The following is a 144179-nucleotide window of genomic DNA, read 5'->3' as shown; positions in this document are numbered from 1 at the left end:
TCCTACACTTATTGTCAAAAAAATCCCTCCCCTAGAAGAAGTCCTCAGAATGGAATGATACTTTCAATGTGTGATTGTAACATTGATATAAGTAAGTGATTACAATATCAGAGCAAAAAGATAATTTATTAAAGAACACTAAACACTTAAAGAGAGGCTTTTTACCCTGTTGTACTGCCTCTAGCTTGGATACAAGATGTGATACGGTCGGGCATGGAGGCTCTAGTACCCTGTTGTACCACCTCTAGCTTGGATACAAGATGTGATATGGGCGGGCATGGAGGCTCTAGTACCCTGTTGTACCACCTCTAGCTTGGGTACAAGGTGTGATACAAGCGGGCATGGAGGCTCTAGTGCCCTGTTGTAATGCCTGTAGCTTTGATAGAAGATGTGATACGGGTGGGCAAGCAGGCTCTAGTACCCTATTGTACCGCCTCTAACTTGGATACAAGATGTGATATGGGTGGGCATGGAGGCTCTAGTACCCTGTTGTACCATCTCTAGCTTGGGTACAAGATGTGATACAAGCAGGCATGGAGGCTCTAGTGCCTGTGGTAATGCCTGTAGCTTTGATAGAAGATGTGATACGGGTGGGCAAGCAGGCTCTAGTACCCTATTGTACCGCCTCTAACTTGGATACAAGATGTGATATGGGCGGGCATGGAGGCTCTATTACCCTGTTGTACCGCCTCTAGCTTGGATACAAGATGTAATACGAATGGGCATGGCGGCTCTAGTACCCTGTTGTACTGCCTCTAGCTTGGATACAAGATGTGATACGGGTGGGCATGGAGGTTCTAGTACCGTATTGTACCAGCTGTAGCTTGGATACAAGATGTGATGCAAGTGGGCATGGAGGTTCTAGTACCCTGTTGTACTGCTTGTAGCTTGGATACAAGATGTGATACGGGTGGGCATGCAGGCTTTAGTATCCTGTTGTACCACCTCTAGCTTGGGTACAAGATGTGATACAAGTGAGCATGGAGGCTCTAGTACCTTGTTGTAATGTCTGGAGCTTGGATAGAAGATGTGATACGGGTGGGCATGGAGGCTCTAGTTCCCTATTGTACCGCCTCTAGCTTGGATAGAAGATGTGATATGGGTGGGCATGGAGGCTCTAGTACCCTGTTGTACCTCCTCTAGTTTGGATACAAGATGTGATACGGGTGGGCATGCAGGCTCTAGTACCCTATTGTATCGCCTCTAGCTTGGATACAAGATGTGATATGGGTGGGCATGGAGGCCTTAGTACCCTGTTGTACTGCCTCTAGCTTAGATACAAGATGTGATATGGGCGGGCATGGAGGCTCTGGTACCCTATTGTACCACCTCTAGCTTGGATACAAGATGTGATATGGGCGGGCATGGAGGCTCTAGTACCCTGTGGTACCTTCTCTAGCTTGGATACAAGATGTAATACGAATGGGCATGGAGGTTCTAGTACCCTGCTGTACTGCCTCTAGCTTGGATACAAGATGTGATATGGGCGGGAATGCAGGCTCTAGTACCCTGTGGTACCTTCTCTAGCTTGGATACAAGATATAATACGAATGGGCATGCAGGCACGAGTACCCTATTGTGCCGCCTCTAGCTTGGATACAAGATGTGATATGGGTGGGCATGGAGGCCCTAGTACCCTGTTGTACCTCTTCTAGCTTGGATACAAGATGTGATATGGGCAGGCATGGAGGCTCTAGTACCCTGTTGTACTGCCTGTAGCTTGGATACAAGATGTGATACGGGTGGGCATGGAGGCTCTAGTACCCTATTGTACCGCCTCTAGCTTGGATACAAGATGTGATATGGGCGGGAATGCAGGCTCTAGTACCCTGTGGTACCTTCTCTAGCTTGGATACAAGATGTAATACGAATGGGCATGCAGGCTCTAGTACCCTATTGTACCGCCTCTAGCTTGGATACAAGATGTGATATGGGCGGGCATGGAGGCCCTAGTACCCTGTTGTACCTCTTCTAGCTTGGATACAAGATGTGATATGGGCAGGCATGGAGGCTCTAGTACCCTGTTGTACTGCCTGTAGCTTGGATACTAGATGTGATACGGGTGGGCATGCAGGCTCTAATACCCTGTTGTACCACCTCTAGCTTGGGTACAAGATGTGATACAAGCGAGCATGGAGGCTTCAGTACCCTGTTGTACTGCCTCTAGCTTGGATACAAGATGTGATACGGTCGGGCATGGAGGCTCTAGTACCCTGTTGTACCACCTCTAGCTTGGATACAAGATGTGATATGGGCGGGCATGGAGGCTCTAGTACCCTGTTGTACCACCTCTAGCTTGGGTACAAGGTGTGATACAAGCGGGCATGGAGGCTCTAGTGCCCTGTTGTAATGCCTGTAGCTTTGATAGAAGATGTGATACGGGTGGGCAAGCAGGCTCTAGTATCCTATTGTACCGCCTCTAACTTGGATACAAGATGTGATATGGGTGGGCATGGAGGCTCTAGTACCCTGTTGTACCATCTCTAGCTTGGGTACAAGATGTGATACAAGCAGGCATGGAGGCTCTAGTGCCTGTGGTAATGCCTGTAGCTTTGATAGAAGATGTGATACGGGTGGGCAAGCAGGCTCTAGTACCCTATTGTACCGCCTCTAACTTGGATACAAGATGTGATATGGGCGGGCATGGAGGCTCTATTACCCTGTTGTACCGCCTCTAGCTTGGATACAAGATGTAATACGAATGGGCATGGCGGCTCTAGTACCCTGTTGTACTGCCTCTAGCTTGGATACAAGATGTGATACGGGTGGGCATGGAGGTTCTAGTACCGTATTGTACCAGCTGTAGCTTGGATACAAGATGTGATGCAAGTGGGCATGGAGGTTCTAGTACCCTGTTGTACTGCTTGTAGCTTGGATACAAGATGTGATACGGGTGGGCATGCAGGCTTTAGTATCCTGTTGTACCACCTCTAGCTTGGGTACAAGATGTGATACAAGTGAGCATGGAGGCTCTAGTACCTTGTTGTAATGTCTGGAGCTTGGATAGAAGATGTGATACGGGTGGGCATGGAGGCTCTAGTTCCCTATTGTACCACCTCTAGCTTGGATAGAAGATGTGATATGGGTGGGCATGGAGGCTCTAGTACCCTGTTGTACCTCCTCTAGTTTGGATACAAGATGTGATACGGGTGGGCATGCAGGCTCTAGTACCCTATTGTATCGCCTCTAGCTTGGATACAAGATGTGATATGGGTGGGCATGGAGGCCTTAGTACCCTGTTGTACTGCCTCTAGCTTAGATACAAGATGTGATATGGGCGGGCATGGAGGCTCTGGTACCCTATTGTACCACCTCTAGCTTGGATACAAGATGTGATATGGGCGGGCATGGAGGCTCTAGTACCCTGTGGTACCTTCTCTAGCTTGGATACAAGATGTAATACGAATGGGCATGGAGGTTCTAGTACCCTGCTGTACTGCCTCTAGCTTGGATACAAGATGTGATATGGGCGGGAATGCAGGCTCTAGTACCCTGTGGTACCTTCTCTAGCTTGGATACAAGATATAATACGAATGGGCATGCAGGCACGAGTACCCTATTGTGCCGCCTCTAGCTTGGATACAAGATGTGATATGGGTGGGCATGGAGGCCCTAGTACCCTGTTGTACCTCTTCTAGCTTGGATACAAGATGTGATATGGGCAGGCATGGAGGCTCTAGTACCCTGTTGTACTGCCTGTAGCTTGGATACAAGATGTGATACGGGTGGGCATGGAGGCTCTAGTACCCTATTGTACCGCCTCTAGCTTGGATACAAGATGTGATATGGGCGGGAATGCAGGCTCTAGTACCCTGTGGTACCTTCTCTAGCTTGGATACAAGATGTAATACGAATGGGCATGCAGGCTCTAGTACCCTATTGTACCGCCTCTAGCTTGGATACAAGATGTGATATGGGCGGGCATGGAGGCCCTAGTACCCTGTTGTACCTCTTCTAGCTTGGATACAAGATGTGATATGGGCAGGCATGGAGGCTCTAGTACCCTGTTGTACTGCCTGTAGCTTGGATACTAGATGTGATACGGGTGGGCATGCAGGCTCTAATACCCTGTTGTACCACCTCTAGCTTGGGTACAAGATGTGATACAAGCGAGCATGGAGGCTTCAGTACCCTGTTGTAATGCCTGTAGCTTGGATAGAAGATGTGATACAGGTGGGCATGGAGGTTCTAGTACCCTATTGTACCACCTCTAGCTTGGATACAAGATGTGATATGGGTGGGCATGGAGGCTCTAGTACCCTGTTGTACCTCCTCTAGTTTGGATACAAGATGTGATATGGGCAGGCATGGAGGCTCTAGTACCCTGTTGTACTGCCTCTAGCTTGGATACAAGATGTGATACAGGTGGGCATGCAGGTTCTAGTACCCTATTGTACCGCCTCTAGCTTGGGTACAAGATGTGATACAAGCGGGCATGCAGGCTCTAGTACTCTGCTGTACTGCCTCTAGCTTGGATACAAGCTGTGATACGGGTGGGGATGGAGGCTCTTAGTACCCTGTTGTACCTCCTCTAGCTTGGATACAAGATGTGATACAGGAGGGCATGCAGGCTCTAGTACTCTGTTGTACCTCCTCTAGCTTGGATACAAGATGTGATATGGGCCGGCATGGAGGCTCTAGTACCCTCTTGTACTGCCTCTAGATCCTCACTTGTTTGGTGCTCAGTTTTTTGTAATAAATTATCCTTTTTCTTCGATATTGTAATCACTTACTTATATCAACGTTACAATCACACACAGAAATTTTCTTTCAATTCTGTCATCTCCTTTTGGCTTCTTAATTTTTTCTCACAATAAGTGGGTACGTACGCTACAGCTCATTCATTTCAATACACCACCCAATTTTTTTTTCAGAAATGAACAAAACAAGCTGGTTTGTGATGAATATGATTTTTTTTTGGAGCCTAACAAATGAATACTGTGATCACTGCTAAGAGTGGATACTTTGATGAGAGGAGAATGTTAAGCATTAATCAATGCTCCATTCATTTGTAAACAAGGTGTACGAGTACACAGCCTTTATATCTGCCTAATCTGTGGTATATAAAAATAAATGAGCTGCAGCAGGAACGAAAAACAATCATCAATTAATAATTTTTAAAAACTAATCTACTCAACAATGTCCTGATGCATAAAATTATATATCCATTAAAGCAAGCGAGTAAATGAATAACTCCCAGATCGGTTGTTCTGCAACGTAAAGAAAAATTCCTGTTACTATTTACAATATGATTATTATTTGCATATCCCAATAAAAAGTAACATTCCTTAAGTAGGTATTGCTGCTAAGCTTTTCAGATGTCAAATCTATGAAACCATGAAATTGTCACCATGATGCAACCTTAGTGGTCCAACTTAATTTAGAGGAACTGAAATATAATCATTATTTACAAATATGGCTAAATCTCTAACCAGCACTATTGTCCCATGTAGATATGAGCTATATGATGCCCATGTGTGGAGAAAGAGCTGAGTGTGTGAGGAGTGGGGTATGAGTTGGGAATTAATGTCCGCGTTCCCTGTCAGGCGCCGCTGACTGTTGTAACATACTCCATGCTGACAAGGTTCATGTCAGACAGAGCCCCCTGTCACTTGCTCTATTCATTATTTGCTTTGCTCTGAGAGCTGTCACCACCCCCTGGTAGGAGCTCTTCAGTGCAGACAACGCTCATACCAGCCCTGGCAGCAGGGTGGAGACACATTAAGAATACTGGTAAATTTACAGTTCTTTTTCTTTCTAGGCTTCACATGAAGTAAATAGATGCATAGTTCAAACAGGTACTTGCTTTATTATACAGGGCATCTATAATAAGAAATGCAATGGTAAAAGCCATTTCAAAGAAATCATGATATTGATTTATTCCCTTCAGCAACAATGGCAACAGTTACTTCTCATGGGCACTTTGTAAAGTGGGTTATATAATTAGAGATTTTCAAGGTTTCAAAATTATTTTACTTGCAACAAAAGTTGACTACTATGTATAACTTGGTATAGAAAGATATGGATCTGTTTACCATAAAGTGAATGTGCTCTGCAGACGCAGCGTGAAAACCTCCTAACTTTGTGTTTTGTCGGTTTTTAATAAAGATCCGTTTTTGGTAAATTTTTTAACAACAAACAGGGAAACACACAAGAGCTATACAATTATATTCGCAATGTTTTGAAGAAAAAGGTGACATTGGAAGTCACCAATAGTATTTTATAGATAGTCAAACTGATTATAGCACCATCTGTATAAGGCCAGCTTCACACGAGAGTATGAGCATTTGCATGCGGATGAGCACCGTGTTTTTGCAGAATGAGCATTACTTTTTTGTGCATGCATCAGCGAATTTTAGTGTACTTTTTTGCAAGACATGTGCATTTGTGTGCGCCTAAAAAAAAGCAACGATGCTCCTAGCCATTGAAATGACTAATTAGTCTAATGAGTTTAAGATGTGTGCAATTACGTAATATCTCATGCATTACTTAGCATATTGTGTGCATTTACACATCCCCATTGACTTCTATGGGGACTTTTGGTGCACAAATGCGTAGGAAAATAGAGCATGCTGTGGGGGGGGGGGGCAACTGAAATTCAGGGAACCAACCCATTGTAATCAATGTGTTCTATTCACTCCGTATTGTGCAAATATGCCCGTGTAAAGCCAGCCTGGCAGGTTATACTTACCACACTTGGAGGCAATTAGAGATGAGCGAACCTACTCGGCCACGCCCCATTTTCACGTAAGCGCAGCGATTTTCGAGTACTTTCGTACTCGGGCGAAAAGATTCAGGGGGCGCCGTGGGTGAGTGGGGGGTTGCAGCGGGGAGTGGGGGGGAGAGGGAGAGAGAGAGGGCTCCCCCCTGTTCCCCGCTGCTACCCCCCGCTCTGCCACGCCTCCCCCCGAATCTTTTCACCCGAGTACGGAAATACTCGAAAATCGCCGTGCTCGATCGAGTAATTACTCGAAACGAGTATATTCGCTCATCTCTAGAGGCAATGCATTTTCCACAGTGTGGATGACTGACTCCTTGGGTGATGTCACAACAGGATGTTTTCTCAGCAGACTGTTTTTGTGGGGTGGTTTGCCATTGTTTGTCTTCCCCAGTCATGTTTACCCCCAAGCAAGCTGGGTACTCATTTTACTGATCTTGGAAGGAGGGAAGGCTGAGTCAACCCTGAACCATGCGGGACTGAACTCGCTACCTTCAGGTCAGAGCTTAGGGCTGCACTTCTGCTGTCTTAACACACTGCACCACACAAGGCTCTTACAATAAATCAAAAGATTATACTTTTTAAAGACTTGTATCAAGTAATACATAAGTAGTCTTTTAGAGGGCTTTGATTTTTCTTCTTCTGGATCATTAGAACACATTTAAAACAGGAACAAGTTAATGCTGAGGTTCATTGTTTTTTTTCAAGATTTTTTCCAGGACATCTCTCTGGGGAAATTAGAGGCCAAGTCCAGACCTTAAACAGTTTGTCATGTTCTTCAAACCATCTCTGAGCAGTTTTTTCAGTGTGGCAGGGAGCTTTAATGTGAAAAGGGAACACCCTGCTATGCAGGGTGTGCTTGGTTTGCAACAATATTTTGGATTTAGAAAACTATCATTTAAACTCCCGCAGAGCAGGTAAAACAAGAAACATAAGTCCAAAGTTTCCAGACAAGTCAATATATAATATATACTTCACCGCTCTATGTTAGAATTACGTTAACCTCTAGGGATGAGCGAGTATACTTGCTAAGGCACTACTCGCTCGAGTAATGTGCCTTAGCCGAGTATCTCCCCGCTCGTCCCGAAAGATTCGGGGCCGGCGCAGGGCGGGGAGCTGCGGGGGAGAGCAGGGAGGAACGGAGGGGAGATCTCTCTCTCCCTCTCTCCCGCCCGCTCTCCCCTGCTCCCCGCCGCAACTCACCTGTCAGCTGCGGCGGCCTCCGAATCTTTAGGGACGAGCAGGGAGATACTCGGCTTAGGCGCATTACTCGAGCGAGTAGTGCCTTAGCGAGTATACTCGCTCATTCCTATTCACCTCCTCCTGACCACTCTTAAACAATGCCTCAGAACAGCCGCGTACAAACCAGAATGGTGTGAACCCATGGAATTTCCTCCGTATTGAATCTGCTGGTCCTTTTATATACTACTGTAACACTGTTCAAATAAAGATCTCAATAGTGCAGTAGTTTTAAAACAAATGGACACATTTTTAATAACCATCATTGGTTTTAAAACTACTGCTGGTAGAGATCTTTACTAACCTCTCTTCAAAAAACGCTTTTAGCCTCTGCGATTTGGACTACATATCCAGTAGAAGTTACTCCCCCCTTCTTTTTTTCCCTCTTTTGAGATAAGCAATGCCATTCACCTATTAGTGGTTTTAATATTATAATGTATATACTCTCTCTGAATGGACACTTTATTAGAGACAAACATCTAGTGGCATGTTGGACCTACTTTGGCCATCAGAACCATAAACAATCCTCCATGGCATCCATCCACAGGTATCAGAGAACATTCCCTACACCATTACTCCACCAACCTAAACTATTGACCCCTTACAGGAACAGTTCAGAAATTCATGCTGTTTGCCCCGTATTCTAACCTTCCCATCACCATGGCGTACAGGATGTCCTTTCACTGGATGTTTTCCCTTCCTCACTCCATTCTCGGCATACAGTCAATACCATTTACACAGGCAAACCCCACAAGTTTGGCAGTATTTGAAATGCTGGACCCTCCTAGTCTAGCACCAATGGCCATGCCTTGTTCAGCTTGTTCTTAGTTTTCCCATTCTAATGTAGATTGCCGGTGAAGATGATCCACAGAAAACTTGTTCGCTTGATTTTAATGCTTCCCTCTAGGGCCACATGTCTAATTTCCATACAGGGAAGCTCCAATAAAGTAGACATTCGATGTATGTATTCATTCTGTGGTGGTTTAAGAGACAGTACAGTGTGGGTTCAAAATAAGATATTTGATTTTACACTGAAAATCATCTTATTTTTATGTTATCTCATTAGAGCATCATGCTAAGGCCAAGTTCACACACAGCGGAATGAATCAGCTTGAGCAGAAGTTTCAAAATACACACTAAAATCTGCTGCAAAATTTGCGTGTAGTTTTTGCAGCTGATTTGGCCGTTGATTTGAACAGGTGCTTTGCAATACATAAAATCCACAAGCACATCCATAGCAAAATTCTACAACAGATGAGGCAAGCAGCATTGTACTTAATTTTGTTGCAGAATTTTAATATGGATGCAGTACCTAAAATCAGCAATACATAATGTGTGAACACAGCCCAATGGTGATCCAGCTTGGACAAATAATTTGCAAACATCCACTTACTCGTAATTGTCTTCATAAACCCATTACCAAGGCTACAATTTTTGCTCATCAAGTGGTCTGTAAATACAATTAGGGTTAAAGTCCTTTTACACATGCAGATACAGTAAATTGCCCACATTGCATGTCAGTCGACAACATAACCATTCAATTGGTACTCATTTCATAGCTTATTGCTAAACTGTATGTTTATATGGTTAAAAGTACATGTTTATATGTGTATTTTTTTGATCATCATACCTCTTTTCGTTTTTATGATTGTTTGCTCCACCTTCATTTTCCATTATTTTTGGCTGCATATCCTTCATTTATATGAGGAGATGTACTGCTGACAAATGATTTTTGAGGTGAGCATAATATATTCTATCAACGATAAACCACGAATTATGGTTTGTGGTTTAATGTTTGATATACTTACATTGGACAATTATCAGAAATAAATGTTCTTACAACTGTTGGGTGAAAGTCGCCTCGTGTAAAAAGTCATTTGAAAATAAAGATATACAAAGGCCAATAGAGCAGTGGCATACATAGAGAAGAGGGGCCACTTAGCAAAAAGAAAACTGGACCCCTTATTAAGGTGGTGGAATTTTGCATCCAGGATAGAAGGTTCTGTTGCTTGTTTTCCACTGTACTCCATTTTCCATGACTCTTAAGACATTTTCCAACCCCCTTGTTTTCATGCAATTAAGTACTGTAGAGAGGGAAATTCTGCACTAGTTTTAGCCATCCAGTAGAAAAGAAGGTAAAATCAATCATAGCTACCGTAGGTCTCCTCTGGGCCCATAGCAGTCGTATGGTCTGCCTCTATGGTACAATACACCGTTGCACTGGTAGTATTTTGCATCAGTATCTGTAAGCCAAAACCAGGAGTGGTCCAAAATGCAGAATGGAGGCAAATCCTTCCATTATTCTTTTGTGTATCCATTTTTCACTTCTGGTTTGACTTACAAATACTGATTCAAAATACTTACTAAAATACTGCCATGTAAAGTGGCCTTAAGGCCTCATGCACAATGAGTTTTTTAATGTACATTCATAGCCGAAATCTGCTTCGGAATTCATGTCTTTTTTCTATACCATTGAGTTCAATGGGAATCCACATGGCAGTCACAGTCATGAAAAAATATTGACAAGTCAATTCTTCAAGCAGAATCCATTCGGTATCTGTGTCGGAAAATTCTGCTGTAGATCAACTGTATCTTTAAATGAAAATCCACAACTGGAATCTCTGATAACCATGCAGATTTCTGACACAGATTTCCATTGATAGCTGCATTGGAATTTTCCGATGTTGATTAATTGTCGTGTGAATGAGGCCTGGTTTCAGACATAGTTTTTAGAAAAAAAGAGCTAAAATTTTTGGGGCAGTTTTTGATGCAATTTGTGAGTTGAAGCTGGAAGATAGACCTTCCTTATTATCTATTACTCTTGGGCCATATGCAAGAGTTAGCAAACTTTGGAAATCCCTACTGAATAAGGCAGCATTGACAAAAATAATAATGGAAATTATAAAAGATAATGCTTTGGTTATATCTAATAGTACTGAAGATTCTAATTAATGAGAAGGAGGCATTTAGTTAATTTGATTCATGGATTTTATCCAACTGTATTTAAGAAGTCCGTTTTTTTTCTTTTCTGATGGAAAAATTGTCTCAGTTTTGTCTTCTTCTGGATGAAATAACTGGGTTTGAAGAAAGATGAGCATGATGGCTTGTGTCTTTTATAACCTATTCATAAAAGAGGTTATCCACTTTGGAAAAACCTTGTTAGAAGAATTCATTGACAATAAGCTAATCACAAAGATACCCCACGCTGGTACCCCTAACAATCAGCTGTATAGAAATCTGGCAGGCAAGGCCTCATGTTTATGGGTGGGTCGGATTCCGCATGCGGGAGCCTGCAGCATAATCCGACCCTGCCCGCGACCGAGTACCGTGTGTACTTGTCTGGGTCTTCACTGCGGATGTGTGCGGAAATGCCGGCCACTGCGCCACCACACATGCGCAGTAGAGTTTGGGGGTTTTTAAAACTCCTGCTTTCCCGCGGAATCCGCGGCTTGTCCGCAAAGTCAATTGCAGATGGGCCGCAGATCGGCTGTGACACAACCAAAACCAATGTGTAACACAGGAACATCACACTGCCATTGAATTCAATAAGTCACAGTGTGAATTACGGGCTGCTGCAGGCTTCTGTGACTGTGACATTACGGTCTCAGCAAGTTGCGGCTCACACAGTGACTTTATTGAGTTCAATGGCAGTGCGATGTCACACTGCTACATAGTGGTTTTGGTTGCCTGTCATGGCCAAAACCACTGATTAGCATGATGGTTAAAAAAAATCAATGGGTTCTACCTTAAATGCTAGATGGTTGGGTTCTCCACTGCAATAAGCATTCTTTGCAATCACTTTCCACTTGGGCCAAGAGATAAGGATTCTGAACAGAAGATCCCCTTCTATTAAGGGTGTTATCTGGCACTTAAAAATTCATTCCTATCCTTAGAACAGGGCATAAATATCAGATGGGTGGGGGTCTGACTCTTGGCAGATTGAAGGAGCCGCAGCACTTGCTGGCGTTCATTGTTTACCAGGCACAGATCAGTACTTTTAGTGGTGGATTTACATGCTTGGTATTACAGTTCAAAGCAGCTCAGCGTCTTTCCAGAAATATATTTTGTTCGTTATTCTGTATTGAATTATAATAAGGTGCATCCAAGGAAAACTATTTTAAAAATCTGCATTAAAAGCCTCAGAAGCAGCAACACATCTTTTTATGTATCATAGAGGTGATATTATTTATTTCGGATTTTGTGGTCTGGAAGTGTGGCAAAGCCTAGTGGTGATTGGCACAAGAGGTTCTTGCACCTTGAAGCCTTTTGGATTTTTCAATGATGAATACAGTTTATATGAGGTCTCAATCTCAAAACTGATCTGGTGTTAATTATTAGTGCTACTTATTGTCGTTCTTTATATTGATTCATTGTGAAGTTTACTTCATTTTTTGTTTTTGCTATTTTCCCTGTTTCTGGTAAAATAATTTTTTATTAAAGTATAAGAAATCATAGATTTTAGGCTTTGGAGGACCAGTGTGGAGTGATGTCTGCTGTTTTATTGACCTTTAAACCATATGATTTCCATTAAAGATTGTGCAGAAGTAAGAATCCTTAAGATGACTGGTACATCATGATAACTCAGGTTACAGCATTGCAGTCCATTATAAGCTTTCAACTGCATTGAAAAGCATTCAACTACATTTAACACAACTGACTGTGGAAATGTTTTAAGTAAATGGGCATCCCAGAGCATCTGGAAGAATTGATATGATCACTTTATGAGAATCAAGAAACCACAGTAGAGACAGCATTTGGTAACACTGACTGGTTCACGTCCGACAAGGCTGCATTCTATCATTGGCTCTGTTCTACGCTAAAACAATCATAAGATGATGCAACCTGGCGGATCAACAATTGGAGTGAAAATTGGTGGGAGAAGCATCAACAACCCTCGATATGTTGATGATACAACGTTACTCTCTGAAAGTGAACAGGGCCTAGAATATCTGATCTGAAGAGTTAAACAAGAAAGTGAGCACATTCGGATGTACCTCAACATAAAGAAAACAAAGGTAATGATGACAGCAAGTAATGGTATAGTCCATGTAAAAATCGGCAAGGAGAAAATTAAAGCAGTGAAACATTTCCTGCTCCTCGGATCCAAGACTGTTGGCATTGGAGAATCAAACAAAGAATTGGACTTGGCCACAGTACAATGCAAGAAATGGCAAGAATTTGAAAGAACAATGATATTAGCATTCGAACTATGATACTGGAGAAGAATGCTGCGTATACCAGGTTAGCAATGGTCATTAACAAGCAGAAGGCAAAATTGCCAAACCATGGCTCTCATACTTTGGACATATTAGGTGAGCCAATTCTCTGGAAAACACATTGATACCACAGTTAGTGGGTCGTGAAGAAGAGGACATCAAAGAACACACCGGCCTGATGCAGTCAAAGCAGATACAAATATGCACATGGAAGAACTGAAAGAAGCAGTCAAGGATAGGAAAGGATTGAGGATGATGATCTATAAAGTGACAGAAAGTCAGCCTTAGCTGAATGGATAATCATCATCAGTACATTGTAGTTAAATTATGAAATCCCAACCCAAGCACAAAGCAGCTTTCTTCAGCAGATGAGCAGAGTGCCATCCTCATCCAATATGGACGGGACCAACCTGTGCCTTTAATCACCAACAATGCAACTGTCTTTTTCATCGGCTTTCTAGATCATTGACATCAGAGCCCAAAATGAATTTAAACCCCAGATTTCAGAACCCCAAATGAATTAATATCTCAGACTACAGATTTTAAAATTAATGCAAATCCCATAAATAATTCAGATCCTAAACTCCAAGGTTATTTTTGTCCCTCAACTTCAAAATTAATTTAGACCCCAAACCTCATCTCAGTCCCCCTCAACTAATCAGCATCTCATGATGCCCATCATTGTCGCAGTATACCTCAGCAACCTGTCCTAGCAATCAGTAATTTACTCATGATACTTCTTCCTGTGGCGGAGTGATGTGGTGCTGTTTGTAGGCAGTGCTGTACTCAAAGCAAGAGTTGATTGCAGAAAGAGGGAGCAAGCATCAGATGAAAAGATACCTCTCCTTCTCCTTTCTTGAAGGTGAAGTAGCCAACATGGACACTGTGGCAAGCTCCACCAGGAGCAGACAGTTGGGAATACAGTGCTACTCAACATGACAAGCCCACACTGACAGCACAGTGATAGAGCTATCGGGGTGGGGGGATGGGTGGCAATAGCTCCTGGTCTCCACTGTAACTTTCAATTTTACCCGCACCCTGAGAATGCAGATAAGGTTGATAGTCGCGCTTGGCCTACAATTTACTTGGGACCTGTCAGTGATTGATCTTTTGATTTCTCTAATAAATTAACTGAATTTTACTAACTACTAACTGGAGGTTTTTGTTGCATTCCTTCATGTGTTTGAACATTTTCGCTACTGTGAGATACCTTTAAAAAAAAACAAATCATACCATTAAATAACATCTATTTTGAAGGCCATGGAATTTTTTTTAAGCCATTCAAATGAATTGACTAATCTGTAATACTCACCACAGGCACTATAAAAAAAATATACAGACATGTCTAATAAATTATGAAGTGGACATGATGTTTGCTGAAACACCAGGGGCCTTTCAATCAGCTGATCGGCAAGGGTGTTAAGAGTGGGACCCCACTAATTTGATATCTTATGGGGATCAGGCAAGAATTTTTTGGTCTCGGATAACTCTGTTAACATTGAATTTTATATTAAGATATAGAAAAAAATATTTTATAAGCCAAACAACTCCTTTCAGCTAGGTTTATAAATGTTAAACAGACCAATTTCAATATCTGGAAGACTGTTCTGAGTTAGCTTTTCTGAGCATAAACTTTCTGTTATGATAGAACCGATCCAACTTTTCATATCTCTCTTCAACTTTCTAAAATAAAACGTGACCAACATTGCTACAAAATAACACTTTCTTCCTATACACAGGTTGCAATATAATGGCAAATTGTAAAATCCAATACACTAGTTTAAGCAATTAGAGTTTTAAGTGCCTCAAGTCCAGTAAGTAAGTACACCGGGTAAGAACTCTATTCGAAAATGTATAAGCAAATAAAAATTCAATACCTCTGCACAGAGAAGAATTTCTAGACAGCCAACAAGGTAAAATAATATTGTTTAATTCTTACGGCCAAAAAAGATGTCAGTTGTTGTTTACATTTCACAGCCAGTAATTTTATTTTCTGCTTGCGGCCGAGAGATTTTCACAAACAGACAGAACACGTAATAAGAGCGTCTATGTAAGAGCAAAAACTAGCGGGTTTATAGGGATATAAGTGGAATAATAAATGTAAGAGATCTCACACAAGACCAATAATATAATAAATTAGGAGGATTAATGGAATTGCAAACTACAGTAACCTGCACGAGTAGACTGCATGTTTTATGGAGCTTGATAATACAGTTTATCAGTGGCTCCATGGGAATTCCCACAATATATTAACTGTGGTGCAACAATAAAGCACACACAGTAAGAGGCATGTCTCTTTTGACACACATTCTCTTCCCACACTGACTTTACCAAGGAAACTACTCTGCAGCAGTTTAATTAAAGTGCAGTGCAATGAATTAGTCCAGGCCCCTAACGGAGAGGAGCCTGGCAGTACCACGGGAGCTTGTTCCTCACTGACACCAATGACAACGGAAAACCTGGGAAAGAAAAAATTAGTAGCTATGAAAGTGATAGTGTTGCTGTATAAGTCTTCATTTGCCAATCAAATGTTACGCCAAGAGCTACGTGTATAATTCTATTAAGTTCTTTTTGAAAGTTGCTAATACAGTACACTTAGATATCCCCTATTGGTGATATCCAAAATCAACTAACCATCTCATCTACAGTTCTTCCTTCAAATTATAGGCATGTTTAGGAGAAGAAAGCATCAAAAAATTAGCCATGAAGCTTAACACCGGCAATACTTTATTTCCCCTGAGTCACAGTTAGGCCGTGATTTAATGGACAGTCAATGCAATACTGACTCCTCCATTTTTTATTGACATTTCATTTTAACTTGCTGTCTTTTATTGATTTTATAAATTGGTTTAACATTATGAAACCTAAAAAAAAAATTATAGTCTTTTATTGTTAACACTTTGCACAGAATTCTTTTAAATATTCCATTATATGATTAACATTGACTAAGACTACAGGGATAACTATCATGACCTGTCAACATTTCAATGATAAAGTTTTTATAAAAATGCCAGACATGATACCTTAGTGACTGGTGGGCAGTGTCGCCACACCAGCCATGGTAGCGACTGCTGATCTCTTCAGGTGTCATGTAATGCATGTGCCCTGCCCTATCATCACTTGATCTCTGCAATGCAAATGATCATTTGTCACTGTCTTACATAGACAAGTCTCAGGTGGCACAGAATGGTGAGTCACTGTCTCTAATAATGAACGGTGTAATTACTAAAATTCCAACTGCTCATCCCAGTTCCCAGGGAAACCATTTGGAAAATTGTAGTCAGACGACTGACAGGTGAAAAGTAAAAAAAAAATGCAGTGTTAAATATTACAGGATGAAGCAGCACAAATGAGTAGAACAAATAATTTTACACTGTTATTATGTACAATGGAGGTGAAATGATGTTGCATTTATCATGTGTACAATATCGGGGCCAGCTGAACTAAAAGTTATCTAATATTTCAGTAAACATGGAGAATAAGGACATTTTATAATGATCTGTAAAGAAATTTGCAATTAGAGAAAAAAAAGAAAAGGTAACATCAAATTATTATTTTCACATAAGAATTGATAAATTATAATATTTAAAGGGAACAAGGTTCATGCTGTCCGAACCACATAAGTGTAATCATGTAAATGTTATTCTATAACGGTGTGACGCTTCAAAATAAGCACACTTTAAAGTTTGACACAGAATGGAGATCACTAAGCTCTCCAGTCAAAGAGGTGGGCCAAACCAGCTTCTCCCCACCCATAGTATGAAGACTGACAGCTTTCTACCTACATACAAGTAGGGAGAGAGCTGTCAGTCAACATGATTGGAACGGGGAGAAGCTGGTGTGGCCTCCCTGTTTGACTAGAATGCTCAGAGAGCTCCTTTCTGAGTCAAACTTTAAGGTGAGCTTTTTCTGAAATGCCACAACACTTACATGGGGACACTCTACATACCTGTTCTGGGTTCATGCTGGTGACAGGTTCCCTTTAAGAGCAAGTGTAAAATGGTATTAGCAAATTCACCCTAATATCCTACCACCAATGCTATGGCTAAATATGTGCTTATAAAATCTATGTTTTTTTAATATTTTATATTCTAATAAATGTTGGATTACTAAAAGGACTGTATGAATTTAGAAAATGTGTGTTTTTCCTGTAGATTGTGCTTTGCTTGAAAATGTAGCTCAGTCCCATTCATTGAATAGCAGGCACAGCCCATGGAGAAGAGTGATATTGTCTCTTGGGAAAAAAATCTGATTACTTTATTTCTAATCTCAGATAATCTCTTTGATATTGTATACAAAGTGAATTACAACTATGCTATATGGCCAAAAGAAAGAGAATGTGGCAAAATAGTGCAAAAGAATCAAGCACACAACCATGCAATCTCTATGGACATTAGCAGTGGAATGGACTGAAGTATCAAGCCAAGACTGCTACTGTCATAAGATGCCATCTTGAGAAGTCAGTTTGCCAAATTTCTATACCTGCTCTGGTTGTATGTAGGAGATACAATGAAAACATTAAAGGGGTTGTCCCGCGAAACAAAGTTGGGGTATACACTTCTGTATGGCCATATTAATGCACTTTGTAATATACATCGTGCATTAAATATGAGCCATACAGAAGTTATTCACTTACCTGTTCCGTTGCTAGCGTCCCCGTCTCCATGGTGCCGTCTAATTTTCAGCGTCTAATCGCCCGATTAGACGCGCTTGCGCAGTCCGGTCTTCTCCGTGTTGAATGGGGCTGCTCGTGCTGGAGAGCGCTCCTCGTAGCTCCGCCCCGTCACGTGTGCCGATTCCAGCCAATCAGGAGGCTGGAATCGGCAATGGACCGCACAGAAGACCTGCGGTCCACCGAGGGTGAAGATCCCGGCGGCCATCTTCGCAAGGTAAGTAAGAAGTCACCGGAGCGTGGGGATTCGGGTAAGTACTATCCTTTTTTTTTCAACACATGCATCGGGTTTGTCTCGCGCCGAACGGGGGGGCTATTGAAAAAAAAACAAAAAACCGTTTCGGCGCGGGACAACCCCTTTAATATGCTAAAAAAGCTCAAGTACAAATAGATAGGCCACACAAGCTCAAAGGAAAAGGGAGTTGAATGCAGAAGTGTGCACAACACTTATTATCAAGTTTCAAACAGTCTGTAACAGAGATATCATGATATGGTTTGTGCTAGGACTACATCTGGTTTGTACTAGTCTGGGGAGGAGTTTTTCCCTCCCAAATTCCAGTTTTAGTATAAGTCTGATGAACAAAATGAGTTTCAAATATTTTTGCTGTGAAAGAATGTGATTGAATTGCCACTAGAACTGACTTTAATGCAACTAAGGACCTTTGGGTGCTTAGAAATACTGATAGAAGGTCCAGCCTTACCATCCAACATCAGAACCTAACCTCAAAAAAGTTTCCTCAGAATAATGGTGGCTGTGAGTATGTTTAATGTCCATAGGAATGAAAAGTACATATGGGTGTGATGTTTGGGTGTCCACAGCAGCAACAATGAAAGGCAATCCAAAAGTTCTGCACTTTCTAAGATCTGTGTGATCAGTAGTCGGTGCATTGACTTGTAGAAGAATACTTCAACGATGTTACATTTATTTCTAGCTTACAAATTCAGGATACATCTGATTTGTATTTGGCTGTCGGAAATCTATCTTACTTGTCTTTCTTATACTCAAAAGGTGATATCACTATTGATGTCATTCTCAAGACTTTCATTTGGAACGCAAACTGTCCCAATCAATTTTCCTTGTTCTATCATAGACACAGTAGGGTTTTTATATTTTTGTAATGCAGATTTGTTAAAATTCAGTACAAAACACCCATGACCTCAATTTGTTACATTGCTTAAAAGTGTATAACAGTAACTTACAGTATATAGACAAATAGTAATACTTAGGGTGCGTTCAGACGAGCGTGTTTTGTTGCGTACTTAGGTGCGTACATACGTCCGCACCTAGGTACGAGCAAAAGCACGCGTGAACACAGTTGCGTGCTTGTCAATGGAGCCGCGGCTGCTGCCGGCGGCTCCATTGAAAACAATGCTCTGCCGGTCCCTTGCATTCTTTTCCAGGGAAGGGCTTTACATATAAGCCCTTCCCTGAAAAAGAAACATTTTAGTGCAAAACAAAAAAAGAATTAAAAAAAACTTACCTCTCCGCCGCTGCTGTGACCCCCGCGGGCATGAAGAACACATCTGCCACATGCGGCAGATGTATCCTTCACCCCCGCTAGTTAAAAGAATTCCCTGCTGCTACATCTGCCACATCTGTGGCAGATGCAGCAAAAGGAATTCTTCAATTCTCAACCGCAGCTGTCACACATGACAGCTGCGGTAGAGAATCCTGCTGCCGGCATCCTGTCAATGGCTTTTCAGGGAAGGGCTTCATAAGCCCTTCCCTGAAAAGCCATTTAAAATAGTGCAAAAAATTTAAAAAAAACAATTCTCACCTCCCTTCAGCTGCCGGGGCTCAGCCGCAACTTCTAGCGCTGTCCCAGGCTCTGTAGTTCTGAGCTATCAGCAGCCGGGGATTTAAAATCCCCGCCTGCTGGTAGCTCTGATTGTGGTTGGCTGAATTGCTTCAGCCAATCACAATCAGAGCTACCAGCAGGAGGGGATCTTAAATCCACAGCTGCTGATAGCTCAGCAGCGCTACAGAGCCGGGGACAGTGGTAGAAGTCCCCGCTGAGCCCCGGCAGCTGTTAGTGGCTTTGCAGGGAAGGGCTTCATAAGCCCTTCCCTGAAAAGCCTTTTAAAATAGTAAAAAAAAAAAGGTACTCACCTCCCTTCAGCTGCCGTGGCACAGCCGCGTCTTCTCCTGCTGTCCCCTGCACTGTGTTGCTGAACTGCTGTTTTATCAGCAGCCGGGGATTTAAAATCGCCGCCTGCTGAAAGAGCTGAATGTATTTGGCTGAGGTGCTCAGCCAATCATAGGCAGCTCTCACCTGTCATTCATTCGGGGAGAGCTGCCTGTGATTGGCTGAGCACCTCAGCCAATCACATTCAGCTCTTTCAGCAGGCGGGGATTTTAAATCCCCGGCTGCTGATAGATCAGCATTTCAGCACCACAGTGCAGGGGACAGCAGGAGAAGACGCGGCTGTGCCCCGGCAGCTGAAGGGAGGTGAGTATCTATTTTTTTTTGTTTTTTAAATCACTTTTAATTGATTTCCAGGGAAGGGCTTATATGTAAAGCCCTTCCTTGAAAACAATTCAGGTGTGCCACAGACCATTGTCTTCAATGAAGCCGCCGCCAGCAGCAGTGGCTCCATTGAAGTGAATGGCTGCATTTTTTTTTTCCACCAAAATTTTTCCTTTTCAGTTAAGAGCCTATATGTTAAGCTCTTCCCTGAAAAAGAATTCAGGTGTGTCAGCAGACCATTGTCTTCAATGGAGCCGCCGCCAGCAGCAGCGGCTTGATTGAAGTGAATGGCTGCATTTTTTTTTCACCAAAATTTTTCCTTTTCAGTTAAGAGCCTATATGTAAAGCTCTTCCCTGAAAAACAATTTGGTGGTGCCAGCAGACCGTTGTCTTCAATGGAGCCGCCGGAAGCAGAAGCGGCTCGATTGAAGAGAATGCCTGCATTTTTATTTTTTTTTACACTAAAATCTTTCTTTTTCAGGGAAGGGCTTATATGTAAAGTCCTTCCCTGAAAAGGGATGCAGGGGGCCAGCAGGTCATTGTTTTCAATGGAGCTGCCGGCAGCAGCTGCGGCTCCATTGAAAACAATGCGTGCATTCCCTATGGTGCACGCATTTCCTATCTTTGCAGGCACGCACCTGCAAAGTATGGACATGTGCACACACCATAGGGAATGCAGTGTTGTAAATACAAGCGTGTCTTTGTGCGTGCGTATGCACGCACCAAAACACACTCGTCTGAATGCACCCTTACTGGTTGGGAAATGGAGCAAGCAGTTTATCACTAAAACTAAACACATGCAATTCACGTTCATGTATAAATATAGCAAAATATATCTATATACGGCTTTATTTTTCTGAAATAACCTACTTCAACGAAATGATGGATTAGTATCAACTGCTCTTGATATAGTTCTGTCCTTTAAAGCAAGTTTGACTAGTCCAATGAAATCCTTGATGCCACTGGTACACATTTGCAGAAGAGAAGACAAACGGTGCATGTTAGGTGTGCTCGGACACAATTAAGAGACTGGGAGAGGCAGCAGCGACGCGTTTCAGTTCCAGACCGGCGCCTTCATCTGGCCTTTGCCTTTGAAATCTTGGAGTACAGAATATTATCAGCTTCATATTCTTCTTATAAGACCCACCATATCACCTGTGGAGCACATAGAATTAGTGGAAAAGTGGAGCAAGAGGAGCCCAGTGGAGGAGAGAAGAAGGCATCACAGGCACTTAAAGTGGAGCAGAAGGGGAGCCTTTTGTAATAAGGGGGCGGCGCGTCTCGCAGGATGGTGAGAAAGTAGTAATATATTAGTAAGTGCACAGTGTATTGCTCCCCAGCAAGCCAGGAAAAAATATTTTAAAGAGGCCAACCCCTTTAAAGCTCTTTATTACTTCACTATTAATTCTTAAGGCCTTCAGATTATTTTAGTTAATCAACTCAGCATTTAATTATTTTTTAAGAGAACTGCATTTGCTCAATTATTTGTAAGTCTTGTATGTGGGACTCACAACCATTTGTGCTCAAGTAGAGGAGACCCCTTTTAATGACTTATTGTGACATCCCGTTTACATAATAATACAAAATCTGACTTTATCTTTAAATAATTAGCCAATAAAAGGCCATTTTATTTTGGCATCTGCTATTCATTTTCTCCTACCCCTAACTCTTGGCAATCTCTACCTTTTAAAACTCCCTTTGAGAATAATTCCCATCATAAATAATATATCATCCTTACAACAGTTATTAATTAGAGTGTAACTACTGGAGTCAAATCCTTTCTTCGTACCTGAGATTGTGAGTATTGGCTCCACTCCCACTGTCGAGGAACCCTGCTGAGGATCTTGACACCAGAGAGACAATATTTCTCATGATCACCATTTCTCCTACCCTCAGTAAATTGTGAACAATGCATTACGTTGACTAATTATAATGAGTCAGAACAGCAGACACCCTGCCTTGGGATTGTCCTGTCTTATTTTTTTAACCGATTCTTTTTTGGCAGAGCTTACAAAGAGATGATCCAACCTCTGCTGTGAGCTTTTGAGATATAAAGTGTAAAGATTATGACCTTTCAATATCGATGATTGAACACTTGTCTACAAATGAGCGACATTAATACTTTTCAAATCCATGAAAATGTAAACAAATGTTCTCACCTTGAACTGGGCTTCACAAGAACAGAAAGATTGGCCTGCTATGACACCTTTCTATTACACAGCATCAGTATGAACTATAACTAATGGTCCTCCACTAACATCCTTATCACAACAATAAAGAGCTAAGAAGAAAGACAGTGTACAACAAGACGAGAAAGCTTACAAACTGCAAATAGATAAATAACAAGACAATACATTTTTATAGAAAATTCATGGAAAATAGCAGGCAAAAAGGAATTTAAAAACATTTAAAAAGTGCTCATGTGGTAGACATGTAAAAGACAACCGGCCGTCCAAACTAAAGAATATAGGCTAGAACTGCCACATAGAGCCAATAGAGAATAGCATTCACAGATCACTATTTATTCATTCAAAAGAGATATAAGTTTGAGGATGTCCTGAATCAACTACCCAGCAGACATACGCAACTGTGACTAACACTGACCATAAAGAATGAAAGAGGGTACCTTGAGAACAAAAAAAATATTTTAGGTTGAAAAAGGAAGGAGAGGAATGGAAACTAAAGGGGAAATCTAAGATTCGAAAAACATGCCTGCTTTCTTTCTAAATCTGCAGCACACCTGTTGTTATGTTGTGCCTGGTATTGTGGCTCAGCTCCATTCAAATGAATGAAGCTCACCTGCATTACCACACATGACCTGCAGATAGGTGTAGTGCAGTTTTTGAAAGAAAGCAGACATGCTTTCCTGATTTAGGGCAAGCCCTTTAACTAGAGTTGAGTGAGCATACTCGCTAAGGACAATTACTCGATCAAGCATTGTCCTTAGCGAGTACCTGCCTGCTCAGAAGAAAAGATTCGGCTGCCGGCGCGGGTGAGCGGTGAGTTGTGGCAGTGAGCAGGTGGAAGCGGGGGGGAGAGAGGGAGAGAGAGATCTCCCCTCCGTTCCTCTCCGTTCTCCCCCGCTGCTCCCCACCAACTGCCGGCAGCCGAATCTTTTCTTCCGAGCGGGCAGGTACTCGCTAAGGACAATGCTCGATCGAGTAATTGTCCTTAGTGAGTATACTCGCTCATCTCTACCTTTAACCTCTTAAGGACGCTGCCCTTTTTTTATTGTTTCCTTCCTACGTTCAAAAAATCATAACCCTTTATGTTTCCGTCAACATAGCTGACTGAGGGCTTGTTTTTTACAAGGCGAGTTGTATTTTTCAATAGTGCTATTTAATATGCCATATACTATACTGAAAAACTATTAAAATTTTTTGTAAGTGTAGTAAGATGAAAAAACAAAAACAAAATTCTGCTATCTTGGGAGGTGGGGGGGAGGGGTCTTGTTTTTATGGCATACAAACTGCAGAAAAATTATATGATAACTTTATTCTATGGTTCAGTACGATTACAATTATATCAAATATACATAGTTTTTTTGCTGTACTACTTGCAAAAGACACTATTTCTTTGGAAAAGCAATAAATTATTTTCTACCGTCATCTTCTGACAGCCATAACTTTTTTATTTTTTCACCAACATAGTTGTGCAAGGGCTCTTTTTTTGCGGGACATCCTGTAATTTCTACTGGTACAATTTTGGAGTACACACAACTTTTTGATCACTTTTTATTTAGTCTCCTCTTGGAGAACGGGTGATCTTTTATTTTTTCTAATTTTAATTCTTCTTTTCCCTGTGGACATGAGGCCTTAACGCTAATCGCAGCTGTGGCCTGGATGGCCAGCTGTGGATCAGCTCCCGATGCTCTTCCATGCAAACTCTGAATGCACAGGACCCAGCTGTAAGTCCTGTATCGTTACGTGGTTAAGCAAGAATGAAGAATAAAGCCGTTTAAAACTTATTTTTACATTTTTTTAATTCCCTATAGGACTTGAACTTGCGATTGTTTGATCGTTCCTGCAGTACAATGTAATACCACAGTATTACATTGCACTGCAAACTGATGGCAGTCTATAAAGCAAGTCACGCCATAGGCATGGCTTGATAACCAATAAATCCTGGCAGTACTGGCCCCCAGCTACCATGGAAACCAAACAGCAACTTGCAATCTTATTGCGGGCAGCTGTTTGGAACCCCACAAAACCAATCGCAGCATTTACAAGGTTAACAGCCGCAATCAGCCTTAGGCCTCATGTCCACGGGGAAAATCAGGCCCGCTACGGATTCTCCATGGAGAATCCGTAGCGGGTCCCTCCTGTCCCACGGACATGAGCGCTGAAAATAAGAATAAACTTACCCGCAGGGGTCCGTGCAGATCTTCTCTTCTCCGCTGCCGGATCTTCTTTCTTCAACCGGCGGATGTGCTCAGCACGTCGGCGGCGTGCCGCGCGCATGCACCGGGCACATCCGCCGGGCCAAAGAAAGATCAGGCCGCGAAGAAGGGAAGATCTGCATGGTCCACTGCGGGTAAGTTTATTCTGATTTTAGGTCTCCCGCAGATCCAGACGGCTTCCATAGGCCTTAATAGAAGCCTGCAGGAGCCGTCCCCGCGGAAGACCCGCACGAAAATGGAGCATGTCTGGATTTTTTCACGCTCCATATTTTTTTAAATTCACTTTTATTGAACATCCGCGGGTATTTATCTACCCGCGGGAGGTCAATGCATCCCTATGGGGTGCGGATCCGCGTGCGGGTGAAGAGTTAGAATCCGCTGCGGATTTTAATTCTTCTTTTCCCCGTGGACACGAGGCCTTAACGCTAATCGCAGCTGTGGCCTGGATGGCCAGCTGTGGATCAGCTCCCGATGCTCTTCCATACAAACTTTGAATGCACAGGACCCAGCTGTAAGTCCTGTATCGTTACGTGGTTAAGCAAGAATGAAGAGAGAGTAAGTGTGGCCCTACATGGGCCGACTGTCAGGTGCACTGTGCCCGACAGTCATCCCAATGACATATCGTTCCTACGTTATCACACAGAAGCAATAGTCATTCAGTGAATGGAAGCAAAGTGGGACGAAGATCTCTTCTACCCTCCTGCCTTCATTCTTTGGGAACAGGCAGTGAATTAAAGCAACTTGATCACTCGTTGCTTCATTTCAGTGAATTCATGAATGCAGATTCTGCCACCATCTTTTTGCACTCCTATCTGAGAACAGTAAAATACCCCATTTAGACCAGATGAGCTGTCGGGCAAGTGATGCCCAGCAGTGCATCCCAGAGATGCTCACTCCTGTGCTGTTACACAGGAGGGAGTATTGCTGGCATCACTAACAGGGCTGCTTGAATGGAGGTGAAGTGGAAGAAGAGTGTCCCCCCTCCACCTCCATTCACTATAACCAGGCAGTTGTTCACCTTTGAGTGATGGATATTTACACTGAACGGAGCCACGTTCAGTTTTCTGCATGCATTTACATGAGATGATTATAGTTCAAATTCCTGTGGGAGCTCGGGAATTTTAACAATTATCAACGATAATTGTCCCATGTAGATGGGCCTTAAGCTAGTACCTGTCACACTGATTGCAGTGATATGTGGTTGTTGTGAGGACCTGTAAAGCAGTTTGGGAGAAAATTACATTTTATCAGTAGCAGCACATGCATAGAGGACCACAGGAAGTAGTCCTGGATATTCATGAGTTACAGCTAGTACTACCCACCCCACTCTCCAGCCACTGATTGGCGGCTGTCTGCTTATTACTGTGTATAGAGAGAGATTTGCCAATCAGTGGGATTGGGGTGGGGTGACTGGGCTGCTGCTAACAAAATGCAAATTTCTCTCGGTACTACTGGACAAATACATTGAGAAAACATATCACCGTAATCAGTGTGCCTGGCATTGCCTACCTCTAGGTGAGGACTGCAAAGATTCCATCTAAATGTTTTTGAGTTTCTTCACCACATATATGGCCAAACATTTCAGTTGACACAACGCCCTTCTTCAGGCTTAAACATAAATGTCCTTTTTCCGTATTAATATAGATAGAACTCTGAAACTGAATGTGTTTTTTTTCTCTAGATTTAGTGTTTCTTTAATCATTGCATAATTAAAAAAAATATACAATAATGTGTTCCTTGGTATTTTAAAATCTCTAAAGGCCTCCTGCACACGGGCGGGACGGACCCCGCATGCGGGATTCCCGCAGCTGAGTTTGTCCTGGTGCCCGGCCGGTACCCCATACTTACCTGCCCAGCAGCTTCTGCACACCCTGCGAATGCGCCGCCCGGCACTGAGTCACGCGTGCACAATAGCTGCACTTTAGCAGTGCTCACGGCGGAAGTGCTGCGGGCCGGCTGACTTCAATTGACTTCAACGGAAGCCAGCCGTGTGTGACCCACACAAAATTGCAGCATGCTGCAATCTATTCTCCGCGAGCGGAGAATCACAATCGATTTCCGTTGTGGAGATGAAGTGTTTTGCCATTGAATACTATGTGTTGTATTTGCGGCGGAGTACGGAGGCTGACGCCCGCCGCAGACTCCGCAATGCAAATATGCCTGTGTGCAGAAGGCCTAATGCTGGTGAATAAAAACATTATTGGTGACATCCAGAGGCTGAAAACTAATACAAAACTAAGATAGGTGTGAGCTAAACAGTTCAGACGCCATACAGTACTAGTCAAAAGTTTGGACACACCTTTTCATTTAATGATTTTTATTGTTTTTTATTTTCTACATTGAAGATTCATATTAAAAACATGAAAACTTTAAAGACACACATAAGGAATTAAGTAGTAAACAAAAAGGCACTATTAAACAAACGAGAATATGTTTCATATTTTAGATTTTTCATAGTAGCCTCATTTTGCTTTGATGACAGCTTCCACACTCTTGGCATTTTCTCAGTCAGCTTCACGATGTAGTCACCTGGAATGGTTTTAAATTAACAGGTAAGCCTTGTCAAGTATCAATTTGTTAAATGTCTTGCCTTTTAATGGCTCAGTCACACGAGCGGAGGCACGCACGTATCAGCGGCAATACGCGCATATTTCCACATGGAAAAACGTCCGCACCTGTCAAAAAAAAAAGAACATATGGGTGGCAATGGAGCTGGTCATGTGGATTTTCGTACATACGTGGTGCGAGCGTTTTTCCGCATGGAAATACACACGGATCACCACCCGTGTGACTGAGCCCTAATGTGTTTGAGAGCATCAGTTGTGTTGTGCAGAGGCAGGTTACGTGCTTAGTAATATACAGTGTTTAGCCTTATTCAACTGCTGTTTTAATCCACATTATAGGAAGAACCACTCTACTAAGTAGAGAGCTTACTTACCCCTTTAGTGGCACGCCTGGAAAATCTCCAGGGCTTGCTGCACTGAGCATGTAGTTAAACCCCAGAAGTTTTTCATGGACAGCTCTAGTGCTGAAATGTGCAGAGCACTGGGCTCTCTTCTGAAAGTTTCCAGAGTTTTTACTGCATACTCAGCGCAGCAAGCCTCAGAGATTTCCCTTCCATAATACCAATTGTCAAAGTAGTATAGTACTTTTAAATACTCTGTCGTCAGGCATGAGTTCAGGAGAAAAATTTTTTATTTGTCCCCAATGCATGGCATGGGTGATGATCGTTATCTGCTGCTACTGCTGTAACAGCAGTGGCAGAGGATTCCTTCACCCCTCCTGGGAGTCCCATTATTGCTGAACGCTGTGACAGTGCTGTTACAGTGTTCAGTGTTGAGGTGATTCCCCGCGGCGATGATTTTTGGAGTGGGGGACTTGAAATATAAGCCCTTCCCTGAAAAGCATCTCAAACGTATGTAAAAAATTAAATATATATATATATATATATATACTCACCTCTCCGCTGCTGTTGGGGTCCAGCGGGTCTTGCCGTTTGGCATCCCAGCTCTGTACTAAAGATCTTTCAGTCGGCTGGGATTTTAAATCCCCGCCTGCTGAAAGTGCTGTGTCTGATTGGCTGAGCGCTCAGCCAATCACAGGCAGCGCTCAGCCATTCATTGAGTGACAGCTAAGCGCTGCCTGTGATTGGCTGAGCGCTGCATTGCTGCATTGTGAGGCATGACATGGTAATAATAAATCTGCCACTGAAGGAACTGAGACATGAAGATGAGTCAAGCTGGAAAATTTCAAGAACTTCGAAGGTATCCTCAAGTGCAGTTGTGAAAACTATTAAATGCCATGATGAAATTGGCTTCCATAATGACCTCTCCAGGAAAGGAAGACCAAGGGTTTCCTCGGCTGTAAAGGATAAGTTCATTAGACTTAACAGCCTCAGAAACTGCAAATTAATAGCACCACAGATTAGAACCCATAGTAATGCTTCACAGAGATCAAGTACCAGACACATCTTCACATAAACTGTTCAGAGGAGACTACAAGAATCAGACCACTATGGTAAAATTGCTGCAAAGAAGCCACTACTGAGGAACCTCAACAAGAAGAAGAGAATTGCTTGGGACAAGAAACACACTGAATGGACATTAGACCAGTGAAAATCTGTATTTTGGTCTGATGAGTTAAAATTAGAAATTTTTGGTTCCAACTGCCATGTCTTTGTGAAACACAAAAAAGATGAGCAGATGTTTTCTACTGTGTTCCCACCATGAAGGATGGAGGAGAACATGTAATGGTATGGGGGTGTTTTGTTGGTGATTTATTCAAAATTCAAGGCACACTTAACCAATATGGCTACCAGAGCATTCTGCAATGACATGCCATCCCATTTGATTTGCGCTTAGTGGAACCATCATTTGTTTCTCTACATCTGTGGTTCCCAAACTTTTTTGCCCTGTTGACCACTTGCCAATTTTTTTGTTTTCCGTAGATCTCCTGCCTGCTTAAGGTTGGCTGCACATGACCGGGTCAGATTCCGCATGTGGGAGCCCTCAGCGGAATCTGACTCTGTGCCAAGCCAGCATCCGCGTGTACCTGTCATTTCTTCTACTTTTCTGTACTGTGTATGGTCTGCATGGCTCCCAATCGGACATGCGCAGTACAGATTTTTTTTCTTAGACTCCTGGTTTTCTCGCTTCATTGCTAGGCGATGATGCGGGATCTGCAATCTTTCCGCAATATCAATTACGGAAGGGCTGCGGGTCGGATGGCTTCCATTGGACATGCTGCGATTTTGCCTTAGCAAGCGGAAAATCGCAATTGATTTCAACTCATGTGCAGGAAAAAGCATTTTTTAAACTTGTATTAAATTGTATTTGCTCCGGATTACGCAATGCGAATTCAGTCGTGTGCAGCTGGCCTAATATTGAATTTTCCTTAACTTAATAAAGTCAAATAGGTTTTTCCCAGCTGACATAGAGCTGCTCACTTTGATAGGGTTTTTTGTAGAGTGGACAATTGTAAAAAAAGAAAAACATGTACAATTTTTATTCAGATCTTTATTGAAGAGACACAAAATGCAAGAAAATATTTGGATTTCGGACTAAACAAATCAGAACTCAGTAAAATTGTTACATAAAATGAATACACAAATAATGCTGTTAATGGAAGGGGAAGCGCCTGATGCTCTGATAGCAGTTGTTCAATATTTGGTTTCAAATTAGTGAGTTATAGTCTCATTAGTGGGGTATAGTCGCAAATCTCCACATCCAGTGATTTGCAATCAATTTCTTTTTTTCATAAGAAGATTGGTGCTAAAACCCCTTTTTACGAGGTATAAAGATGGAAAAGCTATCAAAAACTTTCTTGCGATTGTCAGCACAGGTACGTGAGCGATGTGTTGTGGCCAGTATGAAAACTTGTTAAACCTGCATATGAACATACACACCACAAAGCAGATAGGTATAGTTTGCACAAAACGTCTTGGGCTCTGGCGGATCACATGAAAACGATGCGCAGTAGAAACTGTACAGGTAAATTAGCTACTGCGCAGCTCTGTTTTGCCTATCGCCAGAGCCCAAGACGTTTTGCGCAAACTCTACATAAACAATTTTATGAAATATCAAAGAGGTACGTAATTTCTATACCTATTAAAAGTATTATGTACATAATCTGTGTACGGTGGATTATGTCATTTATAGAACGCCTAAATATTGATGATGACCTGCTTAAATGGAGTCTGCTCATGTTGACCCCCATTTACAACTTGTGCACCCCCGATTTTTTTTCATATATAAGGGCTATTTGACTAAGAAGGAGAGTGATGGAGTGCTGCATCAGATAGTATAACCTCCACAATCACCCAACCTAAATCCCGATTGGATAAATTGTGTGTATTTTAGTGGTAAGCTTTTTAGTGATTTGTATTTATATTTCTAAATCACTTATTAAGCATTATCAACATAATGATATATTGCAAAAATGACTCACATCAAGTAATATAATAAAATATTTTGATACATTCCCTACAGTCATCTATGAAAAAAACTTTGCATATAGAATAAAAGTAACTCACATCACATTAATGCAACAGGGCTGTTAAATGTTCAACATTAGCAGCAGGAAACATCATATAGATGTCATTTGCATATCATATTGTGCATTAAACACTGGCATAATAGCATCTACAACAATAGCCGGAGACTTCAAAAAGAAGAGGTCTGTACTGAAAATGAAACAGTGCACCTCAACTGACTTGCTTGAGTTATCTTTAACCTTCGAAGTTACAAGTTCAACAGTTCAGTACGTATGATGTAGTAGTCATTCCACAAGTTCTGGAGTAGTATGAAGCCAGCCATACACACTTGTGTAGATAAAGAAATCTTTTATAATGACCTGTCTTATGATATATACAATACTACATAGTTTTAATTATGAAAATGACATAAATATGTACTCGATAAATAAGTCCTTCTCCTACATTCCAATTAGATGAGATGTCTAAGAGTAGATGTTGAATGCACACGCAGTTTTTGAAGCAAGCTTGGATGCACTTTATTTACTGTATTAACAAAAGCCATCAAAAACAACTGTGAAGCTAAAGATCATGAACGGACTGTATAGCAGAGGATCCTCTAATGGGAACTTCTCTAGACTTAGAAGGGACTAGCTCATACTCCTCCTTTCTGAACAACCAAGTATCATTTATAGAAGGCCCTTTCATAGGCCTGTTCTGGCATTCTGCAGTGGGTTGGCACATACTATCGAACAGACCACATTGTCTCTTGCTTAGTCAATAACAGGTAACTTCCAGAGGAACAAACACCAGTAGTATGCTTCTTCACTTAAATAACCCGGTGCCGAGTTAGGGTGGCTTCACACAAGCATGTGCGTACATATGTGTGTACATAAGTGCGCACCCACGCACATGCACAAAACACATGTGAATGCAGGTTCGTGCATTGCCTTCAATGGAGCCGTGGCTGCTGCCAGCGGCTCCATTGAAGACAATGGTCTGCCGGCACCCCTGAATTGTTTTCCAGGGAAGGGCTTTACTTATAAGCCATTCCATAAAAAACAAGAATTTTAGTGCAAAAAATAAAACAAAACAAAACAAAACTTACCTGTCCACCGCTGCCATATCCAGGTGGGGATGAAAAACACATCTGCCGCATGCAGCAGATGTTTCCTTCATCTCGCAAGGAAAAAGAATTCCCTGCTGCACCTGCCACATCTGTGACAGATGCAGCAAAGAAATTCTCCCTCCCTGCGGGGAATAATGAATTCCCTACCACAGTTGTCACAGATGACAGCTGCGGTAGATGATCCAGCTGCAAGCATCCTGTAATTGTTTTTCAGGAAAGGGCTTTAAATATAAGCCCTTCCCTGAAAAACAAGGAAAAGTGGTGTTGAAAATAAAAAAAAAATCATACTCACGTTCCTTTAGCTCCGGGGCTCAGCCACGTCCTGTCTGCGCTGTCCCCAGCTCTTCAAAGCATATCTTTCAGCAAGAGGGGATTTAAAATCCCCAGCTGCTGAAAGAGCCGCTTCTGATTAGCTGAGGCGCTCAGCCAATCACAGGCAGCTCTCGTCTGTTAGCCATTCAGCGAGAGCTGCCTTTGATTGGCTGAGGTGTTCAGCGAATCAGAAGCAGCTGTCTGTGATTGGTTCCAGCACGTCTTCTCGCTGGCTCACTGGCACTCTTCTGAAGCTTCTTTTCCTGCCAGGGATTTAAAAATCCCCGCCTCCTGAAAGGGCTGTGTCTTATTGGATGAGCACTCAGCCAATCACAGGCAGTGCTAAGCCATTCATTGAATGACAGCTGATCACTGCCTGTGATTGGTCACAGCACTCAGCCATTCATTGAATGCCTCCGATTGGCTGGGCGATGTGACCAATCACAGGCAGCACTTAGCTGTCATTCAATGAATGGCTGAGCTCTGCCTGTGATTGGCTGAGCACTCAGCCAATCAGACACAGCACTTTCAGAAGGTGGCCAGCCGAAAGTGCTTCGGAGCAGTTCCGGCAGCCAGTGAGAAGATGCGCTGGCGCCCTGACAGCAGCGGAAAGGGGATGTATATATTTTTTTTATTTTCTTTATCCCCACAGTGAGTCCCCTTGTCACTGAACACTATGACAGTGCTGTCACAGTGTTCAGTAATGAGGGGACTCCCCGCGGGGAATCTTTACGCGCAGCACGGACCTTCCCGGCACACAAATGTCCTATCCTTTGCAGGTGTGAGTATTTTGTGCCTGTAAAAGACAGACGTGCGAACACACCATAGGAAACCAATGGTTCTATCAGACATGCTTCTTTTTGTGCACATATGCGCGCACAAAAAACTCTTATCTGACTTCGCTCTTACAATTGCTAAATTTTACCTTTGTCATTTTCTGCTGTACATGCATGATTCTGTACTGGATTTATCTTGAGTGTCCAATGCACATTGTAGCTTTCTTAAGGCTAAGGCTACATGGTGACTTTGGCCAACATAGAGGTCACTTGACCAAAGATAACTATGTAGCACAGTACCAGCTGCAGGTTACCGCAAGGTTTGACTTTTTGCAACCGCGATGTCACAGTTTTGTCAACCTGCAACTGTGTTGAGTTCATGGCACTGCGAGATCACGGTGTTACACAGGGATCTTTGGTTGTGCGACCCCTGTCACAGCCAAAGTCACTGTGTAGACCTAGCCTAATGTTTTATTCACATGTTGCAGTAATGGCACATTTTTTAACATGATTTCTCAAAAACTACAGCAAAATGTCTCAATTTTGCTACAATTTAGGAAACACTGACGCAAAAAAACATGACCCTTCATGTGAATAAATCAGGAGTTGGAGCCATATGGAAATTTTTTTAGTGTGACTTTTCAATTTTTACTCTGAAGCTACAGCTGCAGTCCAAGGGTATACCATAAGTTGCATACAACTGAGTGCTCTTTTGTGAACTGCAGCTGTCACTCAATAGCTAAAATTGAAATGTTGTGATGCAAAAAGTTTCCATGTAGTCCAATGTTTCCCAAACTCCTGTCATCATGACCCCCCCCCCTCCCTGCCAACAAGTTGGGTTTTCAGGATTGCCATAGTATTGCACACACAGAATAATTATTTTTAGCCCCTCAGACATCGCCACGGGTGTTCTCTCTGAAGGATATCCTCAAATCATAACCTGTTGCTGGATTGTGAGAAGTTCAGTTTGGGAAACACTGATGTAGCCCTATCCTAAGACCTCACTCAGATGAGCATGGTTTATATGCTGCTACAGCAATGTGTAACCTACGTCAGCCCTTGCTGTCCTATCTTTATTACCAGTGCAGATTCTGCGCTGCTAAAAGCTCAGTGTGAGCGCTTCCATAGCAACCTATTGGTTGCTATAGAAGCGTGGTTTACACGTTGCTGTAGCAGCGTGTAAACCAGGCTCGTCTGAACTAGGCCTTAAGGAGATCTCCAGCAGTTGCTACTTATTAACTCAAACCTTTTAGTAAAGTCTTTTTCCCTACTTGCCATTCATTTATTTAGATAATATGATTATATTGAGCTCTTGTTTATTTTCCTCACCTTAATTTAGACATGATCTTCCTTTCCATTATCTAAATTAGCTAACTTCAAAAATTAACCCTCATACTCAAGAGACAGCTTTGCAGAATAGACACAAACTTAGACAAAAAAGGCAATTTCTAATTGTGTTTATTCATTAAAGTGGTATTTCTAACTCTGCAGGTTACAATATTGCAGGGACACCCATTGATCCGGAGAAATCACCCCAGCATGTTTTGAAATTTTGCCATTGGTGATTACGTATGCGCACCCTACACTTCAATTGGATGATGAGAGATAGCTGAGATCAAGTTGTCAGCAATCTGTGTCGGTCCCTCTGAAGCGGATGGGACCATCAGAAATTGCTAAGTATTTGAACTTAAGTATTTGAACTATCTCTAGCAGTTCCCATTGAAGTGAATGGCACTGTGACTCATATGCGTGCTTATGGCTGTCAAACTTCAGGGACATGCTGAGGCATTTTCTTTGGTTTGACATGGGGGTCCCAGCATTTGGACCTGAGCTTTTTTGCTTCAAAAATTGCAATCGTTGCTGTTTACTCCAACAAATGAAATATAGTCACTCCCTGGTGATCCAGTGAACAAGCATTCATAGTAGGTCCGAAAACTCTTCAGACCCTTTTACTTTTTTACATTATTGTGGACTTGTGCAAATTAAAAAAAAAAGTCAAGTTTTCCCCATCATTCAGCACTCAATACCCCAAAAAGAGACAAAGTGAAAACAGAATCTTTGAGCTCTTTGGAGTTTATTTTTTTATAAAAAACTAACATCTTGCATTGACATGAGTTCCGGTCCTTTGGTATAAGAGCAAAAAACTAGATTTTTTTTTACATTTTCACAAGGCCACAATGTAACAAAATGTAAAAAAATAAATGAAAGGGTCTGAAGACTTTCTGGACCAACTGCAGTTTTATAAAAAAAAGATTATGGCTTGAGAGGTAGAAATCACCAAAAATCATTATGTCCTTAAGTCCCAAACTGCAAAAAGAAAAGAGGACCCCTAGAGATACAGGGCTCCAATAGGCTATGCCAAACTTGCCTACAAGACAACAAATGCCCAGAATTATGTCTACCCTAGCGATGCAACATCGCTACAAAACGCATGTATGTGAAGCTCATGGTTTCCAATGGGTTCTTTCACATGAGAAATGTTTTGTAGCCTGAAAGAATGCAATTGAAACCATGGGCTTCACATATATGCGTTTTGCAGTGATGCTCCATTGCTACAAAGTCATTTGATTTTATGGCTCGTGTGAAACAGGCCTAAGCCCTAAGAATGTGGCTCTAATCTGCAGCACAAGAAACGACCCAATAGTATGTACTACAACTCTCAGAAATCCCTGCAGTCAAAAAAATTAACATAGCCTCTCCGACATATTTCAACACAAAACACGGCATCCGCATTAGAAAAGGGCTACATGCTACGTCCTTAAGAGGTTAAAGCCTTCTATAGCCCAAACCCCAAGTATTTTGGTACTGCATTTCTGCACTGGATATATTTTGGCTTCCGATATAAATTTTATATCACCTTTAATTCTTTTAACACATTTCATATTCTATTTATTTCTAGACAAAGACAACCAGAGAAGAAAGCAAATTTAGTTGGAAATAGGCATTCAGAAAAAGCCATATATCCTGCCTTAAAACTATAATGATAAGTGTCATTCCAATCATGTATGTTTTCCCATTGCTTTTCTTAGTGTTGTAAACCTATGAATGGCATTGAGTGAATTTTTGAAAAGTCCATTTCACTAAACTTTGGCAAAAAGTTTACTTTGGTCCAAATAGTTTGAATTGAACCAAAAATCACCAATACCCCTAAAACTAGTCTATAGCACTGGTTTAAGATCTATAAAAGCTCTTCTAGTTCTGCTTCTTTTTCCTCCTTCTTCCCCATAAATGTAAAATAAAGGTGAATTATTATTATATGATGAAGAAACCCACACAACAACAGCGAGAACATACAAATTTCATATGGATCAAATTTCAACCTAGGACCACAGGGCTGCAAGGCAACAATGCTAACCACTGGGACAGAGGAGATGAGGAAGAGCAGTAGGAAGAAGAGCAAGTGGAAGAGAAGAAGGGTGGTTCCGTGGCTACAACTGTTGCCTTGCAGAACTGGGTTCCTAGGTTCAAATCTGACCAAAAACAACATCTTCATGGAGTTTGTAAGTTTGTGTGGGTTCCTTTTTCTCCATAATAATCACCTTCATTTATATAACGCATACATTTAAAAAGAAAGAGCTGGAAATGAAGAAGAAATTATTTTAGTGTGTTCAGCCGAGACAAACAGCCCAAGGTCCAGGTTCATGCCGAATTGAACTTTTATTAGTTCAACTCGAAACAATGTTTAACTGTTTGAGTTCACTCAACACTATGTATCAAAGGAGTTTTTTTATCAGAGCAAATACCCTCTTTAAGACAAGAATCAAGCGCCGTATTTAGGGACATCCACTGCTGGAGTCTATAGTAGTGTCCTGAAGCCTCTATAGTAAAATAAGGAAAAACATTAATAGCTGGAGGTGAATTAGTGAAACCTGTAGCATTACTAACACATCATACTTTGGCTCTGGTGATTTTATGTGTTTCATCATGTATGAGTAGCTCCTTTAAAATGCTCTCTTAAAGGCACTTGATCTATACATATGAAATTATATAAATAGCTTTTGGAGACATATGATTTCTACATGCCAAATGTTCAAATAGGTAAGGATGTTTCAACCATGTGATGATAAAGTTGGTGATGGAGCCCAAATAATAAAATACAGTAGGTGAGACTAAACACTCCAACCGTTAGCATATGGTACTGAAACACAAAATATCTATTCTCTATCCAAACCCACTGACCCCCTTCTACACTACAGTAAAAGCAAGTTTTTTGGATCTGTGCTGAGATTTTCATTCTTTCAAGGGCGCCGTCACATGGGCGTATTTGTATGCTTTTTTCTGTGCATATATTGTTTCATGCGAGAGAAATGCTTGTGCAAAAAAAATGGAGTGTGAATGAACTCAGTAAAATCAATGGATTTTATCCTCTGTGTTTTGCACAAAAAAATTACAGTAAAATGTGCAAATGTGCTGCGTTCAGAGTTCAAATATGTTGCGCTAAAGCACGTGCAATTGTACATTTATTGGACATACAAATAAATATCTGGATGAAGAAGTTCTATCACTAGCCTAATTTACGTCTGGCTGACCAGGATTTTGAGGGGGAGTTGGAAGCTGTCCAACCCAACCCCCCCTTCCCTCCCCCCCTTCCCGCCAGTGAAGTAAATTAGTTTATTCTACTCTTCCTCTGAGATTTTAAAGTAGCGCAAGGTACATTTTGCTTGGAGGTCCTATACTAGTGACTACTATCCTTCCATTATGGGACAGGTGAAGATTGGCGTGCTTGGCATTTTCGTTTTGTCCCACAGAAGTGAATGAAGTGAGGGTCAAGCATGTGTATTCATAGGGGGCATTCGAATGCACAAGTTGCGTGATTGCCGAGGGTTCCAGAGGTTGGACCCGTGGGGTCAGATATTTATCCCCTTATCCTGTGTTCAATGTATTGCATTTTGCATTAATAGAAAGGGATAAATGTCTTTAATAGGCAAACCCCTTTAATGGAGTAATTATTATTTTTGCCTAAACCAGAAGTGGATCGTGAATAACGAAAGAATGAAGGGAAATCAGTAGAACATTTCAGCTGTGGAGCAGGCCAAAAAAATCACATCAAAATTCTTGCTTGTAGAATTCTTGCTGTTGACTTGTAGCATTGTGGTCCTGGCTTCAATTCTGACAAAGGACACCACATGCATGGAGTTTGCTTCCACAAAAACATACTAATAGGTTAATTGGTTTCCTATTAAATTGGCTTTAGTGTGTTTGTGTCTGAAATAAATTAAATTGTGAGTCGCACTGGGGTCAGACTCAGGAACAAACTCTGGACAGTGCTGTGGAAAACATTAATGCGCAATATCAAGGGTAAAATCTGGAAAAAATCAGTTGAATAGAACAGAAAATGGATTTAAAAAATTTGCATCACGCCCTTAAATCGAAGTGTGTTTTCCACATTTGAATGAGGTTTTTCTGCAAAGCCTCCTTCATTTCATAGTATTGCACTTTGCTGCAGATGCTCTTGCTGGCTTCTTCTCATCACTACTTAAGACGACAGAAGACTATAATACAAGCTTATGGGCCATGTTAATCTCCGCCCAGTACAAGTGAAAGCTGATCCACTACTGCTGAAAACTTTGAATATGACTCTCCAAAATAACTTTTATGTAAATGGAAGCACTCTAGGGTCAATTTTTGTTGCAATATTCCCACAATTGTGGCAAAATGCATTGGTTTGGCATCAATTTCCGAAAGGTTGCAGCAAAATAGCAACATAACTGTGACATGTGAATTTACCGTGACTGAATTCTGGCTACAGCTTTATCTTCTGATATACAAATGTACTGCAGTTAGGCCGGTTTTACACCGCCAAGAAAATGGCACAAGATTTGTGCATTGCGAGAAGCACAAATCTTGCACAAATATGAACCCCATTCACTTGAATGGGGTCATGCACATGAGCAATGTTTTCCCGCTTGGCTCCACGATGCTAAGCAGGAAACACATCGCAGCATGTCCTATCTTCCTGCAATATCGCCCAGCCCTATTGAAAATAATGAGAGATCTCCACGATCCTCTGCTGCAGCTGTGACAGCTGCGGCAGGGGGAATCCCTTTTATGCCCAGCGGGGGAATCCCTTCCGCTGTTGCAGGGAAAATCCCTTCCTGCCTGATGGGGGAATCCTTTCATCCCCGTGGGGAATCCCTTAATCCCGCCGGGATGAAGAGATTTCCCATAGTGATGTGAGGCTGTTTTCACATGAAAACACCTCGCATCCATGGGGCTTTAATTTGGTGGAAAGTGCGATATCGGGCTGTGATTCTCTGCCTGATATCGCTCTCGCCCATGTGAAACTAGACTCACACTGCTTTCACACCTATGTTAGGGCTCAGATCAGGGTTTCCAATTCTTCTGCTACATTTTTGGTGAAAAACAAATAAAACTGAAAAAAACATACAGAAAAATAATGCTGAAGACTGCACTATTTTCCCATCCTAAAATGGAAACCTGACGAAATGGAAGCAAGCTAGAGCCTTTCCATCTGCTTTCTGTTTTTTTTTTAAATCAATGGGGAAGAAACTGATCTGTTTTATTTCAGTTTCTGTCTTCTAAACACGGAGCAGAGGGACGATAATCCTGAACTGAGTCCTAACGCAGGCGTGAAAGCAGCCTTAGGCCTCATGTCCACGGGGAAAATCAGGCCCGCTACGGATTCTCCATGTAGAATCCGTGGCGGGTCCCTCCTGCCCCGCGGACATGAGGCATAAAAATAAGAATAAACTTACCTCTCGCCCGCTCCGGATCTTCCCTTCGCCACGGCGTCATCTTCTCTGCGTCGCGGCCGGATCTCCTTTCTTCGGCCCGGCGGATGCGCAGGGCACGTCGGTGACGTGCCCCGCGCAAGCGCCGGCCCAAAGAAAAAAGATCCGGCCACGACGGAGAGAAGATGGAGCCGCGGCGAAGGGAAGAACCGGAGCGGGTGAGTAAATTCCGAATTTTGTCTCCCGCGGATCTGGACGGCTTCCATAAGCTTCAATAGAAGCCTGCGGGAGCCGTCCCCACGGGAGACCCGCACGAAAATGGAGCATGGTCCAGATTTTTTCATGCTCCATTTTTTTTAAAATCCCTTTTATTGACCATCCGTGGGTATTTATCTACCCGCGGGTGGTCAATGCATCCCTATGGGATGCGGATCCGCGTGCAGGAGAAGAGTTAAAATCCGCTGCGGATTTTAATTCTTCTTTTGCCCGTGGACATGAGGCCTTAGTCAGTTTTGCATAGAATACCTCTTCAAATGAAAAGTTAATTCAAATTTTAATGCTGAAATGAACAAATTACCATAAAGTCAGAAAAAGAAAATAAGGAGGTGTTTTCTGTGGAAACTAACATAATCACTTTAATTTTACAACTTGGTTTCTAAAATTAAAGGAGTTATCCAGTCTTCAAAAACTGATGGCCTATCCTCTGAAAAGGGCATCAATATCTGATTGTGAGGCCCGTCGAATGGGACCCCCACCGATCACTTGATTGAAGGGGCCGTGACACTCTTGCGAGCGCTACAGCCTCTTCGAAGTTTACATCTGAGCACACTCCTGCATTTTTTATAACAGCCTTTCTGAGTACTACAGTACTACCATTTACTTCAATGGACAAGCCTGTAGTACTTGTAACACTCAGATCAGAGTAATATGGTACAGCTGTAATCTCATCGGCCACTATATTTTATTTACATCACTTTTAACATACCTGTTGTATTTATATATATATATATATTTTTATTTTATTTTTTTTTTATTTTAAATCAAATTTGGTATGGACTAGACAAAGCAGTTTTATGTTTCTCTGTATACATTTCTAAGGTCATTAGCACAAGTTCACGATTAATATTGGATGATGCTACAGTACATACACAATTTGAACTTGAACATAAAGTCTAAGGCTGGGATCACTGCTTCAGACCACGCAAATAAAACACATAGCAGCTATCATTTTTATGAATTTTTTTATTTTATCAGATTGTGTTTATAGGCAGTGTGAACTGTCAAATTAGGTTTTATTCTTCAAGACTATATTGCATCAGTCTGCATCCTGTGGGATATTTCCTTTAAATTTTCTTCTTACAATGTATGTGTTGAACAATGGTAGACCCAAACGCCAGTGTAGAGCACGGATGATGCAAGGCCGTCCCGAGACAGAGAAGTTTATAGTCAGTCTTCATCACTGCGGGGCTTTCCAAGTGAAAGAAACTCTTTGCAAAGAAAGCCTGGCATCTAGTGGTCACTTGGCTTATGTCAGCTACGTGCATCACATTAACATGAATTCACTTTTCTAAGGACGTATTTGCCCAGGCTAGTAGCATGCCGAGTAATAAAAAAATACTGTATTGGATCCGGTTTTTGGTTACACAGTTTTTACATCTCAACGGTAAAATATATGTAGCCAAAAGCCGCATCGCAAAATAGTAACAATTTGCCATTAAATGCGCGTGGCTTTGGCGCACAGACACTACCGGTCATGTTAATGCATAGTTTTTCATGTTATAGACTAAAGATTTAGTGACTTCAAGTTTATTCTTCTGCACTTTAACCTATTGCACTAACACATTTAGGCTAGGTTCACACAGGGCGGATTTACCCCGTATTTGCTGCGGTCTGCCGTTGCATATCCGCATTGCGGCCAAACCGTTGCGATTGCAGTGTAATGCAGCACAAATGAGTTTGGCCAAAATGCTGTTCTCACAGGGCTTTTTTTTTCCCGCTGAGCCGCAATGCGGATAAGCAACGGTGGCGCGGTTTCTAAAGACGCAGCATGTCCATTCTTTCAGCGTATCCGCCGCGTTCTTTCCTCCATAGGACCCCATGATAGCAGCATAAACCGCAATAAAATCCGCAATAGCTTATTGTATTGCGGTTTTTGGCGCGGTTCCGCTGCTTAAATTTCGCAGGAAGTGCTACAGCGGCCATTTTATCACACTGGCGCCATTTCTGGCGGGACCTCGTGGAAAGCACCACAGGCACAGAGCCGCAGCGGCAGCATCACCACTTGGTGCACCAGCACCACAACCGGCAACGTAAGGTACCAGGGGGGGCAGCACCACAACCGGCGGCCCCGCTGCCACCACCGCTACTGGCGGGCCCCCTACCACCACCGCTACTGGCGGGCCTCCTACCACCACTGCTACTGGCGGGCCCCCTACCACCACCGCTACTGGCGGGCCCCCTACCACCACCGCTACTGGCGGGCCCCCTACCACCACCGCTACTGGCGGGCCCCGCTGCTACCACCGCTACTGGTGTGCCCCGCTGCCACCACCGCTACTGGCGGGCCCCCTACCACCACCGCTTCTGGCGGGCCCCCTACCACCACCGCTTCTGGCGGGCCCCGCTCCCACCACCGCTACAGGCGGCACCCCTGCCACCACCGCTACTGGCGTGCCCCGCTGCCACCACCGCTTCTGGCAGGCCCCCTACCACCACCGCTTCTGGCGGGCCCCCTACCACCACCGCTTCTGGCGGGCCCCGCTCCCACCACCGCTACAGGCGGCACCCCTGCCACCCCTGCCACCACCGCTACTGGCGGGCCACATGCCACCGCCGCTACTGGCGGGCCCCTGCAACCGCTGCTGCAGTCGGCGCCGCTGCAGTCGGCACCCCTCCACCCACCGCTATAGGCGGCACCCCTGCCACAACCTCCCGCTACAGGCGGCACCCCTGCCACCACCTAACGCTCCAGGCGGCCCCCCTGGCACCACCGCTCCAGGCGGCCCCCCTGACACCACCGCTCCAGGCGGCCCCCCTGACACCACCGCTCCAGGCGGCCCCCCTGGCACCACCGCTACAGGCGGCACCCCTGGCACAACCTACCGTTGCAGGCGGCACCCCTGCCACCGCCGCTACAAGCGGCACCCCAGCCACCACTGCTTCTGGCGGCACCCCTGCCATCAGCGCCACAGACGGGCCCCCTACACACACCGTTGCAGGCGGCCCCCCTGCCACCACCTACCGCTACAGGTGTCCCACCAGCAACCACCGCTACAGGCGGCACTCATGCAACCACCGATGCCGGCACCACTACCAACAGCAACGGAGCCCCAACACTATGATGATGCCAACGGCCGAAGGTAAACTTATGCGTGTCGTACACTCATTCCCAGATTCATCACACAGCATTAATATGGACATACAGAAGTGTATAACCCCTCTTGCTTTTACGGGACAACCGCTGTAATATTGTTGTCCTCCTCTACATAATTGTTGTTTTATGTTTCACAGAACCAGCGGTAACGTGCAGCCATCGCAACCCACGATGCAAGAAACATCCGAAGAAACGGGCCAGCCGGACACAGAATTGTCTGCAGATATTGAAATAAATGCAGGTACCCCAACCTTGGACGACAGCCGACTAAGTGCACCTGATTCAGACACAAATTGCGTCAGCATTGAAGCGTCGGGCCAATCAGCGGCGGCTAGCAGGCCAGGGACACACAGGGAGCCCAGTTGTGAGCCGGCCGTACGTAACGTTGCTACCCGGGGACGTAAAAAAAAAAAAGAGCTTGATGCAGCCGAAGAAGCAATGGCACTGTTGCGCCGTGCTGACACGGAAGACCAATGGGATACGATGGGTGCGGCAGTGGCGGCACGCATCCGTGAGTTGTCGGCTGAGCGTCAATGGGCTATATCGCCAATTATTTATGCTGCTCTCGAGATCTTTGCGTCACCACGCCCTCTCGCTGACTCTTGCGATATTATAAAGGCAATGAAAAATGCCGCATTTGCTGCCAACCCCCCGTCCTCACGAACCTTGTTTCCTTCACAATCCTGCCCTGAACAATCAGACAGGGTTGCAAGGACACCAGGCTATCCGATACAGTATGTTTCACATGATAGTGGTTTCACGGAGAACATGACGAGCGGTTCACCATCACAACAGTCGTTCATGTCACTCATGAACAGCCCTTTGCCACAAACATCACAAAACGCTACCTCAGTATTCAATTCACCAACGGCCAGTGCGCAAAGAAGTGAAGTAACATACAGGACTTATACGGCACTTCAGTGACCCCTCAGTCATTGTCGGATCACTGCAATGTCGTGTAATTGATAGGTGCCGTTTGCACGTTCTCAAGAGCCGTTATCGTGTGTTACACTGCATGGGATTGCCTGGTGTCCCCGTAATTACTGGAATGTTGAGGGGGAAGATTGTTAAAAAACAGCGTCCTCTAACCGTAGCTCCCTGGCCGGCTGCAACGCGCCAAAATGTAACACATTCCTTTTTTTTCTTTCTTGCGTTACTGACTGCATTATTGTGGGAAAGAAAAAAAAGGAATGTATCGTGTATCTACATTCTGCCGACTGTGTGCCTTACTTATCACATATTGACTGGCTGCTAGCTGGTTGGCTGTCCTCCAAGGTTGGGGTAATGCTAAAAGTCTCTGTCATTCGTTAATTATTTTTTAATTTGTTCTTAAAAAATGTAAATGTTGGGATTTCAGCCCGCAGATACCCAAAACAGGAGATGTGAGTCGTGCGTCTGGTTGAATTTAGTTTATATTTGTTCCCTTACTTCAGACTCTCTTGCTCACTTCTCATTGTGGTGGCCCAACTCAGCCAAAATAAACACACAAAAAATGACGAAACTGTTCTGCCAAATAACTGTTTTTTTATTTTGTAATAACTTGAAAATGCAGTGCATTAGCACTAGAAACACGTTTTTTGTGTTGTCAAAGTTTGGCATGTCATGCCGCAAATAAACATTTTGCTTCAACTTGGTCTTCATCGTTCTTCTGGAGCTGGTTGCCGGGGGATCAAACTGCGATTAGGGCTGCACACCACCCACACAAGAGTACTGCCATGGCACGGCGCCTTCGGGACTATGGAAGTAGTCAGTGAAGTGTTCTCGTACCTGCACAGCGGTTGCAGCAGGACGTCCAGCACCCCAGTTGATGACAGTGTCAAAGGCAGGGTGCAGTTCTTCCACATCTACCTCGGGACGATATTCCCGGAGGTAGTTGTGAAGCACACCACATGCCTTGACAAGGTCATCAACTGTGGTAGGGTCTACCATTAGGGTAGTCCCTAGAACCCTCCACTGACTAACCATAATCCCGAAGGCACATTCAACCACTCGACGTGCCCGGCTCAGCCTATAATTAAAAATCCTTTTCCGGGCATTCAGTCCTCTTCGCGGGTATGGGCGCAACAGGTTCGGCATCAACGGGAACGCCTCATCCGATACCATCACGAAGGGGACTGGATGTGTGGTTCCCGGCAAAGGTTGTGGGGCTGGGAGCGTCACGCCATCTCGGAGAATTTGCATCCCAATCTGTGATGTTCGCAGCACCCGAGAATCCCCAGTACTACCATAGGCGCCGACATCGATGCAAACAAATTTAGAATGTGCATCAGCCACCGCCATCAGGACTACAGAGAAAAATTTCTTGTAGTTATAAAACTTAGAGCCGGAGTGCGGTGGCTGAAGCACACGGACATGTTTGCCATCAACCGCGCCTATGCAGTTAGGAAATTTGGCAACAGTTTGAAAGCCTGCTGCAACACGTTGCCAAGTCTCCTCGGATGGTGAAGGCATCACGATGGGCTGCAACTTCTGCCAGATGACGCTGCATGTGCACCTCACAATTTCAGTGATGGTCGATTTACCAACACGAAATTGGAGATGCAGGGATGCATAGCTCTCTCCTGTGGCCAAGAAGCTGAAAAGGAAGCAGAGAAAAAGGGGAAAAGGATTAGTGAAATCAAAAGAACTAAAGTAGCATGTCACATACAGATCAACAGATTACATTTTCAGCATTTTCATAATGGAAATATTTGGCCAAAGTGCCTGGAACTTCCTTGCTATCTGCATTCCATTACAACAATGTTGAATGAAACATAGAGTATTTGTCCCTTTTTTCTTCATTTATCTGCATCGTACCGTTGCACTACATGGGCCCAGTAAAATTGATGAAAATTAATATTTCGTCGCCATACAAATACTCAATGTTGCTTAGTGGGACAGATGCAAAGCGGCGTTTTTTTTTGGGGGGGGGGGGGTTGTCACCTACGGTAACTCGGCTCAGAGATCGTGTTGCCACAGGGGTTTGTACTTGTGTTGTCAGATTATTGGGTACAGGTGCACTAGCTACCAAGCAAGGTATTTATATGAAATATTACAGTTTGCTATGACAACCACCAACTCCATAAGCTGACTGATGCACCGGTAAAGTACGCCGAGGACTCACACATACGCACATCAACAAGACATGGCAATGAGTTATGGAGGACTGTGCAAGGGATCTAAGTTTCAACACGCTCACAGACGGATACGTGCGTGCCAATACTATGTCAGCGTACAATGCCATTTTAACCGGTCTCCAGTCAGACTCTATCAGTAAGTAATTCTTACAAAAGACATATTTTGGTTACTTACCGAAGGGTGATGAGCAGCCTTTCCTCTGCAGTGATCGCCTTTCGCATTTGGGTGTTCTGAAATGTCAGATCCCGGCGCACCAGCTCCAGAAGACGCTCGAAAGCCTCCTGCGGCAGGCGGCAGAACATGACAAACTTCTCCGGATGGCTACAGAGAGACATACATAAGAGACAGTGTGAGACTGTGTGTGCGGTGGGCGCAGAAAGAGAGAGTGAGAGAGAGAAACACACAGAGAGGGAAACATAGGGAGAGAGAGATATACAGAAAGGTGTAGAGAGGGAAAGAGAGAAAAAGAAGGGAGAGAAATATACAAAACAGTGAGAAAGAGGGAGAGAAAGAGGGACACACCAAGGGAAAGAGAGAGAGAGGAGAGAGGTAGAGGGAGGGAAAGAGAGAGAGAGAGTGGGAAAAAGAAGGGAGAGAGAGATACAGAGACACAAAGAGAGGTAGAGAGAGAGAGAGAGAGCGAAACAGTGATGAAATAACATTACTGCTTCAGTAGCGGCGAAGCAAATTTCGGGCAATAATATACGTACTTTTTCAGATCTTGGTACAGGCTTACAAAGTGCCCCTTCGTCCCCCGCTCCAGCAACAGGGGATGAACCCAATACCGCCTGGATCCCCATCCGGTCTGCAACATATTTTCAGCAATACATTAGCCCACTATTCGCAAGTTTAGCAAGTAAAACACACATTTTCATTTCACGTATATAGCTGACCTTGTTGGTTTTTGCGGCGTGCATCAGCAGGACACATATCAGATACTTTCGCCTGTAATATTTTCGCAGACGCATTCTCTGTCCACTTTCCATCTTTCCTAGCTGTGCTTTCCCTGAACAAGGGGTGAGTGAACAGGGTGTTCCCACTTCCTTCCCAGTTGTGGGGAGGGATCATGACATCACAGGAAGCAGTCGAAATCTGCAGCAAAATCTGCAAGAAAATACGCGACTACATAGCAAATACCGCAGCGGTATTTTCCGCAGCTTCTTCGAGGCAGATTTTGAGGCAGTTAAACCGCAATGAAATACGCGTATAAAACCGCAACAAATTTAAGTCAGTATATGCGGTTTTGCCGCTGATGCGTCTGGGTTGCAGCAAATACGCAACGGAAAATACGCAGGACTTACGCAGCTAATCCGCCGTGTGTGAACCTAGGCTTAGGCTCCATTCACACAGGGCAGTTCGGTTACAATAAAAACCGCACCAAAAAGTGCATTGGTGAAACCATATGTGTTTTTGCTATGCTTGTAGTAAAATGTGGCAAAAAACACATGCAGTTTTACAAATGCACTTGTGTTGCCAGTACTTTTGGGATCAATATTCCTTCAGTCCTAAGAGTGATGTACTACCCAGCTTCACAGATGAAGGGGTTAACTCTGAAACACGTATCTTATGCTGTTTTTTAATCTATTAAATAAAAAGAGAAGTTGGCTATTACGTCCTACCATCCCACTACCTTTTTTTGGAGAGTCACCAGTTTTTTTCCTTTTAATTCTCACATACCTGGTGTGCTCATCTTTGGTGGTTTCCTCTTGTTGGTAGCGCCTCCAAAATTCATCCAATTTTCGCAACCCTCTCTAAGGCCTCCCTCACACAGGGCGTTTTATACAGCATTTAGCGCTGCCTTTTCAGCCCAGCGCTAAACGCTGTACAACACTCCCATTCATTTCAATGGGGCTGCTCACACAGGGCTGAAAACGCAGCGCCTTGCAACGCTGCGCTTTGACAGCGATGCATGTTCTATTTTTGGCCGTTTTCAGCCCTGCGTCGCCCATTGAAATGAATGGGCAGCGGTTTTAGCACTGCTGAAAACGCGGCAACACTTGGTGCCGCGTTTTTGGCAGCGTTAACCGCTTGCCGATTTTCGGGGTGAGGGCTTGCAATAGAAGCCCTACCCCGAAAATCAGTCCCAGCTAGGTAGAGAAAGAAAAGAAAGTAATACTCAACTAGCCGCTGTGGTCCGGGTCGCGGCCGCTGCTCTCTGCCGCTGATCCGAGCTTCCTCGGCACTCCCAAGTCTATTGCTGGAGGCCAGGTTTGAGAACCCCAGCTCCGGCAATAGAGTGCTGTGATTGGGTATCGAGCAAGCGCCGACAACCAATCACATTCCTTCATTGACTGTCTCAGCCAATCAGAGCTTGCCGGCGCTGATTGGCTGAGACAGTCAATGAAGGGCTGTGATTGGGCATTGAGCAAGCGCTGACAACCAATCACAGCACTCTATTGCCGGAGCCGGGGTTCTCAAACCTGGCCTCCAGCAATAGACTTGGGAGTGCCGAGGAAACCCGGATCAGCTGCAGAGACCAGCGGCCGCGACCCGGACTGCAGCGGCTAGGTGAGTATTGCTTTTTTTTCCCTTTCCAGCATTCTTGGCTGCGTTTTCAGCCGAGCTGAAAACGCAGCCAAAACGCTGGCATAAAGTATGCCAGCGCTGCTGAAACGGGGCGGAATCTGCAGCAAACGCAGCGTTGCAAAATGCTACGTTTCTGCAAACGCCCTGTGTGAGGGAGGCCTAAGGCTTTTGGTTTCTAGATATTCATCCGTGACCCAAGCCTCAAATACCATTGGGTTTGCTCCACCTTTTAAAGAAGGTGAGGGTTTCCTAGACAGAGTAGAAGAAAGTCTTCAGAATGTTGAAGGAAAAGAAATGTCCAGTGTACCTGCAGAAGCGGAGGAATGGAAGTCAGGAGGACCAAAGAAGCAGGAGGATTAGAAGTCAGCCAGCACCCATACTGCTCGGGAATCGGTATGAGGTTCTCATGCAGGGGACACCTGGTTCTAGTTCCTGAGCAGAAGGAAAGAGAAGTACAGCAACAAATGACTCTACCCACAAAGAACAGAGCAGAGGAGAAAGAGGTACAGCAAGAAATGACTCTACCCACAAAGAACAGAGTAGAGAATAAAGAGGTACAGCAAGAAATGACTCTACCCAAAAAGAACAGAGCAGAGGAGAAAGAGGTACAGCAAAAAATAACTCTACCCACAAAGAACAGAGCAGAAGAGAGAGAGGTCTGGAAAAGAAATGACTCTACCCACAAAGAACTGTGTAGTAAGCACACAGAGTCATCTTGAATAGAGAAAAAGAAATGCTGTTGTGAATAAAAAAAAGAGAGTGTTGGTTGTGGGGGAATCCCTATTAAAAGGAACAGAGGCCGCTGTCTGTAGACCTGACACCTCACAAGCGCTGTGCCGTCTTCCAGGTGCACAAATCAAAGATGTGTCTGACAGGCTGTCAAGACTTTTCAGTCCTACAGAACACCACCCATTCCTACTAATACATGTAGGAACAAATGGCACTGCAAAAATGGACCTTGCAACTATCTGCTTCACTGATTAGGAGAACTTTAAACTAGAATAATATGGAATGGGGAGTGTAATGCCAAGTAAAAATATACAGCTAATTAATACATTTGAGAACCTTGCTATTAGAAGTGGAAAGAAAGAACAAAGAAAAAAAATTCAGAAGGAAAGTAGAGGAGCAAGAGACACCGATCACAAACTAAAATGTTTTTACACAAATGCACAGAGCATGGGAAACAAGGAGAATTGGAGCTCCTAACAGAGAAAGAGACATATGAGGTCATAGGCATCACGGAAACTTGGTGGAATTATACACGTTTGGAATTCAAGGCTTGAAGGATACAACTTATTTATAAGAAACAGACCTAAAAAAGGGTGAGAAAGTATGGTGTTTTATGTTAGGAAAACATTCATCTCCATGGAGATTCATGCTTCAGAGCATGGTAGTTCTGTAGAACCTGTGTGGGTAAGAATACAAGGAGAGAACAACATAAAGGACACCATTGTAGGCATTTACTACAGGCCGCCTGGACAAGCAGAAGATATTGATGAACTCTTTCTACATCAGATTGCCAAGCTCTCAAACAAGCATGACATAGTGATCATGGGACATTTTACCTATCCAGACATTTGTTGGGAATCTCTCTCAGGTAAAAGTAATGGGTCCAACAAATTCTTATCGCTCTTGTTGACAATTTTATATTCCCAAAGGTAGAAGAGAAAAGAAGAAAAATATAATGTGGTCTGCAGAAACTGTAGGGCAAGTGTCAGAAAAGCTAAAGCTAATAATAAATTAAGGCTTGCAACAGAGGCCAAAAGCAATAAAAAAGATTTTGGGGGTATGTCAAAAGCAAAAGAAAAGTCAAAGATGCTACTGGATGCTCACAAGATGAAAATGGTGAATTGGTTAAGAATGATGTTGAGAAGGCTGAACTTTTAAATTCCTATATCGTATCTGTTTTCTCTCAGAAAGTAGATGGAACATCAACTGATCTTCCCTGTACTATTGAGAGAATAAAAGAATCCAGGCTATCTATAAGCCGATAGATGGTGTACAGATAGATGAATTCAAGTCTCAAGGTCCAGATGAATTACATCCTAGGCTACTAAAGGAAGCAGTGGAGGTAATTGCTAAACCACTTGCCATAATCTTTGAAAATTCCTTGAGAACAGGAGAACTCCTAGAAGATTGGAAAAGGGCAAATGTTGTCCTTATCTTCAAAAAGGGGAAGAAGGTGGATCCAGGAAACTTCAGGCCTGTGAGCCTGACTTCTATACTGGGAAAGATCTTTAAACAAATTATTAAACAGCGTATATGCAAGCACTTGGATAAAAATGGAGTAATTAACCAGAGCCAGCATTGGTTTATAACAAACAAGTCATGCCAGACAAATCTAATTACCTTCTATGACAGAATCACCTACTCGGTTAATCAGGAAAATGCGGTTGATATTGTATATCTTGACTTTAGTAAAGGATTTGACAAAGTATCTCATACTATACTTATTGAAAAATGACCAAATATGGGATTGACAAGGCAACTGTTAGGTGGATTCAGAACTGGCTGAGTGATTGTACTCAAAGAGTGGTCATAAATGGCTGCACATCCAAGTGGAAGAATATATCAAGTGGGATACCAAAAGGCTTAGGTCCAGTGTTGTTCAACATTTTTATAAATGATCTGGAGGAAGGAAAAGATGGGACACTGATTAAATTTGCCAACGACACAAAGCTAGGAGGGATAGCTAACACTAAGGAAAAGAGAGAGTATTCAAAAAGATCTAGAAAAGCTTGAACAGTGGGTGGCGACTATTGGAATGGTATTTAACAAGGAGAAATGCAAAGTCCTACATCTGGGCAAGAAAAATGGAAAAAAGCACATATAGAATGGGAGGAATTGGGCTAAGCAGCAGCACATGTGAAAAAGACTTGGGTATACTAATAGATCATATACTGAACATGAGTCAACAATGTGATAAAGAAGCCAAAAAGGCAAACTATTCTGGTGTGCATTAAGGAAAGCATAGAGTCTAGATCATGTGAGGTAATTATCTCCCTCTACTCTCCTTTAGTCAGACCTTATCTGGAATAGTGTCCAGGTCTGGGCACCCTACTTTAAAAAAGACATAGATAAACTGGAGCAAGTTCAGAGAAGAGTTACCAAGCTGGTGAGTGGTCTGCAAATCATGTCCTATGAAGAACAGTTAAAGGCTTTGGGAATGTTTAGGTTGCAAAAAAGAATGCTGAGAGGAGACTTGATAGCTGTCTAAAAATATCTGAAGGGTTATCACACTGCAGAGGGATCAGCCCTATTCTCATTTGCACAAGAAAAGACTAGAAGCAATGGGATGAAACTGAAAGGGAGGAGACACAAATTAGATATTAGAAAAATCTTTCTGACAGTGAGGGTGATCAATGAGTGGAACAGGTTACCACGGGAGTTGGTGAGTTCTCCTTCAGTGGAAGTGTTTAAACAAAAGGCTGGAAAAATATCTGTCTGGGATGATTTAGTGATTCCTGCACTGAGCAGGGGGTTGGACCCGATGACCCTGGAGGTCCTTTCCAACTCTACAATTCTATGAAAGAGGGGTTTGGTTTAGGAGATATGGTATGCCTCTCTGAAGAGGTGCATTTTTAGAGCAAGCCTGAAGTTTTGTGTGTCAGGGATTGCCCGGATAGTTTGAGGTAGTGTGTTCCAGAGAACTGTTACTGATCTGGAGAAGTGTTGGAGGTGAGAATGAGAGGTTCGAGTTAAAGGGACACTTAATCTGATTTGGTTAGTGGGGCACGCGGGTGGTGGATTGAGATGAGGGATGCAATGTAGTGTGGCATTGTGCTATGGAGAGCTTTATGGATGAGGGTGGTGAGTTTAAATTGAATTCTGTATTTGACGTGCAGCCAGTGCAGTGACTGGCAAAGGACAGAGGTGTCCGTGTGGCGGCTGGACAGGAAGATGATCCTGCCTGCAGCATTCAGGATGAATTGGAGGGTGGAGAGTCTGGCGCAGGGGGGGCTGATCAGCAGCAAGTTGCAATAATCGAGCTGAGAGTGGATGAGGGCAACAGTGAGCGTTTTTAACATGTCCACGGTGGAACAGAGCGGATTCTTGAAATGTTCTTGAGGTGCAGGTGACATGTTTGACCAAGAGATTGAATGTAGGGGGTAAGGAAAAATCAGACTCGAATATAACCCACAAACAGCGGGCGTACTGTCTGGGAGTTATGGTTGTGCCACAAACTGAGATGGAGATGTCAGGATGAGGTCAGTTAGCAGAGGGCGGAAACACGAGTAGGTTAGTTTTTGAGAGGTTCAGTTTTAGGTAGAGAGAGGACATAGTATTAGAGACAGTGGACAGACAGTCGGTGGCATTCTGACGAATGGTGCTGTGATATCACAGGAAGAAGTGTTTAACTGTGTGTCATCAATATAAAGATGGCACTGATCGCCAAATCTCTTGATGGTTTGTCCAATAGGGGCTGTGTAGATAGAGAAGAGCAGGGAGTAGTCTCCTCTCGACTTGCCTATCAGGAGGTCATTTGAAACTTTTGTAAGGCGGTTTCTGTCGAGTGTAGAAGGTGGAAAATGGACTGTAGTGGGTCAAGAAGAGTTTTCTGAAAGATAGCTTATGAGGCGGGAGTAGATCAGGCATTCTAATAGTTTGGAGATGAAAGAAAGGTTTGAGATAGGTCAGTAATTAGCAGCATAGGTCGATTCAAAAGTCGGTTTCTTTAGCAGTGGGGATAAGATATCATGTTTGAATGAAGAGAGGAAGATGCCAAAGGTCAGAGAGAGGTTGAATGAGGTGGTAAGGTGGGAGATGACAACAGGGAAGAGTAGGTGTGAGGGAAGAGGGTTGATAGCCCATATGGTTGGGTAACCTGAGGAGAGCAATCTGGAGACTTCTTCCTCTGTTGTTGGTGTGAGTACAGAGAATAAGCAAAAGCCTTAAGTATTGAAGATTTTAGGGTCAGAGCTAGTCCGGGATTTGGAGGTTATATCTTGCCAGATGTTGTCAATTTTTCTTTTTGAAGTAAGCAGCCAGCTCTTCAGCACTGAGACCCATCAGTGGTGTGGGGTGTGTGCTGTAATTTAGGGCTGAGGAGGGAGTGAATAGTGTCAGAGTCATTTAGGGTTGTGAGATAGTGTGGAGAGGAGAGAGGTGAAATAGACTTGTTTGGCGTGGGGGAGGGCGAGGTTGTAGTTTCTGAGCATGAATGTGAAGTGGAGAAAGTCTGTAGACTTTTGTGACTTTCTCCACAGCCATTCTGCACACCTAGAGCACCGCCTGATGAAGCGCGTTTAAGACGTGAGCCAGGATTGCCGCGGTCTGAATTGGATTGCTGAGTTACGGAAGTGCTGCTTCATACAGCATACTGGGTTGTAATGTGCTGCAACCTGGTTGGGGCAAGAGAGGACAGAGGTAGGGGAAAGAGAAGACTGTCGGGACTCAGCAAAATTTGGGATGTGAACAACCTAAAGGTTCCTGTACATACGATAGGTAGGAGGGTCTGGGGAGATGTAAGGGAGCTTGACAGAGAAAGAGAGTAGATTATGGTCCGAGAGCGGGAGAGCGGAATTAGTGGAGTGAGAAGAAGAGCAGAGACCAGATCCAGAGCATTACCATCTCTGTAGGTGGGAGAGGCTGTGAGTTGTGAGTGACCAAGGGAGGAGGTAAGCGATAGAAGCTGAGAGGTAGAAGGGGAGACAGGGTCATTAGTGGGGATGTTAAAGACACCTAAGATGAGGATTGGGGGAGGACCAGGGGGGGGCGGTAGATAACTGCTACTCACATGCACAATGTACGGAAAAGCTGTGGGGTATGCACCTCAAATGATGGGAAAGTGAGTGACGGTACCGGGGGGATGACGTGGTAGGTGCATTGTAAAGAGAGAAGAGCACCTACTCCTCCACCACGCCTGTTTTCCAGTCTTGGGGTATGGGAGAAATGCAGGCCATTGTAAGACAAATCAGCAGGGGAGGCAGTGTCAAACTCCTGTATCGTTTCTGTGAGAGCTAGCAGGTTTAGAGATTTAGCAGTGAAAAGGGTGTGGATGGTGCGGAGGGTATGCATGGACTAGTATGCGTGCTGAGACAGGGGAGGGTATGCATGGACTCGTGGTTGGGCTTGAAGTGTGTCTCAGTGAGGCAGGCGCGCGCGGGGGGGGGGTAACAGGAACACTAAAGGGTGGACTAGGATTAAGAGAAATATCCCCCGCTGCTAGTAGCAGCAGGATAGAGAGGGTGAGCAGGTGGTTAACAGATTTGTGAGGGCGGCTGTTATGTTTCTCAGTGGCTGCAGGGGGAATGAGGTGCATTAAGAAAGTGAAGCGTGCATGTGAACTGTGCATGGGCGAAAAAAGGAGAGAGGGGCTTATATGAATAAATGCACCAGAGGTGGAAGTTGGAAGTAGGTTTAAAGTTAACAGTAAAGATGAGGATAGAGGCTACAGCAGTAGTGATACTCAATGAAGTGCAAGGTGTTTAGGCAATTTATGTAGCCACCTGTCTCCTGCCATGTCGAACTGCCATATTTAAATGCATAAATGACTTGATCCAAGTCATTTCATACAGGATACACATGCGTGCCCCGTCACTAGCGTGCCAGTAAAGATAATACTACTAGTTTATGACCCAAACTGTCACCATCACAGGGATGCACAAACCTGCGGATGTAATAAGCCCGTATGGAAATGCCTAAGACCTCATGTCCACTGGACAATTAGAATTGCAAAATCTGCGCGGGTGTCCCACACACGTGATCGGCGCCCACAGGGATGCATTGCACACCCGCAGGTAAGTAAATACCTGCGGATGTCATTTTTCCCTGCCGCGCAGATCGCACATGTGGGCAATCACCCGCAGCATGCTCCATTTTCTGCGAGGCTCCCGCAGGCTTCCATAGAAGCCTATAGAAGCTATCCGGATCCGCAGTACACCTGCAGCTAAATTTCTGCTCTGCCGCAGGAGAGCGGGAAAGCAGGGGTTCAAGAAAAAAAAAAGGGTGCATGGCGCATGTGCGTGGCATGCTGCCGGCGTACCGAGCACATCCGCCGGGCGAAAGGAAAGAAGATCCGGACGGGAACCCGCAGGTAAGTAAAATCAATTTTTAGGCCTCATGTCCGCAGGAAAGGAGGGACCCACTGCGGGATTCTGCATGGAGAATCTGCGCGGGCCCGAATTTCCTAGTGGACATGAGGCCTAAGGGTATGATTACACGCAGCAGAGATACTGCAGCGAAAAATACCTCTGCGAATTCAGCAGCATTTCCGCATCCAAAGGACTTCCAAATTCCCCCACTTTCGCATCACCTGACCAGCAACGCTCACTAGAGGGTGTCCAGTGAAGGAAGTGACAAAAGTGCAAAAGACTTCGGAGGTGGTGGTGGTGGGGGGGGGGGGGGGGGGCAGTATCTATTCTGCATATTGCACGCGCAAATACGCTTAAGTAAAATGTGATGCTGCGGATTTCAGTGACCACTCTGTGGTACAGCAAAGACGGCCTCACACAGCTGTATTTGCATAGTGACCAGAACCCACTGATTTAAATGGGTTCATCCTCATGGTTCTCTTTTGCGTGGAAAAAAACGCAATATTCTCTATTTTTATGCGCATTTGCGCGCCAACGGTCCCATAGGAGCCTATGTGTGTGGGGGGAATGCACACATATGAATGCGCAAAACACTACGCATTCCTGTGAGCACCGATGCCTCGTTATACTAATTAGCCTTTTATATCAGGGCAGAGGTGCTCACTCAGTATTTGCGCAGGCATAGTGCGCAAAAAACACTCCTTCACTGCGCAATGGCCTCAAGCCGGATTCACACAGGTGTATTTGCGTGCGTATTAACACATATGTCAGCGCGCAATACGCAGTGAATAGAACCCATCGATTTCAATTAGCTCTTTCACAAGCATGTATTTTGCATGCGCAATTCCGTTGTGCAAAAAAATACGCAGCATGTTCTATTTTCCCGTTCTTTGTAGCGCTCAGCTGACTTTCGCTGGACTACATACCGGGCGGCACAACCGCTCAGCTGTTTCCGTGTAATGGGGGGGGGCGCCGAAGACAGATAAGGATTGTTATTTTTTTACTAGCCTTTTTTTTTCTTTTAGAGTGGAAAAACCCTTTAAACTGTCATACAATGAAAATTCTGCGTCGGTTCTGCGGTAAAAGGCTTCTTCTTATGTCTGGGCCTCCCAGCAGCTTCCTGCAGTCACTTCTTCTCTCCATCATTATCTTCTCCCCTGCGATAAGAAGCTCTGCTGTTGCTATAGTAACCAGGGAGCTGGGCGTACGGGGCAGTGACGTCACCGACAAACCCCGCATTCGGCCGACACACAGCGAGAGCGCCTCTAGCGTCAGCGGCGCGCCAAGATCCCCGGCTTGACTGCTGTCGTCATCAAGCTGCGTCGTGCAGGAGCCCCGAGAAGCCGCGGGAAGCGGAGGAGGTAAGCAGTGTGCCGCCCGCGGCGAGGCCCGTATGTGCTGAGGCAGGAGCAGCGCCCCGGGGGGGTGATGGGGGACCGCTAGTCTCGGTCGTAAACCGCGGCCTTTGTGTCGCACAGGAAGTGTCTGAGGAGAAGCCGGCCGGTGTCTTTGTGTGGCGGGGAGTCCCCTGTCTCCTCGGCGCGGGAATAGTGGCTGACAGAGGAGGCCATTGTCTGCAGGAACACCCCAGCACGATGAGGCTGGCTGCCATCATGGCTTCTCCTGCCCCCGCACACTCAGTGCTCCTGCCTGCTCCGTGCTATTAATTACTGCTTCCTCAATCTATTGTTTGCTGCCAGCAGCCATGACTGACGCTCCTGTTAGAGCAGTCCATTCTAGTTTGCCCGTGACATCCCCGCCAACCCATTCACCATCGCGCCGCCTGTTAAAGGCATCGCTGGCTGGCTCAGACGGGAATCGGTCAGTCTCCGTATAAGGCGGGTCTACCACCAACTGGTGTTAATTGCGGAGTCCGCGGTAAACGGCAGCCATTGTGAGGCGCGTGCTCTTGATTTTTCCTTCATACTCGTGGATACGGATTGCCTATCCTGCGAGCGGAAGAAAAATCACTGCGCGCTCTATTATGCCACGGACGGCCTCCATTGAAGTCAATGAGCATCACAGCCGCAGCCCATACACCACTAACATAGTATATGGGCTGCGGGCAGCAGTGTCATCGCTAAGGGACGGCGCCGGGAATACAAATAATAACCTGTACCACGCATGGCGCCTTCGAGCCTAGGGGGCCATACACAATGTAGGTTAGTGCCGTACCAGAGGTCACCGGCCGGCTCACAGCCGACAAACGCTGCAGGCCACCCGCATGTGGAGTCCGATCCGGTCATGTGAGCCTGACCGCAGTCAATAAGAAAGGCCTAACGATAAGTGCACTGCGTAGCCATGTCCGTGCCCCCATATATTAGGACAAGTACTAAGGGTGCCTGTGTAGCTATGTCTGTGCCCCTGTATATAATAACACGTACTAAGGGTGCAGCCATGTCTGCGCCCCTGTATATAAGGACAAGTACTAAAGCTGCACCCTGCAGCCATGTCTGTGCCCCCATATATTAGGACAAGTACTAAGGGTGCACTGTGTAGCCATGTCTGTGCCCCTATATATAAGGACAAGTACTAAGGGTGCACTGTGTAGCCATGTCTGGGTCCCCTATATATTAGGACATGTACTAAGGGTGCACTGTGTAGCCATGTCTGTGCCTCTATATATAAGGACAAGTACTAAGGGTGCACTGCGTAGCCATGTCTGTGCCCCTATATATTAGGACAAGTACTAAGGGTGCAGCCATGTCTTGTCCCTTATATATTAGGACAAGTACTAAGGGTGCACTGTGCAGCCATGTCTGGGTCCCCTATATATTAGGACATGTACTAAGGGTGCGCTGTGTAGCCATGTCTGTGCCTCTATATATAAGGACAAGTACTAAGGGTGCACTGCGTAGCCATGTCTGGGTCCCTATATATTAGGACAAGTACTAAGGGTGCAGCCATGGCTGTGCCCTTATATATAAGGACAAGTACTAAGGGTGCACTGTGTAGTCATGTCTGTGCCACTATATATAAGGACAAGTACTAAGGGTGCCCTGTGTAGACATTTCTGGTCCCCTATATATAAGGACAAGTACTAAGGGTGCACTGTGTAGACATTTCTGGTCCCCTATATATAAGGACAAGTACTAAGGGTGCACTGTGTAGGCATTTCTGGTCCCCTATATATAAGGACAAGTACTAAGGGTGCACTGTGTAGCCATGTCTGTGCCCCTATATATAAGGACAAGTACTAAGGGTGCACTGCGTAGCCATGTCTGTGCCCCTATATATTAGGACAAGTACTAAGGGTGCCCTGTGTAGCCATGTCTGTGCCTCTATATATAAGGACAAGTACTAAGGGTGCACTGCGTAGCCATGTCTGTGCCTCTATATATAAGGACAAGTACTAAGGGTGCACTGTGTAGCCATATATGGGCCCCCTAGATATTAGGACAAGTACTAAGGGTGCACCGTGCAGCCATGTCTGGTCCTTTTATATATTAGGACAAGTACTAAGGGTGCGCTGTGTAGCCATGTCTGTGCCCTTATATTAGGACAAGTACTAAGGGTGCCCTGTGTAGTCATGTCTGTGCCCCTGTATATAAGGACAAGTACTAAGGGTGCACTGTGTAGCCATGTCTGTGCCCCTGTATATAAGGACAAGTACTAAGGGTACACTGTGTAGCCATGTCTGTGCCCCTGTATATAAGGACAAGTACTAAGGGTACACTGTGTAGCCATGTCTGTGCCCCTGTATATAAGGACAAGTACTAAGGGTGCACTGTGCAGCCATGTCTGTGCCCCTATATATAAGGACAAGTACTAAGGGTGCAGCCATGGCTGTGCCCTTATATATTAGGACAAATACTAAGGGTGCCCTGTGTAGTCATGTCTGTGCCACTATATATAAGGACAAGTACTAAGGGTGCACTGTGTAGTCATGTCTGTGCCACTATATATAAGGACAAGTACTAAGGGTGCCCTGTGTAGACATTTCTGGTCCCCTATATATAAGGACAAGTACTAAGGGTGCACTGTGTAGACATTTCTGGTCCCCTATATATTAGGGCAAGTACTAAGGGTGCCCTGTGTAGTCATGTCTGTGCCACTATATATAAGGACAAGTACTAAGGGTGCCCTGTGTAGCCATGTCTGTGCCCCTATATATAAGGACAAGTACTAAGGGTGCCCTGTGTAGACATTTCTGGTCCCCTATATATTAGGACAAGTACTAAGGGTGCCCTGTGTAGTCATGTCTGTGCCCCTATATATAAGGACAAGTACTAAGGGTGCACTGTGTAGCCATGTCTGTGCCCCTATATATAAGGACAAGTACTAAGGGTGCACTGCGTAGCCATGTCTGTGCCCCTATATATTAGGACAAGTACTAAGGGTGCACTGTGTAGCCATGTCTGAGCCCCTATATATTAGGACAAGTACTAAGGGTGCACTGTGTAGCCATGTCTGTGCCTCTATATATAAGGACAAGTACTAAGGGTGCACTGTGTAGCCATATATGGGCCCCCTAGATATTAGGACAAGTACTAAGGGTGCACCGTGCAGCCATGTCTGGTCCCTTTATATATTAGGACAAGTACTAAGGGTGCGCTGTGTAGCCATGTCTGTGCCCTTATATTAGGACAAGTACTAAGGGTGCACTGTGCAGCCATGTCTGTGCCCCTATATATAAGGACAAGTACTAAGGGTGCAGCCATGTCTGTGCCCCTATATATAAGGACAAGTACTAAGGGTGCAGCCATGTCTGTGCCCCTGTATATAAGGACAAGTACTAAGGGTGCAGCCATGTCTGTGCCCCTGTATATAAGGACAAGTACTAAGGGTGCAGCCATGTCTGTGCCCCTGTATATAAGGACAAGTACTAAGGGTGCAGCCATGTCTGTGCCCCTATATATAAGGACAAGTACTAAGGGTGCAGCCATGTCTGTGCCCCTATATATAAGGACAAGTACTAAGGGTGCAGCCATGTCTGTGCCCCTATATATAAGGACAAGTACTAAGGGTGCAGCCATGTCTGTGCCCCTATATATAAGGACAAGTACTAAGGGTGCAGCCATGTCTGTGCCCCTATATATAAGGACAAGTACTAAGGGTGCAGCCATGTCTGTGCCCCTATATATAAGGACAAGTACTAAGGGTGCAGCCATGTCTGTGCCCCTATATATAAGGACAAGTACTAAGGGTGCAGCCATGTCTGTGCCCCTATATATAAGGACAAGTACTAAGGGTGCAGCCATGTCTGTGCCCCTATATATAAGGACAAGTACTAAGGGTGCAGCCATGTCTGTGCCCCTATATATAAGGACAAGTACTAAGGGTGCAGCCATGTCTGTGCCCCTATATATAAGGACAAGTACTAAGGGTGCAGCCATGTCTGTGCCCCTATATATAAGGACAAGTACTAAGGGTGCAGCCATGTCTGTGCCCCTATATATAAGGACAAGTACTAAGGGTGCAGCCATGTCTGTGCCCCTATATATAAGGACAAGTACTAAGGGTGCAGCCATGTCTGTGCCCCTATATATAAGGACAAGTACTAAGGGTGCAGCCATGTCTGTGCCCCTATATATAAGGACAAGTACTAAGGGTGCAGCCATGTCTGTGCCCCTATATATAAGGACAAGTACTAAGGGTGCAGCCATGTCTGTGCCCCTATATATAAGGACAAGTACTAAGGGTGCAGGCATGTCTGTGCCCCTATATATAAGGACAAGTACTAAGGGTGCAGGCATGTCTGTGCCCCTATATATAAGGACAAGTACTAAGGGTGCACCGTGCAGCCATGTCTGTGCCCCTATATATAAGGGCAAGTACTAAGGGTGAACCGTGCAGCCATGGCTGTGCCCTTATATATTAGGACAAGTACTAAGGGTGCCCTGTGTAGCCGTGTCTGGGTACCCTAGATATTAGGACATGTACTAAGGGTGCCCTGTGTAGCCGTGTCTGGGTACCCTAGATATTAGGACATGTACTAAGGGTGCCCTGTGTAGCCGTGTCTGGGTACCCTAGATATTAGGACATGTACTAAGGGTGCCCTGTGTAGCCGTGTCTGGGTACCCTAGATATTAGGACATGTACTAAGGGTGCACCGTGTAGCCGTGTCTGGGTACCCTAGATATTAGGACAAGTATTAAGGGTGCACCGTGCAGCCGTGTCTGGGTACCCTAGATATTAGGACAAGTATTAAGGGTGCACCGTGCAGCCGTGTCTGGGTACCCTAGATATTAGGACAAGTATTAAGGGTGCACCGTGCAGCCGTGTCTGGGTACCCTAGATATTAGGACAAGTATTAAGGGTGCACCGTGCAGCCGTGTCTGGGTACCCTAGATATTAGGACAAGTATTAAGGGTGCACCGTGCAGCCGTGTCTGGGTACCCTAGATATTAGGACAAGTATTAAGGGTGCACCGTGCAGCCATGTCTGTGCCCTTATATATTAGGACAAGTACTAAGGGTGCGCTGCGTAGCCATGTCTGGGTCCCCTATATACTAGGACAAGTACTACAGTGGCACTGTGTAGTCATGTCTGGGTCTCTTATATATATATATTAGGACAAGCACTAAGGGTGCACTGTGCAGCCATGTCTGTGCCGCTATATATAAGGGCAAGTACTAAGGGTGCAGCCATGTCTGTGCCCCTATATATAAGGACAAGTACTAAGGGTGCAGCCATGTCTGTGCCCCTATATATAAGGGCAAGTACTAAGGGTGAACCGTGCAGCCATGGCTGTGCCCTTATATATTAGGACAAGTACTAAGGGTGCCCTGTGTAGCCGTGTCTGGGTACCCTAGATATTAGGACATGTACTAAGGGTGCACTGTGTAGCCGTGTCTGGGTACCCTAGATATTAGGACAAGTACTAAGGGTGCACCGTGCAGCCGTGTCTGGGTACCCTAGATATTAGGACAAGTATTAAGGGTGCACCGTGCAGCCATGTCTGTGCCCTTATATATTATGACAAGTACTAAGGGTGCGCTGCGTAGCCATGTCTGAGTCCCCTATATACTAGGACAAGTACTACAGTGGCACTGTGTAGTCATGTCTGGGTCTCTTATATATATATTAGGTCTGTGCCGCTATATATAAGGGCAAGTACTAAGGGTGCACCATGCAGCCATTTCTGTGCCCCTAGATATTAGGACAGGTATTAATGGTGCACTGTGTGGCCATGTCTGTGCCCCTAGATATTAGGACAAGTATTAATGGTGCACTGTGTGGCCATGTCTGTGCCCCTAGATATTAGGACGTATTAATGGTGCACTGTGTGGCCATGTCTGTGCCCCTAGATATTAGGACAAGTATTAATGGTGCACTGTGTGGCCATGTCTGTGCCCCTAGATATTAGGAGAATAAAGTTTCTTGACCTTTTTAACGCTCCAGAAATGAGTATATGAGTTTGAGGCATCGTGTATACATGCTGCTCTCTCCTGTGTAGTTTCTAGGTCTTATCAAATGCTGGGGCACTACATCTACAATGACCCCCATTCTCCCTATAGGTGGGAGTTCTGGAAGTGGAATTTATTATGGCACATACGTAGGTCATACCATAAATGTCTCAGATGAGAATGCCCTTGGAAGTGGTTCAGTATGACAATGTGGCCCTCAGGCCAGAAAAAGTTGTCTGCCTTTTCTCTGTAGGATTGTATGTTGGGGTCCAGACTCTACTTCCCATCAGGATGTGTACACACCAGGCCTTGATTATGATGATAAAGATGTGGCCTCGTCCAATTGTAGCTGTAACGATGGCTACGTGAATGTCATGTTTTGTTCCATTGCTTTGGTGAGTCACTTGACATGCCCACTATGAACTTCTTGTCATTGAGAGTTAAGCCCGATTTACACGCAAAGACGATCGCTCAAAATTCATCAGAAACTGATAGTTTTGAGCGATCATTTTTGCATAGGTACTAATGGGCTAATCAGCCGATTAGTAGCTAACTAGCTTCATTTGCATGTATTTAGAGAACAGTGAATGGTCTTTTTCTCTAAATACATCGCTATTCTCCAGCAGGACAGCAGCTGAAAGAATGTTATCAGCGCTGCTCATGGAGAACACAGCATGCGGTCCATCTTAACTTCAGTGTCAGAAAAGGGAAAATGTTGTATATAAATAAGCTTTGGGACCTGCTTGTAGTGTATATTCCCTGTATATATGCTGGGCAAATCCACTGGAGCTTTTCTATAGCAGATATCAAAGGATTAAATCTGCCGTATACCCGGAGCCAGTTTAAGGAGCCACGATGTGTTCTTTTCTCTGCGGAACTGCTCAGTGTATTGCATGCACAATAGCCAAAGAGAGGTGTGATTCTGCCGTGGATTTACGCCATGGGAAAAAAATCGGAGGAGGTCTCCATTAATATGTTATTAATGGAGACCGCGGTAAAAGGCGTGTTTTTCTGCAATCTTCAGGGGGGATTTTTTTTGTTTATTCCCATGGGATTCCCACGGCGTAAAAACTCTGGGGGCGTATCCCACTCCGTCTGTAGTCATGAGCCCTAAAAGAGTCTATCAATTGCTTAAGTAGCAACATGAATGACATCGTGGCCCCCATGAGCCACAGCAAGACACCTTATATCTTGTCATGGCGGTTCTCTTGCGTTCTTCATTATATATAGGATTAAGAGAGTCAGGAGACCTCATCAGGGCAGCGATGTAAAATGCTATCTCCTTAATCCACAGGCTTTCTGGATTTTTCATTTAAATAGAGGGTCCCAGACAGGAATGAATTTGAAGCATGAAATCATTTACCACTTTCTTTCGGTAAAATGGCGGGCAGCCGAGTGGAAACCGAACAGACCTCGCTATAGTCAATGGGGTCCATTCGGCGCTGTTTGGTTCTATCACGAGCCGGACACGTTCGGCCGGCGGATTCCCCTTTACTGATCCCCAAACGGAACCCCAAGCACGGATGTGAAAGCCGCCTAATTCAGTATATTGTCTACTTAAAGACGCTTTTTATATGGCGGTAAAATTATGCGATGCGAGAGTGCGTAAGAACGCAGAATTATGAAACCCATGCTCTTCAATGGCTTCCTTCACATTTGTAATGTTTTCACTCATGCAATGTTGTGTGGAAAAATAATCACGGTGTGTCCTATCTTTCTGCGTTCTGCTCTTTTTCTTTATCGCCAATGTTTCCCGATGGCGCCTTCGTTTTATCGCATCACAGCCCACGAACTAGCGATTTTAATGCAATGCTGTTTTAACATTAGAAAGTCCTATTGTCTCTCACGCAAGAAAATTGCAAGATGCAGCGATGTTTTTGCGAGAAAAAGCGCTGCCGCTCAGATATCTCATGAAGTAAAATTGTGATATTGGCTGTGTGAAGCTAGCCTAAGGGCGCCCACCCACTGGCGTTTTTTTACCTGCGTTTTTCCTGCACAGGCATAGAGATAACATGTGTTCCTGTCCACTGGCGTTTTTTTTGCGTTGCGTTTGCGTTTTTAACATAGGAACTGTCAGTTGCATATGTGTCCTTATTTTTTTCCTAATGCACCCATGAAAGTCAATGGAAATTAATGGAAAAGCCGCGGAAAAATCGCGGTAAACGCGGTGAAAACGCTGCGTTTTTTTCCCGCGGAAAACGCAAACGCCAGTGGGTGGGCGCCCTTATGGTGGATGTGATGGATCTCTCCATCTGATTGGGATATAATCATGCTGGCTGTTTGTGGGTTTTATATTTATCATTTTTCCTATCCATCCATTATCTGTGTGTTGCTCATTGTGTTTATGCATATCCACGCCTGTTAGTTTATGTGCTCTGAACCTGTTATCATCATTACTTGGGAGTATCCACCTGGGAATGACGGTTTGTACTGGACATATATCCATCCGTAGTCGTGAATATGTCTGAAGCGGGGTATGGCTCTTAATTTTATATTTAGGTTGGAGTATTATATATAGAAATGTTGTTTGTTCGCAGTGACGGCTTTAGGGGGACGCGAACTGGGTAATTGCCCAGGGCCACCATCTCCAAGGGGCCCGAGGCATTGGACTTGCATCATGTGCAAATACAGAGATAGGTTGCTGCAAACCTCCCAGCTCCTTTGTAGACCCCTGCAATGCAAGTTGTAGAACTGTGCTGACTCCACCTGGACAAGTGAGGTGTGTGTGTGTGTGTGTGTGTGTGTGTGTGTGTGTGTGTGTGTGTGTACTGTATACTGTGCCTTTCTGAATGTATATGGCCTGTATGTATGCATGTATGTGCCTGCATGTTTGCATATAAGTACTTGTATGTATATGCATACTATGTATTAAATAGCACTGCAACCTAGAAGTTGTAGTACATACTGGTAAATGTAATAGCCAAAAGAAATTGCTGAAAACGTGTAATTGTAACAAAAAAAACTAGTTTTCTTGTTTTTCTTTGTGTAGACACTTAGAGCCCATTTATACTTGTGTTAGGGCTTTCCGTCTCTCTATTTCAGTTTTAATTCAATTTCTCTGCTCCAAAACTGTGACAAATGTTTTTTTTCTCCTTTTTTCGCCAATGTTTTTTTTTTTAATAAATGGAAAGGTTTCCTTTTTTTAATCGTGTTTTGGCACCATGAGAAGCCAATATGAGAATTCCCATCTAAGGAGACCCCATCACCTCATCTTATATAGAGCCTATCAGACCTTGGTGTGAGGTAATGGGGTTCATCAGTATCTTGGTACAGTTATAAGCATATGCCATGACACTGGTGTTGGAAGAATTATTCTCTGATCATGTCCTCACAGTGCATTAAAACTTCTAGCCCTACTCGTGTAGATAAGGATCCATACGGACAGGACAGGTAGGTGAGTAGCACCTGTGTTTTACACCAAGTGTGGGTGCTTAATCATGGCATTGGTGATTAAAAAGAAGTCATTGGAACTATACAGGACTGTGGAGTTGGAGCCAAAGTCCCATTTTGGTACAGGAGGAGTCTAATTAATTCAATGCAATATTTGTTGCATATTTCCTTTCATAGGAATTTAGGAAAGCTTTGAAATGTCTTATAAATATATGTTCTCTTCATCTAAGCCCCTATTTATCAAAAACATGGATAGCTAGGATGTGGAAATAGCAGCAGAAATCAGTTATTGCCTTTCCGCTCCTCATCCTTATCCTACTTCTTCAAGACTGAGCTACATCTGCACATACTCATTAGTGAAGCCCCTCCGTTACAGACCAGAGGAAGAAGGTAGCGAGTAGTGGGCATGCCTGGACCCATCTCAGAACTGCTAACGAGAGCAGGAAGACAGTATTACAGGGAACCTGTCACCTGCCTAAAGCACCACTAACTTGCGGTGGCTTTGTACTTGCCCAGTGTCCTCGTTACTGTGGGGCACACCGCAGAAGTCCGCGCATCGGGTGACAATCCCAAAGTATGAGCATAGGACTCTAGAAAGAGTCAGATTTTCGGGGGCCGTGGACTTTAGCGGAGGGAACCAGGAAGTGGCCGAGCATTAGAAATACATTACCCCGCTCCCTGTCACCTCACCTAACGGCACCATATGTTACTTTATGGTGCTTTATGACGGGTTCACTTTAAGGCAAGTAAAAGCATACCTTTCACTAAAGTTTGCATAAATCAATAGTCCAATGTATGTTTTCTTTGTATTCTTTATGTTTAGTTTGCTTTTCTCTTCGCACTCATGATTGAGAGGTTAGCTGATGGCTATTGCACTATGCAAAGAAAACAAGAGGAAACTCTTGGATACAGGAAAACTCAGCAGAACGATGGAGGACATGTAATATATGTTAAAAAGTAGTATAGGTACAGATGAACCTTGACACTGGCCAGCTGCTTCGGGGTATGACTCGGCACTCTGCTCTCTCCTCCCCATTTGAATCACTTAAAAAACATGCGTCATATATAAGTTGGAGTCTTGGAAAATTGAGCAGACTGAGTGGTAGGATTGGGTAACCACCCTCCCCGCCCGGCAGCTTAGTCAGCCGTTTACAAGCTCGGATGCGGTTTTTGTAGTTCTGAATACATTTCGCAGAGAGAGTGTTTGTTTGTTTGTTTTTAAAGGGGTTGTCCTGCGAAAGCAAGTGCGGTTAAGCACTTCTGTATGGCCATATTAATGCACTTTGTAATATACATCGTGCATTAAATATTGGCCATACAGAAGTTATACACTTACCCCCTCCGGTGCTGGCGTCCCCGTCTCCATGACGCTGACCGAAGCCTTCTTCTGCCTGGATTAGACGCGCTTGCGCAGTCTGCCCTCTTCTGTCCAGCTCCGGCGTGCTCACGCCGCAGAGGACTTCTGCGCATGCACAGAAGACCTGTGCGGCGCAGGCACGCCGGAACGGCCCCCTCAGCGGGACAGAAGAAGCAGACTGCGCAAGCGCGTCTAATCCAGGCAGAAGAAGGCTTCGGTCAGCGTCATGGAGACGGGGACGCCAACACCGGAGGGGGTAAGTGTATAACTTCTGTATGGCCAATATTTAACCCTTTCCAATCCACTGTCTGACATCTAAAGACATTCTGATTTAAGGCTCTACAGCTCCAAAATCGGAAGACGTCCAGCAGGGTATTCTTACTGTATATTACTGGCTGCTCTGTTGTCGGGGGGCCTCTCCAGCATGTCCCATACCGCAGTACTTGCTCTAGCCAGCAGGTGGCACCATTGTATAATGGCAGAAAGAGAAAGACCCCCTAGGAAACCCTGAATCCAAAATTGGTTTGCAAAGGGTTAATGCACGATGTATATTACAAAGTGCATTTATATGGCCATACAGAAGTGCTTAACCCCACTTGCTATCATGGGACAACCGCTTTAATCCTAAAACAGAGGCTAATATATCAATAATAAAACCACCTCCCCAAAGTTACTCATGACCTTCTGGAGGGTCGCAAAAAAAATTAAATGCCACAGTGATGGCCATTCCCCTAATCGCCTAAAGCTACACAACACTGTGAAAGGATAACCCATATTAAAAAACTTCTTTTGAGCAACTGTTGCTATTGACAAGGCTTCCGTTAGCAACCAGAATGTTGGCCCATGCGACAACGATTTTGCAAATGTCAACCAGATTTTTCCATCTTGCTCAGTATGAGCGGTAGCCTCTTTTATGATTACTTGGGCGGGTCTAAAGTGTGAACAGAGTGGGTTCGACCCCAAAACTGTCTTCACTACAGGCAGGTGGGCACCTGGTTTCGGTGAATGGGGGAGAGGCTGTTCAAATGACTATACTGGAGGGGGAGAACGGAGCCTATGCTAATGATTATACTCGGGAGGGGGAGAACAGAGCCTGTGCTAATGGTTATAATCTGGAGGGGGAGAACAGAGCCTGTGCTAATGGTTATAATCTGGAGGGGGAGAACGGAGCCTGTTGATGTGATTCTGCAGGGGCGATCAGTATGATTAATAGTATTATAGTGTAGACCCGTGATGGCGAACCTATGACACGCGTGTCAGCACTGACACGCGTAGCCATAGTCGCTGACATGCGGCCGGTCACCCTGTTAATGAATACCGGCAGGGGCCATGACTCCCCTGCCGGTATTCATTAACCAGCACTAATAATCAGCGCTGATCCCGGCGCACACTGTGATGTCAATGTGCACCAGGATCCTCCTCCCCCCGTCCCCCGACGTCTCCTACCTGTTGGTTCCGCAGGAGCGTCCGGGGGAGAAGGCGTCCTGCAACACACTGACGTCACAGTGTGCGCGGGAGATCATCGCTGCTGGAGGGCGCCGGGCACAGGAGGAGCGGAGCATCCAAGCATCCACAAGGTAAGTACATGGGTCGGGGGGGGTCCGCCGTGAGGGGGCAGTCACCGCTGGGGGTCCGCCATGAGGGGGCAGTCACCGCTGGGGGTCCGCCGTGAGGGGGCAGTCACCGCTGGGGGTCCGCCGTGGGGGGGGGGCAGTCACCGCTGGGGGTCCGCCGTGGGGGGGGGGGCAGTCACCGCTGGGGGTCCGCCGTGGGGGGGGGGGGGGCAGTCACCGCTGGGGGTCCGCCGTGGGGGGGGGGGCAGTCACCGCTGGGGGGTCCGCCGTGGGGGGGGGGGCAGTCACCGCTGGGGGTCCGCCGTGGGGGGGGGGGCAGTCACCGCTGGGGGTCCGCCGTGGAGGGGGCAGTCACCGCTGGGGGTCCGCCGTGGGGGGGGGGGGGTCACCGCTGGGGGTCCGCCGTGGGAGGGGGGGGTCACCGCTGGGGGTCCGCCGTGGGGGGGCGGGGAGTCGCCGCTGGGGGTCCGCCGTGGGGGGGCGCTGTCGCCGCTGGGGGCTCGTCATTACTCAGAAGTGAGGGGGAGGCTGGGAGAGGCGAGGGCCTGTGCTACGGGTGTTTTTGGGTTTATTAAATACAGTTATATATTACAATTATACATATTTGTTATTTAAACTATAATCATCGCGAATTTATGGATTTTTTCTCAAAGTGACACACCACCCGAATTATGCTCGGTTTTTTGGCGGATTTTGACACACCGAGCTCAAAAGGTTGCCCATCACTGGTGTAGACTTACCTGCTATTACAACTAATATTAGCTCTAATATGCAGAAAAGAAGGAATCTGAAGGAGAGATGTGGGCACTGCACACAGCAGCTCTTATTTATAACTACGTTTATTATACTAGATTAACCCGATGTTCGCTATGTAAACATTAAGGCCCAATGTCCACGGGCAGATTCTAATTATAAAATCCACGCGTGGCCCCCGCACGGGAGATCCGCAGCTCTAGCTGCCCATAGGGATGGATTAGCATTAGAGATGAGCGAGCATACTCGTTAAGGCGATTTACTCGAGAGAGAGCATCGCCTTTTTCGAGTACCTGCTGGCTCGTCCCTGAAGATTCAGGGGGGGGGGGGGGGGTTGCGGAGGGGATCGAGAGAGAGAGAGAGAGCGAGCTCATCTCTAATTAGCATCCGTAGGGCAACTTAATGCATGTGGATGTGATTTTTTATTTTTTTAATTTTTTTCCCCCCGGCGTGCGGGTCCCACGCACGGGAAGAAATTGCAGCGTGCTTCATTTTCCTGTGGATCCCGCTCGGACTGCTTCGTGCATGAGTCATTCCTCGCTCAATTATAGAAGACCCTTTATCAGCAGTGCAGGCTGTGATCACAGTCAGCAGGGCTGATAAGATTTTTACAGCTTGTGTCCTGCTGTTAGTTCACAGTGGGACTCGGCTGTAAGCGTGGAGAACAGCTTATGCAGAACAGCTGTATTATTCACTAATGGCTGCGGTGTTCCGCTTCGCCTGCATAGCTCTTAAGTAGCTACTTAGCTACTATAGACTATGCAAAGATGATCGCTCAAAACTGTCACTCAAACTGTCCTTTGAGCGATCATCTGTCATTGTGAATGGGGTCCTATTGTCGTGTGAGCCCGGCCTTATAAGAATGCTTACTCTCAACATGGGCTCTTGATCATGGCTGCAAAGCTACTTATTCCAGTAAGATAGTTGAGCAAAGACCCCCCCAGACGTCCTGTTGAGAAGAACTGTCCAGCTGAGAATCAGAATTGCATTACAAGTTCAGCAGAGTAGAGCCGCCGGGCCTCCAGCGTATCGTAAGATTCTCCTTAAGCACCACTGCTATATTTCCAGTTTGTGTGGCATACCTGACAAAACCTTGCATTAACTGCGACATAAGATAACCTAATGGTTTCTAAAGACACCCCCTCTTTAGCTCTTGGCTTTGGACTGCTATGGACATTTAGAGGCACTTCCCTTTGTCTCACTTATTTATTGAAGATTCCTGTATACTCGGTGAACCCTGTTTGTTTTGGTCATTTATGTTCCATCCTTACCTTTTTATGTTCCACCAAGGTGGTTAGTTAAACTTTGTAATTTTTGCTTTTCTTCAGCTCCAACTGTTTGGGGCTTATTTGTTGGAGACTGCATAACTGAATGCTCTCTGTATGAAAAGTTCCAGTGAAGAGTCCGATATTCTAGTGCTCTCTAGTCCTCAGAGGGCGACAGCACTCTATTGTGGTAGAAAAAAAAATACAGCACACTACTCCCTGTCACGACCCCTAACAGCACTAGAACGAAAGGCTCATTTACACGCCAAGACAATATATTCAAACGATTGAAAGAGTGACAGTTCTAGCGATCATTTTGCATAAAGTACTTATGGACACTAATGCCCATTAGTACTTTATTTGCAGGTAAATGAGCCTCCAGCAGCTGCTTGCAAACCCCAGCATATGGTCTGGACTCAGTTGCGTTGTCTTCGAAGCAGGCTGTCAGCTGAGTACAATGTAATCAGCTGCTCCCGTGGAAAACACTGCATACTTCCCTGCTAACACTCTCCAGCTGAGCGATTTGGATTTTATGCTCACCTAAAAATCATCGTTCAACTGAAGAGTGAAAGATGGAAGCATTTACAAACAAAAATTATCGCTCAAAAGCCATAGTTTGAGTGATGATCGTTGTGTATTAATGGGGCTTTAATTTATGGTGCTGTGTGGCTGTGACCAATTTCCTCTAGTGCAGGCTCACACGTGCGTAATTTCATTGCATATTATGCACGAGTAATACGCGGTGAATGGAGTCAGTGAAAGGACATTGATTTTCATTGATCCGTTCACACTTGCGTATATTTATTGCGTGTAATACGTAAAAAAAAAAAAAAACAACAGTATGTTCTATTTTACCGCGTATTACGCACAATGGAGCCCTATTCTCTATGGGTGCATAACTAATGCTCTACATACGCAATTACATTCCAAATGTGTAGTGTTTATATGGGGCGGGAAATATAACAAAAATCACTGACATACAGGGTGATACGCCGCCTCACACAGCGGTAAAATGTTGTGTTATACACATAGCATTTTACTGCGCGCTCGTGTGAGCCCCGGCCTTAGCTGTCTGTGCACACGGTGGGATCCAATGTGGACTTTGCCTCTAAAACCATGGCTACATGCTTGTCTCCAATGTCATTAAACCTCTGAGTTTTTCTTTTGCATACTTTTTTTGCTAATATGGATGGAAATCCAGGAGATAAAAGTATACCTGATTTATCATGTGCATTACGTAAGATTGCGGACTGTACTGCTCGGTTTATAATGTGCATTACGTAAGATTGCGGACTGGACTGCTCGTATGAAGCAATTAATGAATGAATATTAATGAGACTTGTGCAAACTTGTAATTTTAATGTGTATATGTAAGAACCTAAAGCATGGTGGGAGCTTACTACATTAGATACCTATGTAGAGAGATGATGCCTCCACTGTAGGGCTGGAGATTATCACGCACACAAATATGCACAATGGATTCACACACAGATTTAGTCCTGCAAAATCCCAGTGTGGAGTCTTTGACACGGATTTTAGAGGTGGAATCCTTGTGGAAAAATCTGGGACCGCACAGGACTCTGAAGAGAGACAGATTTTCACCCGGCGTGTGGACTTTACAGGCAGGAAGCGGGTGAGTATGAAGAATACAGCGCCCGACTCAGTCTACTCTCAACAGCACCATAACTTAGCTTATGATGCTTTAGGCCAAGTGACAGGTTCCCTTTAAATCTGTTCAGAAATAAATTCATATAAACCTACGTAACCCTTTTTAAATGATTTTGGGAGAAAAAGTGCTTTTCATGTTGATGAAACTCAAATTCTTTCTACTTCAGTTTCTTCTAGATCGCCTAGTCGTGTATGTCTGCTTTGAAGTTATGAGCACTTTTAACCTTGACCGCTTCCGCTTTGATAAGAATACAAAACGGGACCAAGACTCCAATGAAGATGACAGATCAAGCCGACCTAGCACGCCAAAATCAGACTTGGATGACAAAACAGGTTAGATGTTGATGACTGACTGCTTTTTTAGTTTAACAAGCTTTTCATGTTGAGAGACGTTCGCCACACATATTAGGCTGCTGTCACATCTGCATTGGAACTTCTGTTCGAGGTTCCGTCACAGAAATGGCAAAAAGTACCGGAAGAAAAGTCCTGCATGCAGCACTTTATCATCCGGTAAAATGCCAGACAGCTGAGCGGAAACCGAACGGACCGCATTCTGGTCATTGGGGTCCGTTCAGTGCTGTTTGGTTCCATCATTTGACAGATCTGTTCGGCCAGGAGATTCCGCTTTCCTGCTGCTATAATAGAGCAGGAAAACAGAACTCCCTCAATAGATGTGATTGCAGCCTAAGCTATTCCATAACTTGCTGATGAGTGAAGGTAGAACTGCAGGAGCGATCACCCATCTCAAAAGGGCTACGACCCCTTTGTTTGTTTTTTTGTACAGTGTGTCTAGTAGGAAAGTTTGGTTACATGAAAACCTTTTGTATCTAGGCATTTCTTATGGAACCAGTGCCAATAACGTATATATGTCTTCTGCAGTTACCTGCATCCCAGAGACTCCGGAGTATAAAAGGCTAAACGACGTGTCCTTGTTTGAGAAGAATAAAGGTGTCAGTTTCCTGGATTCAGATTCTGAGAATGAGAATAAGCCCAGTTTGAGCTCCACACACAGGAAAGTCCACCCACGGCAAGAGTAAGTTTTTATTCAATGATTTCTATGTTTTACAGACGTTCCGTCTTTGCTCATATTGTCTTAGTGGAGCAAACATGGCAAACATTTCTCCTATTAACGCCTTATTAAACCCCCTTTTCTTCCACGCCTTACAGTGCTGTGAAAAAATATATGCCCCTTTTTGGTTTATTCCGTTCTTGTATATTTCTCGCACTTGAATGCTTCAGATCCATCAAACTCCTTTCAGTATCCAACAAAGATAACACAAGTGAACGCACAATGCTGTTTTTTCATTTATTTCATTTATTGAAGCAAAAATGCTGTTCAGCTTTACCTGGCCCTATGTGAAATAAATAATTGCCTCCTAAGCTACTGAACTTCCACTTCCAGGGGTGCAGACACAATCAGTCAATGGTTTTTAAAGCATGGAGAATGGCAGAACAGCGGTTGAGTCTTTGATTGGACGAGAGATAGATTTTGGTTGATTTAAAACATAGTAAAGTTTCCCCATAGAGTTCTTCATAATGTTGGCAGTGGCACACAATACACCTAATACATGAAGAGGCAAAGGTTTATGACACTTTCTGGCCTAAATTATGCATAAATCTGTTGTTCTGGGACAGCCAAGTAACAAGGCCAGTGCAAAACTAGAACAGATGCCAATTTTGTCACAAGTGACCTTGTGTCAAAAATTACTACTTTTTAACACCAGAATTCTGACGTAAAAAGTGTGATAAATTCCCTCCCATCTTTTTCCTGGCAAAAACGCTGCAGCCAGATAAAGTCCACAATGAAATATAAAATGTGCAATATACAAACCATTTTAACTTGTGGTTTCAGCATCCAACTGGATTTTTATACAAAATGGCACAAAAAAAAATGTTGCACACTGGCGATCGCAATATCGCCGCAACAAAATTGTGACACTTTTTTTTTCCCCACAATTTTTGAGCGTCAGCGCTGCTTTTTCTCGCAAAAACATAGCTGCCACTTGCGATTTTTTTCTTTTCTTTTTTTTTTGCGAGAAAGTCGATAGGATTTTCTAATATTAAAAATGCATCACACGAAAATTGCAAGTTTGTGCTTTGCGATGCGATAAAAAGGAGGCTCCATAGGGGAGCATGGGAGATTTAAAAGAAAACGCAGAAAGATAGGACATGCTGTGATTTTTTTTTTTTATTTTTTTATTTTTTTTCTTCCCATGAGTGAAAACATCGCATATGTGAAAGAAACCATTGGTTTCATATTTCTGCATTTTCACTTTCGTATCACACGAAAATCGCACAGCCTAAGGGCGCTTTCACACTGGGGAGAAAATCAGGCGATTTTTCTCATGCAGCGAGAGTGAGGGAAAACGCATGATTATGAAACCAATGAATTTCAATGGTTTCATTCTCATTTGCGATGTTTTCACTCCAGCGATGCTGCGTGTAAAAAAAAAAGCAAAAAAAAAACGGAGCATGCCCATTTTTTTTATGATATCGCCTATTGTTTCCAATGGGGCCAGCGATGTGCATGAAGAATCGTTCTTCCTTGGCATGCTATGGAGGGTTATTGCTGCGGACACCCACTCCGGATTCCGCAGCAAAAATCCGCCCGTCGACAAGAGGCCTTAGGCTGCCTGTCCACGGGCGATGATCCGTTGGCGTCCACGAGCGGAGTATCATAGTGATTCTCCGCTCGCTGGATTTAAATCGCGGCATACCGCGATTTTCCATGACTTACCGTGATTCTCCACGGTGAGCCTATCTGTCAGGCTCACCTCGGAAACCTGACAGCGCCCCCCTCCTCCCCGCGGCAGAATATCACTTGGCCGTGGACAGGGGGCCTTAAACTCCTACAGTAAATATCCTGTGTTATTGTGTTATAATGCAATAGTACACTGAAAAATACACAACATCCTATTGATACATCATATGTGTCTGAACTTTATTGCATCGCTTGATATATCTTAATATGGTCTCATATGTTCAAGTGTATCACTGTTCACTGGGGAGCATTTTTCTTTCACTTGTTCGGTATGGCTGTTCTCACACTTCTGTTGGAACCTCCGTTCAGATCTGACACAAAATACCGGAAGAAATAGCAATGCATGCCGCACTCTTTCTTTCAGTAAAATGCTGGGCAATCGAGTGTAAACCACACATACCCGATTATAGTCAATGGGGTCTGTTCAGTCCTGCCATAAGACAGACCCATTAGGTCAGGGCATTCCCCTTTCCTGATCCCTGAACTGAGCAGGAAAACAGAATTCGTTCAGTGTCCTGCCAGTTTAGATATGCGCACCCGCTGATATTTGACGGTTTTATCTTGTTTTGGGAGAGTTTGGCAGCTCCTGTAATAGGAGATGTATAGCACATATCCGGTTATAGAGACCCCCACATGAAGAATACAAATAAAATGCGCATTGAGAGCGTGGAATATAGGGCGGTTTGTATAATTGTTTCTATATGTGCTTTGTATAGTGTTCCAATCTGCATTTGTTCCTGTGTGACTGTAACACCAAGATGGTTTGATATATTTGCTATGCCTACGTAATGCTAAATTCTAAACGTTACTATCCCTGTTTTTAAATATTTTTTAATTATTAACCCATTAGTGACAGCCAATATGCCTTTTTACTGATCTCACTAATGGGCTCTGAACATGCACATCTTTTTTTAAGGCAGTGGCTTGGCCAACTGCTGATAGCCAGGCTCCTGCTCTAACAGCCAGAAAAAGAGAAAACTCAAAAAATGTAATAAGTCATGCAACATATTATATGTACTCTGGTGTGGTGCCATTTAAAAAGTACAACTTGTCGTCGTCCCCCCCCCCCCCCCCCCCCCCCCCCCCCCCCCCAAAAAAAAAAAGGCTGTCAGCGAGTTATGGCTCTTGTAATGCGACAATGAAAAACGCTTGGTCCTTAAAGGGGTTCTGTTAGCAAAACCCCTTTTTTTAAACTCTGCCCTGCATCTCTGTGCGTTCCAACTTGTTGAAAGAAAACCATTAAAAAAACAAAGCAAACTTGCCTAATCCCATTGTATTTGTTCCCTCCCTTGTTTACCTGGCGTGTGAGAGGTCATCTCCCATCGGCTCCTGCGTGCTGACGCTGACCTGGCCACGTCTAACCTCTGATGTCCTCGGAGAGGCAACGGCGAGTGCGCACGCGCGCCGGGAAGGGGGACGCATGCGCACTCCCTGCTCACTCTCCAAAGACGTCCGAGGTTAGACATGGCCAGGCCAATTAGTGGGGAGAGCGTCACTTGTGACGCGTCGCCAATGACCCAGGTGGCAGTACTTGCTGTCAGGCAGTGGTGGAAGCTGGAACTTTGCTAGCTTCTACCCTGCGATAGAAAGCCTGCTGGAGAGGCATCAGGAGAGCAGCAGGTTCTTGGTGAATGGCCTGGTAAGGCACAGGTGAGTATAGTTTAGTTTTTTTTTTTTTTTTTTTTTGGGTTTTTTTGTATTTTGCTGACAGAACCCCTTTAAGGCAAAAGATAGATTCAAAGGCCTCATGCACACTGGCGTGCATGGATTCCGCAGCGGAATCCGTATTTGCCCACAGACATGGGCATTAAAAGACAGGTTCTTACCTCCCTGGTTCCAGCGCAGGTCTCCTCCGTCACGGCTGAATCTTCCTTCTTCTGCACGGTGGATGCGTCCGGGCATGCTAGCCAATGCGCAGCGCCTTTCTTTTAACTCTCCTGCTTTCCTGCAGATCCGCGGCGTGTCCGCAGTGACATTGACTTCAAGGGAAGCCGTTCCTGCGGGATCCGCAGGAAAATAGAGCGTGCTGCGATTTTATTTTGGCACGTAGCAGCTGCAAAAAAAATCCGCTGGTGTGCGTGGAAAGGGGAATCTCCACACGCATCAATGGCCACATTGAGCAGCGGATTGCCCACGCCTGGTGACAAGCGTGGAATCCGCTGCTCAATTTGCCCCGTGTGTATGAGGTCTTAACTTGGTATCTCCAGAATTGTGCTTACCCAGAGAATAATGTTGTTGCATGATGTATTTTGCACACTGAACACCATAAAAATGAAAAAATGACCAATGTCCAAAAAACAAATCGCTTTTTTTTCCCACCCAATTTCTGAAAAAAATGAATTAAAAAAAAAGTAAGTTATAAAGAACATTTTACATACCCAAAATTATGCCATTAAAAATTACAGCTTGTCCTGTAAAAAACAAGCCCTCATATGGCTATGTTGATGGAAAAATGTAAAGGTTATGGCTCCTAAAATGCAAAAATGAAAAAAAAACTGATTAATTGGTCATTAGGGGCAAATGGGCTTGGTCACTAAAAGGTTAAGCTGTAAAATCGAACAAATAATCGGGCAGAGTGTAATATCTGCCCAGCAGCCAACACTGAGCAAGATAGCAGATGAATAAAAACCATTTGTTGGCTACACCAATACACACTTTAGGAGCAGAGCTTTCACTGCACATGTTGGAAAGCCCCAAGACTCCGTCTCTTGCTATCTTCTTGTATCGTCTACTTTCAGTACATTCACTACAATTCTGATATAGCTCCATCTTGATACATGCTAAGATATGGTGTATTTGTTGCTTTCTCTTCCAGGAATGGTGTTTCTGAATCTCCGTCTGATGATTCAGGAGATGAATACCTTCCCTCAAAAAAGACTACAGCAAGAAATGTAACTCTGAAGAAGAATGAAACCAAAGATGAAGGAATGCCGAAGCTTAAAGAAATCTTACCTCAAGTAACTTGTATTCAAAATGTGTCTTAATTACCAAGTGGCCATTTTCATTCCGAAACAGTGCTATACTTCTCCACATATGTGCTATTGCCACTTGGCTACACGCACTTGGAGATTAGGTGCAAATCCAGGCACAACACATGAAGAAAACATGAGTCTTCTAATTCTGGATAGAGCAGGCCCAACTCCAAGGCCCATTTCACAGGAACCCAAACCTTCGCGAGACTCACAAAACTCACATGAATATGAACGTCATTCTTTTGAATGAAGTCATACGCATGAGACAGGTTTTCCCACAAAAAAATCGTGGCATGTCCTATTTTTTCACATTCCTTGAACGCATTGCCATTTTATTTCAATGGGACCTTAAACACATTGCATAGCTCTTGCATGCTGTGCGAGCGCAATCACTGCGAGGCTTCACATTGAAATCAATAAGAAACCCTTCCGATCCTCTAACGCACGTGCAACTCGCACAAGAAGATTGGAATTTTACAGAAACTATGCAAGGCGGTTTTGCCTGAAGATCGCCTCATATTTGTGTGTAAGACGCACATTAACCAGCGCAATATTGGTCCAACTTTCTCGGCCCGATATCGAGCTCGTCTGTGTGCAGTTAGCCTAAACTAAACTTATTGGGGTATATTTTAGAGCAGTATCTAAAATGCTGCTCTACGTGCTGCCATAAAGTGTGTCAAATGTAATTAGGGGCACAAGCCTCTGAATACACCTGGCATATCTTTCGGTTCGCTGTGCGCCAAAGCTGAAATCTATGCCAGATATGAGCTGGTTAAGGTTTCACCCATAATTAACTCCAGTTACGGATATAATTATTCTAAACAAGTAAAACCTGGAAAAGAAGAAAATGCCCATCTTACTCAAGTGGTCCTCCCCATACTGCATGTCTTGTATCAAAGAGTTGAGCTCCCCATGGACCTTAAGGCACAGTGGCATGTGGTAATCCCTGGAAAGTTAACAAATGATGCTGCTCCAGAAGCACAAGAGCGAGGAGCTCACTTAGGGGCCAATAAGACATTTCAGTGGCTGCAATGGTTTGTGTATTGCCTGCAAATAGATAAGACTGCTGAGGAAGTTTGTCAGACTTGTCAGAAAAGGGAAGTAACCAAAAGTCTGGAACAGATGGCCCCTGTACAAACCATCCAGATGAAAGAGCCTCTTAAAGTCATGATTACTGGCATAACTATAAGGGATGCAGGGGATGCGGTTGCACCCGGGCTCAGAAGCCTTAAGGGGCCATAATGCCTCTCTTCTCCATAAAGGGAACCCAGTACTATGAATAAAGCATTATAGTTGGGGGCCCTGTTACAGGTTTTGCATTGGGGCCCAGAAGCTTCAAGTTACGCCTCTGGTCATGATGATCGACTGACTAATCATCTTACAGTCAGTGAGCGGACATCAGTACTAATCGGTCATGGCAGACCACTTCTCAAAGTTTGCAGTGGTGAATCCCACCCATGACCAGACCACTGAATCTGCTGACTGTGCGATCTGTCAAGACTTCATCTGAGTGTACGGGTGCCCAAAATGCATCCAATCAGACAAAGCAGCCTGTTTTCAAGAGAAGGTCATGTAAGAATTGCATAAGCTGTATGACATCAGGAAATCTTGGACTACCCTGTACCATTCCATAGAAGGATGGAGCATGTGAATGCTTTAACAGGACTTTGCTACAAATGCTTCACACCTTGGAAGATGATAAGATGAGATGGTAAATGATCTGAATTTGAATGGCTTTACACAGAACAACTATCATCTGAGTAATCACTCAAGTCAAGTGAATGTACAGTACTTTGCAGGAATTTTTCACACATGCCTAAAATTTAGCAGAGTAAAGGCTCATTTACATGGAGCGATGATCGCTCAAAAATCGCTAAAAAGCAATGGTTTGAGCGATAATCGTTGCATCTGAATGCGCACCCATCATGCACTGCTAGCTGATCATTAAATTCAGTCCAACCTAAAAATCCTCATTCAGCCTTATCAGCAGTTCTCCGTGGGTAGTGCTAATAGCATTGTTTACCCCTAGAGAACAAAAGAACTGAAAGCAGATAAGAGCCCTCGGGCTATTAACTGCTTTCAGCTAAGGCTTCATTTGCACACTTAATTGCCCCTAAGAAACTGAGTAGCTACTTAAAAGTTTATGCAAAATGATCGCTCAAAGCTGTCACTCAAACTGTCGTTCCGTATAAGTGGGCCTTAAGACATTTTTCAAAAACAGAGACATCTGATTGGCTCCAAAGTTATTGTGCAGCAGGACAACAACCCCAAACATCCAGCCAATGTCATTAAGAATTTTTTCAGTGCAAAGAAGAACCAGGAGTCCTGGAAGTGATGAAATGGCCCCCATAAAGGCCGGAGCTCAACAACATTGAGTCTTCTGGGAATTGCATAAAGAAATAGAAGGATTTGAGCAAGCTGACATCCACAGAAGATCTGTGGTTAGTTCTCCAGGATGTTTGAAATAAAACCTCCCTGAAGAGTTCCTTCAAAAACAATTTGCAAATGTGCCTGGAAGAACTGATGCTGTTTTGAAGGCAAATAGCTGTCACACCAAATATTGATTTGATTTAGATTTCTCTTTTGTTCATTCGCTTTGCTTTTTTTTCCCTTTCTCTCTCCATTATATATAATTTACTAGCTGATATACCCGGCTTCGCCCGAGTTAATTTGGTACTGGTGTTTATCTGGTGTTCACACGGAAAATCTTATGAAGTCATGGTTACTTTAGAGATACTGAGGAAAAACATATGTTCCGCATTTTGCATAGTTCTCTGCGTTACCCAGGAAACCCCACGTGGAGGTAACCATGCGACGTTTCCTTTATAAAATGACATCAGGAAGTGAGAGAATTAGATTACGTACATAAAATTTGGCCACTAATTCTTTTGCGCTTAGAATTGAATAATCGATTTGGGACCCATTAACTTTTCATACTTAGGACACATTCAATGCTTGTGCCAAATTTCATGTTTCTATGACATTGGGAAGTGAGACATTTAGATTATGTACGTAAAATTTGGATGCTAAATTTTTGCGCATAGAACTGAATAATGGAGTTGGGACCCATTAGCTTTTCCTATTTATGACATAATCAATGCTCATGCCAAATTTCCTGTTTCTATGACACCGGAAAGTGAGAAAATTACATTCCGCATGTAAAATTTGGACGCTAATTCTTTTGCGCATAGAATTGAATAATGGAGCTGGGACCCATTAGCTTTTCCTATTTATGATATAATCAATGCTTGTGCCAAATTTCCTGTTTCTATGACACCGGAAAGTGAGAAAAATACATTCCGTACGTAAAATTTCGATGCCAATTCTTTTGCGCTAGAATTGAATAATCGAGTTGGGACCCATTAACTTTTAAAATTTTTGACACAATTAATGCGCGCGCCAAATTTCATGTTTCTATCACATTGGGAAGTGAGAGAATTAGCGTCCAAATTTTACGTACATAATCTAATTCTCTCACTTCCCAATGTGATAGAAACATGAAATTTGGCACGCGCATTAATTGTGTCAAAAATTTGAAAAGTTAATGGGCCCCAACTCGATTATTCAATTCTAGCGCAAAAGAATTGGCATCGAAATTTTACGTACGGAATGTATTTTTCTCACTTTCCGGTGTCATAGAAACAGGAAATTTGGCACAAGCATTGATTATATCATAAATAGGAAAAGCTAATGGGTCCCAGCTCCATTATTCACTTCTATGCGCAAAAGAATTAGCGTCCAAATTTTACATGCGGAATGTAATTTCTTCACTTTCCGGTGTCATAGAAACAGGAAATTTAGCCCGAGCATTGATTAGGTCAAATAGGCAAACCTAATGGGTCCCAACTCCATTATTCAATTCTATGCGCAAAAGAATTAGCGTCCAAATTTTACGTACATAATCTAATTCTTTTGCGCATAGAATTGAATAATGGAGTTGGGACCCATTAGGTTTGCCTATTTGACCTAATCAATGCTCGGGCTAAATTTCCTGTTTCTATGACACCGGAAAGTGAAGAAATTACATTCTGCACGTAAAATTTGGACGCTAATTCTTTTGCGCATAGAATTGAATATTCGAGTTAGGACCCATTAGCTTTTCCTATTTATGACATAATCAATGCTCGTGCCAAATTTCCCGTTTCTATGACACCGGAAAGTGAAAAAATTACATTCCGCACGTAAAATTTTGACGCCAATTCTTTTGCGCTAGAATTGAATAATCGAGTTGGGACCCATTAGCTTTTCCTATTTTTGACATAATCAATGCTCGTGCCAAATTTCACGTTTCTATGACACCGGAAAGTGAGAAAATTAGATTCCGTACCTAAAATTTGGACGCTAATTCTTTTGCGCATAGAATTGAATAATGGAGTTGGGACCTATTAGCTTTTCCTATTTATGACATAATCAATGCTTGTGCCAAGTTTCCCATTTCTATGACACCGGAAAGTGAAAAAATAACATTCCGCACGTAAAATTTTGACGCCAATTGTTTTGCGCTAGAATTAAATAATCGAGTTGGGACCCATTAGCTTTTCCTATGTATGACATAATCAATGCTCGTGCCAAATTTCACTTTTCTATGACACCGGAAAGAGAAAATTAGATTCCGTACGTAAAATTTGGACGCTAATTCTTTTGCGCATAGAATTGAATAATCGAGTTGGGACCCATTAGCTTTTCCTATTTCTGACATAATTAATGCTCGTGCCAAATTTCGAATTTCTATGACACCGGGAAGTGAGAGAATTAGATTCCGTACGTAAAATTTGCACGCTAATTCTTTTGCGCATATTATTGAATAATCGAGTTCGGACCCATTAACTTTTCCTATTTATGACATAATCAATGCTCGTGCCAAGTTTTAAGTTTCTATGACATTGGGAAGTGACAGATTTAGATTATGTACGTAAAATTTGGACGCCAATTCTTTTGCGCTAGAATTGAATAATCGAGTTGGGACCCAATTACTTTTCCTATTTTGGAGATAATCTATGCTTGCGCCAAATTTCATGTTTCTACGACATCGGGAAGTTGGAGAACTTTTGGCGAGTCAGTGAGGGCTTTCAGCTTTATATATATAGATCTGACAGACCGTATGCGGCCACTCAACTTAATGCTAGGTCCCACCCCCTTTATGTTTTTAAAGGGCTAAGGGCATGCCTGCTGTACGTCCCAGGAGCCCAGGTGCAAAAGTTTATCTTGGGGTCCCCCAACTTCTCTTAAATTCAGCTACACTAAACTCTACACACATTAGATTTTCTGGGAGTTACTTCTGCAAGATAAATCTGTATAGGATCGTTTGGCTTTGCCTCTGTGAATTTTCCTTCAGAAGTTGAAAAAATAAAAACAAAACTGCTGGTTGTAAAATCCTCAATTTAAAGATTTTAATCCGTGGGTAATCTGCTGTAAATTCGGCGACACTACATTGGTAGTTTTTCTCCCCGATGAAATCAATGGGGAAATAATTATGCAAAAGAATTAATATCTTGCAGTTTTGTAAATCCGCACTACAAGTCAATTTTCACCTGGAAAATTCCACAGAATGTGCATAAGATATGACAAATCAGTTGTTGGCTGCTGTGGATTTAACTGTGCAAGTACGCAGGTAAAATCAGTAACTTTTTTGTCATATCTATCACCTGGACCTCACAGTAGTAGACTTTGGGATGTGTTTTTTTTTTTTTTTTATCCTCTCCTTGCCAGGTTTTATGGAGGTTTTACACCTCTGGGAGGACAATTTTCACACTTCTTTACATGTACAAGTAAAAACTGAGCAATAAGATAGAAAAATATTAAACTCCCATACACCCATGTTTTCTGAACGTAGACAGCCGACACATTGTCAGAATGTCATTCAGTGCTTTATACATAGACATCCTTCATGCTGCATGAACATTTCCTCCCTCCCCCCCCCCCCCCCAAACCAAGATGTGCCGTGTTCATACAGTACGTAATGCCAAGGCTACATGTAAATATCGTTACACAATTAGAGTTGGTGATATGCTGAAAATTTCAACCACTTGTGAAGAAACGGAGATTTCACACATTGAAAAGCTAGAGTACCCAGACACTCAGAAGTGGATTCAAAGGGGATAAGGAAATATAGGAAAAAAAGTTTTACTTCTGGCTTTGGCTAAAAAAAAAAGAAACTAAGCTAAAACTGATCCAAAAACTGCAGTTAGGTTTTTTTCAAAGACAAAAAAAAGCTGCATGTGAAACCTTCCCAAAGTCGATATCACTGTAAACCTCAGATGACAAGATATTCGCCCAATAACACAGTATGAGTTTTCCCCTTTCTGATAACAGCTGATGAGTGTACAAATAGTTTGGTAGAAGTTGCCCACAGCCACTAACACAAGTTATTATTTTTACCGTGTAGTTTCACTTTGCGGTCGAATTGTAGTTCTTGCAGCGATATCTGTAAAAATCTGGATTTGGAATATAAATTGTAATTGCGCAGGAAATACTTGTGTTACTGGTGGTCAGCAAAGTTTAGGTAAGATACATACAATACAATAATTAAGCTATAGACTAAGCTGTGTTTCCATCCTTTTAGCTTATTGAATCCGCTGACACACTGGAGGATGCAGCGGCTGCTGGTGGAGCCCAGTTTGATGAGAAAGGTAAGCTTAGTACATCAGACAAAACTTATATTATTTAAGTAAGCCTGTCGCCTCCCAACAACGCCCTAAACTAAGTTCTGGTGCTGTCAGGGGAGCAGGTGATGTATCGCTTACACTCGCCTGTTCTCCCGATCATGTGCTGCCTGCCAGTGATTTCTGTGACTGAACATCAGTTGGATTTATCTGAATGGGGCAGTGCTGGTGGCAAGCATGCGGGTGACTGCAAGACCCCCTCACATGAATTGGAACAGATGCGGAAGTTTCTGCAACCAATCTGCCACCTGTGAAATTGCATTAAGGCCTCAGTTAGACGAGCGGATATATGCGCGGAAAAAAACGCACCGCATGTGCAGACGAAGATCTGCATAACCACGTCCATTGCCACCCATATGTTCTTTCTTTGACAGGTGCGGACGGTTTTCCGCACGGAAAAACGCGCAAATCTCTGCTCGTCTGACTGAGGCCTAAAAGGGAACCGGTAACCTGTCTAACGCACCATAAACTAAATAATGGTGCTCTTAGGGCAGGTAAGAGGGAATTGGGTGCTGTACTTTTCACACTCACCCACTTCCTGGTTCCTGTGGTGCCTACCTGTACATAGATATAGCAGATTGGCCTATTTTTGGTTTAACTCTTTCCCTCTCTGTGACATACATGTCACAGCAGGGCTTTGTTAGACCTCCTTTTTCAGGAGCAATACCACACATGCCTCCTTACATTGTATAGATAACTACCTGGGGGGCTAGAGCCAGGACTCTTGCTGTTCCGTTGGTGTTATCCCCCTTCCTCCCCACACACACCAAATCAAAGTACTAACGACTATTTGTCCGTGAGTGACTAAGTTACATGCTCTGCCCCAGATCACATGACGTCCTCACGGGTTCTTCAATATGTTGATGAAATCCAACAGTCATCGCAGGTCTTTTAGTGAGTTACATGTGATGTCATTCACTATATTATATTATAAGTGACGTGTTGCCAGAAACACTGGTACTATAAATAATACTAATAACTAGCTGAATATATATTGGCTATCTTTCTAATGGTTTATCCCTTTGCTAAGCTTTCCATGCTGACCACCATTTCTCCTATTCTTTTTTAATTTGTACTTGGATGTTATACCACTTGTGTGCTATGGATGAGGCAGCTCTCCTTAACCCTTTCCAATCCAGTGTCGGACATCGTCCGACTTTGAGATTTCCCGACATGGACCTCGCTCAACATGGGAGCTGATGCATGTTTCTAACACTATGCAGAAGAGAGGTTCGTCATCGAGTTCTCTTCTGCATATGTATATTACAGAATGCAGGAGGGAGGTCTGATGTTGGGCTTTCGGACCTTTCTCCTGCATAGTCTAAGGTGTGTGTGTGTGTGTGTGTGTGTGTGTGTGTGTGTGTGTGTGTGTGTGTGTGTGTGTGTGTGTGTTAAATATATAAATGTATTTAATATATATTTATATATACTATATTTTCTTTTTGTGTGCATCTGAAAGGGTTAAGGGTGACATGTAGAGCTATCCGTCGTGTTCCTTGGCTTGCTGATGCTTGTAGTGATTTAAAGGCTCTTCTCAGTTACTAGTGTGACACCATCTGGTGGTTATATTTGTGAGGCTTGTATTCTGCTTACCCGAGTGGGCACCATGGAGTGTCATTGTGATATATATTTTCTAATTTACCTACATGGAAGAAACCACAATTGCAGCAAAGGCAAAGATCTGTAGTTGCGTGTGGTTTTGCATTGTGCTAGTGTTGTGGCTCCGCTGTTGTACATTTAATCCTTTAACTTCCAGGTAACACCACTGTACCAAATATTGACTCCAGATATTTGATCTCTTGTACCTGATCTATACAAATGTTCTTCCCAGCGCTTGATGCCAGCGAGCGAGTCTCCACACACAAAGCTGTGGGGCTCTCTGCCATGTCATCTTGCAGCTGTTGCCCCACGTTTTAAAAGGCTTTAAACAGGAGGAGGCATGTTTATGTTTAATAGCGAGTGCTTTAACTTCAGGCACTTTTCTGTGAGGCGCGGAGACCTTGTTTAACATCTGCCTCCAGATAATTTGCATCATAAACGCTACACTGTATCACGGGGCTGTCAATGAGACATAAACATGGGAAATTATCACTAATGTACTAAAACTGCCCAAATGGTGTTCAGGTTGGAACATTCCAACATTTACTGGTTTTTATGATTGTGTATATATATTTTTTTATAGGTTGTAGGTGAAAATGACCGCTATTTATCGCTGCCTGCTAGTCTGTGATTAATTCCTCACCAAATTAATCTGCAAAACTAGGTTTACTAGCTGTTGCAAAATTCTGCCCCAGGTATGTCCTAAAGTTCATGATCAAAGCAATGGAAGAATTTACCCGCTCATCTTAATATATAGCTCATAACTTTCTTCCATCTGCATCATTATCTTGTCACATGAAATATCCCCTGTTGGACAAGAGCTGATCTGACATGTCTTCGTGTTATGATTGATTTTAGTCTAATCCCTATAATTCCTGTTGATGTGAAAACCTAATCAAGTTGGCCATACACACAACATAATGATCGGCCTCCGTTGTCTGTGTTTTTACAGCTGTGGAGCCGGCCGTGACCCTATGTACTGCCACATATGTTGGCGAAATTGTACTTCGCGGGACCGCATGCTCACACAGGGGTTCATACGCAATGCACCTGTTGTTTTTTTTTTTTTGTATTTCATGCGCTGTCACTTTGCAATGACGCATATACATGCCACCAATACGCAGGTTCTGTCTCGCATATATATGCGTCAAAATACAACATGTGTTCTTTTTTGCGTTTGTATATTATGCAATTCTGACACACTAACGTAAGCGGAACTGCGTAAGCCAATGTAATTGATTGCCTGCGAGTTGCCGCTTATCACTTGGGCTACAGAACCTGCATAATACATGGTTAACACACGCCCGTGTGAGCCACACCTGAGGCTGTGTTCGCACGTTGTGGAAACTCCTTAGCGGGAAATGTTTACTAGCAAAGTAAATGGGATACAAGCAAATCCTGGGGGCATGTAGAGAGGGTGGCTGGGGACCGCTGCAGGTTTTCTACTCTAAGACCTCATGTCCACGGGCAAAAGAAGAATTAAAATCCGCAGCGGATTTTAACTCTTCTCTGCGCGAGGATCCGCACCCCATAGGGATGCATTGACCACCTGCGGGTAGATAAATACCCGCGGATGGTCAATAAAAGGGATTTTTTTTTAAAATGGAGCATGAAAAAATCTGGACCATGCTCCATTTTCGTGCTTGTCTCCCTCGGGCTTCTATTGAAGCCTATGGAAGCCGTCCGGATCCACGGGAGACCTAAAATAGGAATTTAAAAGAACTAACTCACTCGCAGCGGGCCGGGAAGGTCTTCTCTTCCTCACGGCCGGATCTTTCTTGCTTCGGCTCGGCGGATGTGCCCGGCGCATGCGCGCGGTGCCGCCGCCGTGACGAGTTCATCCGCCGGCCGAAAAAGAAGATCTGGCCGTGAGGAAGAGAAGACGTTCCCGGTCCGCTGCGGGTGAGTAAGTTCTTTTAAATTCCTATTTTAAGCGCTCATGTCCGCGGGGCAGGAGGGACCCGCTGCAGATTCTCCATGGAGAATCCGTAGCGGGCCTGATTTTCCCCGTGGACTTGAGGCCTAAGGCTTGTGTTACTGGAATCTATTTGCGCAGCATTTTGCACGATACGTAGTGAATAGCATCCATTGATTTCAATGGATTTGTTCACATAAGCGTATTCTGCGCGCACATTTCAAGTCATGCAAAAAAATAAAATAAAATATGCATCATGCTCTATTGTCTTGCACGTATTGAACTAATTAACTTAATTGACCATTTCAATGAATGGGAGCATGGTTGAGTGTGTTTTTTTTTTTTTTTGGCACACAGAGGACAGTAAAACATGCATTTATGCACATTAATGTGCTCACACCCATGTGACACCAGCCTGACTGTACTGTAACTCTAACCTGTCAACTTGCTGCGGAAAATGCGCAATATGTGAACGCACCCTTCCAGGACTTTACTATTAAAGATCTATCCTCCGGGTAGGATAGTTGTTCAGTGGGGTCAGCTGCTTGGGATCCCTGATGACCATCTGTTCACCCAGCCACTGTGGACAGCTGTGTCCACATAGCAGCCCAGGTTGGCATTGCACCCACAGCTCCCATTGAGTTCAATGGGAACTGCACTTGCAATACCAACCTGGCTGCTACACTAAAGACAGCAGCTAAGCTGTATTAAAAAAAAAAAAAAAAATTAAATATCTACTATTAAAAAATCCCCCCCCCCCTTTCCTCTTTTTGCTTAAATAAGCCTGTTTTTAGTCCTCCATTTACTAGATTCCTTTAATCACAATTACACCCCTGAGAAATGCCAGCTGGGGGGGAGAGCTGCTGGTTTAACGTACGCCTGCCCAGCAGCTATCGAAAGTGATTATGGGCACGGTCGCTGGTGGTACAATACCCTTCAGGAACACTAAGGGAGTATTCACATGATGGTTGTGTTGCAGGAATTCTGCGACTGAAAATCCATTCCGTTCATCTGGCCGCGGTGTTTCTGCAGCATGTGCCTGCGGTTCTGCAAGCCCCATTGATAAATGGGAATATCTGCATTGAATCTGTTGTGTGAATATACCCCGATTTGTCTTATTTTTAACCTTTCTTGCGTTGCTTCATTTATTTTCTATGACGTGATTTCTTGAATAGGATAAAACTGTCCGGACTTATGCCGTAGCTTTATCCCACAAAGCCGTTGTGTAGTAAGAAATAAATACAGGAAATTAGTAATTACAATTATTTTTAAACTCCGACTCTGAAGAGCTCTCACAAGAAAATTATATGTTAGGGGACATTAAAAAATCTGATGCATATGCCTTTGTATTAGTCATTTTCTGTCTGGTTCTTATGACTGCTACTAATAGATGGTCATTTTGAATTTGTCAAAGGCTAATGCTGCAGTTCAGAGCCGGTCAGGTCATGAACTGCTAATACGCTTCATTATTGCAAACCAGGCAGTAAGATGTGGGTGGTTTTTGGCATTATCAGTGAATCCGTTTTGCAGTCTCTGTAATGTATAGTTGCATCATAATATCATAATTTTACTGGACATAAGGTATTAATAATAATAATAATAATAATGTTGTTTAAGCTTCATCTCGGAAAAGGAAGCTGGAAGACAATTCGAAAGGAAAGACTAAAGAGCAAGTTGCAAAGAAAAAAAAGGCTGATTCTTCAGTAAGTAGTGCTCAATTACATGTAAAAGGGATTTGGGGAATGCATTTAAAGACGTGAAGGACGTAGGTCTTGTGATAGAGCTATCTAGCCCAATTTTAAAGGACCCAAGAAACCAATTCAAAGGATAAAGCCAACAGTAGTCATGGTGTCACCTATAACATTGCTTACTTTCCAGTTGTACCCAAAACAAAAATAAGTTGGTCTCTTGTACGGAGTCCACACATAGTGAAGGAAATTCACTACAGATTTCACTGCAAGTCCATGGTGATTCCAAACCAAAATCCACTTGTGTTAAATTGCTGCAGCAGGTACTGTGAATTTATCATAGATTTCACCCCTCTACTTTTGATGGAGTGAAGTCTGCAAGAAAATCCTTGACATAATTGACATTCTGTGGATGTGATGGTCTGCAGCATGCTCATTTTTCACAACATCTGAAGGGGGTTTTCAAACTCCATCCGCGCCCATGGTGCTGTAGGTGATTGCGGATTTGAAGAGCAAAAGTCATCGAGGTCCTCAGTGTGTGAATTCAACCTAACAAGAAGCTAACTAATTGGGGTCACTCACATTCTTTTTCTTTGCCAGTCATAATCTTTCCAGACCTCTTGCAGGTACAAGGTTGCCTGCCCATTTGGAACTGGCTGAGGTGCTGTTACAGGATTGGAACGTAGTATGTAAGGCTGCAAAAACAGACATATGTCCATCTAATTCAGCCTGTTATCTCCCCAATGTGGATCCAGAGGAAGACAAAAAAAACCAATGAGGTGGAAGCCAATTTTCCCCATTTAAAGGCCCATTTAGACACAACGATTATCTCTCAAAATTCGCTCAAAAGCCATCTTTTGAGCGATAATCGATGTTTGTAACTGTGTTTTCCTTAAGCCGTCGCTCATCGTCCTCTTTCAGCATGCTGAAAGACGACAATGAGCCTTATCAGGGATTCACAGCAGGATACAGCTGATACTATTGTTTCAGCTGTATCCTCCTCCCTGATAACAGGCTGGGTATGAAGCAGTCCAGCTCTGTTCTCCATACCCGGCACAGAGCGCTCGGCTGTATTAACAGCCGGGTACTCCGTGCAGAAGACAAGCGGGGACACCCCGCTTGTCTTCTGCATCCTCCGCTCCGAGAGCTTGGCTGTATGACAGCCAGGCACTTGGAGCGTCGGGAATAGCTTGTCTTCTGCATCCTCCGCTGGCAGTGCAAGATGATCGCTCATCTTGAGTAATCATCTTGCACTGTAAATGACACAACGATGATCGCTCAAAAGTGGCTTGAGCGACATCTTTTGAGTGATTATCGTTGTGTCTAAATGAGCCTTAAGGGGAAAAAAATTCCTTCCCGACTCCAAATTTCTCCTGTTCTGCTAGTTTATTATCATGGTACTGTACATAGCCCAGTCGCTATAAATTTCGATGGATATGAGACAGACACACACCCCCCAACCAGCAAACAACCAAATGGCAGTTTTACTTTAGACTACAAACCTTCCTGTATTGGGTATTTGTTACATAGCGTACTAAGATTATAGTGATACAATATGTGGATGATGCTAAAGCAAGTAATATCATGTATGTTCTAGAACTGCTTTATTTTTATAATGACACATTGCTTCTCATCTACTTCTGAACATGTCATGATCTGGGACAGGGAATTTGTAGTTTCTTTAATCCTTGTCATCCACCCTGACATGACTCAGTGGAATTCGGAAGTCTGTTTGGGGTGTATAAATTACTTGCGTTCCTTTTATATTCGCAGTTTGCTTCAGACGACACTTCTTCTAGTTCTGAAGATGAATATGAAAAACAAGAAACCAGCTTGAGAAAGCTGTTGAAACATTTCCCCGATTTGGATAAGGAGGTGAGATGAGCTGCGCGGGTCTATTTTTCCACTCCGTCATCCTAGTTTTAAATGGTCACTGTTGATTCAACAAACGTAATGTAAATCAATAGTGCAGGCGATTAGAAGACCCTCTGTAATAAATCTTTTAAGAAATAAATGCTTTCTCCGCTTATCAGGCTCCTTTTCTTCTCTCCATCCCTTCTGTTCACGGACTCGGAAACCGGCCTTAGTAGACGAGATGAGCTAAGGGCCCTTTATCATGGAATGATTTAGAGTTCAAAAAATTTAGAGTTATGTGAATTTGAATGATAATCATTCATTCGTTGTCCGTGTTTACCCTGAATGACGAACGATAATTCTTCCACTTTTCAATCGGCCATTTAATGCAGAAACAAAAATCATTATCAGTCATTTCCAAGTCATTGCATGTAAAATGCGATCATTCAGTCGTTCCCATTCACTGGTACAGTCTCCTGAAAGACCAACAATCAAGTAAACAAGTAAATCGCAAAAAATGTAAACTATTGTCTGTATGTGTGAACTGACTGCATTTTAAAGCAAGCAACTTTTATCATGCGCTCATTTGAACAGTTTCTTCTTAATGTAAAAGAACCCTAACAGCTCACTGAGGTGTCAGATTACATGCTGTCCACAAAAGCCTGTGGAGGAGGAACAGAGTGAGAGTGAACTAGAGAGACAAGACCACTGAGGATGCTGCTGTGGCTAGTAGTGTATTAGTATTTCATTTACTGTAATTGCATCTCCATTGCTTTGTAATGTCTTCCATGTTGCTGCTTCTCTGTATATTAGAGATACAGGTAGGGGAGCATAAATTCCTCTTATCTGTATGTAGTGTATGGGACACATCACAGCAGCTTGTCTCCACCTAGGAAAAACTTGGAATTGGAGATAATGTACAGGGAGCTAAATGGATGATAAATGCAAGGTGTAGAATAGCAAGAAATAGTGCTATTTCTCATATATAAACACCGTTGCTAATTCAGGAAAGGCATCTGTAATGACAGATAAGATTAAGAATCATGAAAATACAGCCTTTTGTGATATTCTAAATAGCATTTAATTTTTTTTTTAGCATTTGTTTCAGTTCTATGTCTACTCTGGCTAACCGCTGTGTAAGAAACTGCAGTACATCCCCATTCACTTGAATGGAGACAAGCTGCCCAGGATATATTTTATGTTTGATAGGTACAGGTTCCACCTCTGGGACTCTCCACAAGTCCCCCAATGACCATTTTGGAAGTAGAGGAAAGATATATGAGCAATTATTTTATATATACAGATAGTCCCCAACTTGCGAACGTTCAAGTTACGAAGTTCGCAAGATGTGTACAATCTGTCCTGCACAGTATGATATAATGCTATGGCGTTACATCATACTGTGCAGGGACCAGACAGCCTTCTATCAAGCCTGTCCAGTCAGATTGCGGGACACGGTGCAGTTGCTAGGCAGCCAGGAGCCTTCTGAATGGCCCCAGGGCTGCCTATGCAGAGTGCCTATGAAGCGCACTTCTTGATAGGCACGCTGCATTGGCAGCTCTGGGGCCTTTCAGAAGCCCCCCGGCTGCCTAGCAACCGCACAGCGTCCCGCGATCTTATCGCAGGACACTGTACGGCCCCCCTTACAGCCGGCACCCGGTGGCAGCAGTTCCGACGAGCCGCGCCGCTCGACAGAATTCTAACACTTTAAATACCGCTCTGACAGCGGTATTTAAAGTGTTAACAGTTCCAACGAAGAACAGCCTGAACCCGACGTTGTATGGAGCGGGATCCACCCGCGATCCTGCTCCATACAAACATTTGTTCGGACATACGAACAAATGTACTTGTGAACAGGCTCCTGGAACGGAACCTGTTCACAAGTGGGGACCATCTGTATTGCATTGCATATTGCATTCAGTGTGCAAAAGGGCCACATAAGCTTTAGATGAAAACTTAATATCCCTTTCCCATTTCTGTACAGAAAAGCTGCTTCTTTTGGCAACACAGTTTGAAATCTTGCTACAGTCACAAACTGGCTTGCAACGTATTTCTCTGAGGAGTAACTAAAGTCACGTTCCAGAATTGATTCTTGTGTAATACTTAGCTGTCTTGTAGCCGCCGCTTTAAAATGGCAGTCAATTATGGGAGCGTGGAAATGTCCTGTGCGAATGTCGCCTAAGGCTGGATTCAGACATGGCAGAATTCTTGTAGTACAGATATTGTTGCCAATCTGGACTGAATTTGCTGCAAAATTTGCACGTTACAGGTGGCCTTTGCTGTGAAAAAAAGGTGACATTCGCAATGAAAATCTGCTGCAATTCCTCAACGTAATGTTCATGTTGCTGATTTGACAATCCACAGCGTGCCCTGAAATTCCCACAGCTTTCTTTCATACTGTAAATTGTCATGGATTTTTAATGCGCAGCACCCCAGCCACCTGTCGTGTACCTGGCCTAATGGTTACAAAAGTTGTAAGCGCCAAACATTTGTATCCTTAATATTCACTAAGCAAACAGTTGTTATACTTGTCTGTTAATGATAAAAGTGGTGTCCGATGTCTTTTTACTGAGACTTGCTTTATTCCCAGTTGTGGAACTAATTGGATAAGTGCTTTCTATGATGATGCCATATTTCTTGTTTGTTTTTTCTTGACAGGAGCTTCGAGAGGTACTTCAAGAGCATGACTGGTCTTTTCATGAAGCACTTGAGGCACTGAAGTTGTTTGCAGAGGATGAGCAAGGTAACAAGAATCATATAAAGCTATAAAAGTAAAGTATTCGTGTTCACGCTCGGCTACTTGGCTTTGGTCTGACTAGGAGAGTCGGTAAACAAGGACTGGCAAGTAGAGAGAAATTGTGCTACCTGGGAGTTCCGTTTGCTCACATCTATAATAGTAATATGCAAAAGAATGGTTAAGTCTAACAATGAGGATGACACAATATTGCATCTCATATTCTGCTGCGATGCAATAACCACGCTATTCTTTGCTGTCACTTAATAGTATAAATGTGATGCGTTGTATACTGGACTTCACCCAGTTCATTTTCAGAATCCTTTCAGGTATAATGGGGGAAGAACAGGTGGTAAGGGAACTTTAGGCGCTAACACACTTAGACCATTGTTAAAAGGTATATCTAGCTAATGTGTTTTTCTTTAAAGAGTTTATTCACTTTGAAGGACCTTCTTCCAAATGCCTTGTTAGGTAATATAGGTGGGACCCTCCAATACCAGTAATACCAGAGATCCACTGAATGGTGCTGTATCTATGCATTGTATGGACACGCTTTGATGGAAGTAAATACCTATGTAATGCTTCCCACTTCCTGGGCAACTTCCTTGTACCCTAGAAATGGACTTTCCAGCAATCTAGTCTTGAGGCAGTTCTCTAGTTTGGGCAGATAATCCCTTAAACAGTCCAGGAGCCTAGTAATGGATTTATCTGGTTTATAAAATAACACAACTTATTTATGGCTGTTCAGAGGCAAACAATATTCTTTTCAAAAGCTATTTTAATACATTAACCCTTTTCAATCCAGTGTATGACATGCAGGTTTTTCTGCATAGCTTTGATGTCTGGCAAGGTCTGACATGTGTCTCTAACAGTATGTCAGAGGCAGTTCTGCATATGGATGTTAGAGTATGCAGGACAGCGCTCCATACATACATAGGCAGAACAGCCCATCGGCAAAATGTAAAATCTCCTAGCTCCCGGTTGCTAAAGGTAGCCAAGAGCCTAGAGCATTGGCCAGAGGCTCCGTTGTGTGGTCCCCGGTAACGTGATCACCATTATCCAAGGTTATAAAACGGTAGCGTTCTACTTAGGCTGGTCTCGCATGACCGGATAGGAATTGCGGATTGCACAAGCGTTTGTTCCGTGATAATACGCGGATCAATAAAATGCATTGGGTTACACAATTCTCACATTAGCGTGTCGGAATTGCGTAATCCACCCACAGAAAATAGACTGAAAAAGACTTAGATTAAGTCGAAACGTCGCCATTTTATGGAGCAATAAAACCTTTTTTTACCATTTCTACACCGTTTACGCTGCCGCCTCCTTGTATACTATTGCATTTACTTGGGTTCATGACCCCACAGGTGGCTTGGCATACAGATTGGAATCTCTGCACTTAAGTGCATGTGTTAGGTGTGCTGCGGGACTTTCCTACTATTTCTACCCACAGAAAATAGAACGCAGCATGTTCTATTTCACTGCGGATATCTGCGACAGAAGAGTCCATTGTGCTCTATAGTCGCGGAAATACTCGCCACATCACTAAACGACGGCGGGAGAAATATACACAAGCAAAAAAAAGTGTCCTGCACATGACCGTCTGCGTGAGTACATACATAGCCCTACCCAGGATCATGGGCAGGCTCACAGCTGAAATTTTTTTGGCCTCACATGTCCATCCAGTTAAAGGGGTTGTCCCGCGCCGAAACAGGTTTTTTTTTTTTTCAATAGCCCCCCCGTTCGGCGCGAGACAAACCCGATGCAGGGGTTAAAAAAGAAAACGGGATAGTGCTTACCTGAATCCCCGCGCTCCGGTGACTTCTTACTTACCTGGTGAAGATGGCCGCCGGGATCTTCTCCCTCGGTGGACCGCAGGTCTTCTGTGCGGTCCATTGCCGATTCCAGCCTCCTGATTGGCTGGAATCAGCACGTGACGGGGCGGAGCTACAAGGAGCCGCTCTCCGGCACGAGCGGCCCCATTCAGAAAAGAAGAAGACAGGACTGCGCAAGCGCGTCTAATCCGGCGATTAGACGCTGAAAATTAGACGGCACCATGGAGACGAGGACGCTAGCAACGGAGCAGGTAAGTGAATAACTTCTGTATGGCTCATAATTAATGCACAATCTACATTACAAAGTGCATTAATATGGCCATACAGAAGTGTATAACCCCACTTGCTTTCGCGGGACAACCCCTTTAAGCCTATTACCCCACCCCTCAATCTTGATCCAGAGGAACGCCAGGTCTCAGGATGCTTTAGGCCTCATGTCCACGGGGAAAATCAGGCCCGCTGCGGATTTTCCATGCAGAATCCTGCAGCGGGTCCCTCCTTTCCCGGGGACATGAGACTGAAAATAAGAATAAACTCGCCTGTCCTGGACGCTGCGGGTCTCCCCTCCGTCGCGGCCGGATCTTCTTTCTTCGGCCCGGCGGGTGTGCCGCGCGCATCTGCCGGGCCAAAGAAAGAAGATCCGGCCGCGACGGAGGGAAGATCTGCAGTGTCCGGACAGGTGAGTTTTAATTCAGGTACAGGTGTTCCGCGGATCCGGACGGCTTCAATAGAAGCCTGCGGGAGACCCGTACGGAAAAGGAGCATGTCGTGATTTTTTACCCGCACGTGGATCCGCGCCTGAAGAGAAAAATGACATCCGCAGGTATTTAACTACCTGCGGGTGTCCAGTGCATCCCTATGGGGCACGGATCCGCATGGGGAAAAACGCTGCAGATTTTAAATGTTAATTATCCTGTGAACATGAGGCCTTACTGTTTGCATGACACAAAACTCATGTCATCGTTTTCTTCTCAATCATTTATCCAGATGTCCCAAACAGTCTGAAGGGGGCTTCTTCAGAGAAAATACTGTACAGGCAGAGGACTGGGGTAAAGTTATTTCTCTGATGAAGCCCATTGCTGAAGTGTTGGAGGGGAAAAAAGGGGTCAACACTAGAAATATTGAGTCTTTGCCTAAAACGTTTTATATATTTGTCAAAAGTTTTAAAAACCTATGCTTATAATTGAATCGAAGCAGCAAACTTTGTGAAAACCAAAATTTGTGTCCATCTCAAAACTGGGCCATGACTGTACACACATACATACTGCTTTGTCCGTGTGTGCGCTTTCATCCCTATCTGAACTCTAACGCTGCTTAGCTTGTGTGAACTGCCTTCCCTTATAACTTGGATGGCTTCCCTCCACACCATACTCTGATCTGCAGTGTACATCCTCTTCCTCCTCCCTGCTGCTAGCTGTAAAGGCCTGGTTTACATTGCTCAAGTAGGCAGGCACGTTAGTAAAAGCATGACCAGTGTAAATAGGCGAGCACTTGGGAGAGTCGAGTGGTCGAGCAGACATAGTGCAGTCGTCTTGCAATCTTCCTGTATAAACAGACAGGAAAGTCCACAGAACACTGCATGGGTGAGTAAGATAACAATAGGAGGAGGTATTGGGGCCTGAAAATGCATGAAAATGTGAGGGCAAGTCAAGTACTGACCCCATTAACTGGGCCTAGTGAACTGGGTCCAAGTCCTTGACCAGCCAGGCCTGACCCTGAGAGTAGGAAGTGGTAGAGAGGGCCAACAGCAGGTAGGAATATTGCTGACAAATCTTTGTCCTGTATTCGCATGGGTGAATGGGATTATGGTCTGTGAAAAACTGATAGTTTTGGGGGTTTTTTATACAATTTTTTTAATGCAATTTTAATTTTCTTTCTTTTCATGCATGTTTGCTAATGATTTCCACGTGCGATTTGTATTTGTTTCAAATCTGTTCATATGCATTTTTCATCGCCCTGCATTTCTTGTTTGTTTTTTCTTTTATGTGCTCCCCATAGTAACATGCATTAAAATACATCACACTGCAATCATGTCATGCAGTTTGCATGCATATCTGTTTTTTGTTTTGTTTTTTTTTAAAGCTCCCATAGAAAATATTGACCCATTCAAATGATACTTTTCCTGTACGATCTCAGAATGGGACAGAACTGGAATGGGAGAGTCGCCCATGTCAATACAGCCTCAGCTGTGTGAAGTAGATTCTCAGCAGCAAAATAGTGGGACGTTTTTATCGAAAAGTACTTAAATTTGGGCTTAAAGGGGTTTTCTAGTGAAATACTATTGATGACCTATCCTCAGGGTAGGCCATCAATAGTTGATCGGCCAGGGTCCATGGCTCTGGACCCTGCCCGATCAGCTGAGTGGGCGTATGCTGTCAGCACCGCAAATACACAGAAGTCGGAGCAGAAGCCTCAGCACCGACCTCAGTGTAGTGGCCGGTAACTGCAGGCATGACTCCCATTCATTTCAGTGAGAGCCGTGCCTGCAACTACAAGCACCAGCCATTACATTCAAGGTCAACGCAGAGACTTCTGCTCAGACCTCTGTGTATTTGCGGCACTGACAGCATGCGCCCGCTCAGCTGAACGACAGCCCCTGGACGATCAACTATTGATGATCTATCCTGATGATGGGTTATCAATAGTATTTCACTGGGAAACTCATTTAATTTTTCATTCAGGAAACAAATGAAAAATTGTGGCAAAGCCTTTAAAGATGGCAAAAGGATTTAAGTGGGTTCTGCGATTTTAAGAAACTTTGTAATATATTGTTACAAATTTGCTTCCTTGGCAAGTCTTAGGGTGGTTTCACACTTGCGCTGGGGGTTCGGCTTTCCTGCTCCGTTCAGAGTGCAAATAAGGGGAATCCTCGGGGCTGGACAGTTCCATCTCTGAGCAGAAACGAATAGTGCCGGGCGGACCCCATTGACTATAATGGATTCCGCCCAGCCACCCGGTTTTAGGACGGAATGCAGCACTTTTTCTTCCGGTATTTGCAGCCGGATCTGCGATGGTTTCCAATCTGCATCGGAACCTACCTTTTAAATGAACTCTCCCACAAACCGCTTCTGTCAGTTGATGCTGATCACTGTTTCCATGTGAAATCCGTTTACTGCTTTGTAGCTACTGGTGTGGCAGCCTCTGTCTTAGGCCTCATGCCCACGGCCCTGACTAACTCTGCCAGCGTAGTCCGCCACGATGTCCCCCAAAACCCCGATACTTACCACTCCAGATCTGCCGTACACGTTCTGCATGGAGGGCTGGCGTGCATACGCGGTGCATCGCATGATGCGCTGGCAGTGTAAGATGACGCGGCCGGTGGTGCGCGGGGACGCGTATTCACGCGATAGTTCCGCTACGGTGGAATTCCGCAGCGTGAACATTGAGCTTTTATGTTCAATAGAACCTAATAACTGCCGGTCAGCGCCACGGATTTCCGCCTCGTAAAACGCAGCAGAAATCACTCAGTGGGCATTAGCCCTTAATTAGATTATAACATTTCTGAATATCACATAATCCATTCCAATAAACCCACACCCCCCAAAAAAATGTAGGTACACTTTAAAATGGTTTTATAAAATGGCTGTCACTGTGCCTATAGCAACCAATGTCTGACGCATTTAAATGTAATCTGGAATCTACCCAACGCTGACGGTACTGAATGGGCCAATTGTAAAGCCATATCTCTCATTTTGACCTGCACTTAGCCTAAGGATGTAGGCGCAGAAAACCTCCTTTATCAGCTATCCACAGAGTAGGTGATACCTAATTGTTGAGAGTCTCAGTGCTGGGACCCCCACTGATGTCCTGATCCCTCGTGATTCCCAGACCCCCCAGTGATCCTGTGGGCAGAAAAATGATTTGGAAAATACCCAGTAAATGCAGTTTGGGCTTGGAACCTTAGTAGTCTGAGACAGACTGTTTGCTATGACAGCACTACGTATGAGGCCGTGACTTCATCCAAAGCTGTTTGTGTGAATGCTCCCTTAGCAACGTTTTACTAATGTTCTTTACCACTCTGTTGGATTACGTCAGGGTGAGCAACATTGTGTCAGAACCCCCAAACGGAACTATATGAAACAGACCTCTTATGTCCTCTTTACAAGGATTTCACTAGATAACGTAATTCACTAAACTATACTGCAAAAACTACGGGAAGGAAAGGGAACCCTTGTAAAAGTGGGATCCATTTAACGAATGCAAGTGACTGGTTCCATTCAGGGGTTTTCACCCGGCCTATAAGAACCCCTCGACGTAATCACACAGCATAGTAAAAAACGTTGTGCGAATGCTCCTTAACAGCAGAGATGAGGAAACTACAGCTTGCTGAGCGTACACTGGCTGCTGCCTGGCCAACCTGTACACACCGGTATGTGTGCGTGTGTTTATTTTTATATATATATATATATATATATATATATATATATATATATATATATATATATATATATATATATATATATATATATATATATATATATAAATTATCCCTTCAAATCCAGTCATGGGTAACCATAAAAAGCCGCATGTACAGGAACTCACTATGTGAGTACTGCACAGGCTGAGCATTGTGCCTGACTTCTGTAAAAAGGTAGCCCCATCTATGGCATATCCACAGGATATGTCAGAAAGCTCCGCTAGAGGTAAGACCCACCTTCGAAGAGGGAAGCTGCAGACTCGTCCTGCCTGATAAGGTGGCAATCACATCCAAGCGGAGTATGAATGAGAGGCGTCCGCGGATGTGCTCTTCTCTCTACTCCCTTCTGGGCAGCAGGCTTGCTTGGCCAGCTTTCATAGAAGCAATTTGGAAGAGCTGCCTCAGTACTCGATGCGCCGCCAACTCTACTTTCACTCTGCACGTAAATTCGGTGGCCAGCAGCCTCACTAGGCAGGATGCGACTTGGGGTATCCCCATTCTGGATATGGATGGGTATAACCCCATGAGGCTGCTTTACCACACTGGACAAAGTTTGTATATATTAACACCAACATTTATATGCAGATTGTATGGCAAGTTTTCAAAACAAAGGTAAATTTACTGCACACAGAGAATTATACGGTATACGTTCAAATACACTTGCCAAAGTGTCTGTCTAAGAATTAAACAAGATGCAGCGTGGTTTTAGTATAGGCAATATAGATGCGGATGCAATGAATCGATGTATAATCAGTTACTATGATCAGAACTTTGCTAATTTCCATTGTTTCAATTATCCCCCATCTTCTAGATCAGTGAATGGGATCCTACATGTTCACACAAACTTCTCCTGATGGTTTGCCACAGTGGATCAGCCCAGGGGTCCGCTCTTGAGCTCACAGAGGATTGCCTAGACTGGACACTATTGTAGCAAACACTCAGCTGCAGAAAGTATTATGTATGTGTTTCAGTTTTTAGATTAAGGCCTCCTGACCACGGGCAATATTTCACTGCGTTACCCGCGACGATAATCCACATTTGTGTAACACAGTAAACACTTTCCATAGGATAACAATGGAAAGCGCAGCCCGATGTACACGAGCAAAATATCGCTGTGATCTTCCACTTGCGTATAAAAATCGCGTCATGCCACGACTTGCTGCGATGAACCTATCATTACTGACAGGTTCATCGCGGAAAATCGCAGTGACTTAGCGTTCTCCCGCTGCGAAAAAATGCTACACCCGTGGACAGCCGGCCTAAATGAAAATACTTTCATTTGCTTACAGCAAACAGAAATCTTTTCATGATAGTGATGTGATGATAAACGGGTATTCTGAGTGATGCCTTTACTGGCTGAGAAGAAAAAAATTAAATTGCAGGATTACAGAGCACAAAGATCATGACATCTAGATTTTACTAAGTCTTCATTCTTATTTACCATGATGTAACACCCAAACCCGATATGTAGAACCTCTGGCGGTCTGGCTATTCAACACCGCTACACTCACCTGAACTGAATCTTGTCTTGGTGATGGATCCAACTCGGGAACTGAGCCCACTTTTTATGCAGCGGGTGTTAGCTCTATATTGCCAAAATTATGTCTGACCTCAGCAATTTACCCTTGTAGATGCCACCGTCAATACTGACTGCAGCCTCCAAGCCTTTAATTAAGAAGAGGTCTTGCTGTTAGCCCATATCTCCCTAATCCACATACACACGACATGATGTGGGCTATTGGGGGGGCAGCTCGAGGCCTAATCAAGGCATGGCTTCATAAGATAATGGTAACGGGCACAATACATTACAGTGCGGTAGTGAGATTAAACAATTTATTAGAACCAAGGTTTTCCCATTTGTTTAATAAGGAAATAAACATTATTGGTATTGCCACGTCCATAACTATCTGAACTACTTACAAATCATGAACTCTGTAGAGAAAACAACCCAGAATTGCTGTTTTCATAACCTTGTCCACCAGACAGAAGGAGTAAAAAGTGCTGGTGCTATATAGGACTTTTTGTTCAAAAACTGGTGCTTGCCCCACAAAAACAAGATCCCACACAAGTTCATTTGACAGAGTCTCAGAATAATATGGCAACACACATTTTTATTTATGTATTTATTTAGTTTTACCAAAAGGGTTGTCCTTTTGCAAAGAAGTATATAAATTCGGTTTAACAGTTGTCATACTGACCTGCAGAAGAAAGTCATTTTTAACGTGCGGTGAAGCTGTTAGAAAAAAAATAGTCTTAAGCTAAATTGTAGTAATTTTTTTTTCCCATTTCAACTCACAAACATTGATTTTTAAAAGTTTTTTAATAAAGTATATGGTAAATTATTACATGGTGACATTAAAAAATACAGCTTGTGCCGCAAAACAGGTGTCGTCTTAAGCAGAATAGAGGGAGATGTAGCTACAGAGTTCTTTCAGTTGATGCACAGCTGTATGGACCAATAGGACATGTGCAATCTCCTGCAGTGATTGGACCAAGTGTGGAGCATCCTTAATAGTTCCGCCCACTGTCAAAAAAAGAGAGGGAATAATGTAGAGTATTAACTTGTGATTTTAGGGACAACTGCACCATTATGTTGAAGACCTAATATTTAATCTCCCGGTGGCCATATAAATATGTAACTCGCCCCAATCCATCGTATCAATGCTGTTTTGCTTCCCTTGTATCCGTTACCTAAAGATCAAGAAAAATTAAATGCGGAGCAAACTGCTAGAATAATTGCATGTGGGTTTTGTTAAGAGATAAGGCAAGTGCCATGCATCACAATAAGGAGAAAGAAAGCTGCATGCATAAACTGTATTAAAGCTCTATTTATGTTACATGGACAGATGGCTTGCAGAACGATGTGTCTAACGGCAGAGGAGCTTCGGAAAGCGACAAAAATCTCCCCACAAACAGCACCAAAGAGATGTCCAGCAAGAACGTAAACGGCTTAAAGAAAAAGTCAAAAGACAAATATAACGATAGCAACATGAACAGAGACTCGGAGAGCGAGGAGTCGGCTTCGGATACAGGCAGCGTCCTGGATGAAGACTACAGCAGTGGCGAGGAAATCATGGAGGAGGAGTACAAAGCTAAAATAGTCAGCTTCTTGCAAGATGCTTCCCTAGATGAGCTCTCCCTCATCCCTCAGTGCTCCCTGAAGAAAGCGCAGAGGATCACTGAGCTCCGGCCCTTCCATTCTTGGGATTCCCTGGTAAGTTCTCAGTGTACAATATAGAGTGTTTCTTCATACTCCTTTTCTGCTTATAGGCAAAAGGTGTCTACAATCTAAGGAGGCATGGATGGGTGGCCTTTTCCTGAGCAGGCTAACACTAGATTCATGCTAAGCCAATAGCAGATGATATAGTGTCATATGACCTAATTTTGAATAAATTAAGGGGTGATTTTCCTGGAAAAATCCAAGCTATTGGCTGGCAATGCTGTCACTCATTCAGCAACCTAGAAACTTGGTTCAGAGCTCTGCAGACGCAGACATTAGAGCTTTCCTTCGAGAAGGAGCACTTTGCCAGGCTCTCCTCAGCTATTTTCTTGTAGGAAAGTGAAGCAGGAGGCAAGAATGTGGCAGCAGGATTTTACCTTCCACTGTGACTGCTTGAAGAGACAGCTGCAAGTGCGGCTCCATGCTTCCAGATGCCAGCAGGAATTGTCCTTTGCATCCAAAGCAGCATTTTTTACCCCATTTTTACTTCTTGCTTTTCGGCTTTTAACCTGTAAGTGAATTTTTCATGTGTTTTTTCTGGTTACACATTGCTGCCATTTTCTGAGATGCGGTCGTCAGAATTTTTTTCCTAACCCAGAGAATGAAGAAAAATGACTTTCTTAAACTGTTATTTAATCTAAAAGCGGTAAGTAAACTTTTTTTTTTAAATTTTATTTAAAATGTTGTTTTTCTTCACTTTTCTGACTTTTGTGAGTGTAGATAATTTTTGTTTTCTGATTGACTGCATGGATTTTCCTGTATGGCTTAACATTAAATATCTTTTAGCCATTTTGTTTAGGCTCTGGAGGCCTGGTCGGATACATATTGTACTGTATAGGCAGAATGATTGAAGAAATGAATACATTGTATCTCCGTATAATGTAAGACTTCTGCATGACGGGTGAAAGGAGGTGTGAAGCGGGCATGCTTTCTAGGTGTTCTGGGTAACCAAAACCACTTTTTAGAGCCCCATCACAGGAACATGGGAGCATTTTTGTGTCTTAGAAATGGGGACGGAGAGGGTAGACGGGAGATGTAATTGCTGGAGCTGCAGCACGGAGTCGCAGGCTGCTCTTTGCACACAGGAGTGGTTTTGCCTGGAGCTCTTGGCTGCTCTGACAACATCTGTCTTATAGACGGCTCGCTGCCGAACTTGTTGGGCTTCGCCTCAACTAATTCTTTGCAAAAGTATTTGCTAAAGGGCTGCCGTTCCCACAGATGTCTGTCTCCCTTCATTTTTTTTCTCCCCTTTGGCGAGAAGATAATGTCGTAAATGCTGTGTTGACCTGCAATGAATTGGAAGGTGTTCTTTTTTTCCCTTTTTATTTGATTAAACTTGTTGCTTAGCATCTACGCCCAAATATTCTTTGGTTGCTGTAGCTACATGCCCAAAATCAAGGCACAGAAACTAATTAGACTTCTAGGAGATGTTCAGCTGCCAGGGAGTGAATATATATACTAGTATATTTCATGTATATTTTTGCTGTATTTTATTAACCGATTGGATTTGAAGTTATTTCTGCATTTGATCTGAAAGTTTTTTAGAAGCGCTGAAGTACGGTGAAAACTTTCTGCATCGGCAGAGTCACAAATGTTTATGTGACACTAGATGACCTAAAACAATGCGGCTGCAGTGGAATCCATAAGGCCGGGCTCTCTCGATCGTACAGTGATAAGCTGCATAAAAAACACAGCATCTTACCGGCATAGCAAACTGTGGATCCCTGCGTATTCTCACGCTTTTTGCACACATGCCTGCGCATAAACAGCATATTTTACGCATGCTGTCATGCAATGGCTTCCGGGTTTTTTTTCCTTTAAACCCTTTTCTGATGTTTCCTAGCAACATGTGTAAAAAATAAATAAATAACTGCCGTACATATGCGGTGTAATTGCATATGTACTGTGCTCCAAACACACCCATAGAAAGGAATAGGGCCGTATGCGCGTAATACGCTGTAAAAATAGAACATGCGTTCTTTTTTTTACATGTTCAATATACGCAATAAATATATGGAGTATGACTGGAACAATGAAAATCAACATACTTTAATTGACACAGTTTACTGGGTGTTATGCACATGTACATTCCACGCGTCATACTACATACGTGTGAGCCTGGCCTAAGGTGTGTTAAAAACTTGAGATCTTGTCATATCATTCTGGCTGTTGTAGGTCAATTCGTGTATGAATGAATCCATTACTTTTTGCACCATTCTTTTTGCATCACTCTTAATCTAATTAAGGCGCCTTCATCAATCATCATCCCTATAGCTGAAATAAGGAAGACAGGACACACTATTTATTACTGACGGGTATATAGAGAACATCCATAGCGATTCGTATGTAAACTGTCCTTCATATAGGAGTACATAAACTTTCCCTCCTTGCCACACTTCCGTTTTTGTAAACCAGGTTTTCTGCTTTCCTTATTTCAGCAGTCTTTTATATAGTCCTGTGCAATGTCCTTCTAGAAAAGCCATTCTATATGGTATTTATATCTGCGGGCTGTTGGCAGCACCTGTCCATTCAGTATGATGTGACTTGCACCCCTTAGAGCAGCTCCTCCGCCAGGTGGTTTAGATATTATATTCCTAATATTTTGTAGGATATCTTGCCACCAGGTAATACGGTGAAGCCTTCATACCTGAAGCATGATGCAGCTGTGTAGGGCTTGCCAGGTGTCCCACATAATGCATGGGGTGCCTACACAAGCTCATGGATTTACACTAATGCTTCATGTCATCTTCTGGGAAGGAGCATGGCTCCTCTTGTCTTCTGTTGTGGACTCAACAATAGCAGGCACAGCCCACGGACATCCTCTATGGGAGAACAGAGCTTTTCCTGCGCCGAAAGCAAGCTTTTGTTTTTTCTGAACCTCAAGAACTGTTCTTTTCAGCAGAGATCGTTTGCAATTTCTTAAGTCTTCTATGGTTATCAAAGTTCACGCAAGAAATGTCAGCGAATTCATAAATGTTGACAAAATGAACCATTCTCTTCAAATTAATGACCACTTTTGCGCAGTTCAAACTCTTGTCTTTTATCGACATATTAGGGTGGTTTCTCACTCTTGACACGCACTTCAGTTATGCAGTTTTTTTGAGCCAAAGCCAGAGGTGCATCCAGCTAGGAGTAAGCCCCTCCTTTTAAAGGTCCCCCCCCCCTTTTTTGTTAATCCACTTTTGGCGGTGGCTCAAAAAAACTGCATCAAAAACTACAACATTCATCCAGAAAGAATGATGCGTGTGAAACCAGCCTTAGGCCAGATTCACATGCAAAATATGTGCAATATGCGGTGAATAGAACTCATTGATTTCAGTGGTTCATTCACATGCACGTATGATTCCTGCACATGTCAATCACGCAAAAAAAGCAGCATGCTCTAATTTCCTGCGCATCTGCACTACAAAAGTCTCCATAGAAGTCAATGGAGTAAATGCTCACAAAATGCACTAGCGGGAGCGTGAAACGCCAAGCTACACAACAAAAGTATGTAAGACCAACCTTGCAAAAGATATTTTACAGACTGAGAACTCCCCGAACCTACTATAATGTATGGATAGCTGAAGAGACTCCACTTTTAACGATGTAGTCATTGGATCTAAACTGAGTCTTCTCCGTATACTAGTGAGTCGTTTAGGAGTCCTGCTGTACTTTTAGGAGTCCCGGAGATGCATTACAATACGAAGCACAGGATGGTTTCCAGCTTACTGCAGTGGAGGGAAAGTGAGGTCAGATATGATAAATGATATTGTTGGATTCTGTGTCTCTTCAGCTATCCAGTCATCATAGGAGTTTAGAGTGGAAATCATTAGGACAGCCTCTCTTTAAAGGGGTTTTCCGTACAATTTCTCTTGCTGACCTATCCTTTAGGATAGGACATCAGCAGTTGATTGGCTAAGGTTGACCACCCGGGACCCTAGCCGATCAGCTATTTGGGTTCCCGCTGCCAGTGCAGTGTATGGAGTGGGAGCAGATGGATGCGGCCCGTGTAGTGGCCAGCGCTGGTAATTGCAGACGCAGTTCGCATTAAAAGCATCGGACACTACATGGGTCGGGGAGCTCTGCTCCCTCTCTCTATACACTGTGTTGTGGCTCTAACAGAGTGCATCTGATGGGCTGGAGTCCCAAGCTTCACACTCCAGCCAGTTAACTATTAATGACCTATCCTAAGGGTAGGTAATCGTTAGAAATTGCTTGGAAAACCCCTTTAAACTTGGATTGTAAAAATGCAAGCATTTAGGGCAGAATTTACCAAGGCACTTTGCGTAGTTTCATGGCGGAGAAAGAAATCTCACATTTTCGTGCGGGCCTTTTTTGCAACACAATTTGTGACCTTTTTTTTTTTTTTTTCTCCTTTTTTATGTCTTACTACTTTTTTAACATGGGTGGGGCCTCTTGGACCAAAAGATTTACTGTTTATACCACAATACCAAAAATCAACATTCGCTCATATGATATTGATTTGATATTCTGGCCACGGACTACCAAGAGATGTACATTAAGAGTAATGGTGTATCCTACTCCAACAAACCTTATACTAAAGCATATATAGAAAAGACCCATCTTAATAAATTGGGGCCTTGGTCTAAAGAAAACTCTTGCATCTGGGTTGGCAGTATGTAGGACCCGAGGGTAAGAGGGGAGCAGTCTATTTCCCACTTCATAACCTATACAAGGCATGATGGGGTCAGCTAGATTATGGCTCTCTACTCCATATGCGTCCTGTTCCATCCGTCTGTTACAGGCTATGTCCACAAGACTAATTGATTAATGCTTTCATTTAGTTTGGATTTCTGCAAACACAAAGTTAAGAGTGTTTGCCATCTACTTATGTGTGAATAACATGCATTTTCAAGTTTAGAACATGCCCAAAATGATTACTCTTGAGGGGGAAAATAAACATCCCTTTTTTTTTAATATTGTGTAACTTTCCATTTAACACTTAACTCTAAGTGTGGTCATTCACATTAGTTCGCTGTCGGCAGCCATGTCACCAAGAAAAAAAGAGTCTGCAATTGAAATCCAGCTTGCACCATCCTTATTTCCCCCGACATCAGCCATCAGGGAGGATATGGAAGGCCCCCATACACATTAGACAATCCACATGTTCGACCAGTTAACATCTAATAAGAGAGAAAAGGGGTTGTACCAACATTGCAAGTTCTACTCTATCCACAGGATCTCAAGAACAGGGGTCCAGTTTCCTCCATCCTTCTTGCTGTGGGCTTACTGCACCCCTGGAGGGAGGAAGAAACTGAATGGAGTGCTGGTTGCGCAAGCGCACTAACGTTCATTCACTTTCAACAGGAGGGTGGCGATAGCTGAGGGGCAAGCACTTGGGTATTTCCGTCAGTCCCATTGAAACGAGTGGAGCGAAGACCACGCATGTTTGGCCAGCACATCATTCATTCTGACATCACTGTGGGGGAAGAAGCAAGCCTTGCAGTGACAGGCATAAGGGGACACTGGACCACTATTTTCTTGATTGGCAGGGGTCTCAGTGATCCCCTGTCCTGTGCATTGTAATCCTGGCAAAACCTCTTTTAAGGATATGATCACATTTAAAAGATTTGTTGTTAATTGCAGAAATTTCTGCAACTAAACAAATCCATTCCATACATGTGGACAGGTGATTTCTGCAGCATGTGCATGGATATCTGCAAGTGCCATTCTGATGAATAGGGTAGGCGCTGCAGCAAATCTGTTGCATGTGTGAATTTATCTTAAGAGCGCCCTATGTAGGGAATATTTTGTTTTTGGCATACGATTATCGTTCAAAAAATTGTTTAAACAAGTGAAAGGGAACGATAATCATTCAATGTAAAGACCGTTCGTTCAGTTGTTCTCATTCACTACAGTGTTTCCCTCAAATAAGACAAGGTCTTATATTAATTTTTGCCCCAAAAGAGGCGCTAGGGCTTATTTTACTTACCCAGCAGGCTCGGTCCTTTCCGCTACTCTCCAGAGTTTGCCACAAAGCAATGGCTGTGATTGATTCTTCAGGCGCTGCTTTGATTGGCTGAGTCTTGGGTCTCGATGAACCAATAACACCAATCGCGACTTGCTGCATAAGGGAGCTGGCACACTGACATCATCAGCCAAATGATGAAGGGCAGCATATAGGGTAGAGGGGAGATGCTGAGACCGGGGACGTACAGTTTTCTGCTGTTGAAGAGCAAGAAGTGCGGTTTTTCTCCACCACACAGATTAATTGCTTGATCAACTGTCAACCGCCTTGTACGGGCAGGGAGAAAATTACATGGAAATACTGATCGAGTCATGGAAAGCCATGTAATCTCAAACTCAGTGTCTCCCCCTCTGGACTCGTGGTAACATAGGAGACCTGACTGAGCTGCTTTTAATTTTTAGGTTAGGTAAAATGTTGAGTCACTTCCAGTTGTGAGTATTAACCATGGCGTCATGTTATCATTAATATTATTTATCCAGTATGTGACAAGACAATAAGGCTGGGCTCACACGAGCAAAACGGCGAATTATGTGCGCGATGTACATCTGCATAATGGGCAGGGAATGTAGTCAATGAAAGTACATTGATTTTTATCGATCCATTCACACATGCGTATATACATTGGGTGTAAAGGAAAAACCCTGCAGCATGTTCTATTTTACCACATATTATGCACGATCGAGCCCTATTGCATGTAATAAACTCTGTGCATGCGCAATTACATTGCGTATGTGCAGTGTTTATACGCAACTTTGCTAAGCAACAGAGGGGTATTTAAAAACAAAAACAGACTGTGCATGAGAGCGTACATAACACGTCATGCACAGTGAAAAATTGCTGCCCTGCCCAACTCACATGGCGGTAAAACACTGTGTTTTGCACGCAGCATTTTACAACCTGCTCATGAGAGCCCGTCCTAGAAGTCCATGAGCCATAAAATGATTACACTGTCTAAACGAAGAACTTTCTTTGCTCCTCATAGTGATTAATCACAGTACAGCTTTCATTTTACCAAAGCGCTATTGGGGCTCGATCACATATGGCTGTTTTAGGTGCAGATTTTGATGCAGATCTGCAGCAGATTTTACTCCTGCAATTAAAGGTGTAAAATCTGCTGTAGCTCTGGATCAAAATCCACATCGGCAGACTTCCCCAAAAATAAGACACTGTCCCAAAAGAGGCAGTATCTTATTTTCGGTGGGTGTCTTAATATTCAATTAGCAGACGCCAGTCAGGCCCCTTTCACTGGTCTCCATTGCTTCGGCAGTCTTCTGTGTAGTTCTCAGGGCTGAGAGAGCATTCTCTTCCTGGTAACGGGGCTTGAATACCCCGCCTCCAACAAGAGGTTGCTGTGATTGGCTAAGGCGGTGTTCCTGAACCAATCACAGCTGGTGCTCAATGAACTAATCACAGCCATTCATTAAATAACATCATTTCCATCTGAATATGGAAATGCTTATCTGTGAGGCTGCTCACATGTGGGTTTTCATGTCGGACTGCGGTGTAGCGGTACACTTCTCGGGAGCAGGGACCAGCTCAGGGGAGAAGGCACCCTCGTTCTCCCAATAGATGGCAGTCCTGAAAGCAGAACTTGCATATATCAATCACTTGTGGTTTATATTTTTGACATGCCATAAATGTCTTGTTTAATAATAACCTTTTAGAGAAAACCATGTCATGACCTTTGTGCCTTATAAACTATGTTATGGGGCTCAAAGGTCGGGAATGGGGAGTCCGGGGTTTTTCATACTCGCCAGTTGCCTTGTTCCAGGGCTGTGCCCCATGAGGGAGCGCACACACAGAGCAGGCTGAAAAGACTGACCAACTCTATTCCAGTTCCCTCACCTCTGAGCCCATAACATTAGTTTATGGGGATCAAAGGTTATGACGGATTCCCTTTAAGCTTGATTGAAGCCTCAGGGAGTTATTATTCACTGGGTAGCACTCCAGTTTTAAGGTCCATTATTTACACCCGTGTGGTGGGAGTTTCAACTCCACATGAGCTTTTCTGAAGTTTGAGCTTGAGATAAGATTTGGAGCTTAAACCTCACAAGGGTGTGAATAAAGGAACATTAAACTGACTTGCTGCCCTCCCTGGTGTTGTCTTCTATACTAGTTTGTGGATCAAGTTTGACTTCCAGCACTGCTTTACATCTCTACTCAGTATGCCCTCAGACTATTAGAGGTTGAGGACCCTTCATCCGGACTCGCATGAACATCTGGTAAAACGCTGTGTGAGCCAGGGGTGAGCAGGCATATTGCCATGTACGGCAGCGATATTGCACTTCGCATGACGGCTGATCTCTCACACACGTCACGGTCAGTCTTCCTGGTTTCACCTTTTTTTATTGCTGTTGATTTGCAGAGTTGCGTATAAACGCCGCACAGATGCAATGTGATTGCATATGTATAGTGTTTATTAATGCGTAATACTTCACACTTTTTCTTCTTCTTTACCGCTCTTAAGGTATTTTTACACTGCGCGACTGTCGTTCATATAGTCACTCAGCGAAGTCGATTAAAACGTGCAAAGGACCGTAGTTTTTCTGCTTTTCCACAAGCGCTTATTGCCCGTTAGTTGTTTACTAACCTATTCGTAGGAGGGATCTCCAAGTTCAAATACAAACTACTGTGACGCTACATTACACAACTTTTGATCAACCAACAACTTGTCGCTCCTCACCCTCTTGGTGGCCATGTTTGCACTGAATGACTATCCTTTGAATTTGCGTGATAATCGGCCCGTGTAAGAGTAGCTTTAGTTTTTTTGTATCTTTCTCTGTGATCACCTTTAAGTTTTTTTAATCCTTTTCCAACCTGACGCGGCCTCAGGATAGCAGAAAGCAGTGTCTTCTGTACACGGTCGGACTTACGGTAAATCCTCTCAGCATTAGTCACACATTTTTCTCCCAGCTTCCACTATAAGGAATTAACTAGAAAGTGACAGCTTGTAAGAAAGATCTTGTAACCCGTTACCCATCCGCATGTACACAGCAAAGCCTATAAGTATCTTGTCAATCAGACACGCCAAGGCTATAGAAGGTGTAGAGGGGGCTGTTTGCAGGGAAATATCCTGCCAGTTTACCCCAGCTTTCTGCCCTACGGGATATCTACTGAAAACCAGCTGCACTGTTGAAAAGAGCTTATTAACACTTCTGGGGATGGAAAATTTCAGGACGCTTCCTTGGGGTCTGGAGGTCCAATGGCTAATGCTGGAGGATAGATGATTGTACCTTTCCCATGTGTGCAGTACGAAGGATTTCATTCTTACAGTACAGAAGATACCTTACCTGGGTATTAGTGTATCTTGACGCCACCAGAAGCTAAGGGTTTGACAGGAGGAATGCCCCTGTCACACCCCTATCTTCTGATAGGGTCAAGACTGCAAGGTACTATTTCTGCCGGCCCTGCTGCATCAGGCTGACAATTATCTTCTTTGCCTTACATTATTATCTGTAAATGCTGCCATGTTCCCACAGTAAAATTGCACCATTAACATGTAATAATGTAAGGAAAAGAGGAGTAACCGTCGGCATAAGGCAGCAGCGCCTGCAGAAATGGTTGGTGACACAGCAGCGTCTCACCTGTGTCCCGGCCAGCATTTCTGAAATGTATCCCACCTGGCTGCCGGCCTGAGACCTCTGTCCCTGCCACTGCTGTGAGGTCCGTCCCTGCCGGCGGCTGTGAGCTCCGTTGTGTCCGGCGCTTGTGAGCTGCATTGTGGCCGGCGGTGGCCTGGAGTTCCGCGCGGGCTGTGAGCTCCGTGGCGGATGGCCGACGGGAAAGCTTCTTAAAGACCTGGCTACAGCCCCGGCAGCCGCTCTATGCTTAGTTTACTGTCCTTCCAGGACCTTGTGCCCAAGAAGCAGCGCAGCTAATCAGCTACAGGGAGAGCAAACACCCCCCTGTCAATCCTGACTCCACCAGCTATTGCTGGTGGCGTCAAGATACACTAATACCCCTTACCTGCTCAGCACATTCACACTGGGCATTTGGGACGACTACTTGTAACTATTAGAAACTTCTAGACCCCCAAATTTTGAGATTTATTAGATTCTCTGCCCAAGTTTTATTCAGCCTTTATTGCCTGTATCATACGTGTGCCAATCTAAGACCCAGTCAGGACAAGTACAAAATATGTATAGTCTACAGAAACTACAGACCCCCACCATATGCCCAAAGGGGTGAAACCAAGAGTTTTTGTCACATGTTAACTTACTCATTACTGACCGGCACCCACATATGTGCACAATTTCAAACACCTGGAGACATACAATATAAACATGCCATACAGTGTAGTGTGAAAGTATTCACATACCCTTGGTGGTTCTCTTGTTTTCTTGCTATACAATTTGGAATTACAATAGGCTTTAATCTAGATCTTCATGTTTGATGTTATTTTCGCTGTGAGTGCGTGTGTATTCACCCCCTACGGCTCTCGTCAGCCAGTTAGATTCAGAACTCACACAATTAGTTAAATAAGTTCCCTTATTGTGCAGTCCGCGTCCATGATCACAGAAGTCCTGATATGAAAGGCTGCACTGAGTCTGAAACATTACTTTGACATCTACGTTGGCAGCTGCATTTTTAGGAAAATCTATCGAAATAGCGAGGCATGCAACCCCCTTTTGTCCGTGAAAATGCTGGAGTGCAATGTGTCACCGAACACAAACCATTATAGTCAATGGGTTCCATTCAGATCCAGCACTTCCGCTTTTGCCACTTAGCTCCTAGGGTGGGTCGAACAATAAAAAGACCATTCGGGTATGAACAAGCCATAAGAAAGAGACTTGAAGCCCAAGGAGCTCTCTAAACAGGTGAGACACAGACGTGTAAAAATACAGATGAGGGTTAGGAACCCAGTGCTTCCCAACACCCCAAGAACACCATTTCCACAGTGAAGCACAATGGTGGGGCAGCTATTTATCGGTAGGGCCTGGCAAACGGGTCAGGAGTGAAAGAGTGATGGGTGACGATAAATAAGGGGCAAACCTGTTTGTCTGCTGTAGAAGTGAGGCTGAGATGGAAGTTCACTTTCCTGCAGGACAACGACCCTAAAGATATTACTAAAGCTACACTGGAGAGGGGTCTAATGGGGAACGTGAAAATGTCTTGGAATCGCCCAATGCCCAGATCTCAATTCAGTTAAAGTGGTTGTCCCGTGATAGCAAGTGGGGTTAAGCACTTCTGTATGGCCATATTAATGCACTTTGTAATATACATCGTGCATTAAATATTGGCCATACAGAAGTTATACACTTACCCCTGCGGTGCTGGCATCCCCGTCTCCATGGCGCCAACTAAAGCTGCCTTCTCCCTGGATTAGACGCGCTTGCGCTGTCTGCCCTCTTCTGTCCGGCTCCGGCATGCTCGCGCCGCAGAGGTCTTCTGCGCATTTAAATGGGAGTGAATCCGGGTATTGCACTTCTGGCTCTGTCCACCGATGACCATGTCCAGCCCGCTGCACTGCCAGCTTCATATGATAATACTCTGTACAAGAAATCCTTCTGTTTTTGACCTAGAAGGAATACTAGGTAATCTCCCCTTCTCACTATATGGCCAGTGAGGGGTTACCCTTTTCCTGTAAGGAACCCCTTATATGTAATGTACTGTTTTCTACTATAAGGTTTTCTTATTCAAATCAGATAGAGAAAATCACGGGAATTTGAAAATTCACAGAAACATGATGGATTTCCTTAATTTGATAACCAGTCTTACTTCTTTCTTCTCCTTTAGAAAATGCAAAATTCCCCTTTGATTTGTATTAATGGCTTGTAGAACAATGTGTAAGAGCGCCACCTTGTGTTTGAGTGAGGTATAAAAGAAATGAACTTCGAAGTATTAATCAATATTGAATAAAAGTTGTTGTTTTTTTCCGTGCAGATCTATAAAGTTAACAAAGTGAATACGCTTTCTATAGACTTGATCTGGGACTGCAAAATCTTGATCAAAGAAAGAGCGGTGGTTTTAAGACTTATGAACAAATGTGAGGAGATTTCAAAGAAATTGTTGAAGCAAGTCACTTATATTACCGAAGATGGGGAAAGTGGATGGAATATACAGCAGCCCGATATTCTTACAAAGAGGTATATTCACTGATCATGCCTAGGGGGTTCTTTACTGTAAGAGCAGTAAGACTATGGAACTCTCTGCCTGAGGACCTTGTGATGGCAAACTCGATAAGAGTTTAAAAGGGGCCTGGATGCCTTACTGGAGCGTTATAATCGCTAAGTATTTCAGAAGGGTCGATGATCCAGGCATTGCTCTGATTGGAGTTAGGAATTTTTTCCTTAAATGGGGAAAATTGGCTTCTACCGCATTTTTTTTGCCTTCCTCTGGATCAACATTGGGGGTAATGGGCTGAACTGGATTGATGTGTCATTTTTTCGGCCTTACATACTATGTTACTCCATAAAGACAAAAGTTTTATTTTCTAATTACTTCACTGTATTAAATAGTCATTGAACTTTGGATAACTTGTGTTATATAATGCCCAATGTGATAACTAGCAGAAGTGCTAATTACTTTCCACTGTCTGTTGTCTAGTGAAGTGGAGCATGTTAATGACTCGTGCTGCACATAGAAGTCTATGGAGAGTAAGGGGAAGGAAGGAGCTGTTTCTGGAGAAGACTCGTACAGATGTGGCTGCAGCTAGTGATTTACTTTGTTGCAACTAATGGAATCCCATCCGCAGTACTCAATAGTTCTCTAGTGTCCTCCAGTTATTTCTCTGTGCGCTGCAGAGAATGAGGGTGTCTGCTGTTTTCTCCGTGTGCAGTGTACGGGGGCCATTGTATTAGCGAAAATTGGACACAGAACAGGAAACTAGTGATAAATTCAGGGTACAAGTCAAATAATGGCCAGATATACTGTAGTGTTATTGCTCATGTACACATAAGACAACTTTTTCTGAAATTGTTAGTTCACTTTTTTAGCCTACTTTCACACATTTCCCATAAGCTAATCTGGGCGCATTCTTCCCTGAACGTGGTAATGGGGCATATAATACCTTCCAAACCCCATTCACATGTATTCCTGGTAGAATGGATTGTCAGGATTTATGTTCAGAATCGGTTTGTAAGTCTTATTGAACCTCCAGCATATCAACGTGTCCTAAAATGCCAAATATTACTTATTGATGTTTTTGTGACTCCTTTTTGCAGCCTTTCGCTCAAGCCTTACCAGAAGATCGGATTGAATTGGTTAGCTCTCCTGCACAAACACAAAGTGAACGGCATTCTGGCAGATGAGATGGTTAGTGTTGTTTTCTGCTCTAGTATATCCTCTCGCTATGTTACAGGGTCACTGTCATTTGGTTAAACATCTGCCATATTCTAAAAAGCTGAATATCGTGTCTTCAGCTGGCCGTGCCTTCCTGAAAATGCTGTCAGGCGCCAAAGGAGAACGCTACTCAACTGATTGCTTTTGACATTCATGTTAGCCGTCAATTTAAATGTGGTTTCACATCTGTGGCAGGGATTCCCCTTTCCTGCCCTGTTCGGGGAGCAGGAAAGGGGAATCCCTGCGACCGAATGGTTCTGTTTCTGAACTGAACTAAACAACACTGGACCACATTGACTATAATGGGAGCTGCCCAGCTGGTTGGCTTTTGGGTGGAGGCACTTCATGCTGCTCTGAGGTCTGAACACTGGGACCTCCACTGATAGAAGCAGTTGTTTATAATCATGTCTAAAATATTAGCATCTCTCCAGTCTGGGATCACGGATTAAGTTTGTATTCAGCCGTATTGTAAATGCTCTATAAAGATAGACTTCTGTCTGCAAGCTGCAGGCCATAAATGAATGGTCATGACACACAGTGTATCACAGCACTGTATTAATGGGTTAGATTGGGAATATCCCTTTTAACCAAAATAGGCCGATCCTTAAGGAGTTTACTTCTTCTTCTTTATCGAAGAACTTGGTGGAATCATTTGTTATATCTTGATGTTAGATTCCTATATGCTCACTGCTGTCTATTACCTTGCAGGGTTTGGGAAAAACGATTCAAGCCATAGCATTCCTTGCACATCTTTACATGAACGGAGATCCTGGCCCGCATGTTGTAGTCGTTCCAGCTTCTACATTAGGTTAGTAGTGAATATAGCACCTTTTGTTACTGGAGAAGATCTTGGCAGATTTTTTTCTTTGTGTTTAAAAAAAAATAAATAAAAAATTGAATTTTAATGCATTACCAAATTATTAGCAAATACTAAATTACTTTTGCATTTACGCTGCACTCCCTCTTCTTTTTATGTAAATGCAGTGAAATCTCTTAAAAGGAATCGGTCACCTACTTTTAGCCCTATATGCAAAATTTAGGGTATGAAATAGGTGACCCACTGAATCTGGAGTTGTAGGTGTTATACTTCCTTTCCCCGATGTCTGTGCTAAAATCCACCACTTTCTGCCCATAAGCTTAGTGTATAGGACTAAAGGTAGGTGACAGTCTCTTTAAATTAGGAAATAATGGGATTAGACAGGTGTATATGGGAATTGCAGTAGGCAAATTCATCAGCTGCTGTGGCTTTTTATTGTGGCTAATCGGTAGCAGAAATCTGCGGCTGAAACATTGTCTTAGATCTGCACGCTAAACAGCCCCCTTGTAATACGCTGGCGTTATTCCACGAGTTTTCAGAATCCGCTGCAATAATAAACATGGTGTGGACTTTAAAATCCACAGCTTGTTCATTGGTCCACGCAGACAATTTCCTGAGTCGGTGAATGGGGCATAAAATACTCAATTCACGTGTATTGCCAGCAAAATGTCAGTGGTAATGATCAGTATGTAGACACAGAATGTACACACAGATCCTGACCGATTCCTCAGCATGTAGCTAAGGCCTTAGGGGGAAAAGAATATGTATATGCTTTCTTTATTGTGGTTTTTCGTACAACCTGTAGATTTTGCTAAGGATTCGTGTCGGATTTCACTCCTCACCATTGATACAGGGGAAAACCACTTTGAAGATTTGCAACAGAAATTGACATGCTGCAGATTATAAATATCCGCACCAAATATCCATTTCTAGACAGGAAAAATTACACAGCATGTTGAGCAGATTTAGGGCTCCTGCCCACGGACTGATATTTGCTGCGGAATCCGTGGTGCACATCCGCACCTTGGATGTGCAGCAAATAGCGCATAGTATGCTATGGGGAAATCAATTCTTCCTCCACACTTGCGGAAATCAATTGCGGTTTCCGCAAGCGGAGGAAGGATTGCAGCATGCTCCATTTTTGTGCGGATTCTGCACTGACTGCTTTTATTGGAAGGCAATGGAGGCCGTCTGATCCTTGGCCCTCCCACAAGCACATTGCGAAAATGTTGCAGATTCCGCGTCATCGCTATGTGATGACACGGGAGAAGCAGGAGTTTAAAAAAAAACCAAACATCTGTACTGTGCATGTCTGACAGCTCGCCGTGTGGACCATCTGCAGTACAGAAGAAAAACAATAGGACAGGAGCTACCTGGACCTGTGATGACGTCACCATCGCGTGATCCCCTGTGTGGGTGGAGTCAGGGATCGCATGACCAGGGGCTGATCACTGCATCCAGGATTCTGCTGTGCTGAAGGGATCAGGATGTAGTAGAGTTGTGTGTGCGATGTCTGGGAATCAGAATGGATGTAGCACAGCTGTATGGCGCATTGCACCACCAGATACACTGGTATTATAATTTCCTAATAATTACTAAACAGGCGATGTGGATGGAGTTACAAGAAATTGTATCCACGTGCTGCAGAATAATAATCCACAGCATAAATTGATCTGCAATGTGGATTTTAAATCCGCAGAATGTCACTTTATTCTGGGATTTAATTTCTTCAAATGAGGAAGGGAAACAAACATGAAAATATGCATGTAACACATAGATTGTGACACAGATCGGCACCAAAATCCACTGCAGATATTCCACTACATTTCAATGTATCAGTTACGTGTCTTTATTGTTTTGTTTCTTTTCTATCACACCTTTTCACTTGCAGAGTCAGTCTACAGCCGATTGGGGTTATTCTCTGTACTTTCACATCTGCATCATGACTTTTATTTTAAAGGAATTTTTGCTTCAGATTTCTCACAATGCAAAATTTAAGCCTACAAGATTGACAGAAAAGAACCACAAGGGCTAACTATTTTTCTCTTGGGATAGATGTGCTTTTATCCCATGCATTCTTAAAGGGAGCCTGTCACTTCAAGCAGCATCGTAAACTGAAGTATGAAGCTGTCTGGAGATGTGAGGGGGAACTGAGATGTATGTTTTATAGTAACCCTCTCTCCCGACTCCCACAATGTCACCCGGTGAAGTCTGCGTGCAGCACGAACGTCTGACTCTTTTCAGATGGCTGTGTGTTTGCTGTCCCATAGAAGTCTGTCAAGTCTGTCATAGAAGTCTGAAAAGAGTCAGATGCTCGTGCTGCGCATGGACTTCACCAGAGAAGAGCTGGTTAGTATGATAAATACATCCCCTTGCTAAAATTAGTAATTGTAAATGTTGTTATAGTACATACAGTATACAATGCTTAATCATCTTTTTGCTTTGATTCCAAGATAACTGGGTCCGAGAGTTCAATATTTGGTGTCCAGATCTGAACATCTTATTATATTATGGTATGTACTTTTTTTTTTCTTCTTTGTCCTGCTATATTATAATAAATCAGTATACACTTTTGCAGTGTGAACTTTTTACCTTGCTACATACGTAAAGGTATAAGTATATACTGTATTTTGTGTATTACCTTATGGAATGTACTGTTTGTTTATCCTGCTATATTACAGTGTGTATTTCTTTTCATACATATCCATGTGAGTGATGACCGACTCTATACAGCACAGTACAATATGTTGGCGCTATACCAATAAAAGAAATACTAATTTACAAATATTTGTTTGCATTTTAAAGAAGTTTTCTCCATTTATATAAAGGCCTCTATTTGGGTCCCCGATGCTGTAAAATAAAACATCTGCTGATACTCGCCCCTCTCTCCCATTTCCGCTTGTTCCCTGCTGCAGTCTCCGGTTTAAGCTGCATTTGTTTACAGGCTGCCTGCGATGTCCTGTAAATCTGCTGCTGCAGCCAATCATAGTGCTCGTCGATCATTGTTTGTAGACGGGTTAGGCTGACTGCAGCCTGTAAAGATGTCAGCAGGGAGACGGGCTGCAGCTCAGGATGAGGGAGGAGCCACGAGTATCAGCTGTTTTCTTATTTTCAGCATGGGGAACTAGGTGAGAGTCCTTTACATAACCCAGACAACCCCTTTGAGTATTGATGTCCCTTTGTTCTATTTCTTGTAGGTTCTCAAGAAGAAAGAAGGCACTTGCGCTATGACATCTTGAATAAAGTTATAGTATTCAATGTTATCGTCACAACGTACGTTATACTAAAACCTAATCTTTGACCTGCTGTAATTATTAGATATGGGGTGACCTTTTGTGACTAGAATGCCGCTTCATTCGTTTTACGCAAGAACAGAGCAAACTTTGTTCTGAAGAATATAGATGGAGATAAATATGTGCATGTATGTGTTTATTATAATCTATACATATACACACTATATTATATATTATAATAAAGAAATGTACAATACAACATCCGAGCGCTCAGAGGCAGCAAGAAAATAACATCTGCACAGGCTCCACAGCTGCTGATTTAAATAGAACCTGTCCCCTCCCATGAGCTCCCTAAACCAAGTCCTGGTGCTCATAGGACGGGTCCCGAGGAGTCCGGTGGTGATCTTATACTTGGCTCCCCATTACTGCAGTGTCAGTGTCTGGTGACCCTGGGCTCCTTGGGACCTGCCATATGAGCACAGCAGTAACTTAGTATATTGTACCCTTTAAAGGGGTTGTCCCGCGAAAGCAAGTGGGGTTAAGCACTTCTGTATGGCCATATTAATGCACTTTGTAATATACATTGTGCATTAAATATGAGCCATACAGAAGTTATACACTTACCCCCTCCGGTGCTGGCGTCCCTGTCTCTATGGCACCGACCGAAGACTTCTTCTCCCTGGATTAGACGCGCTTGCGCAGTCTGCCCTCTTCTGTCTGGCTCCGGTGTGCTCGTGCCGCAGAGGTCTTCTGCGCATGCGCAGAAGACCTGTGCGGCGCAGGCACGCCGGAGCGGCCCCTTCAGCGGGACAGAAGAAGCAGACTGTGCAAGCGCGTCTAATCCAGGCAGAAGAAGGCTTCGGTCGGCGCCATGGAGACGGGGACGCCAACACCGGAGGGGGTAAGTGTATAACTTCTGTATGGCCAATATTTAATGCACAATGTATATTACAAAGTGCATTAATGTGGCCATACAGAAGTGCTTAACCCCACTTGCTTTCGCGGGACAACCCATTTAAGTTCATGCAGAGTTTCTTGATCATTAATAGCAGTGAAGTACTTTCTCCTACCTATAAAAGAGATCGCAGATTGCTATGGTAAATACTTTACTGTATATTGTAGTTACGTATACTTATTTATGTGCAGGTACAACTGCGCAATCAGCGGTGCTGAGGACCGTGGATTGTTCCGACGCCTGAAGCTCAATTATGCAGTGTTTGATGAAGGACACATGCTGAAAAACATGAGTTCCATTCGCTATCAGCACCTTATGACTTTAAATGTAAGTGTCCCTCAACATGCATTATTTATAAAGGTATATTTGTGCAATGCCATTAACCATGCACGGCCATTTTTTTGCGTTATTTTGTTTCTTAAGGAGAAGCAAATCTGAACTTCAATCCATATTAAGCATTCGCTTCTGTGATTTCACTGCTTCCACAAGCGCGGTTTTTCACTTGGACGATTCAGATTCTGTTCTGTAATACATCAACGCCAAAAAAAGAATCTGCCTCAACTTGAAACACTTGCACACTGTTTTCTATACATTAATCTGTAAATATTAGCACTTGTACAGTTTTGTATTTACACTGGAATTTAGTACTGGCTGCTAATGGGTTTTAGAACAGACAGGGATATATGAAGTCTCCAGTCGCCTGGTGTGCTCATTTCTTGGCTCTTATTTTTAAGTATTCCTGTTAGAGCTGCTGAAAGGGCAATTATAACACCGTACGTTTAGTTTTATACATTTTTAGACAGTCTTGTATTGGTACAGTAATTAAAGAACTGAACCCAAATTAAATTGTTTTTCTGCAGTAGGATATTGATCACCTATCCTCTGCATAGGTGATCAATATCAGATCAGTGGGGGTTCGTTGCCCCGGACCCCTGCCAATCAACTGTACAAAAGGCTGTAGGTCTTGGATAAGTGCTTCGGCCACTTCACTACATACCAGGCACAGTGCCGTTCATTTCATAGCTGTTGTGTCAGGTATAGCAGCTCAGTCTTATTCGCTTGGATGGGACTGAGATACTCTTATGCCATGTGACCGATGAGAAGAGGCCATAGTACAGCGATCGAGGTGCAAAGCACACCACTGAGGAGATGGCGGGGTAGTTGTTAGGGATGTCACAGTGGCACTACTAACTCCTTATCTGAGGGACGTGTGTGACCTTTTGCCAAGGACCTGACAGGCCTCTCCTGGAAACGCTGGTGCAGTGGTTACCTAAATAAACTTTGGTAACTGACCTTTAGACTTTGTCACGGGTGACGCCACCGTTCCTTACTCCGTGGTGCATCTGACGTGAAATAACAGGCACACACACACGGGATAACTTGAAAACACTCAGTTGCCAGGAACAATCAGCAACCGGAACTTTACTGATAGAAGACACCTTGACACGGGATTATGGTTCATTGATAAATTCACACGCCAGTGCAGGAAAACAATTGAGAAGGTCAGAGAGGAAAACGTATGATGAAACCGGGCCTACAGTCCAAGTTATCTGTATGACTCCGCTCCTGGACGGACACACACACACACACACACACTCTCTCTCACACTCTCTGGAGTAGGACGAGAACACTCCACTGAACACTGACTCGTTACTGAAGACTTTGAACACAGCGGACTCTGTCTCTACTTCTCTCCACTCTCTTTAGGGTAGGGGTCCTGGGCCTGGACTTCCAGGGAGCCTCTCAGCTTTCATTCTTCACCACATGAGGGTTGAAGGTACCCCCATGCGGCTGGCACTCACACTCCAAACGCCACTCTACCAGACTAGTGAAGAAGGACAAGACTAACATTTGCACCTTGCAATCACATATATCCTTCATACTCACGTGACAACATTGGATACACGAAAACTGTTACATATCCCAGACATTCATAGACATTAACCTCTTCCATGCTGCAGCTGTGCAATACACATAACTAGTGACAAGACCATTTGCACAGTGCATCCACAGTGAAGTCATGACAGTTATGGAGGGGACAGATATATGCATTTCGGGCCACTACAGTAGCACTTCCCCAAGCACTGTGCACTTTTCAATCAGCTGGAATGGGTCCTGAGGATTCGTGAGGATTAGTCATCAATAAAATGTTCCCGGAATCCTTGTGAAGCCGTTCCTAGAGCAATGCTAAAGGAAATAGGTTTGAGGCACTTGCTGAAGTTCCTGTCATCTGCATCGGGAGGGTCGGAGTGCGTGCCGCTTTGCCCACAGCACTTTTGAGAGTTTTGTTGTAACGTTTGGCAGCCCTATTGAGACTGGAAGGAAGAAACAAGAGACGGCAATCCCTGTAAGAAGTCTATGGGTATGTGTTCACAGCAGAATCCAAGGTGGATCTTTCTGTATTAATTCCACCTCTAAAAACTGCAAAAGAAATCTGTAGCTGAGCTGTGGATTCCTGCCCTGGCTATGTAGGTGTGGGGGGCCGTGGATCTGCATGTGGATTTAGATCTTTTCAATGGGCAAATCTGCGTACAGAATTCTCAACACTGAAACGACACAAAATCTGCATTGCTTTTTTTTTCTTCTTTTTTTACTCCACACACAAATGGCAAATCTCCGCAGTATATAGACGGTCATGCGTTTAGAATGAATGGGATACAGAATCACCATGGATTCCACTGAGTGCATATACCCTATAAATTGCTGAGTGTTAGCGGCATGTAGGAGCGTCCTTGGAGAGACAGAGGGGGAGAGGGGACTAGAAAAAGTCAGTTAGAACAGAGCAGGTTGACACTTGTTTCTGCATTTGGGTAATAATGCACAATCTCAGGCTTTCAATGAATAGATTTGTTAACGCTTCTAAGAGGAGATGGTATTCGGGATTAAAAAAATCCTGTTAAATGGTCTATTGTAGCTTTCTGCATGCTAGAGAGCAGTGTGAAATAATGAATACTACTGCTATATACTGTAGACTATATAAGAACAACAGTTTTGTATGTTTTTCCTATATTGGGATGCCACATATAGTTCTCAACATAAGTTTTCATATTGTCTAAACAGGCCAAGAATCGTTTGCTGCTAACTGGAACTCCAGTCCAAAATAACCTGCTGGAACTGATGTCCCTCCTGAATTTTGTAATGCCGCACATGTTCAGCAGCAGTACCAGTGAGATCAGGAGGATGTTCTCCTCCAAATCGGTAATATTTGTGGAACGTTAAACCTTCACCAGCGATTTAGCTTTTTCTCAATTTCTTATATGTTCTGAAAATTGGTGTAAGCTTGTTTTAGGGTTTTTACACTGGGTGCAAATGCTGTGGCATGTCTGATGCGCAAAATTTGCAGCATTTTCGCATTCAAAACAGTCAAAATCCCCACCTTTGTTCCATATTTTGGCTCTAAATTGGCTGCGTTCCTGCGCTCCGTATACGAAACAGGGTGAAGAAGGCGCTGACAGACGAAGACATGGGAGGTGAGCTTCTTAAATCAATTGCGGGTGTGCCGCTGATTTTCCAGTTAAAATCCGCACCAATGGTGGGGATTTTGACTGTTTTGGATACGGAAATGTGAAATTTCCGCAGCGGACATTCTGTCACATTTCCGCCCCGTGTAAACATACCATTAATCTTGCATATCCTGAGCTATAAACAGCAACAATATACTGGCAATGACCATTCTAACTGAATAATTCTACAGCTGCATCTGATTTGCGGAATCCGCATGGAAGATCCGCAAATCAAGCCGCCTGTAGGGAAGCATGGGCGTCTGCACGTGGATTTGTTTTGCAGACCTATTGGTGCGGAAAACAAATCGCAGTATGCTCCATTAACGGGGTTTTCTAGGCAGTAGCACGGTCAGTGTCAGGATACACCCAGGGTCGTTGCGGATGCTCTGCTCTGCCCCCTGTGTAATGGCTGGCGCTTGTAATTGCAGTCGCAGCTCTCATTGAAATCAATGGGAGTTGGTCTTGTAAATGCAGGCTGGAGTCCCTCCACAGGGGTCGGAAAAGTGACGTCCGCTCTGACTCTGGTGTATTATGGCACTGACAGTTGGTGCTGCCTGGAAAAACCCCTTTAAGTTAATCCAGGGGTTGTATAGAGAATATTAAATAGTGACAATAATAGCACAGTATCCTACATTCCACCTGCTAATGTGGCACTGTGTGAGCTATTACACTGACGGTATATCAGTACCTAGTGGATATGTGAAGAGGCATCAGTGCCATCTAGTGGTAGTTATGTGTCTGTACAAGAACCGTAAAGTCTGCACAGAGATACATCTGCATATTACGTCATCAATATACAGTCTGTTTTCTGCCTCACCGGAAGCCTAGAAGGGTTCCCCTGAGTCCTTTATTGTCAGCCCACTGACTGTACCACCTGCTGTACATTCATATGGTCTCAGCCATCACCAAGGCTTGCCGTGACCCTATAAATCACACCGCTGCAAGCTGCGGGTCACAGGACTGGGTCTTTATAATACACAGATCAATACTGGAGAATTGCTGTTTTTAAAGGGAATTGAGAGCTCAACTGATATTAAGCACCTCTGGAAATAACTAAACGTTCTGTGACGTTGATGTGTATTACGAGGTTTTCCAGGACTTGCAGTGCAGTATTATATAATATTCACCTAAGGCTCCATGCATATAACATTTGAAGGTATCCAATCGTATGCTGCAATATTTTCAGAGTCTTCTATGGACAAGACACATGCCAAGAGTATAGATAATTGGCGTATAATAGCAACCAATCAGAATATGACCCTCCTCCTAAGGCCAGCTGCACACGACCGGGTTGGATCCTGGATGCGGGGTCACGCACCACAATCCGACCCTCTGCCTGGCTGGTGACCCTGCGTATCTGTCATTTCTTTTCTTCTGTACTGCGGATGGTCCAGATTAAGTCATCACTAATATCAGTAACGTGCGTCTATATCAAGTATAATCTATAATATGTAATCAGAGTGCACTAATTAATACTGCAGGTGTAATGCCCACACATCAAGAGAACACATATTGCTGGCTTACCCCATGCCAAGTACTTGGGTCTACATTGTAATAGTTTTTCAGTACATTATATGGTATATTTCATGGTAATGTTATACAATACAACTCAACCACATGAGGGCTTGGTTTTTGTGGACTAGGTGTACAGAGAAATAAAATGCTACCCTCTTGAAAGGCAGGACAGTAAAACAAACACTGGCTTGAGGGAATAAAGGGGTTAAGGTGCTATAATGTGATTAAAATTGGAAGCAGGCAGGTCAAAGAAAATCAAGTGTTTTGGCTCGCCTTTCCATTTCTTCTTTAGCATATTCAGTTATGGCGCATTTAAATGGTGTTTTCCACCTGTTGAAAATTGACCTATTTACAGTCACTGAGAGTTGCGCCTGCAGTACCATGCTCGACCACTGCATGGTGTATGGAGACATTTGCTCCCTGTTCCTTATGGTGGCCTGGCGAACAGCTGATTGGTCGGTATCTCAGGCTACAGACTCCATTGATGAGCTGACCTGTGGATAGGTCATCACTTGTGAAGAGAAGAAAAAAGAAAAAAACTGTTCTGTGGGCAGCCTGAAACACTGATAAAGGGAGGCACAGCTACAAGTCAGGGTGGTGCCTGGCGGATGTGTGTGGATAACACTGGAGCCAGAGCATAAAAGTTCCCTGGAGAGAACTCTGTGCAAACTTTTAATATCCTGCAAGTCAGTAACTTACACAGGGTAATGCTGCCACCTAGTGGTCACACCTGTTCTTCATGTGGTAAAATGAAAAACGTTTGGTATTGTGGAACAATACAGGGTGACGGTGGCCTGGCGAACAGCTGATCTGCCGGGCTCCCACGCTACAGTTGCCATTGATCTGACCTGACCGCAGCATTTCCGCATCACAAACCCTGTCAAAATCCGCACCCCTAGTACAGATTTTGACTAGAATTGTACAGCGGCTCCGCGGCTGATTTTAGCCTGTTCAGCGCTCTTTCATCTCCTAATAATGCGCACTGCTGGACTCAGAGTGCAATGTACACCAGCAACGGTTACTCAGCGCCACAGCCATCATTCACGCCATGCCCCGTGTGATACCACTTCTGACGACGCACAGTTACAGGTGCGCACTGCGTTCTAGGTACAGCAGCAAGTGGTAAGGGAATATGAGAGGAGCGCTGCATAGGCTGAAATCGGCTGCTGATCCAAAGCAGAGTTTTCAGTCAAACCTTGGAAAATCCGCAGAATTTCCGCTGTGTGTGAACATACCCTAAAAAGTCATGTGCACTGTACGGCCAGCCAAAATCCTGAAGACATGAGCTTCAGTGTAAGAAAACATGCTAGAAGACTATGAAACTCCCCTGTCCAAAATAATCCCGTAGAGAAGGTGACTGCGATTCATCACGTAAAGCCCAAATCTTTATATAGCACCGATGTGTCCCACAGCGCTTTACAACCAGAGGGTACATGTAGGAACCAAGGGTGGATTCAAAATCTGCACCTGAAATATACAGAGAATAGAACCTATTGATTTCAGTAGGCCTGTTGAAACTCTCCTTTTTTTTTTTTTTTTTGCATATGCAGAAAAACGCAGCATACTCTACTTTGTGCGCATTTGTGCACCAAAAGTCCCCATAGTAGTTGGGGGGAGGGGTACAAATGAGATGCAAAACACAACAAGATGCGCAATTCTAATTAAGAAAAAGAGCACTACTGGAACTTATTAGGCTAAATAGCCACCTAAATCGGAGTGGTGTTGTGTTCTGTTTGCAAAAAAAAAACATCCCTTGTGAGCGCAAAAAGTACAGTACAATACGAGATATGCGCACCAAAAAGCCTTGTTTATAGCACAAATATGTAGTGCTGAGGCGTTCGCAAAAACGCTTACGTCTGTGCTAAGGAGCCCTAAATCAGAGAATACATACAGTATACAGGGCCCTGCTCACAAGAGCTTGCAATCTATGAGGAGAAGGGAAGACTCGTAAGGGACAAGCCCTTGTTCTGTACAATGGTCCAGTCGTCTTATATAAATATGGTATTATACAAGATAGGTGAGCCGGTCACCAGCCAGTATCTGGCTATGTACATAAGTGCATTAGGATGTATGGGGTGAGGGGGTACTGTGATCAGGTTTGGACAGAGGAACAGGATAAATGGGAAAGAGTTACATTAGCGGATGTGACCTATCGCCTTAATGAGAAATGTTTTTAGGGCACACTTAAAAGTGTGGGTGTTGGGAATTAATCTGATTGTCTGTGGTGGCGCATTCCAGAGAACTGGAGCAGCTTGGGAAGAGTCTCTTGGAGACTAAAGTGGGGAGGCTCAGGCTACAGCAGAACTTAGTGTGTGGTCATTAGCAGCATGGAGAGAAGTCAACATTTCTGTCTTATTCCTTGCAAGGTTTAGATGCAGATCCAAGGAATCACTAGAATATGTAGAAAGTGGCGGCATCCATCTGGGCGTGTAGTTATCAATGGTCTATATCCAGCATATACAATGAGACCTGACACTTTGTATTACACTTCACACAAACCCTTAGGCAGGACAATGTATACACGTAGGATATGTATATAATAACCAATCAGAGTATTACTTTCTTCCTAAGGCATCACTGATGCTGATTGTGTATTCACAGTGCCTTTACCATGGATGCTGGATAATGCTCCTAACACACACGCTGCTCAGACTTAAAGGGACTTGGCATATTCCAAAAGTATTTTTTTTCCAATTACTGGGTTATTGATAGGAGCTGTTCTTTGAACCAAGAAAGTTTGTTTTGCAATTGCATGTATATTAGCATGACCAAATACGGCACAGGAGATACTAATCCAGTAATTCCTTATGATCTGTTCATGTAGAAGTCTACGGATGAGCAAAGCACATTTGAAAAGGAGAGAATTGCCCATGCAAAAAAGATCATGAAGCCATTTATTCTCAAAAGAGTAAAAAATGAGGTAAGAGATACATAATATATCCTAATAAATCCGCCATTTCATAAAGTATTCCATATAATTATAGATTATCTTGTACATGGGGTTTTCAAGAGTACACTGGGGACATAAATAAGACTATTAACCCCTAAGTGACAAGCCCATAGTAATTTTACCTGCTGGGCTTTTAATCCCCGAGGACGTAAAAAGATGCTTCCTCTGGTGATTAAGGATTTCATCTTCCCTGGAGATAATATTAGGTACGTAAGGCCCCCGGATTTATACGCAGACCTTACCCTGGCTTAGGCGTACGTGCCCATCGCCAAAATTGCGGCTGCATGCGGAAAACCCACATATTGCCGTGGAAATTTTAACATCTCCCCGCACCTGGCTACTAAATGTAGCAGAGAGCCTGGAGATCTCACGGGGGGCCGCAGTATGCGGTTCTTGGTCATGTGATCGCCGTTATCCAATGGTTAACGGCGATCATGTAAAAGTAAAAAAACGTGAGGGGAGCTGAAATTACTTACCTTGGGCCTCCGACAACGTACCCCGACTGGATTCTTATCCGTGCACCTTTCCCCAGCTTTGGCGCATGCGCCCATCGCGAAAATAGTGAACTAAGGTGCAGAAGCTGGGGAGGGCCTGAGAAATTTAAAATCTATTTGCTCCTGGCTACTAAAGGTAGCTGAGAGCTTGGAGCAGTAACTAAGGGCCGCGGTGAGTGGTCTCCGGTCACGTGATCACCATTATTCAATAATAATCAATATAATCCCCTATTCTGTACATTTTAGAAAATAAATCTGCAGTTACACTTTAGAGGTGGACACAACTATATAGAGAGTCAGAGCTATACACAAATAAAACCAACATTGGCTTTTTATATTTTTATTCCCATACGTCCACTGAAGCTGTTATGTAATCTTCCTGCCTACTTTCCCACAGCGCTTTTATACTACCCTCCTGCCTCCTCTCATCTGCACCCCCCACCCCCCCCCCCACCCACTCTGTATAAGGAAAAGCAGTTCTGTGCTGACAGCTTCTCCTTCTCCCAGCGCTCACCTGTTCCCCGCTGGATCCCGTGCACTGTCATTGTTTCAGAGCATCAGGTGTAAAGTACTGTATTATCACAACCTACTGCATGGAGTCTGGTGGGAAATGGACAAAATTGTCTGTAACACAGTACGGCTTCTTCTCTTCACAATGTTGAGGGACGGAGGCTGGAGCAGTATGTATAACAGATGGCAGCAGAGGAAACTTACAACACAGTGGTTGAAATCTATTTAATAAAGCAGAAGACAGGCCTTTATTACTATAATCTACATAAGTTGTTGTGCCTGCACTAGAGCTAACGGTGTAGGCACAGTGCAGACGGGAAGGTAGTTGAAGACAAATTTCCCCAGTAATGACATCTAGCTGCATGTCTCATAGAAAACCCCTAATCAGCTCTGTATAGAATAGGCTAATTAAACACATTTCAAAAAATACTTAAAATTGCCTATTCTGTACATTTTAGGGGAAAAAAATTAAATGGGGTTACACTTTAATATTTCTTGCATGTCTTTAAGGATTCCAATTTCTATGGACACAAAGTTTATGCAGTTGCACATCATATAGTGAAAGTATACAGCAGACGCCAGGATTATGTTTTTAATTTCGTTTCTAGCACCAAACATCGCAGTATGTGTTGTTAAGGGAACATCCATCTGTAACCTTGATTATAAACCCGTCGATGCCCCACAATGTAATGTAGCAGTCTTGCAGTCACGGGGTGTGATAGTTTTCCATAGTTTTTAGAACATCGTGTTTGAATTCATGCCTGTGAGTGTAGTAGTGTTCTTTCTGCACTGTGAATAACCCACTTGTTTCTGCTTCGTCAGGTCCTCAAGCAGTTGCCTCCTAAACAAGATCACGTTCACTTCTGCCAACTGTCCAAGAAGCAGCAGCAGCTGTATGATGATTTAATGATTAAACTGAAGAGGTCGATTGAGGGACCAGGTAAATCTTTTTACCAGTACTTATTAAGGGCTAATGCCCACGGACGGATTTCTGCTACGTTTCCCACGTCAAAATAATGCTGCTATTAGGTTCTATTGAACCTAATAGCTTTTCTGCCAGCCAATGCCCACATGCGTGATTTTACAGCGGATTTATGCGATCGGTAAAAAAACGCGGCATGTTCTATTCTCTATGGATTTACGCCGTGGGAGGTCTCCATCAATATAGCCTTGATGGAGACTGTGGAAAAACGCGTAATATTCCGTGGCCGTGGCTTGTTTTCAAACATGGGACTCCCGCGACATAAAATCACGGGCATATCCCGCTCCGTCCATGGGCATAAGCCCTAAAGGGAACCTGTCGCCCCTTGTAGAGCAGGAGAAGCCGAGTAGTTTGAAAAATAGTTTTATCAGAAAAGGTTCACTATAACTTAGTGATTGAAACAGTTGCTCTTTCTAATTTCCCATTTAGACGGGATGACAGTCGTCTTAAATGCATGAGGGCTGCCGTTGGCACTCGTGAAGAACGTTTAGACAGGCAGAGATTACCACTGGATCGCAGGCTTCTCGCTTCACCTATGTGAAGTGGGGAGCGTTTGCACTCGGTGAAAATCCCGCCATCCAGCAATGATTTTTATTCTTTCACTTTTTGTTATTGCAGACTTTCAAACTATCTTTCTTGCACTTACACTGGATGATTATTGCTCATTTTCATTGGTTTGAATGAATTTTGAGCGATAATCGTCCCGTGTAAATGGCCCTTAAGCTTAGGCGTCCAGTGGATGGTCTCACTCCAATGATCGTCAGCCTTCCCTGTATGAGTGTACCTACAGAGATAGCTGTCAATCACTGGTTGGACCACCCAGTGGACTCCTGAGTTATATAGTTTTGTCAGCTTTTCTTACTGTATCCCATGCTGCTGGCACACCGGACTGCATGTTTAATTACAGTTTTACTCTGAGACAACCCCATTAAGTAGGTCATTTGCATTCTTAACTGTGTGTTTAAGTAGTTGTTTTTTCTTTTTAGAAAAAAATTCTGAGCTTTGCAATGTAATGATGCACTTAAGAAAGATGGCCAATCACCCGCTGCTACACAGGCAGTATTACACAGCCGAAAAATTACGCTCCATGTCCAAACTAATGCTCAAGGTAATTACATCTCCATCCAAGTTGTGATATGTGATATAATGATCAGCAGTCTGTGCCTTATAATATATTGTGCCCTTGCGGTGATGGAAATCCTCTCTCCATATGCGCTTCCTTCTGAGCCTGTGAGGAAGGGCTGCAGGGAGAAGAGAGCCACAGCCTGGATCAGTGAGGAAGTGGATTTCACACTTCTTAGGCTGCTTTCACATAGGAGAGAAAAACAATGCTACAAACGCATGTTTGTGAAACCCATGCTTTTTAATGGTTTCATTCACATTAGTGATGTTTTTACGGATGCTATGTTCTGAGAGAAAAAATCCCAGCATGCTCTTTCTGCGTGGTATTTTTTATGTCCCATGATTCCCTATGAAACCTTTTTGTCTATCACATCACACAAACGTGCAATGTGATTTTAACATTTGAAACTCCTGTTGACTTTTGCAATAAAAAATTGCGCAATTTTATGGCGGGCAGCAGCAATGCAAGATTATTCTCAAGAAAAAGCATCGCTGATGCTAAAATATCATGGGAACAAAGCTGCGATATTGCCGCGATTTTGTAGCGGTGACCTCGCTGTCACCTGTGTGAAAGAAGACTTATAGTCACTGGAGCAAGGCGGGGTTTATTAGGCAACACTAAAAAGTACAAGTGATCACAAGTTGCTGGTGCAATTGCTATAAATACTATAAAAATGTAACCTACAAAAAATAGCAAAATTGCTTTCTTCCCTTTTTTTTTGTTTTTTTTTTGCATTGCACCCAACTTTAAAAATTTCTAACAATTGTTCAGTATCTTGTATGGTACATTAAATTGTACCGTTAGAAAATACAACCTGCCTTGCAAAAAAACAAGCCGTCATATAGCCGTCAATAGAAAAATGTTATGGCTCTTGGAAGGAGCGACAAAGAAACCAAAGCAGAAAAATGAAAAATCTGATATTAAAAGGGTTTAAATTTTATAAGGCTGTTGTATTTTTTATGTCTTTCCACGTGGCCTGTGCTAAACCAGCAGAGGGCAGTAATTAGAGAGAATCCTGCAGCCCGAGACCAAACAGGGAATCTGCAGTATCTTCAATCCAATGCTACGTTTACAATCAGTACAGATTATTTACTTAAAGCCAAGTGCTTGTAATGTGACTGAGCGCTACTTGTAGATATGACATGTAAAGTGTTAATCTACAGTTGATGCGCTTGTATATATTTCATACTGAATATTTTTTCATCTTGTGTAATATATGAAAAGCCGGTAATGTACATTTATTTAACTAATGAAAAAAGCCATAAGAGCCACCATGGACCCATAGACTTGTGCCTCATGCCCACCTGCATGCATCCACAGCGAGTGTGCCATCTGGCAGTGCAGTGCATGCCACGCCGGAGCTGGGCTGTGACGCGGATTCCCACGATACTTCCCCTGTGCTCACACTGTGGAAGTATCGCAGGACAGACTGCTTCCATTGACTCCAATGAAAGACGTCCGTGTGGTTTTCCGCACACAATAGAACACGCTGCAATTCTCCCCCACGAGCGGAAAATCACATTTGAGTAACTTAGTGGTACTCTGCAATAATCTGCACCTTTCTACGTGGCGATACTAGAATGGGGTCCGCTGTCATGGAATATAAATTATTTCAAATACTCCGAAGCAAACACAGCGCACTTTTTTCCTCCTTTTTTTGAATTAAAATAGTACTTTATAGCTGGTGCCTATTTTTATGTTTTTCTTAACGTGTAATTGTTTTCCCCCGTTCATTTAGGAACCAACACATTGTGAAGCCAATCCTGATCTAATCTTCGAGGACATGGAAGTTATGACGGACTTTGAGCTGCACAGACTTTGCTCTGAATTCTCAAGCCTCTCTCAATATAAACTTGAAAAGGAAGTGCTGTTGGATTCTGGGAAATTTGAGGTTCTCGACCAACTATTGTCGGACAGCAAGAAAAAGGTATCACAATTTGTACCTGTTGTAAGAACCTTAAACATGGCAGTGCCAGTGGGTGCAGCCAAGCATTGCACAAGTATGGTCTGACCTTCCTGGTTAATCTGTATACATTAAACCATGGCTCTAACCCCTTGAGCACACTGACATTTTTTTTTTTCTCCTCCCTGCATTCAAGAAATTGTAACTTTATTTTTCTGATGATCTACTTGAATGAAGGCTTGTTTGTAGGATTAATTGTATTTTCCAATGGTACAATTTACTGCACCATATAATGTACTAAAAAATATATAGAAAATTCAAACTGGGGTGAAATTAAAGAGAACTACAACTGCACAATTTTTTGGGGGGGAGGAGGAGTGCTTTCCTTTTACACCACACACGCTATGGTAAAAATGACATGCAGCGTTATATTCTGGGTCTGTACAATTACGGCAATAGCAAATTTATGTAGTGCTATTGTTTATACTAAATAAAATATCTTTAAAAAATTGCATTCTATCGCCATCTTCTCACCGCTAGGTCTTAATTTTTCCATCAATGGCGTTTAGAGTTGTGTGAACGCTTTTTAATTATTTATTTTTTCGCTGAACAACCTTCATTTTCTATTGGTACCATTTTGGGATACATATCACTTTTTGATTTCCTCTTAGACAATTTTTCTTGGAGACTGGGTGATGAAAAACCCGCAATTGTGTTTTGTTTTTCTCCTTACGGCATTCATCATGTGGGATAAATAATGCATTATTTTAATAGATTAAACTTTTATGGACGTGGCAATAGCAAATGTGTTTGGCGCTTTTGTTTTGGTTTTTTTTTTGTAATGCTAAAATAAATGTGTGTTGGAAAAAAAAACTACTTATTTTAACTTCTCTTTACATTTTTCAGGGACTTGCAGTAGCGGTAGTTTGATTGCCTATATAGCTGTTGAGTCCGAGCACTTGGCAATCCTCCAGTTCTGTCATTGAAATTAATGTCTGTCCTCCACTCTGTTCATGTTAGGACCTTCAGTACCCCGTTCTCTGAATCTGTGGAGGTCTCAGCAGATGGATCCCCATGATCATCGCTATTCCCTATCCTATAACTGCTAGAAACTGCAATTCTAGTGCATGACTCATCTTAATATTTTTGTTGCAGGGGGCCAGAGTGGTACTCTTCAGCCAGTTCACCATGATGCTGGATATTCTAGAAGTTTTCCTAAGCCATCACCAGCATAGATATATTCGGCTAGATGGAAAAACACAAATCTCTGAAAGGTAACTAGAAATTGTTTATTATGCTCTTATTTGTACAATTATTTGTCCTTATTGTATACAGTGGGGTTAACAGGGGTTATCCAGGAAGAGCCTGCCAGGATACATCGAGGTCGGAGTGGAAGAGCTGCCCTGACCCTTTCTATAGTGGCCGGCGCTCATAATTGCAAGTTCAGCTCTCACTGCAATCAATGGGACCCCAGACTGCAATTAAAAGCGCAGAGCCTATTGATTTCAATTACCAGCGCTGCCCACACCCCAGTGTATCCTAGCAGAATCTTTCTGATTAACCCCTTTAAGCATGGCATAGAAGGTGAACATACCGCAGCTAAAAGAAGCAAGAAAAGCAATAGTGGCGTTTTGTTTTGTTTTTTTGTTTTTTTTAATGCTTTTAATCAATTGTTTCACGTGCAGATATAGTTTCACAGAATTTGACATTTTTAAATCTGATATCTTGCTTTTACTTTAAATTTGTGCAGTGATTTTATACCATTTCCAGCTTTGTCTTCTACAACATGATAGCACATTTGTGACTGTGGACACCAGAGGTATGCACTAGTGTTTCCTTAGACAGAACAGATGCAGCAAGGGTCTGCTACTTCATAAGCTCTTTATACAAATACACAAGGTATATGGGCATGCTGCCCCTCTTTCCTCAAGGACCCCTAAAGTGTTGCCCCTTGCCCAAGTCTCAGGGTATGACGGGGAAGATTGCCTTGTCGCTACAGAGTTTGTAAGAGGCTTGTATTACATATTAATACTTGTGTATTTATATCAAAAGATTAAAGTGGCAAAAGTTGGAAAGCAATCGCTACAACTGTTCTTGGTTGGGCATGGCCATTAATGACACATACCGAACTGTGTGACTCTGAGCTACCCAGCCTTGCCACAGTGCAGACCGGTAGTGTGAAATCCGCTTGTTCTGGCTGTCCCTCTCCCCAGCCATGCTTAAAACTAGATGTGTGTTCATATCGTTATATCAGACCCCAAACAGGCTCACTAAGAAGTCAGTGGGTGGCATCAAATTGTCCCCTCCTTAAACTAGAGACTGAAACAATGTACAGTATTTCCGTTGTGTCCCACAGACTAATGGATATGGGCCTTCGGTAGTGTCAAACCCAGGGGCCCTGCGTTAACCACACATAGCAGATTGGGCTATTGTAGTAAATACCTCTGCTTCATACCTACCTCTACATTTCAGCACATGGTCCCAGAGCTCGGCGTGTTCTCTGGGCTTTGTACTGGCTGAGTATCACAATATCTTTAAGATTTAAACCCAGCCTGTCTTTCATCACAGGATACATCTTATAGATCAGTTCAATAGCGACATGGATATATTCATATTCCTTCTGTCTACGAAAGCGGGCGGACTTGGAATCAATCTGACTTCAGCCAACGTTGTAATCCTGCATGACATTGACTGCAATCCTTACAATGACAAGCAGGCCGAAGACCGGTGCCACCGAGTGGGACAGACCAAGTAAGGAGGAGTTGTATTACTATTCTGTCTGGTCTATTGTTCAGAATGCCTTAGATTAAATCTTCCTTAACAAGACCACAGTAACATTTTCTAATCTGTTTTAATGTACTGTTTAACCACTCAAGGACATGGCTATTTTGGGCATGAGGACTTGATGATTTTTGGAGGATTTTCATCTCCACTTTTTAAAAGCCATAACTTTTTTACTTTTCCATCGATTAGGCCGTATGAGTGCTTGCTTTTTGCATGCCGAACTGTAGTTTTTATTGGTGCCATTTTTGAATACATAGACCTATATTGTAAAAGTTTTTTTGTTTTTTTTTAATGGTGGCAGGGAGCGAAAACACAACAATTCTGCCATAGATTTTATTTTTTTTAACATCATCAATCATGCAGCATGAATGTGACAATACATTTTTTTCTGCGGGACGGTATGATTAAAAGGATACCAAAATTGGTATGAGCTTGCTTTTTGCGTGACTAGTTGTAGTTTGTTCACGTTATTGTACAAGTCCTTATGGATACGCCGATGCCAAATATGTGGGATCCTCATTTTACCTCTTTTAGTTGTTTTTTTTCAAGTTTTTGGAATGCATGATATTGTACTTTGAATGGCACCATTGAAGAATACATTTCCTCACACACAAAAAAAAACAAAAAAAAAAACAAGCCCTCATAAGGATATGTCTCCGGAAAAATAAAAAGTGCTGATTTTTTTTTAAAGTAGTACCAAAACTGTAGAATGCGACCTGGACACAGGCACATCAGTGGCCGTTGGTCATGAAAGGGTTAAGAGAGGTGTAGGAAATGCCTGTTTTGTTCAATTTGGGCCTCAGAAGAAACTTACTGATAGTAATACGTTTTGTACAGTACAAACTGGTTTTGTTTTTTTCTTCTCCCTCCAGGGAAGTTACTGTTAACCGATTGATCGGCAAAGGAACAATTGAAGAGTCCATGTTAAAAATCAGTCAACAAAAGTTGAGACTGGAGCAAGATATGACAACCTCAAATACAGGTACGTCTCAGATATTTCAGTCTAAGGGTGTGTTCACACACAGCTGATGTGGTGTGGATCTGCTGCAGATTTCACCATTTCCATTAAATTGAAATCTGTGGCAGATCTGCACCAAAATCTTCAGCAAATTAGCGATATGCGACCGCACCCTAAAACACATTTCTGTGGTTGCAGTAGTCCATCTTACAGACAGTCCTTCTGAAGAGTATAGATCACCATGCAGCTAGAGCTTTACATTTCAAATATTGATTATCAGATAGGCCGAATGCCCACGGATGGATTATCACTGCGGAATTCATGGCCAGACGCCCGCCGTGAATGCCACAGCAATGACCGTCCATAGACATGCTGTAGTAAACAATTTTTCCCTGCCCACGGATAGAAATCGACTGCGTTCCCCCCATTTCCCCCCCCCCCCCTAGAATTGCAGCATGTTCTATTCTGTGCATAAAATCGCATGGAGTGCTTCCATTGCGGTCAATAGAAGCCGTCCGTCCTGTGATATTTCGTGCAGTGGGCACAGCAGAAGTACCGCGAGAACCCGAGTCACAGCCCAGCATTGGCGTATCATGCGCTGCCCTGCGCATGCTCGCCGGATAAGACACTTGTGGCGGATCCGGAGAGGTGAGTATAGGGTCTCTGGGTGGAGGCACTGGGTGTGATTCCGTTGCAATATTTTGCAGTCGGTATCCGACCAAACCTTGAGCATATGAGGCCATAATATAGTGTCATTGGAAGACTTAAGTTCATATACCCACATAGTTGTGTTTTTTATTTGCTTAGTTGTTCTGCTGCTGTTCTACACTGGTTTATTTCAAGATTTTGCATAATACAAACCTAAAAAGATTAAAGGCAGAATACTAGAGTCTCCCTCTGCAGCAGAGCTAAGTGGCACATGGCTGGTGGGGGCCCCTGTTAAAGACCTTGCAATGGGGCCCAGGAGCTGCAAGTTACACCTCTGTATGCTGCATTGGGATATAGGCCATCATACTCTTCACCGAAGACTTATAGCGGTTAGTGGTCTACTGATGCATTGAGATTGCCAAGTGATTTACCTGCTCATCCATCATACAGGCATAGAACATGGATGAATATATGGATTCCTGGATGAACATGTCTCGGATAAATAATAATAATCTGTATTTGTATACCGCCAACTTATTCCGCAGCGCTTTCAAGCATGGGATACATGTACCTCACGTAATTGTTGTATTGTTTGCAATCAATTTGAAACAGTTGGTACAGGAGGTATAAGGGGGGGGGGCGAGGCATGGGGAAGACAGGCAGTAGGGGATTTCATGTGGAAATCAGTTAATAGAAAGTAGACTGGGTGGGGCCGTAAGAAAATGCAGGGGTAGATGTCATATGTGATTGGCAGGGCAGAAGGTGTGAGGATCCATAGGGATGGGCGGGGGACTAGGCCAGGGGATTTGGTATGCTTCCCTGAAGAGGTGTGTTTTAAGGCACGTCTAAAATTTCGTAAATCAGGAATTGTCCGGATGCCTTGGGGTAGAGCGTTGCATAGGATGGGTGCTGCTCTGGTGAAGTCCTGTAGACGAGCATGTTAGGTTCGTATTAGAGGGGTGTTTAGTCTGAGTGTGTTAGCGAATCGTGGGGGGCCTGGGTGGTGTACGGACAGGAGGGAGGCGATGTATGGTGGCGTGGCGCCATGCAGAGCTTTGTGGGTGAAGGTGTGGAGTTTAAATTTAGTTCTGCAGTGGATGGGCAGCCAATGCAGAGTAACAGCTGAATTTGAGTACATTGTTAAAAAAAATGCATTTGTTATATTTAGTTACTTTTAGTATGCTTTGTGAAAGAATAATACCCTTTCCTTTTTTTTTTTGCCTAGGGGATGAAGGGACCATACCTCTTGACATGGCAACACTTCTAAAAACATCCCTAGGTCTTTAACAAGCCCTTCACTGTCTGCATGATTGTGGAGATGCAGTTTAAATCCATTGGTTTTCTACTGCCTTGAGAACTTTGTACAGCTTTCCTTCAATTTCCTATAATAGCTGCTATTATTTTACAGTTTAGTAAACTTGAACTGTATAAGACACAAAATGTAGTATTTCATACCTGCGGCAGCTGAATAAACAACTTTTTTGGAAAATGGCAAAAGCATTCTTGATATGAGAATTTGATGTTTGTAACAAATTCATTAGTTCTTTAGGTGTCACTATATTTTGTACAATATCATTTCCCTACCTCTTTAATGCTGTCTGCTGTATTCTTATGTATGTGTATATTTTATATGTTATGTTTGGTTCTTACATGTCTCCATTTTTTTTCTATGCCATTAAAAAGAATGAATTTTGATGATTTTTTTTTTTTACATTTCAAAAAATAAAATATTTGCAGAGTCCTCTGTTTTGTTGGTACATTGTGTGCTAATATTTTTCCCCACTTTGTCCATCCTAACAGCACGCACATGAAGGTTGCCCTTTGACCTTGTTGGGACAGGAAGAGAAGATTTTAAAAGGCCACCTCCCACCGTCATTCTCCAGTGTTCTTCCTGTCCCAACGGGACACAAGGGAGAGTTTCATGTGTGCTGAGGATCCGTACTTGGACTCTTACCTGGATTCGGCAGATCTTTGCACCACCGCCCCGCGAATGTCGCACATCGGGGTGGGGAGGGTGGGGTTGGAGTCCAGTGGTTTCCTGATGGAGCAGAAGGTCCCTGCACAAAGGCCGGGCATCCCTGCGGAGGAGACAAAAAAAGAAAATATAATTACAGAGGTCTGGCTTCTGCCGCGACAGTAAGTCCAGACTTTCCCTAAAAAGTCAGCCTCTTACCTGTCTCCCTGGCTGGACTTACGGTGTGACTTGCGGCTTGAGACACGGCTGCGGGTCGTCGGGCGCGCCTCATCGGCTGGTGACATGCGCCACGACGGCCGAGGGCGGGGCCACGCTGGCTGATGACGCAGCATTTGCTGGTGGCATGGCTGCGCCTGTGGGTGACGCAGTTGCGCTCGCTGAGCGTCGGGATGATGCGCACGCACATTGGGGGCGTGACCTCCGATTACGTCAGATGCCGGGAATGTGCTGGAAGGCGCCAAAGTCAAATAAAAAGCCATCCTTTTCCCGGGCAGCTCACCCTTTTGGGGATTCTGCCACACTTCTTCTAACCAGCTCTAAAGGAAAATGGAGACCGTGGTAGGAGACAGGGGAAGTGCAGCAAGTGAGTAAATCACTTGGACAAAAGGACCCGTCATGTAATTACACTATTATCCTCCAAGTTAATAGCCTCTGCTGCATTTCTATTGCAGGAGGATGTATCCAAAAAATTGGAATCCAAAAGAAGGCTCAGGAAGTGCGCATTAGGTGTCAAAAAACTGGACGATAATACGAAAAAGATTGTATGTAGTCGCAGATTATTTGAGCCGGGAGGAAATAAATGCAGGAAACTGGTCCCGGACCATGGACGTATTCCAGTCTCTAACAGCCCAGTGGGGCTCCCCGCAAGTGGACTTGTTTGCGGACAAAAACAATACAAAGTGCCAAAACTTTTATTCCCTGAACATCAGAGACAAACCATTGGCAATGGACGCCTTATCTGAAAATTGGGAGATGGAGCTGGCCTATGCCTTTCCTCCCCTTCCTCTGATAACCCGAGTTCTAAGGAAAATCCACAACAGCCAAACCAGGGTTATTCTGATAGCACCTGCGTGGCCAAAAAGACCCTGGTACCCGCTGTTAAAATCTCTGCTCATAGATACTCCGATTGACCTTCCCCTGAGGCAGGACCTTCTGTCCCAAGGTCCAGTCTTCTGGTAGGAGTTTCACCAGTTGAAGCTGACAGTCTGGCTCCTGAGCACCATAGGCTGAGGAGGCAAGGTTTACTGGACAAGGTAATTGGAATATATTTTTGAGGTGGATACTTTCGGACTTTTAAGAAGCGGTTCAAAGTCTGGAAAAATTTTCACACTGGTATAGACCCCAGGTTCCGGACCCGGATAAACCTGACCTATCAAAAATTTTAGAATTTTTGCAGGATGGTCTGGACATGGGTCTTAGCCCCAGAACTCTAAGAGTTCAGGTCACAGCTCTGAGCTTAGTATTTGATCGCCAGCTAAGCAAAAATAGTTGGATTTGTAGATTTTTGGAAGGGGCCGACAGACTTAAAGGGGTTGTCCCGCGAAAGCAAGTGGGGTTATACACTTCTGTATGGCCATATTAATGCACTTTGTAATGTACATCGTGCATTAATTATGAGCCATACAGAAGTTATTCACTTACCTGTTCCGTTGCTAGCGTCCTCGTCTCCATGGTGCCGTCTAATTTCAGCGTCTAATCGCCCGATTAGACGCGCTTGCGCAGTTCGGTCTTCTCCCTGGTGAATGGGGCCGCTCGTGCCGGAGAGCTGGTCCTCGTAGCTCCACCCTGTCACGTGTACCGATTCCAGCCAATCGGGAGGCTGGAATCGGCAATGGACCGCACAGAGCCCACGGTGCATCGTGGGTGAAGATCCTGGCGGCTATCTTAGTAAGGTAAGTAAGAAGTCGCCGCAGCGCGGGGAT

At 43.7% G+C, this 144179-nt stretch overlaps 2 protein-coding genes across 3 annotated transcripts; one reads left to right on the top strand and one right to left on the bottom strand.

Annotated features, from left to right (window-relative positions):
• Positions 1-44529: 44529 nt before the first annotated feature.
• Positions 44530-47038, bottom strand: LOC136573628 (uncharacterized). Its single transcript, XM_066574893.1, has 3 exons — positions 46793-47038; positions 46257-46403; positions 44530-45540 (listed from the first exon to the last, which is right to left on the bottom strand). The coding sequence occupies exons 1-3, from the start codon at positions 46894-46896 to the stop codon at positions 44646-44648; spliced, it is 1146 nt and encodes a 381-aa protein (XP_066430990.1). The 5' UTR covers positions 46897-47038; the 3' UTR covers positions 44530-44645.
• A 9847-nt stretch (positions 47039-56885) lies between these two features.
• Positions 56886-142023, top strand: SMARCAD1 (SWI/SNF-related, matrix-associated actin-dependent regulator of chromatin, subfamily a, containing DEAD/H box 1). Of its 2 annotated transcripts, XM_066574035.1 has the most exons (24): positions 56886-57003; positions 73166-73331; positions 73878-74031; positions 78575-78716; positions 85294-85360; positions 90525-90610; positions 92369-92470; positions 95108-95192; positions 104282-104649; positions 116510-116712; positions 117790-117880; positions 118616-118715; positions 121178-121237; positions 121922-121997; positions 123104-123239; positions 125973-126110; positions 130755-130850; positions 132707-132824; positions 133853-133974; positions 135728-135916; positions 137048-137166; positions 138461-138643; positions 139549-139658; positions 141508-142023. In XM_066574035.1, exons 2-24 carry the CDS (start codon positions 73208-73210, stop codon positions 141567-141569), a joined length of 2931 nt encoding a protein of 976 aa, XP_066430132.1. In that variant the 5' UTR covers positions 56886-57003; positions 73166-73207; the 3' UTR covers positions 141570-142023. The 2 variants fall into 2 exon arrangements, with proteins under 2 accessions (XP_066430132.1, XP_066430133.1); XM_066574036.1 differs by lacking the exons at positions 56886-57003; positions 73166-73331; positions 73878-74031; ... (4 more) ...; positions 95108-95192; positions 104282-104649 and adding an exon at positions 104918-105301.
• Positions 142024-144179: the final 2156 nt, after the last annotated feature.

Source organism: Eleutherodactylus coqui, chromosome 7, assembly GCF_035609145.1.
Source record: "Eleutherodactylus coqui strain aEleCoq1 chromosome 7, aEleCoq1.hap1, whole genome shotgun sequence".
In the NCBI taxonomy this organism is placed as follows: Eukaryota; Metazoa; Chordata; class Amphibia; order Anura; family Eleutherodactylidae; genus Eleutherodactylus; species Eleutherodactylus coqui.
The sequence above is the reverse complement of the archived record's forward strand: the minus strand, read 5'-3'. Positions and strand labels throughout refer to the sequence as shown.

What these genes read in the sequence shown, in the direction of transcription:
- LOC136573628 (XM_066574893.1), bottom strand. Translation starts at nt 46,896, where the DNA reads ATGTTGCAGACCGGATGGGGATCCAGGCGGTATTGGGTTCATCCCCTG. An exon ending in CTGTACCAAGATCTGAAAAA is followed by an intron (nt 46,404 to 46,792) that starts GTACGTATATTA and finishes GTCTCTCTGTAG; the next exon opens with CCATCCGGAGAAGTTTGTCA. An exon ending in AGGCTGCTCATCACCCTTCG is followed by an intron (nt 45,541 to 46,256) that starts GTAAGTAACCAA and finishes CTTCCTTTTCAG; the next exon opens with CTTCTTGGCCACAGGAGAGA.
- SMARCAD1 (XM_066574035.1), top strand. Translation starts at nt 73,208, where the DNA reads ATGAGCACTTTTAACCTTGACCGCTTCCGCTTTGATAAGAATACAAAA. An exon ending in CCCGATATTCTTACAAAGAG is followed by an intron (nt 116,713 to 117,789) that starts GTATATTCACTG and finishes TCCTTTTTGCAG; the next exon opens with CCTTTCGCTCAAGCCTTACC. An exon ending in GAGGTCGATTGAGGGACCAG is followed by an intron (nt 132,825 to 133,852) that starts GTAAATCTTTTT and finishes TTTTCTTTTTAG; the next exon opens with AAAAAAATTCTGAGCTTTGC.